The sequence below is a fragment of the Lytechinus pictus genome, chromosome 19 (assembly GCF_037042905.1).
Source record: "Lytechinus pictus isolate F3 Inbred chromosome 19, Lp3.0, whole genome shotgun sequence".
NCBI lineage: Eukaryota > Metazoa > Echinodermata > Echinoidea > Temnopleuroida > Toxopneustidae > Lytechinus > Lytechinus pictus.
In genome coordinates this window covers 11214676-11336571 of record NC_087263.1, presented here as the reverse complement: position 1 = coordinate 11336571, position 121896 = coordinate 11214676, and the positions used below count along the sequence as shown (strand labels likewise).

General features: G+C 36.3%; 5 protein-coding genes across 9 annotated transcripts; 3 read left to right on the top strand and 2 right to left on the bottom strand.

The window, feature by feature from the left end:
• Nucleotides 1-220: 220 nt before the first annotated feature.
• LOC129282750 (5-hydroxytryptamine receptor 1E-like) lies at nucleotides 221-3402 on the top strand. The gene has a single exon (XM_064114003.1). The coding sequence runs from the start codon at nucleotides 389-391 to the stop codon at nucleotides 1604-1606; it is 1218 nt and encodes a 405-aa protein (XP_063970073.1). The 5' UTR covers nucleotides 221-388; the 3' UTR covers nucleotides 1607-3402.
• Nucleotides 3403-25794: 22392 nt separating this feature from the next.
• On the top strand, nucleotides 25795-40160 carry LOC129282456 (uncharacterized). 5 transcript variants are annotated; one of them, XM_064113858.1, is made up of 9 exons: nucleotides 25795-26017; nucleotides 27112-27253; nucleotides 29368-29467; nucleotides 32031-32202; nucleotides 33183-33362; nucleotides 34047-34288; nucleotides 34720-34938; nucleotides 35895-36102; nucleotides 37742-39885. In XM_064113858.1, the coding sequence occupies exons 2-9, from the start codon at nucleotides 27155-27157 to the stop codon at nucleotides 37899-37901; spliced, it is 1380 nt and encodes a 459-aa protein (XP_063969928.1). In that variant the 5' UTR covers nucleotides 25795-26017; nucleotides 27112-27154; the 3' UTR covers nucleotides 37902-39885. The 5 variants fall into 5 exon arrangements, with proteins under 5 accessions (XP_063969928.1, XP_063969930.1, XP_063969929.1 ...); XM_064113860.1 differs by having other exon boundaries at nucleotides 25797-26017; nucleotides 27115-27253; XM_064113859.1 differs by having other exon boundaries at nucleotides 25812-26010; nucleotides 27115-27253; nucleotides 37742-40160.
• An 18741-nt stretch (nucleotides 40161-58901) lies between these two features.
• On the bottom strand, nucleotides 58902-60532 carry LOC129282745 (basic helix-loop-helix transcription factor scleraxis-like). Its single transcript, XM_054918609.2, has 2 exons — nucleotides 59708-60532; nucleotides 58902-59012 (listed from the first exon to the last, which is right to left on the bottom strand). Exons 1-2 carry the CDS (start codon nucleotides 60353-60355, stop codon nucleotides 58902-58904), a joined length of 759 nt encoding a protein of 252 aa, XP_054774584.2. The 5' UTR covers nucleotides 60356-60532.
• Nucleotides 60533-67831: 7299 nt separating this feature from the next.
• Nucleotides 67832-74779, top strand: LOC135157632 (uncharacterized). Its single transcript, XM_064113979.1, has 2 exons — nucleotides 67832-68359; nucleotides 70834-74779. Exon 2 carries the CDS (start codon nucleotides 70947-70949, stop codon nucleotides 72927-72929), a length of 1983 nt encoding a protein of 660 aa, XP_063970049.1. The 5' UTR covers nucleotides 67832-68359; nucleotides 70834-70946; the 3' UTR covers nucleotides 72930-74779.
• A 40722-nt stretch (nucleotides 74780-115501) lies between these two features.
• LOC129282481 (achaete-scute homolog 1-like) lies at nucleotides 115502-120541 on the bottom strand. Its single transcript, XM_054918377.2, has 2 exons — nucleotides 119204-120541; nucleotides 115502-117897 (listed from the first exon to the last, which is right to left on the bottom strand). The coding sequence occupies exon 1, from the start codon at nucleotides 119805-119807 to the stop codon at nucleotides 119253-119255; it is 555 nt and encodes a 184-aa protein (XP_054774352.1). The 5' UTR covers nucleotides 119808-120541; the 3' UTR covers nucleotides 115502-117897; nucleotides 119204-119252.
• Between the last annotated feature and the right edge of the window lie 1355 nt (nucleotides 120542-121896).

The window sequence follows — 121896 nt, the reverse complement described above, 5'->3', positions numbered from 1 at the left end:
GGAAAGCCACATCAGATAACTGAGATCGACGTAGGACGACACCAACGTGACGCGGAATAGCATGAGGAATATAATTATGATATTAATTTGTTGGGCTCATTCATCGATCCTCCCGGATTATAATTGCATTTTCAAATAGCTTGATTGCAAAAGTAGCAGGGAGTGAGCTAATTTAGGGTCCCCATGTTTCTACGATTCGGTGATAAGTTTAAATGAAAAAAAAACTAAAATTCTTGGAAAAATAGCTATATTGCACTACGACATCGACAGGGATTACACCTTTAATTCAGCCCTTGGTTATCATAATGGAAACGTTGAATGTTGCGCTTTGTGAGTTCAGTTCCTTCTGGCGCCAGCGATCAGTGAATAGTAAATTCCATTACTAGTCATGGAAAGCCTAGGGGAATCTCTAAACGACTCGGATACACACCACGTTAACCCCTCTGCCGCACGTATTGTTCTGGTTTGTTGCCTTTACCTGCCCTTTGCCGCCTTGACGGTCACTGGGAATATTTTCGTTCTCGTCGCGTACAAGCGGGACGAACGCATAAGGAAGAATTCAACGAATACCTACATCTTAAATCTTGCCATAGCAGATTTACTTGTAGGATTGGTCATGTTGGTTAACGCCCCGACATACGTCACAGACGATTGGTATTTCGGACAAACGGTGTGCATCATTGTATGGGCTATCGATTTCACGTCGACCGATATGTCGGTCATTACCATCATCGCAATCAGTCTTGATCGATACCTAATGGTTAGGAACACAATGCGTCATCGTGCTCGGCAGTCCCGACGACGAATAGCTCAAATCTTTATCGTGGTTTGGACCGCGTGCCTTTTTATTCATCTATGTATAGCATTCCTCTATTCGGCTATCACGAAATATAAATACCTGAAATATCAAACTTGCAATCTGGAATACAGGAGGGACAAAATTTTAGTCATATCCATGTTCTTAGTAGAGTTCGTTGTGCCAGTGACGTGCCTCTTTCTACTGAACACAAAGGTTTTCATGCATATACACCGACAAGGGAGTAGGATCAAACTCAGTCGAAAGGCGCAAACGGTTGCATTTGATCCTACCATCAACCTTGGCAAAGATACAGCAAGTGGGCTTTACGAACCGAATGCCATTTCTTTAACATCCTACAGGGTACTTTGTAGCCAAAGTGGAATCACGTACGAGGTACCGACTTGCGTCGACTCTTTTGAACCATCGTCTTACGCGCAAACGATACTGTCGGATGACCTCAGGTCACAGAGCACCTCGCGTACCAGGGACAATGAGATTCGCGTTCATCGATTCGCACAAGCGCGCTCGCGTCACCACAAAGCAGCTAAGCTTCTTACCGCTCTGCTTATCGTGTTCATCATTAGTTGGCTCCCGTATTACATATACGATTGCATTGTTCTTATCAATGGGGAGGAATCAGCGAACGAGGCCGTGACACAGATATTGACCTTCATCCTCTGGGGGAATTCGGCTGTTAATCCCCTTTTGTATGCGTTCACCAATATCCACTACAAGCAGAATTTCATGCAATTTCTACATCTAAGGAAAGGCATGCACGTCATCAACGAACGGCCTACTTTTCATTAGAATCGCAATTGCTAGAACTTGTTAAGAATGATTATGTGAAGCTCGTGCAACAGGGTATTCAGTAATCATTTCTACAAAAATTGATAATTTATACTATGCATTCCGAATATTTCATCAAGCATTGTTTGTTGCACAGTGTGTATGATTTTGACTTACCTTTTCATCTGAAGATCGAATTCTGCTTCAGGCATTACTTTCATTAAGCAAGAATTCTGTCTATATTGGCTTCACTTCTTCCACCTGAGGTGAATGGTTTACACGTAAGAATTTATTACATGAATGTAAAATGCAGCCCAGCTACACCTGAGATATTAACACGATCACTGTAAAGTAACTGCACTTCGTGAAATGAACTCTTATCATTCTCATCTGTGTTGGTCAATGAAACCTATTTGCTGTTTCCTCGTGCTGCACTTTAATCCAACTAGGATTTTTCTTGCCACAACTTTATTAATAAAAAAGTGCCACATTCAACCAAGGTCAAAGCACGTAACAATAATGATATACATGTGCGATAGACACATTAGAGCTCATTTGTTTTCATATTTCTTTTAATTGCATTAAACAAGAAAGGTTTGCAACTGGGGCCGCGGAACAGCTTTTAAAGTGTGTGTGTGTGTGTGTGTGTGTGGGGGGGGGTGACCATGCAAAAAATCGCAATCAGATGGTAATTGTCAAAAAATTTCTATCATTTATTACATTTTTTGCTTGATTTCAATCACACGATCCGATTCCTACACTGTTATGGCTAGTCATCCATCTGTCTCTATTCTGAATGGAAATAAGTATTCTAGGAAATTAGGTACGTGAACACCAGTTTTATGAAAGTGTCAAATACGTCTTTTTTGGATAATCTAATCTTCACAATCAAAAATATTTTTTGGCGCCGTCATCCCCGTAAAAAGAACCTTTTTGCCTTTTTAACATCCTTTATCAAAATACCCTACCATGCCTATGGCCCCTCTTGTTCAAATGCATCGTATACTATTTAAGTTTATTGCTAGTTCTTGTATTAACTTAGGCATATTTGTTTCTTTGATGGTTGGGGAGGGGGAGGTCTATCCCCTCACCAAGTCAACGCTAGATTTCCCTAAAAATTAAGGCATACTGTAAAAAAAAAATATGCCGAATCTTATTATCTGATTGATAAATCAATTAGGAACAAATCAACGAGGTAGGGTAAAATATAAGACAACATAATCGATAATAAAATGAAAAGGGAACCCGTCGGAAATTATTGCTTATTAATTAATGTTTCCTTGAATAAATGAATAATTGACATATTAATACAAACTGAAACATATAGGACAGATGCCCGTAGAAGAAACTGAATTATACCATGCAGGATGAGATCAACAGAGTAATCCTGACATTAAATTTAATAACAATCTTCAAAAAGAACTTCTTAATATTTTAAGGATTTCTTCTTCATTACGGGACCCCACCATTAACATAATTTAGCGGGGAAATATATGAGTAGTAAACTATTGGTAGTTATATGCATGTTTTTCATTGGAGCAATGCATAACTCCCCCTTTTTTTTAAGGGTCTCTAGACATGTCAAATATTAACAAGGTGGTCATTTAGATAACTAATTTGATAAATATCATCCCTGGGGTGGGTACTAAGCGTGTCGGGAGCTTAATTGCGTCCATTTTAACGACAGTGTTATAAAAAATATCAATTATGCACGGCACAATAATGAATTGCAATCTGTAATCAAGCGTGGATGCCTTGAACAATGGTTTGTGTGGATCTGAAAATTGGAAAATAAAGAAATTAATAACTCTATATGTTTGACCATTTCTGCATGTTATTGTGTGCGTGTACGATTTAGTGTCGATCTATATGTGTGTATGAGGGTATTTGTGAGGGTGTGTATATGTGTGAGTGGGTGAGGGAGTGCGTGTATGGGTGTAGGGAGTAGTGGTCTCTCGATCTCTCACGGTTTTAGTTTTGTCCCCAAAAAACAAAATGAATTATTTTGACGATGAAGATTTTTACAGGTTCCATGAGGAATCAATGATAAATTTTAAATTTTTAGCTTTAAATCATTTCATTATTTCATATTATAACGATATTTCTAAAAATGTAAAAGTAATTTTGCACACAACACGTGCGTTTCGTTCAAAATGTCATAACATGCACAAATTTCTTATATACTTTCGATTTCGATGAAAACTTTCCTAATTTAATTTCTCTCTTCAAATCAAATTTACTTTGCGGCGTGGACTTGATCTTTTATAGATTGAAAATATGTTGCTTTGAAGATCTAGTTTGCTATTCGCCCTGACTCTAACAACTTAGGCCAATCCCGTTTCATTGCGTAATATATCTTGAAAATAATAATGATAGTTGTAATAAATCCGGAACACTTCATTAATTTGGGCTGTCAATGTCAATTTGACAGCTATATTTTTTCCTCAAAATATAAGAGTGTTTACTTATCATACGGCTCAATTTCAAATTTCTCCAAGGGGGGGGGGGGGTGAGGGGTTAAGTTTGCCTAAATCAGTTGGCGTCATCTCGCAGTAATCCTGGTTATTGGATTAATGACGACTAAATCTTACGAAGGATTTATCTTCACATATAAATCTGTTTATAGGATCGTCTTTCATTCTTGCATTCCATAAACAAACACGTACATGACACATGCGATGTAGACGTAACGAAAATACTATATGATCAGTGTCTAATTGAAAAAAGGTGGATTGTCCCAATACAATTTGTTTTTTAATGTAATATATTATAATTCTTACCGAGGAAAACATGGACATAGACGATGAATAGTTTCAGGTTTTATGATTAATGCTTGCCATTGATTTACACGGAGTTATGATATGTTGAACATATCAATATCATTTTCAGAAGTGTTACCGTCGTTTCCTATGCTTTATATAATTCTACTACTACTACTGCAACTACTACTGCTACTAATACTACTGCTACTGCTACTACTGCTACTACTACTACCACTGCTACTACTTCGACTACTTCCCTACTACTACTACTTATACTACTACCCTACTATACTCCCAACCTCCTCTGTTTATTTTCCCTCCTTCTTCCTTACGTGTATATCTAGCGTGTCTAGTACCCTGGTATGTCTGGTACTGATGACTACCTGAGTTCCTTTATTACATTAACGATTAAATGAAATTATCATAAATTTCCGATAAACATTTCGTTCCTGATTGATATGTTTCTGTGTTTTCCCAATAATAATTCAGATATGAGATACCTGAATTTGAATTATTGTAGTAATTACAACGCTGCAGCTGCTGCTTATGCTGACTCTATTGCTCAGTTTGATATTTCTGACCCCCCCCCTGGTAATTTATATACATTAACTTTTCTTAGCGAATTTGTTCTTCGGCGCTTTATCTCGTCCCTTTAAATTTCGTTCACAACGACATTTCCATTATACATGTATACTTAGGTAACCGTCCGGTTGTACCTCTGGCTCCCTTTCAACATGTAATGGCCTTCCTAGCCTGGGGATGTTGTGTGGAAAATGTCAGCGGATAGTGTATCCACTTCATCAAATCCTGTAACAAATAAGGGCTTGTCGAAATAACTATGGTGCATTCTCCATGAACAACCTGTGAATTTCTAGTGCTCATTGTAGGGGGAAGCAAATCCATAGGCCAACGAACCTTACAATGGTTTTTGCGAAAACCCATCCGAGTACAGATTGATTTTGTTGTAGTTATGGCATCGCATGAGACAACTTGATCATGTCCTTAGTACGTCAAACAATTTGTATGCCATATTTTGAATGATCCATAATCCAATGTAATTATTTCGTCTGCTTGTAAAGGAGTTAAATCACATAAATTATCGACGAAATCTCTATCAATTTATTTACAAATTAAAAAGTTTAACACTAATATCCTTTTAAGTTTTTAAGAGGTTTATCGATGGGGGTATATCTGATTTTGTTTTTGTTGGAATAAAAAACCTTACACCATGAGAGACTAACCTTTAATAATGTAACAAGAAATAGGGGCATGACAAACGAATGTTAAAGAATGCTTATAAATCTGTTCTTCTGATTAGTTATGATTCTTGTATGTGTGAGGGTGTGTGTGTGTGTGTGTGAAAGAAAAACTTATGCTAGGGTAGACTCCACCTTTAATGGCAAGAGAAGAGGTAAAGAATGTTTCAGATACTTATAACCCTTTTCTTAATTTCAAGTTTCCTATAACTGTATTAATACGGTATATCTGTTTTCATTTTCGTTTTTTTTTTTTTTTTTTTTTTTTTTGGGGGGGGGGGAGGGATTCAAGATTATCACAGCGCCAGGGTGAGAATGAAGCAATTAACTGTTCCTCTCTTTCAATTCGCTATTTTTATTACTTCTCAGCTACCATGTGTTTAGACTTGTTAAAAGGTATCGCTTGGTTAATCATTATGATTGCTGCGAGATAGCTCTGTATTTCTACAAATTTGTGACCCCAAGCGGCTTAAGACTAATGGATGATGCTTTTTCATTATGTGGGCTTTCAGGATATACCATGGCGGAAATTTATCCTCTTAATGAGGACATACATCCAACATACCCCAACACACGCACACACTCTCACAGTCACACCCACCCACACATCACCTTTCCAGTAACTTCGCCATAGTTATTAATGCCTTCAATTAGCCAGCATAATAATCAGGGGTGTGAGTGGTCACAAATAAAAAGATCTGAAAAAAGCTGAAGAGTGTTGAAAAAGTCTGAAATAGAAAGAGCTCTCATACTTTTTGTACAGAGGAAGGCCAAAAATAAGCTGAAGTTAAGCTGAAAATCAAAACAAAAAAATTCTGAAATCAGAAAAAAATCTGAACTCTCACACCCCTGAATAATACAAATAATGAATTTATAAGTGTGGGAGATGGTGCGAATTAGCTTTAGTTCAATTCGGAGGCCTAATACATGAATGTCTCTCATTGAATTCATTTGTGAATTCCCAATCGATCTGCAACAATTTCCCGTGCTTTACATTTGTCTCATCTCACATAATGTACTTCAAAACTTTAACTATTTGCTTTGTAACGAATACAAATGCGTCTCTCCAGGTATAGCATTAAATTCACTCTGGCCCCATGTCGTAGAATAAGGCAAAACCACGTCTCTCGCTATGTCTATAGGCACATCACACGGATATTTATATTCTTATGTGGCCTATCAAATCTAAGTAATGTTGATTTTATTGATGCAATACATTATATTTTTATCTCCGGGGATATTCACATTTCTCATCAATCTTGGGGATTTCTGAAACTAATTTCGTGACTGACTTTACAAATCCTATCCAGCTTCCTTATAACAGGCAAGGGAGCAGATTACGAGCCTTCTGCGTCATTGGAAAAAAAGGCAAGAGCGAATTCGTTAAAGAGGGTACTCCAGGCTGAAACGTATATGACTTGAACAGATAAAGAAATATAAGAAAAAAGAAATATCAGAAAAAAGAAACACCGAAAATCTGATCAAAATCAACAAGGAATTACAATGTTATTTTAAAGATTTTCATCATTTCTGTAAAACAGTTATATAAATGTGTTCATGAATATTCACAGAGGATATTAATGATGTTGTGTCCCCACTTGTTCTTTTGTATTTTATTACATGAAAACATGTTTGTTCAAAATGTTGTCATCAAAGACATATTCAATGCATAGGATATTCATAACTGCAACTTATTCTTTAGTAAGGGAGACATATCATATACACATGTATGGAAATATAAAATACTTTCATGTAATAACATAAGGAGAATGAAAGGGGGCATGTGATATCATCAGCCCAAATAATGAATCTTCATGATGACTTGCACATAGCTGTTAAAAAAATATAGCTTAAGTTAAAAATTGCATAGCTTCGATATTTGTTATCAGATTTTGGTGTATTTTCATAATTCTTTTTATTTAGATATCATTATTTTACGACCGTTTATCCCTTTATACATATACATAAGGCCGAAGGCGATGAGACAAAATAATTTAAAGGGACTTTAAATCAAGCATTGCTCACTGAGAAAATCTGTGATGATGAAGATAGCCTATCAAGCTTCCCAACCGGTGGGCCGCGAGTAGCCCCAGAGGGAGAAGAAAAAAAAATAGGGGAAAAACTATAGTATATTTCACAGGACTGTCCGAACATGGTATATCCGATAGGTCTACGCGGGTCAAACAAATTAAAGCACGATTAGGTATCATGCATGTTGCAAAGCATGCACATGCACACAGAGGCGTCGATCCTGGGGGGGGGGGGGGGGCAGGGGGGGCGATCGCCCCACCAATGAAAATATTGGGGGGGGGCAAACATATCATTTTGCCCCCCCCCCCCAATAATTCCGGATATGCATAAAAAAACAAGATTGTAATGTTCAGCAAGCGAGATTGAGATACACAACTCGTTCTTTATTTAAAATCGTGCTCAAAATGTCCGCTTTTCAGATTGGAATATAAACATTTGTGATTAAATTGGTGAATGTAAATGTCCCGTTTTCAGTTCTAAGCCTCAAAAGAACTGCTTCAATTTGCAATAATCTTTTCTTGGATATATAGCTTGTTCTTTATAAAAAACGTCCAGTAAACTATAATTTTTTCAGATCAAAATATCAAAATTTTCAGCTCGCGCTTCGCGCTCGCATCTATTCTTCTTTTAGATACAAATCTTAATCATTGGTACCAAAAATGCTTAGAATATCAAGTTTTCATCTCAGAATATAAAAAAAATTGAGCTCACTCTCGGCACTCGTACTATCTGTGTAGTGAGATACGTGTCTGTGTCTCATGAGTCATATATATATATACATATATATATATATATATATATATATATATGTGTGAGAGAGTGTGTGTGTGTATATAATATATATATATATATATATGTGTGTGTTTGTGTGTGTGTGTGTGGGTGGGTGGGTGGGTGTTTTGTACGATCGAGCGCCTTTGGAACGTTAATGATTTTGCCCCCCAAATCTGAAAAATGGATCGACGCCCCTGCATGCACACTATGATGGTTTCGATCTTACTTTGATGTGAACCTTATGTGCATGCATATTGTGTATGCAGTTAATTGTCGCCCATTTACCGGGCATTTGCGAATGCAGATTTGTTCTCAGTCTGTTTTTTTCGAATGTGCTTCAGATTTGTGTTCAAATTTCACGAAATATTTGTCATCGAAATGGACGTTTTCTTAAAACTTTAGTAGGTGGGCCTCGACACAAATCTGAGAGTCAAAGACTGGCCTTCGAGTAAAAAAAAATGGTTGAAAAGCGCGGTTTTTATAGATGATAAAGTCTAATTCAAATTTTCATATGTCTAATGTACATGTTATTATAATTCCAAAAGATTTGTGGTTTTCAATAATGTATGGTTTGCAAAGAATCCAGCTCCCCTTAAAACCAATGATCAAAGCACTCAAAGTGAAAGAAAGAATGAAATGTCAAATGGCAAGCTTAGTCAAGTTTACAGTAACTTTTTATAAATGGATTTTTTCTACGCAGGGATAATGTTTTCCCTTCCTACGTTTTTTTTGTGTTCAACAAATTAAGATATGTTTAGACTATTCCATTCGGAATTATGGTGAAGACAACACCTGCTGATAAAGCTTAACTACATGTATATATATGGTATAGGATTTAATATTAAAAAAAAAACATTTATTGACGGGAATATTTATACCACTACACTCAACTCAATTATTCTATATCTCTCTCTATCTCTGTATTATTGTGCCGTATATTTACATGACAAGTGAATGGAAAGAAAAAAATAGATCAGATGGAAGAAAAATAAGTGTTCACCTGGATTGATTACATAAGATGAGAGAGAGAGTGAAAGAGAGATTCAAAAGGCATGTTGAAACTTTTTTTTCAACAGATTTTATTGAAGTCCGCAAATGTTGACGAGTACATATCGTCTTTATCAAGTGAACCATGCACTCTGAAGCATGGAAGTTTCAACATGTTCCTCTTCATACTGATGTTATTTTTAACACAAAACCCAGCAATATTGAATGCAAATATTGGTCCAGATTATTTGCCTTAATGAAACTTGCCCAGTAATGTAGGGTTCGCTTTTAACATTCCGGCGGAGAGAAATAATTCAGATTTTTCCATAGATGCCAAGTAAAGAAAGTAAATGTCAGCGTCAATCACTTAATGCTTGCGCCCACTTACATGCATCATTACAAACATAGAGTGATTAAAATTTAGAAGAGAGTAAATTGTGGAAGAATTGCTCCATTTAAAGGAGAAATTCATTTTCATTCATTTCACAAATTTATTTTGTGTATATATTTAGGAGGATCGAATACTAATATATTTTATCAGGATAAGATATGAATATTAATTTTTAACGTTAAATGTACATTAAGTGAACAAGGTGAACTCGCCAACACATCTTTTTATTTTCTTTATTTTCTGAAGCGCATAGAGACATATTCATTATGTGAAATGTGCTATATAAAACTTATTATTATTATTATTATCTCGTACATTCGGTCTACCGGACATTCGAGGCATTCGTTGTCATTTCAGCCATGTTTCTAGCGCCTTATAGCTTTATTAATGACCACACCCTTTTCTCCACTTCTACCTCACTTCTGCATTGCGTTTGGAAAATTGTCATGCAAAACTAATGCAGCAGTTGAGGTGTATGATAAGGGATTCGGAAATAGATGATGTGTCAAAAAATGCACTCACGCGATCCATTAATTTAACAAGTTTGATAAGAGAGACCCGAGTTTTTTTTTATTTGATAAGAGGTATACATTAAGACAAGAAGACGAACGGGGAAATCCCAACCGATCCCAGAGGTAAATTATGATGATGACCTAATATTGTATTTTAAAGACGACTCGGCGATTTAAAATGATTTATTAGTCGGTGAACAATGCCAGGTCATGAAGGTATTTGTAATTTGGAATGGCGCGGTTGACGAGGTGATACGTCACAATGGAGCGCCAGCCTGTTTGGTTTATGCGCACAATGATAATAATTTGTACTGGGCGCAAGGAGCGCGCATGTTTTGGCGCGCGCGCCTAGGTGTGAAGGCGCGAAAAATCCTTCATTTTAGTCTTGGCTTTCAACGGAGATGAACGTCCAAAATATTCGCTTGTAATTTTCCCACCTCCTCCCCAACAACCACCCATGTAAACGGTACGTTTGGGTCAAACGATGTTGGAATATTGTTTAAACACATGCGTTGGAGAAGGTCGAGAATGAAGATACGCTATACGTATCATTCAGAGTTGATTTGTGTTTTATTGGAATGTACAGCTCGTTCAGAATGGAATAACGGGATGTAGAGCTGTCGATAATGGACATTTGAATTAGTTTACTTACATTAATATAATATTGATTTATATAACGAAACACGAATTCAAATCCGGAGGCAGTTTGCCTGGTCGCACACCAAAACAATACAAAGATCGTCGTGCATTTAGAAATGTGGGCCGTAAGGGAATTTTATCCTTCTGATCTATTTTGGACTGTGGTCAGGTGGGTTTTCGCCCTTACCCGTTTTTGTGGCTGGGTGTTCGTTATATATTGGTAATTCACATGAATTGTATTGTCTTATTATTGACATGGCATATGTTCTTTAATCCACAATGGTCACTTTTGCAAGGTGTTTAAAGCAGTGAATTATATTTTCGCCTCTAGTTATTAGATTTTCCACTTTGATGCCATGTACGTTGATTAATATTTCATATTGAATCGGGTCCTCATTCGGTACCTAGACGAAGGGGATTTATTTATAACTTTACATAGTACTTTAAGAACGCAATTGTAGATTTGAATGTAAGGGTGTCACGCTCGAACTTTCAGTTTAGGCCTCACCTGATCTCATAGGCGGGGAGGCTGGTATTCTGTATACATTTATATTTTATGTAAGGGTGTCACGCTCGAACTTTCAGTTTAGGCCTCACCTGATCTCATAGGCGGGGAGGCTGGTATTCTGTATACATTTATATTTTTCGTGAAATTTAGGCCTCACCCAATTTCTCATGCGGGAAGGCTGGTATATATATATGTATATTATATGATATAAGTATGACATCTGTAATCCACCGATTTGCCGGTAGCTCATAAATGTAGTTCATAGCTGTGCTGGTATTCCTGTCCGGCTAGCAGAGAACCAGTGGGAAAGCAGCCGCGAAATTTAACGTTGAATTTTCTGGGAGGGGGGCCTTCTAGCCGGGGGTTTAACCCCCCTTCGGGGAGCTAATTCGAGGCTATCGGTTGGTTTCAGATATACATGAATGTAAGTCTCTAATCAGAGGTATTCATATCCATGTTTTATACTTATGTGATTGTGACACCAATTTCGGGAAGCGTTCATCTCTATTGAATAAAGCCACGACATAATCGCATATTATTTTGTTTTGTCATTTTGTTTGCCGAGAATAATCTGCATTTAAACAATGCTTGACACTTGTGCTATCCGAAAAATTAAGCAACTGACAAGAGCAAGAAAACTTAAAAAGAAAATTAATGACCTTAATATGCCGAAGCCTCAAAATGTAAAAGGGTATTATTTCACTTGTTTACAACATAGACACAAAAAGGAAGATCCAAATACCTTTTTTTTTTTTTACTCAAGTGAGACAGTTTGGTTACAATAGTTGTGATGATGATGATAATGATTAATAGTAATAATACATGTGCGGGCGCCGTCTTTCAATCCGAGGGAAGGGGGTTTGATTCCCAACCATGGCGTGTTTTCCTTCAGCAAGAAATTCACCCACATTTTTTTGCACTCAACCCGGTACCCGGTAGTAAGCAACTTCTCGAATGCTTGAGCGCCTACACAGTAAAAAGAAATTATACAACGCTGTTTACTATATGAACCTTACAGTAATTATTTAAACAAGTGTTTAAATCTTAAGCAACAAAGTTTAATTTTCAATATCTAATCTTCAATAAGTTAAAGGTCAAGTCCGTCCCAGAAAAATGTTGATTTGAATAAAGAGAGAAAAATTCAACAAGCACAACACTGACAATTTCATCAAAATCGGATGTAAAATAAGAAAGTTATGGCATTTTTAAATTTCGCTTATTTTTCACAAAACAGTTTATATGCACAACTCAGGGACATGCAAATGGAGAGTCGATGATGTCCATCACTCACAATTATTATTATTATTTTTTTTTTATTATACAATATTTCAATTTTAACAGATTTGAAAATAATGACCAACTTGATTGAACGATATAGTATTAAACAATGCTCATTGCACATGTTCAGGGAGGAATTAATCTTTGTTTCACACGGCAACAGGGAGAAAATTTGAATATTTCATATTTCACATAATAAAATACAAAAGAAATAGTGAGTGAGTGATGTCATCAGTCTCATTTGCATATTTACAAGGATGTGAATATAACTGTTATGTGAAGTTAAGCGAAACTTAAAAATGTCATAACTTTCTTATTTTACATCCGATTTTGATAAAATTTTCAGTGTTATGCTTGTTGGATTTTTTAATTTTTATTCAAATTAACTTTTCGTTGGGGTGGACTTGTCCTTTTAACATTATTGTTTAAACGATTAAACAAATACTGTAAGGTTCATATAGTACAGCGTTGTATAAAATCTTAAACAGCGTTTTTACTGTGTATATATTAGCTGCGCTATATAAAAATGGTCCATATAATAATGAAAACATAAAACCATATCATATACAATTATAGATCAAGGGGATACAAACAATTCCTTGGTAGATCTTACCTTAGATAAGCCAAGGTATCATTTTTTTCCTCACTCAACTCTTATTTCAGGTGAACGTTGAAGAAACTGGCCAAGATGACGTGTCACGTCAAATTCGCTCAGCCGCCGGCTTCACGATGAGAAGACAGATGGAATTATAATTAACCTATATCCCCAAAGGGTTTGTTGATTTAATGAATATCATTATTTCCGTCAAGATTCGAATAATCTTAAGACCTATTGACTGCCCTCTAAAGCCAATTTCGTCAGGGATGATTGCGATTTATAGCCGCAACATCGAATGCATCCCTTGGGCCCCGTCTAACATAGAGTTGCGATAGATTCAAAATAAACTAAAATTGTGATTGATCGAAATGTGTGTAATTAAGAAAGATAAGTTTCAGGTCAACTGCAATTTTACTTAGATGTGAATCTGTCGCAACTATTTGTACGACGGGGTCCAGCTGCCAGTCTTCTCTCTATTCTTTTCTGTTGGAAAAAAGAAAACACAGTGTGTGACACAATGTGATCACAGTACGCTTATAAAGTAGAGTATGTAGGATTAATTATTCACACAGTTAAAATGCTCAAAATCAACAATGTGAAAATATTTTCAAACTGTGGACACCTCGACATTGTGACTGTGTTCACATGCCCAACTGTGATATGTGATTCACATTGTTGAAATGAACACGGTGAAGGTGATTTCCCTTTGTTTCCCACACTGTGAACGCACTGTGGTACACACTGAGGGACTCGGTGTTCTTTCCAGTAGGGATACTTGAGTGATAAAACTGATATTTGGGACCTTTCGCAAACCTCACGGACGCTAATTATTAGGGTCCCCTAACACAAAAGTTAACGCTTAAACATACACTTGATTTTTAAGATTGATTGTACATCATAGTCAATAGAATCAAACGTAGAAAACTGCTCTACAATCAATGCTAAGCTTTGTGTTACATGGGGGGGGGGGGGTATAGGCCCTACAGATCTGCTTTTCGTGTGCAAAATTCTTTCCCGCGACACCCGCACCAGACATTCATGTACATTACGTCTAATGGCTGGAGATATTCGAAATGCAGGACCTGCAATAGATTATGACATGGATAAGAAAGTGGTTTTTCAAACAAATCGAGTACATATTGAGTGAGGAAAAAGTTACTGAATTAAGGCTTAGATATAGATCATTACAGTCCATCGAATCGATATTGCATTTAATGCGGATTATTGGTGGATCTCTGGCGATTGATTCCATGGGTCAAATCACCTCTCCGGCAGAAACCATTTCGCATGCGTTGATTATGTACACAGCATGTATACGTCTTAACAAGGAGTAACCTTGGTCTGAACACGTACCAACCGAAATTTATTTTGTTTACTCCTACACAAGCGATATGCCTCTAGCACACAATGTTATGGGCATTATGTTTTACTTTCCCCAGAAATGGGGATTAGATTCGAATTCCCAGTGGGACCACTTCCATTGATGAGTGGATACCAGGCACGACCATGCGGTTTCGAAAAGCACCCTAAACAAGGGAAGCAAGGCTTTTCCAGGTTATGAAAATGCATCTCTTAGCTTGTGAAACCCTACACGTATCGAAAACATATCCTCCTTTTCAGTATTTTAAACATCGTTTTTGACACCCTTAAACGCTACATAGGCCTATACGTAACGTACTTGCCCACTCTTTCCCTTTTTACGCGTGGTCGCGCCTGGTATCCACTCTTCAATGGAAGTGGGCCCCCCGGGCGGCCTCTCGAGCTCTGGGAGGAACCAAATGTGGCTTTGGAAAGTCGTCTTAAACCGGATATATCGCTGTTACCATAGTAGCAACCATAATTTTGCACACGAAACGCAGATTGAATGTTTCCGTTCCAGATGCGAAACGAAAAAAAAATTCATGTCACACAATTTGCATTGCAGGACAGAGTTTTACGACCATGACGACGAGCCCAAAAGTCTCTTTCAAAATCAACTACCGTCGCAAATAAGCGTTCGCATGCTCCAACGAAAGGTCGGGATTGGCGGTTACGACGGTTTTTCAATTCAATTTCAATTCAATCATTTTATTTTCCACTTTCAATTTCATATTTACAATTTTTGATACAATTGACATAGTAACATATAATCACATTTGAAGTACATATAAAAAATTGATAACATTATAAAATTACAATAGACAATTATCAAATCGAAATATAAATAATTGAAAGGGAGGGAGGGCCAACTGATAAGCAGAGCTTGTATAATGTAGGCCCCCCTAATGTTGTAATTACGTGTTTATAGCAACTGAATTGCTCTTTTGTAAAAACAAACAAACAAACAAACAAACAAATAACAATATTTACATTATGTAATATATACATTATTATACAAATCATATGCATCATATTAAAAAATATATGAATCACTCATAGTGTATACAAATTATTAAAGGTTTCCTTCTTAGCACTGAAGGCTTAATTTGTAATTGATGAATTAAATATTTAGTAATAATTCAGGAGAAATGATTTAAGTCGTTTTTTGAACATTTGTATAGAATTGCTTTGTTTTATATCAATTGTAAAATAATTCCATAGCTCAGGACCCATAAAAATAAACGTTTTTTGAGCAAATGATGTTCTGTTCAGTGGTAAATGAAAAGAGTTTGCTTGGCGTGTGAAGTGACTATGAATCGAACTATTTTAAAAAAAACATATCAATTAGAGGCATAGGTAGTTGTTTAGTATTAAGCTTGAACATAAACTGTCCAAGTTGAAAAGTGTACAGTTCTTTAATTTTCAGAATTTTATTTTTCAAGAATAGATTATTTGTATGTGCCCGGAAATCTGCATTATTTATTACACGAATAGTTCTTTTTTGCAATATAAATAGTCTATCGATCAGCCAAATTGTTGCATTACCCCAAGCAATAAGTCCATAATTTAAGTAAGGGACGGTTACTGATGACAACGATGATAAATAAATAATTGTGATTTTCATGATAGTGGATGACAGTGTTGTAGTGCCTTGATGCTCGGCATTGGCCTTAAGGCGTCTTAAGGCCTACTTTTTCAAAGCCTTGGCCTTGAACATTCAAGCCTTGGCCTTGAGAGGGCCTTGGCCTTGAAGATTTTGAGCCTTGAAATTTGAAGGCATTTTCAAGGCTTTTTCAAGGCATTTTGTATTTTGCACTTTCATTTGTTTTAAATAAGTAATTATAAATGTTTCAATTGTTCTGTATATTTAATGACACTAATGGTCAATACTACCAGTCAGCAGTAGCGGCAGCATTAGTAAGTATATGATTACAGTGCCATCATTATCACCATTATCAAGAATTAACATCACATATGTAACAAAGAAAACAGCTGCAGTGATGAAAAATAACATTATTTATTGGTAATGTGTTGTAATCATGACTAATAATTTGACAATAATAATGATAATGGTGATAGTAATATTATGAAAAGGATTATATGATTTGATGACAGGAATAATTCTGAGAGATGTGACTGCGATTTTGATACCAATTTTCATACTTAAAAAATAGCTATCTCTAAAAAATTATAACAAGGTTGATTCTATTCCATTAGGATGTTCCTTCTATTATTTTCTTTGGCCGACAAGAATGTTTTAAGTCTTAATGATATTCTGAAAAGATTTGATAAACTTGAACACAATTTTTCAATTTTGTCATATCCAAATGGGCTATGTCAATGGCATGATGAGCCAAAAAAAATTTGGCTCGCATTATTTGATTGGTAAGTTATATGTATCATATGAGTCACTAAATGCAGTCCTTAACAGCTTCCTTTTCTGGTCAGTATATTATGAAGTTTCAGCTCGCGCTTCGCGCTCGCGTCAATTCGGTAGTGAGATACACATCTTTTTCACGATTACAACAGCTCGGAATATTTAATTTTTATTTTTTATTTAACACGAAATGTCCAAAAGTTTGAGCTCGTGATTCGCGCTGGCAACATCTCGCAAGGATGTCCTTTTAACAGTGATTAGCGCCATAATTAACCAAAAATCTAGTTCTGCAATTTTAGAATTGATAAAAAAAAAAAAAATTCGCTGCGCTTTCTCGCAGAAAAGTTATGCCTAATTCAAAATATCTATCTTATCAGTTAGAAATCACTTAAAAAAGGCTTTGCTCAACTAAATTTCTATATAACACACAACTACTTCACGCAGATTATAATCTCATTTTGAAAATATCTGTTTGCACCAAAATGCCCATTTTGACATATAAGTGCCCGTTTTGGCTTTGACCCCCCGCCCTTAAACAAAAATACTTTCTGCCGCCACTGTCCCAGGTAGTGGAGAAAAACATACGTTGAGAATGGGCATGCCAGGATCAGATGACCGTGGTAATAATAATTATTGCAATGTAAATCGCCTAGAAAAATAAAAAAGTATTATTACTTTGATATTATGTCTAAATCTATCAGGAAATTATTTTTGTTTTACATGTACAAAGGTCAAAAATTTTGCTCGCTCAATTCGCTCACTCGCTCCCACCTTTTATACATTTTGCCCTGTGTGCCATGTCTGCCGCCTAAGCATTGTTGGCTCATTGTTCCATATATCGAAAGTTTGAAATGCCTTGGCCTTAGCCTTGAGGTTTTCAGGCCTTGGCCTTGGCGTTGGGTTTCCATGCCTTGGCCTTGGCCTTGGGGATTGAAGCCTTGGCCTTGGGTATTAAAGCCTTGGCCTTGGCCTTGCAGGTTTGAGCCTTGACTACAACACTGGTGGATGAGCTTGTGGTATTACCATATATAATATGGCGATGGTGATGCCAGGGATGATGACGACTGTTAATGGCGATCATTACACTGACGAAAAAGGGGGTATACGGATGGTCATTATGATGAATAACGGTGGAGAAAATGATGTTGATGTTAAATGATGATGACGATGAATGAATTGATAATAATAATAATAATAGGCATTTATATAGCGCCATCTATCTAGAAATATTATATTCCGAGGCGCGTTGTTATTATTATTATTACCCTGGCTTTAGCTCGAGCTGCCTCTCAGCGCTCATGCATTCAAGGAATTAATCATGCCGGGTACCCATTCACCTTACCTGGGTCGAGTGCAGCACAATGTGGATAAATTTCTTTCTGAAGGAAATTACGCCATGGCTGGGATTCGAACCCACGACCGTCTGCTTCAAAGTCAGAAGACTTATCCACTAGGCCACAACGCTCCACCAGCGGCGTAACAGGATTCGGTGGCCAGGGGGGGGCAAGAGCCAAAAATTTCCCGGTCACATCATGGTATGAACAGGCGTAATTGTGTAATGAGGGGACTATTTTGAGAAGGCCAGATCGGGCAGAATTTATCTTTAAAAAAAATTGCGAGCGAGCAAAAATTGTTGACCTTTTTAATACAAAAATCAAATTTTGTGATAGATTTTGACATGATATCCAATGAATAATATATTTAACTCTTCTCTCTTTAGATTCCTTTTTTTGTGGTCTGTACGCCACTGTGAACTGTGGGCGCAGTATAGCACATGTGCTAAAAAGCTGCTTTATATAAGTCCCGAGCGAGCGAAGCGAGCGAGAAAAAAATCACCTTTTCATGATAATCTAACTCTGAGCCATTTAAACCTCGCAGATTGCCGTTATTTTAATCAAATCGCGGGCATATACAGAATATAGCTTTTACACAACACATTTATTCAACCCAGTCGCGCAAAAGTCGCTAGCGTGCAAAGCGAGCTGGAAAAAATTTCCTATTGAAATTAAATTATAATTATGTGATAGATTTTTCCATTATATTCAGCAAATATTACATTTCATTGTTTCCATTCATTTCATTACACGTTGTCTCCTATAATTTCTTTTATTTCCTCTTGGGTGTGGAACCAAGACCCCCCCCCCCCCCCGCGCGCCTGTATGCCAGTGATTGAAATTGATTGAACGGGGGGGGGGCGTTATAGAGCCAATTGAAGGTTATAAATGAAGAGCCCCTACTGCGTGGGGTCTGGGACAAAGCCCCGGTAGCTTATTTGCATACAATTTAGAAAGCTTATAGCACAATGTTGTACGCAGTTCATCTTTCTTTCCGCTCTTTAATTTCAATCATCGGCAGCCCGGTCGTGTTATGTTTTTTTTTTCTTGTCCCTTTTCTTAGTTTTCCAATTTAGCTTTTGATTAATTACATTCTACCTTCGTTTCCCGCTATTATTTGCCATTTTGTCATCTTTAATTTATTTCCCACCGTGTTATTGCATTACATGGGCCTATTTCGGAATGATTTGTTCTTTCTCAAATGTTCTTCTTTCGTAGATTTTCCCGCTTTCCTTCCTTTTCCATGAAAAAAAATGATTTTTTCTTTTCTTTTCACTTTTCCCTTTCCCTTTCCTTTTCCTCCTTTCCTTTTCCCCTTTCCTTCCCCTTTCCCTTTCTTTCTCTCTCCTTTTTTTCTTTTTCCCGTTTTTATTTTCTTTTCCCGGTAAAATCCGCCAGGGGGGGGGCAGCTTGCCCCCCCCCCTGCCCCCCCCGCCTGTTACGCCACTGCGCTCCACTGAATTAATGAACGATCGTGGTGGTCATGACGATTAGGCGTCGATGATAGTAATTTCAATGGTGAAGGTTACACTTGTGATGATGTCAGGGATAAAATCTATACTATTGTGTTAATGGATGTGAATTGAATTACATTGGGTAGTGGTGTAAGGACAATGATTACGACGATAGTGTCGGTGATGACGATGAAGATGATGATGATCATGACGATTTGTAACCCCTTTATGAAACATCTATGGTTTGTAAAAGACATTCATGATATCATTGATATAGCGATGACTAACGTACCATAGCCACAACCACGTTGTGACGATGATCTACATGCATGACATGTATATAAAGATAGAAACATGTAGAACTGCATGTGACGATTTCAGCTGACCACGACGTTGACTATGAGATTGAATAAAAAATTACATTGGCTGCAGACCTTTTGTATAGCGATGATAACGACCATGTTGCACATCGCTGCTAATTCTATGAAGACACCGAAGAAAAACGTGTCTAGGTTTTTTTTTAAGGTTCCCGGGATTCAATAAGTAGCTGTTGGACATAATTATACGACGCTTACGCAGATGCCATGTTCTTATTGCCCGAACTCTGACGATTCTTAGTTCGCGAATGCTTAGGCTGCTGTCTGAAGATCCTGGTAGGTCTGCTCCACCTCCTTCCTCAGTGTGAACCTGTGCATGTGCTGCGCGACTGGGCGACCATTGACAGTTGCATGCAAATTACGTCGATGATCTTCGTCTAAAGATGGCGGCGAGTACTACGACTGTACTAGTACAGCATGAAACAAACCGCCCAACGGCGCCCTCTTGATTCCCGGGAACGTATACCTTTAAAATGCAACATGGTGTCCTGTGGGTGTATCACAAGGATTCAAGTATGACTTAAGCCAAGCGCACACTATACTATCCGATACGACGCGATTTGTTAATATATCTCGTTTTTTTTTTTTAATGTGTAATACCTTGGTCACATTTGTTCTACGGCGGCCGTACGGCGAGTCGAAAAAGAGCCGTTTTAACATTTGTTTGTACCAGCTACATAATTGGTTTTAGTAAAAATGAATAACACGGCTGTTTTCGACTCGCCGTACGGCCGCCGTAGAGCAAATGTGACCGTGGTATTAGTTCCAAGAATTATTTCATTTGACGTTCGGCATAATGTTAGGAATAATAAAATCACAATTTTGTTTTGCGGCAAGCCCTGTGGTCGGAGCAAAGTCTGAATCGGTTTCAAGTCGCAGCCGATGATGACGTCATTGCGATTTTGAAGTGAATTTGCTTAATTCCCACAGGGCGGTTCGAAGTAGAATGAATTTCGACTTCAGTAGTCTACCACTATTCTGAACTCTGTTTACTACGATTTTATTGGTTCGAATGTTCATTTTAAATGTTATTGCAATGTCTTGGTAATTCATATCACAACGAATCGTGTGTCCGCCCGGCTTAAGAGTCGCATTTATAAGCCAGTTCGGAGTTCCATTCTGCGCATGATCAGAAGGTAATTCGGTGACATGGTGGTTTAATATCTAGTGAGATAAGCACCAACTTTGATATCTTGATTATTCATATATTCTCCTATTTTTTTAAAATTTAATTAGATCCACAAATAAACAACAATGCGTCCACTAGCGACTGGTATTTCACAGTTGGCCAAGTACATTTGTTATAGCAACTTCTTATTCAATTCAAAGTAAAAATGCAACAAATTCTTTCATAGAGTGGTCATTGGTGTGCTATTCTAGTCACCTGGGGGCCGTTTCATAAAGCTGTTCGTAAGTGAAGAGCGACTATAAGAACGACTAGTGATCCTGTTACGTGCTAAACCCTCGCCAATGGTGTATACCATTTACCAAAAGAAAGGATCACCAGTCGTTCTTAAAGTCGCTCTTATCTTACGAACAGCTTTATAAAACACCCTCATGGTCTAAACAATTTCTGCATCCTGCTATGTAAGGCATGCTTACATAATATCTTGCTTTAAAATTTGCCTATCATAATGTACAAAATGACAGGTCATTTGACCAAAATTGCCCATGAGGTAATACCGAACTGGTCTATTAAGTCCCTGGTTGCGTGCCTAATGGTGCCACGAGCCTAATTACATTAGGAGGGCTAAAGATATTGGTTCGACCCAACCCATTCGATTTTTTTCAATTTGATATTGCTGATTGACAAAAGTGTATGAATATGATTCAAAATCTAACACTGATTCTAGAAATGGTAACTACTGAACTTCCTTTTCCCAAATTGGGAAGATATATCTATGATTTGGAACTATTTTTTGACTGGCGGAAGAATTGGGGCTATTTTACTGTTTCAGTTGATGAATTTGATCCCATCATAGTTATCTTCATAAATGGCGATTTATTTTAAAAATGAGCTGGCTACGATACCCTTCTCTGGTCAGATTTGGAATGTCAGATATATATCCTTTCCAAAGATAGTAAACATTCGACCCTCTAATTTCACATTTATTTTTTATGAATTTTTCTTAAGTGCCATTTTAACACACAAGTCTATGGGGAATGTTTTACGCGCGTGACACCTAATAAAGAACATGACCGCATTGATCAGATCATGCCAGGAGGAGGCGCACGTAATGCGTATAAGATTTATTTGCGAAACACCCACCCCCTATCATTATGTTAAAAACTAGAATTTACAGAACGTGATGTAACCATCTGTTCTGTGGCCGGGAAAACTGAACAATTGTTATTACGACAACAAAAGATTATATTGACGATCGTCATTTTAAATGCAAGTCAATCTTTCTGTGTTTTACGCCTCCTTTTCGAAAAACGAAGATCGTTCCAAATTCTAAAGAACTCGTGATTCCATTTTTTCAAATGGCAGATATTCAAGTCAGCAAAGCTCATTAATGTAGATTGGAATCGATTGGGAACGTATTTTGACTGATGACGAGCGATAAAAACTTGTCATCCGTGTATGCTTACATTGAGGCACAGAGGGGGTAATTAGCACAAATCATGATACCAGCCCTCACAGATTCAGGGCAACGGTTGATATCCTTTTTAAAGAAGAATACTCACAGCTCATGCGAATATCAGTATTTACACGATAGTAGCAATCAAATAGAACAAAGAATATATATAAAAAGGCAATGAATAATGAGACTAAAAACACAAATAGTCAGTCTGCTTTTTATTTGATCTCATTCATGTCATAATTTAAATAATTTGCACATTATTACCTCTTCAACTATAAATAAATTGACCATGTTGACATCCTCACAACTGCGATGGGCTACGCGGGCTAATGCATCCTGTGCTTTTACGCTTTATATTTATCGCCAACTGATGGCGCCCTGATTTCTGGATTGGCTGCAGCCATTGATTTTTTTTGCTAAACCTAAACATGCAAATGAAATTATCGTTTATGATGGAATAAGCGAGGGAATCAATCATAACAAACTGATATCAATAATTTTGTCAATTCATGTTCAGAGAGAATGGCCAAGGAGGATGGAGAGTGATATGAAGAAAATATATGAAAACAAAATATCGTCAATCATGACTCCATATTACATTGAGACATTAATACCTTATATAAAACAGAAAAACATATTGTATATATACAGTCAACATAGAAATCATTTAGATAAATGATATGAAAAATAACATTGAAAACATTAAAAGTCCCCATTAAACCCTCCGTACATTTTTCATGCAATACTAAGTTTTGATATAATTAAACATGTTTACTGAAGGCACTGAAGCAAACTAAATAAAGATTTAAAAAGTCAGCAAATATTCAGTGACCAATGTGGAAAATGTTTCAAAATGCTTAACAATGTAATATATATTGATTCTAAGAAAATATTTTAGTAAAATATTATGTTTATTCATTTAGATCAGGTAATAAAAAACATGCTATCAGCAACATATTATAGACAGATATTTTTCAGCAAGGCCGTATTTATAATATGAAATTTAATGTAAATAAACGGAAAGCTCATCATAGAACTCAGCGAAGATGTAACACACACACACACCCTCGCATATGTATAAATATATATATATGTGTGTGTGTGTGTGTGTGTGAGGGTGTGTGTGTGTGGTCGTGCCTTTCACTTGAGAAAGACGATAGAGCATCGTCGAAAATGTGTGGAAAGCAGATCAAATAACTTACTTTGAATTAAGCACAAAACTTTGTACCTCGTTTATATACATACATATTTACTAGTACACGATTCAAGTTATAAATGTAAAGATGAGTCAGAACGAGGAATTCAGAAAAAATAAGAAATAATATGTCACACGGCATGATCGTTCCTCATGTAAATGTTACTTTTGTCTCATTTGAAATAGTCAATCTCGATCTAATAATAACTCCACATTATTATGATTATATCCAAGCTTCGGTTCCTATTTCAAGACTGCACAATTCATTGTGACTGTACGTAAATAATACTTATAATAATAGATATGAATGGAGGGAGCAAAGTGCGATTTAATTTTATTTGCACAGTCGTAAACAATAACATATTTCTCTAGCATGTGTAGTATTATCTTCCATGGATTCTGCATGCGATGATAGAATATTAAAATGATTAACAAGGCATTTATTCAGGAAAGAGGCCAAATTTTGTATCAGATGAAAGCAACATCGTGAAGAGGTGTACACTCGTCTTTTTATTCGAAAAAAAAACCTATTTCCTACTGGTGGAATAAAAAAGAACTCGTTTCAAAGCAAAACTTTAATGCGAATGTTTAAGAGTTAAAAGAAAAGGACGAAAAACATCATGCCATCATAGGTGGACATCGGGAGCAATACAGATGTGAATTTTATAATCATGATCATTCATCATCTCTCCTTCTCTGCCCATGGAAATATAATTCATTTTGGACGACTAAAACAGTGCATGATACAATGTTAAATTAACGATATATTATTTCCTCATTTTACCTGTTTTTATTGTCTTAATGTATGGGTTTGAAATAATTGTATCCAATATAGCTGGCCGGAAATAAGTCATCTTACTTAGCTATGAGACATATCATTACATAGGCCCTTAAAACAGAAACAATAACAGGTTTCGTGGCTTCATGGCAATAGGAAATTGAGGAAGTTGAAATAAAATGCACATTTATTAACAGTCCTAATTTATTTGATCTCGGTTAGAATAATAATACTAATCACGGTCATTGGGGCGGAAATCATTAAAAGCTCACGTATAAACGAATAATATATTTCCTCCATAAAGATTTTATAGTAGTCACGGGACTATCAACATGATTACCTACAATACAGCTCATATGATATAATATGCAATGCAATGGGTAATATTAAGTATAATGTTGGTGTCGGAATTGGAAGCAACATTTGGACTGCGTTCTTTATCTCCATGATTTATTCTTGAGTTTACAAAAATGATACAGATCACAATATCAATGGCTCAAACCCTAGAGGGTGACAGCTCTGGACCAACCTCATTTTAGGCTTGGTGTTATGCTCATGTAATCTTCACCTAACACCAACACCAAAAAAGGTCAACATTGAACTTGATATCACCCATTACCTCAGACCTCTCTCTGTCTCTCGACATAGCCATAACGGCTCAGATTTATATGTAGACTAACGTGTAATACCAAATACCCAGGTGCTGTGGGTACCCGGTAGAAAGGAATTCCTCCAATGCTCGAGCACCTCATCAGGGTAACTGTGCTAAAGCCGGGGCAATATTAAGCCATATTAATGCTGCATGATGTCATTATTTACGTATATGTATAGCAAAAAAAACCATATTGATAATCGATGGAACAAATACATTTGTTACAAATTAAAGTAGAAAGTACACGTATCTGCAAGGGAGAAGCAGCTTTTATTACCTGTGTGTCAAATAGCTAAAATTGAAACAAGCTCACGTGACGTTGTAGTAGAATGAACTTTGTGACCCATTTGTAATGACTGAGCAAATACAAAAACTTTTCAATCAGCTGACAGCCCTCGATCGAGTGCGCTTCAAAAGTTTCTTTCCTTATAAAAAAGCAAAATTATATTTATGGTGTCATGTCTACTGCTTCGGGAGTAACACTCATTGGGAAATCTGCAAAAGGAGAAAGGTTCATGTGAATTTTAGGGAGCTCAACAAGACCCTTCATTCCGCATAACTGCCGAAATTGTGCTCAGGTGACAGGTATGTTTTTTTTTATATTACTAACAGTATTGTTTATGTTGTTTGTCCGTTCTGGTAATTACAACCGATTGTGTGAATCCAGTACGAATTCAACTGCACTCCGATATGGCTGATAATAACTTGATTTTATTTGTTTAAATGGGGAGTCTTCTCAATTCTACCTTTAACACAGCAAACAGTTTGACCATTGATCTTTTCTGTTGCAATAGAATATCTTGAAATACAACAATTGACATGTCGAAGAACATATGTGATAATATGATTCCTCTGGTGAAGGAAACACGTATAAATGCACAATATCTTCTTGAATGTAATTTCCCTATCTGTGTATTATACGTTCCAGTAATCATTTATGTGAGGAGAAAAAAGAAGTAGATATTGTAGAAATTTTCGCATTGCGTGTTTATAAGGGATTTCAATGAAAGCTTGCATATTGTGACTACAAATATGGAATTATTCTTTGCAAAGTGTACAGGCTTGATATAGATGCATAATGGAAAAAAATGAAATAAAAAGGCTTACGTGTTCATGACACACACATTCGTAATCTTCAAGGGCTTACAGTTCAAATCTTTATTTTATTTTTTATCAAAAATATTTTGACACTTCAATCTAATTCATGTCATTGTTATTACATATTCATATTGTATTTTCATTATGAGAAACATTAATATTGCTTATAGGACTTTTTTGTTGGTATAATAATCTTCTTTATCAGCATGATTGTTCATAAAGTTTTCGTCATTTCTTTGATCAGTTTAGTTGAAATGGTAATTACAATCCTTGTATTTGCTATCGTTTTTGCCATTATTTTCATTATTGATATCAGTAAAATTAATGCTATTGATTATCATTATCATTAGTAGTAGTAGTAGTAGTAGTAGTAGTAGTAGTGTCATTATCATAATTTTTTTTATTTTACTACTACTACTACTACTATTACTACTACTACTATCATTATCACCATCATTGTCATTATTATCAACGTTTCTTCCTTTTTGACCATCATAACTGCCATTAATAATCTGCACCTAGTATGTTAGCGAATTCATTAACTCGATTGAGTTTTTTGAATGCCCGTTTTTCTACTTTAGCAGGTTAAACAAGGGCATCGTCCTACGAAAGAAAATAAATCCCATGCCAAGGTTTGATTGGTTGAAGATGAAGGGACGAGAAGATGAAGAACGCATTATATCAGACACCAATAGAAACACCTCTGCAATCGGCACGATGGAGGTATGCATAATAATGAATGATAATTATACATGAATTTTGCGGAAATTCTGTATGGATATAACTGGGCCCTGTTGCATAAAACTTTATGCCATAATGACATAAATTACACAATGTTTATGCAACAGGGCCCTGATTGACTAAATTGTGCATTATTTTGCGGTGTTAGTACACATATACTTCGTCTCGAAAGTTTGTGATTAAAGCTATGAGTATATGCCTCAGATAGTACTATTCACTGAGAGGCGCAGGCCAGAAGTGAATACCCGGAGTGAATAGTACTATCGGATCCATCGATGCCCATAATTTTCATTTCATTTAATTTTTTCTCATTTTGATTTTAGCATTCCAACATTTTTCGTTCGTTTTGATATTCAAATATCAGGAAAACATATAGCAAGTCCCGATGTACAATAATTATAATCAAAGTTATCCGAACAAATTCCCTCGAAAACTGCAAATCCATAGTTGATTTAGTTTTAGGAAATTTTCATTGTCCACTGAAGAAATGAAAACATTATAATTTTCGTCAGTATACTGACCAAATCGCTTACTGGTATCCACCTTCTTTATCAAGCAGACGGTTTTTAAAACATTTATTACAAGCTGAGCTAAAGAAATGAAAGCCGACGCTACCGCGATCGGTATCTGGCCACTGGCTACAGCCCTGACACCGCGACAGTGATGCAGTGATCATGGTGATGTATCAGAGTCCAAAAATTACATGCAGTTTACATGTTTAGTAAGAAATTCATTAGAAACATACCAAGATACCAACTTTTTAGTTGTTTCGCAGTACCCTCCCTGTTCGATAAGCAAAAAATCCCCAAACTTTAGATATGTGTAAATGTAATCTGAGAACATACTTTGCCAGATATGGTAAAGTGAAGGTTTTCTATTATATGAAAGTGAAATTCAGATACACATATCATATGATATCAGAGATTAAGGTTTCAAAGATATTGCAACGTTTTCTGCGTTTAGGCAAGAGGCCTTGTTCAAAACATAAGCATGTAGCTCAGACTGCGAAAACGGGCAGCCATGTTTTTCGTGTGTTTACACATACTATTACTATATCGCGCGTAACATGTACTGCGCATAGGCATCGCATAGGCATTGGAGTACTATTAACGTTAGTACTCCGTGATCCGACGTGGCTGCCATTGTGTGAGTGATATTTGAAAATACTGTGTGGAATATTGGGAAAATTTCGGAGTATGGAAACTGCGTGCATTACCCCTTTAGTGCCAAAATAACCCAATCTCGCGCCGGACTCTTCGCCGAGTCATCAAGTCAAGGGCCCCGAGTCCAAGTCCGAGACCGAGTCATGAACCTTCGAGTCAGAGTCCGAGACCGGCAAAAACGGACTCCAGTCCGGTTTCGAGTCACACTCCACTGCTTGGCTGTGACGTCATTTCCCGAGTAGTATTTGGGATATATCGTCATAAAAGTTACGTCACTTTCCGAATAACAAGTACATCATTATGATCATGGAGTATCAATTCTGAAATAGTTAAAACAACCCATAATCACGTGAAGCTCTTCCAACAAATCGCATGATGATAAATGTTTGATCCCATTCATAAAAATGATAATTATGATTACAATCATAAACAGTCACGAGTAAGCGCAGACCTTGAAAATTACAGAATAAAAATTTAATTCTGTATTTAGATTTTGAATGAATATTGTAAATCCGTTTTACTTTTACTGTTATCTTAGTTTGTTCTGGCAACATTTTCATTTTTTTGGGGGGTGTATCCCCGGCTCACCTCTCCCCTATACTAGCTCACTATACACTAGCTCATAAATTATGATATGACGTTTACTGCTTTCCTGTAAAATATATAAATACAAAACAGTAATAATCATGACAACGGCATAATAATAATAATAATAATAATAATGAAAACGGAATATTTACTCCGGGTCGCCACTTCAGTTCCATAAATTGTTATCCCACTGGGTCCTTGATCTTATTACCAAGGTTTTCAGCTGGGCTGCCTAGGCGCTCAATCATTCCAAGAATTTCTTACTGATTACCTATTCACCTATCCTGGGTTGAGTGCAGTATCAAATGAAATCATTGCTTATTATGAAATATACCCTTTCTACAGGTTGCAAAGGGACTGGGAACAATAACGACTGGTATCTTCATCGTAGGTGAGATGGCCGGAACAGGAGTGCTAGCATTACCACGAGCTATTGTTGATGCCGGTAGGTATTTTTTCTAGTTTTTTCGAAGATTTGTCTGGATAATTATAAACAATGTGATTTATTCTGATGTTCAGAGGACGAGATCATGTAGGCTTATTTTCATTTGGTGCAATGCAAATTCGTCCAATTCCCAACTCGTCCACTATAAGTTGGTCTACCATCAGTTGGTCCAATTAGTTGGTCCAATGGCCTTTTATTCCGTATACCATTTGGTCTAATGAGACCAAGTGTTCATTGGGCAAAATGAATGAAACTAAAACGGATATTAGATTAATTGGTTAAGAGACGAAATGGTCATAGACGAACTGGTTATTAGACGAAGAAATGATTTGACCAAATGGTTACTGGACCTGGTTGTTAGACGAAATATAGATGGAAGGAATGGCATTAGACTAAATGAAGTTGACCATGTGGTGAGTGGACAAGTTGGCAGTAGACGAATTGCAATTTACCATCATGTATATGCTGAAGCATCGGAGTCATAGCATAGCATAGGTGGATAGAGCTTCCACCCGCTATTACGAGACCACCGGAAACAAAAGTACTTCAAAAGGTCAAGCTGCGCGCATTGACATCTTGGATATAACATGAGCAGATGAGAAAAAAGTAATGCAAAGACACGTACCCTTTTGACAAACGGGGGGGGGGGGGGGGGCTTTGGACGACGCGTAGGGTTCAAATTATGGCGGTGCCACGTACAACCTTCTGTACAAGACGCCTTTTTTATGATATTTATTGTTCATGTTCGTTTCCTTTGATCTTTCAAAAAAAAAAAAAAATATATATATATATATATGTATATATATAAATAACGTCATATCCATCTTAACGCTTTAGATTCCAGGGGGTACGTGTTCCATTTTTGGGCGTAAGCGCGGAGTATTATCTTTTATATATTTTTTTGGGGGGGTGGGGGCGCAACAGTTATGTCCCTCCAAAAAAAGCAAAGATAGTCCTGTGCGCTAGTCAACTGTTGCAAAATATACCGATAAGTGAGTGGGCCGGGTTCTTTTTTCATTTCATATTGACTATGTTGACATGTGCTTGTTTGGTCATGACTTCCTTGATCCTTTATGAAGGGGGATCTTTACCTCTAGTAACATAAGTTTACTTTTAAATTTAACGGCCACAGAAAGACATTGCTAATCTCCTGTAGGCCCTATAATCTGGAAATCAAAATATAAATTTGTTAATTATAATTAATAAATAATATAATGTAATATTATAAATAATGATAATTGTAAAATGTTGATTAGCATCGAACAAAATAAGGGGTCATGTAAACGAAACTGACAATACCAAACCTGGTCTGAGACAACTCACCGGGCTTTGAAATTCTGCGTTGCACTGGTCTCTTCTCATGCTACTCCGATGTGATGAAAGCGATAGGCAACTGTCCATCCTGACTTTACTAAATATTCCAACGTCATAGAATCTATAGACTGTCGTGAAGAAGTAGATTGGATTTTGTAGATAGTCCAAATTGTATCATCAATTCTACATGTGGCTAAACTTCGAGGCTTGAGTTTATAGTCTATATTTCAGGTCAGAAGCAAAAATGAAGCAAAAAAAATCTTAATCTCGCTTCGTTGACAGAAAAAAGGTTGGAATACTTTTAGCATGGAGCTATTACAGCTCCATGCTTTTAGTGTCCTGTATCTACGGGCATGAGTTCCCGAACTGGGAATCGCGGTTATGTAGAATATGAATGGTCTGGTCTGATTTAATAGAGCGGACCACAAATACGTCTTACTCGAGCGAAACTTGAAGCAATAATGGAACAAGAATGCAATTTCTGCAATGAAAGACAGTGCGCGTAGTAAATTTCACCCTTCTGACCCGAATCCATTGTTCCAAGTTATGCGCGCATAGTATTGACATATGTCGATTACGCGATCTCCTTTGTGAAGAGAACGTGATCGTATTACAAAGGCAAGAAAAGAGAAAGAAGAAGAAGAAAAAAAAGAAGCCTCATGTCGGAAAACAAAGTTTAATCTTTTTAATCCCCACCCCCGAAAGGTGTCGATCCGCGGAAAGTTTTATTCATCTGGGGAACATTACGCAATAATACAAAGCGCCATCCCCCCCTAATGAACAGAAAGCGCGAGCGGATATAAGCCCATGCTCACCCGTTTTTTAACGCAATATAAATTTATCTGTATTACCATTTGATTATGAGGCCTATTTGAATACTCCCTAGAAACAGTGTTTCGCAATAAGCGGAACTAAAGTATATCCCAACTTTCATATTTTACATCCGATTTAGATTTATTTAATATCCTCCAATTTTGTATTCCATTTATTATTTTGACGAAGTGGTCGTGACCTTGTAAGCAACTTGGGAATCAAATTTTCCTTTGTGAGATAGTTTAACAATGGCAATGTACTGTAACTGCGGTAGGCATGTGATTTCGGGTCTATAAAAAAAGAGGAGGGCCTCCTGGCATTTACAGAGGCAACTTATTGAAATAATTTACCATTGCATGGTCGTAATTTATTAACCATTGAATATATTTAACTCAAATTAATCACAAAAGATTACAACTTCCCTTATGTTTCATAGGTTGGTTTGGTCTGCCATTGATAATAATTGCTGCGATCATGTCGGCTTATACGGGTGTAGTTCTAGGCCGGTGCTGGACCATCATCAAGGATAGGTTCCCAGATAAGTATGCATGTCATACCCGGTATCCCTACCCTGCTATAGGGTTCGAGGCGTATGGCAAAATAGGAAGGTAAGGTAGTGTAACATAACTTATATTATTTCTTTTCATGCTAGGCCTATTTTATTTCATTTTGATCATCTGTTAATGTATGCATTTATTTTTTATATATTCATTTATTGCAATATTCTTATTGTATTGTTTTTCATTCATTTGTATTTTATTTCATTGATCATTGTTTTCTTAATTATTCAATTATCATTATTATTATTATCATTATTATTATCATTATTGTTATTATTATTATCATTATATATATGTTTTTTTTTATGGGGGAGAGAGTATTCATTTGCTTTTATCTATAGTAGCCTACCGTGATATTTTATACAAAGTTTTAACCAAAATAATAATAATAAATGATGTATAGTGCAGTTATCAACCTTATTTGGTGCTCGAGGTGCTTTAATATTACCCCGGCTAAGATCTGCAACCGATTTCGGTGCTCACAGCCATTTGAGGAATTACTTCCTGCCGGTACCGATTTTCGTCAGGTGTCTTGAATGGATCATATTTTGGATCGAATTCTTGTTGAACGAAATAGCACCATGGCCTGGGATCGAACCGACGACGCTCTGCTTCAAAGTCCAGAGACTTATCCAATGGGCCACAACGCTTCACATAATCCTTTCAACAAGAACAACTTAGATTAATTCATAGCCATGATATTTATGTTTTATTTATCTTCTTTTTTTTTGGGGGGGGGGGTCGGCTCGCGAGGTATTGTATTTTAAAGATTGTTGAATTACTTTAATGCTGAAATATTGAAAACAAATATCCTGCTATTTTGTGAACATAACACTGACCCCTTCCGGGATTGGAAAGAATTTTCCCACCCCATCCCTTACACATGATTTTTTTTTAAACTTCGCTTGCATAATTGTGTTTATAGCCTGGAAGGCTTTGCAGTTTATAAGCGGGTTGGCTTTTTTTAACATGTTAAATAATACTGCGACGTTTCTCTGTCCCTGTTATTTTCCCGGTGTTTGTAACAGCTACATAGTAACGTTTTGTGTGAACGCAACCCTGTTTGGAGTGAGTACGGTCTTCCTCCTACTGGCAGCAAGTAATATGGAGCTTTTAGTCGAAAGGGGGTTCTCGTTCTGCTATTGGTTGCCCATCATAGCAGCCTGTCTCATTCCTTTAACGTGGTTTGGCACCCCCAAAGATTTCTGGTAGGTAAACAACTGTTATTGCAATTATTATTATTATTATAATCAATAGTGTTATAACTATCACACCCCAAAACCCCACACATGCCATCACCCCTCACACACCAACACACCAGCACACACACCTTTAAACACCCTTTACTTTTGTTTAATACTCGTCTTTTTTTCGTTTCGTGTTTCAATGATTTTTTAAAAATAAAATGTAATGTATCTCAAACACTACTTAGACTGACCCCTCTTTGCATCTATTTTAAACAAAATCTTCCTATTCATCTTTGCTTTAGTTTCCTTATTCTTCCTCTCATTAACCTTTTTTCAGCCTCTTCTGTTTCCCTGTTTCTCTCTCTCTCTGAACTTTTTTTAAATGATAGCCCCTGCCATTTCGGCTTCCTGTACTTTTAAATTCCTAAACACATGGCTTAAAAATATAAAACATTGTTTATGCTTGTCACTTTAACAACTATTGTTTAAAGTTATAAAACATATGTATACATTTTGTTTTAAAGTGTTTAATTAGTTTAAACAATTTAAACAAGTTCCTTGAAATTGTTTCAACGTTTAAACAACTTGTTGTTAAGAGTGACGAGCTTAACCGGAGTGCTGAAAAAATAAATTACTGTTTAAAAAAAATTACTGTTTATCCTATGTCACTAATTTCCCATTTTCTCCTCTTCCATTTCTGACCAGGCCAGTAGCCATTGGCGCCATGGCAGCTACGAGCATTGCCTGCATTCTTCTATTCATTCAAATCATGACGGAAATCCATGACTACCCGGACACAACACACACGTCGCCCTCTTTCGTCAGTTTCTTTGTAGCTTTTGGAACCATCATATTTGCCTTTGGAGGACATGCAGCTTTCCCTACGATACAACACGACATGAGGGAGCCAAAATCATTCCCGAAGAGTATTGCTCTGGCGTATTCAAGTGAGATATTATAGTTAAATCATGTTTAAAGTTTGGAAATATTTTGTATGTTATATTGAAATTTCAATTCCAAGTCCAAATTTACAACAGTTTAGTGACCTTATATCATTTTATCGACTGACTATTAATAAGAGCTGGGGCAACCCCCCCCCCCTTTTAATCATAAGTATGTTCATTGAATATTAATGAAGACTCGCATCAAGATGTTTTACCGAGGTAATGCAAATCTTTAAAGTATCATGATTTCTCTATTCCTTGTCCAATTGTGATCAAATTTTCAGCCTGGGATACCCTTTCAAGTCGAGACTCTGGAAATAGCTGCTACCGTTTCACCATGACATGAGATGGCGCCCTACATGGACTGCCACCACGGTCAGGGCAACACAGGTCCAACACTAATTTCTTAATATTATTTCTTTTTACCCCGCTAGTCATTGTCGTGATGTACTTCCCTGTGGCGGCTGCCGGTTATTTCGTCTACGGTGATCTCTTCATCACCATGAACACCGACTACATCCTCGATATCATATACAAGGGAGTCATCCACAAAATAGTCACCATCATGATTCTACTTCATTTGGTTTTCGGTTTCGTCATCGTCATCAACCCATTATGTCAGCAGCTCGAGGAAGCCCTTCATATACCATTGCGTAAGAAACATCAGCAGTTTATTTGCATTTGATTAATGAATGCCCACAACGTGATTCTCGAAGATTTTTTTTCCAGATTAAAATGTATTAATTTAATCCTTATGTAACTTGGGACGGACAGTGAGTATTGTGTAAAGGACGAAACCAACCAAAACAATAGTTTACATGAATGAAATTAAAAAATCAAGCAAGCATTACACTAAAAATGTTATCAAAATCGGATTGCGAGATAAAAAAGTTATGACTTTTTCAAGGTGTCGTTTAATTTAAAAAAAGTTATATGCAAATCTTGCTGGGTATGCAGACTAGGGGACTAATAAGTCTATCCACTCGCTATTCATTTTGTATATTATTACATATATTTTTATTTTCTCCTCATTGTCATGTGAAACAAAGTTGTATTCCTCCCTGAACAAAATGTGGAAGCACCATTGTTTTCACAGTTTGTGGTTCAAGCAAGTTGGCCCTTGTTGCCAAATCTGTACAGATTGAACAATTAAAAAAGAAGAAATAGTAAGTGATTTATGTCGACGCGCTCATTTAAAAATTAATCGAAACTGTAAGAAATTACATTAATTTTTTTACAATGAAATTAAATTTTCAATGTTTTGCTTGATTTTAAATATTTGTTTACAATCCTACATGGACATCACATTTATATATCATTGGTAATAGATTGACAAGTCTAAATTTGCAACTCATCATAATGTTTACTTAGTAAATCTTTGTGGGACACCACTTTTGCTGATGTAATCATTAAAAGATATGTGTTTAGTTTAAATGAAACACGGTGTTTTGTTTTAGATATGGTATGTCCTAAAAATTGACCCAACTCGATGGGATTGCCCATATACTGTAAAAGACAAATAAAACTGAAAGAAAGCGAGTTTGGAATACATATCAACTTCCTTTTAGCTTCTCATTCTTTCTTTCTTTTCTTTCTTTTTTTTCTGCAGAATTCAGCTGGAAGCGGATGATTATTCGAACCCTTGTCGTAGGACTGGTCCTCTTTACTGGTGAAACCATTCCCCATTTTGGAGCTATCCTGTCTCTGGTGGGAGGGTCTACGGTGACCTTCCTTACGTTCGTCTTTCCCTCCCTCTTCTACCTTCGACTCTTATACGGAGGCTCTCACAAAGATTCATCAATTGATGACAGTGGAAGGTGGGTAGGAGAAGATAAAATGTGACCAGCTTCCCCAAAACCAATACTCTACTGGGAAGAACACAGTGTCCCACAGTGTGTGCCATGGTGTGTTCAGAAAGTGTGTAACACAGTGTGATATCACCTTCACACTGTTCATTTTGAGCATTTCAACATTGTGAATCACAAACTCAGATAGTCGACCATGTGAACACACTGTGAACAGTCACACACTGTCGAGGTGTCCATGCACAGTGTGAAAATATATATCTTCACAATCTTGATTTTGAGCATTTCAACAGTAAGAATTACACATCCACATTGTCGACCGTGTGAACACGCTGTGAATGGTCACACTGTCGACGTGTCCACAGTTTACACTTTGGAAACACCGTGCGCTCATGCTATGTGACACTGTTCTTTTCAGAAGGGTAGGTAGCCCAGAATGAAATTTGAGATTCTTATTATTAAAATATTGACAGTATAAAGAAGAACATTAAGTCGTTCAGACGTCGAGCTAATTCACTATTTTTCCCCTTCTTTTTAAAACCAAATTACATTTTGGCTAGCTAAAGAGAACTTTCCCGGCGACTTATTGTGGTTTTGGGGTGGCTGGACACATATGGTGGTGTGAACTTACTTCGCGCGTTACCTAATTTTGCGCGCGGTCGAATATCTCTTTGTCTAATTAATATCTTGAAAAAATGATATCATCGACCAAAATTACCCAGTATGGTAATTTTCTTGGAGGTAAGGTCTCAAATTGTGAAAATATTGGTAAAACATCAGCGAATTTTGTTACCTTTTGCGTCCGCTCTGAGAAAATCCGGTCTTCTCGACAAGCATCAAGAAATCACCAGTTTGCAGCAGAGGTCTCCAAATAAGTAAAATGTTATACCTAACGACTTTATGGCATTTTAACCTCCATCTGATATAATTATCCTACCTTTGTCTGCTTGATTTTTTTTATCTAAAGCTTTGCAAAACGATCGTGCGCAAAGTGAGGTCACACTTTTTTATGAGTAAACACTTTTTTCAGCCGAGCCCGCACTAGTCGATCGCCATGAAATTTTGAGATCGCGATACGAGCGAAACCATTGACCGACTTTATAATTCCCTCAAGCTAATTTGACTTTGGGATCTTGCCTTCCGTCTGGTATTTATGATTTTGATTAATTTTGTGCGAACTGTGAGGAATTTTTGATTGAAAATCAACTTCATGATTATTTTTCAAATTTATGCGAAATATGGTCACCCCATTATACGTTATGAACCTATCTACGATCAAGTTCCATGAAACAAGAAAAACATTTTTAATGCAGCATCTCCTAGTTTTCTGCCCAATTCTATTAACACACACAATGCCCTTATCACTCTATCTCCAAATGTTTCTCACAATTTCCTATGTATATACACGTCAAGTGTATATACACGTCAAGTGTAAAACATAATTTACTCATCTCTTTATTCCTCGAGAGTTTTATCTAATTCAGTTTAAATATTAGGAAAGTAAATCTTAATCATGAAAATACTGTGTTGAATTTATAATCAATTATATTATGTCAGCATTCACCCCCTCTCTCCAACCATTCCCCCAATTCCCCGCCCTTCTCTCTCTATTTATCCCGCTCTCTCTCTCTCTCTCTCTGTTCCTGAGCAGACATCTTGCCATTCATCACAAAGTTATCCACGCTGAAATCATACTGGTTGGAGTTCTAGGGGGCGTGGCATCGACGTACTCCGTGATTTATTCTATAGCAAGTGGCCAATCACAATTCACCGTACCGTGCTACGTCAACATAACAGCAGCCCATCTCTAAACTTTCCAACCAATCAGCGGGTGAGCTCCACCCCCCCCCCCACAGTAACGCAAGATGTGCTGAACGCTGAGCTTTGCCTGTATCTACGCCTTCCATTACGTTGTTAGTGACTGGACACTATTATGGTGCTGCAATCAATATGGGACCAATGACCCTTTCGCTGTTGATGGGAATCAAACTTTTGGGGAATGATCCTCAATATTTGAGAGAGAATGCGTCGTATTTTTTTTCAATGATAAATCTAATGTATATACACTGTAAAAATGAAGTGCTAATTTAGCACTTACACTGCTTGTATAGTGACTGCACTACGAGTGCTGATTTTTTAGTTCAAATTTAAATTAGAAAATCAGCAGTCGTAGTTCAGTCACTATGCAAGCACTGTAAGTGCCAAATTAACATTTCATTTTTTTGCAGTGTACACTTTAAAAACACTGAGTAAAAATCTACCAAATATTGGATATATAGAAAGGGGGCATGCATGTTTGCTGGGTATTTTTTACCCCATGCATATTGGGCTATTTTAACGCAACAACTCGTAAAATTTACAAAATATTGGGTATCATAGTGCTTTTACCCAACCAACATGCATGTTTCCATTTTACCCAATATTTGGTAAACCTTTTTTTAGAGTGTAATGTGGCAAAGAACCTATGCAATTCAAATTGATCTACGCCGTCATTTCTTAAGCGCAAAATATTTGTGTTGTGATCAGAATATTTCCAGGTTAATGAGTGAATAACAACACCTCCCCCCCCAGAAAAAAAAACTATTACATCATTATTACTGTTTCTACCGTTATTGATTTTTTTTTCAGAATATTGCACACTTTGACAAGGGATGCACTCTTCCTATAAAACAATGAACTATACATGTAAAAATCAAATAAGAAACAAGGACAAAATGGTGTAATGAAAGTGTCGGTGCAGTTCAATGTATATTATCATTTTGGTCGAGATTTATATGGCCTTTTTCAAAAATTGTATATGCGGTATGTACATCACAAACTTTTAATAACATCATGAGCATAAGCAGATCGAGGAGCTACTATCGCAAGCATTTACACTGTAAATCTGGGTTGACAAAAAATTACCAGTTGCCATCATTAGAGAACGACACCTTAAGGTGTTAACATTACACCCTAGAGATTGGACATAATGCCAAAGTGTAAAGTAAAACAAAACAAATTAGTTGTAATAGCTCCCATAGGTATTGAAGTAGCATCGAACATATTAACACCGGAATGGAATGACTGGCTAACGTGGTACACATCCCTTTTTAATCTGTTAATTGTATCATTATCATTTTATTCTTTTTTGCTGTATATGCAGATTCTTCCAACATGTCAAATGCATCAGTGAAATAGATAAATGAAAAAAAAAATGCTTTCGAAAACGGAGATATATTTTCATGATTTTATCCTTATCATTTGGGAAAAGCAGAACAAATCACTTATCTACAAGGAGCTCATTTCATAATACTTGTTTTTTGTAAGTTTTAAGGACATTTTCAGGCCTGAAATTCATATACATATTTATCAAAATATTTTTATACAATATAAATGACCAATATGAAAGAGAAACATTTTCTCTATCCGATGGTGCAATGGTATTAAATTTGACTTTAGGTTAAAGGAGGTAATATTTTAGAGACAGAAATCTCATGATTCACGAGATTTTGCTGGGAGGAGGATTCAGCCACGAGATGATTTGGATGAATCTATCCTGTTTGCTCATTAGCATATAGGGACCTGCGGTCTGACTGTTGAAATACGAGCACGACGCCCACACAATCCTTGTTTCAGAGAAAATCCGTATTTCTATGTTGTCCAATGTTTTTCTCTTCCATTGTACTTTGTATATATAATCAGAAATATATAATTGTGATATAGTGTATAGATATTGGTACGTTTGTAACTGTTTATCAGGACAAAATGAAAATGTTTCACGTCATTAAAAATACTGAGATAAAAAAATATATGTTAACCATTCTCCATCATTTCAACAAGATTGTAATTTTATTCATCATGTTATGTACATGTATATACAATATCATACAAATTCCGACAAGATAGAACGAATTCAATTTTTCTTTTCATCATGAAAAACAATAATATCTTTAGAACTATTTACACTGTATACAATATTGCACTGTGATGGATTTGGCAGGTTAGTATTCGAACAAATTCTCACTATGGAGTGTATTAATATTTACATTCTTCAATATAAATTAAGATTCATGGTTTTGTCAGAAATATGTTAAACATTGTCTGTTCGGTCACACCATTCTGTCGTCGATACATTTAAATTAACATTGATAGATAATACCATGTAGTAATAATCTCATAACAGGGTCATTTAAGATCATGGTGGAACTGCTCCCCCGGTCGGTACTGCTCTCAAAAAGATGACAGAATCGGGTAGTATTTCATCAACATTTGTTGTCTTTACAAGTCGTCAGATCTCGAAAAATTCTTGATTTTGATTGGCTGACAAGCACTGTTACTATAGTAAATGTTGGATATAACAAGACTTGTTGGATAAGATGTCTGACAAGGCTTCCACGAAACGCCCCCGGACATTCCCTTTGATACATAATTAAACGAGAAAAAATCACGTAGATATACATAGATAATACAGTACTTCAACCAAACTACAAGGTTAAATAATATTGGTCTCTCTAGACCCTCTTCAAACACGATTATGTGTAAATGCGACACATGATCATGACGATGAATGTATTGGGGAGGAATGTGTGCACGGTTTTAGTGAGCATGGTGATGCCATCCAATTCATATTCTGTTCAAGATTTTCAAACTAATAAGTCTTTCCCATGGGAAATCTCATTTTCTAGAACATTTACAAGAACATTGTAACATCACAATTAGTTATCTTAGTAGGCAATTAATGTCCGTCTTTGACAGAGGCCTCGCTTGGCTTTGAATGTCCAGTGGATGACCGATCATTTTTTTCCGCCAAGTTTTTGCTGACAAACTTCTTGATCATCTTGATCAGGAGTATTCATGGCGGCTGCTGCGGCGCCTTTGGGAATGTTTTCAGTTCGACCGTCGGCCTCTGACGTCAGTCAAGTTAAGCGTGGCCCTCTCTGTCTGGTCCACCTTGATTTTGGAACACAATCGTCCAGTTTCCCTCCTTGCACTGGTTGAAGGGTTACCATTGGTCATGGTCAAGGGTTAGTAGTAATAGCCTCCAGTGGTCTCTTGAGGGTAATCATAACCATTTGCCTGCATACAGAGAGAGAGAGAGGGAGGGGGGGGGGGAAGATGTGAAAAAATAATTCATTTTAAGTGGAAACTGACTACATACATAAACAGATGGATGATTTTTTGAATGAATGAATGAATGATTAAACATGTGATCAAACAGGTATATCGATATATATTAAGTGGAGACATGCGCATATTAACTAACATACATGTAGATGCAAGTTATGACGCTGGTGTTGATGAGAAGAGAGATGCTGATGTTGATGAGGATGATATTCCAGATGGCAATGACGCCGATGACGATGGTCAAAATTATGGTAAATATGACGGTATTTATGTTTTCGATGATGACGGGGATGATGTACATAATGCTTGTAGCATAGCCGTAGGCAACCGGGGGTGAGGGCAGTTGCTCCCCCCCCCCCAGATATTTTGAAAACATACAATTTTTTCCTGAAAATCTTCACAATTTCACCAAGAGTGTACACAAAATAGGCTTCGATTTCACTTTAGAAATTGCAAAAACACCCCCAACGACAAGCTCTGTCGTTTCGTTTTCTATCTTCTTCTGAAAATGTGTTGCATCTTAGGGAGGGGGGGGGGGGGGGGGGTCTGCCATATATGGTGTGATAACGCCGACGAATATGATAAGGATGATGATGAAGCTAATGACGATGATGATGGTTATCTTGATGAGCTGATGCTTGTATAACGCGAATGGGGTAAACATGAACAACCGGTATATTTGTTCTTCGTTTATACCATACCAAGAACAAAGATTAATTAGTAATATCATAACTTTTGTAAAACTCAACTTGGGGAAAAAATCACAGATTGACGCTTCAGAAATGATTTTGGGCCATTATTTTCAATACTTATCAACCCGCGGTAAAATAATAGTAATTGATTACTAAATCAAAGATATTTGATGTTGATGCATACTTCAGTTCCACCTTGTTACGATTAAGAATCCAAGAACGTTTAGGAAAACGATGAAGGAATAGAAAGGGAAATATCCAGAAGCTATGTTGTATTGTTTCTGCCCTCCACTGCTTCTTCAAAATTATTTTCCCTAACGTTTCGCACAAAACCAGGGTCCTGTTTCACGAACACTTGTTATATTAACAAATGGACAAGTTCTACAACAAGACCACTATCAGCCAATCAAATTGAATGATTTCAGTAGCTTTATACTGATAATGCAATAATATTCTTTTGACATGTTTTATGAAACGCACCACAATACACGTGTTAATCGGTTAGACCAACTGTATATCCTCGAGCTACCAAGGGGAGAGTGTTAACCACATATTTTCCCCTCCCGATTTTAACACTTTAAGGCATAGATAACAAGAAAAGGGGTGATGGGCTCTTCGCTACCGTTACCATTTCTTGCACGCTTTCTTCGTCGTATCTAAAACATGCCCACCAGCGCTGCAGGTTGCTTTCGAGCGGGACGTCGCTATGCCTTCCCCCTAAACTCCTGGGATATTGACGTTGACAGATCGTTGTGGTATTACAGAAAAGCGACATGGATGTACGCGGTAAAGCTTCACTGACAATCATAAAGAACTTGATTGAGTATTAGATAGTTTGCTAATTTGCGTCTTTAACGTCTATTCTATTCATGGACACCAGGCCGAGGAGCAATTTAAACGGCTTGTCGAAAACATATTATGATACGAAGAGAGGAATAATGTTTATGAAATCTAACATAAAATGCTTTATGTATTGAAGTCGAAGAGTGATTTGTCTTTTTTATTGGGCACGTGGGGTTAGGGTGGTGTATACAAATCTTTAAGCGTACTTCTTATACTTGGAACATCGATAGACCGCCTTCGAGGCATTTATTTCGAAATAAGCCTAGCTTAATTGCTTAACCCATTATTGTTATCACTAAGGAAAAAATAACATTATTACAACAGTACTCATACTTTTAATAGTTCCAGTAAAGCTGTAAACCATACGTCTTTTGAACTTAAGAACTTTATTTTAAGCTCGCCTTTAACATGTTTAAAATATATTTTTCTTAAGGTCGTATATGAAACAAGCGGATTTGATTATATCTATTTAAAAATTGTTCGGTTTTGTTTCATTGTTTTTTTCTCGTTTGATATTAATAGAAAATGATAATTTCCTTCAGAGTGTTAACCAATAAAAACGAAATGACGAAAAAGACATATTTATCAAGTGATATCTTCGAGATAGGCTGCAGAGTCCTTTGAAGATTACAGAAGATGATGATGATGATGACAAGTTGGGCATTCCTTTTCATAACTTTCGACACCTTTATCAAAATCTCGATTCTAGACAATTCGTTGGTACTTGGGTGATCATGATATACGAAATTCCGGCCAAATATGCATGCATAATTAGATTCCCAATATAATAATAATAATAATAATAAATAATGACAATAATAATAATAATAATGATAATAATTATAATAATGATAATAATAATAATAATAATGATAATAATAATGATAATAAAAATGATGATAATAATATGCAACGTTTATAAAGCGCTTAATACAAATATTTCTAAGCGCTGCGTACAATTATCCTTGCATTAGCACGGCTACCCTGATCTGGCGCTCGAGCATTCAAAGATCCCTTCCTACTGGATTACCCATTTACTACACCTGGGTGGAGAGTAGCAAATGTAGATAAACGCCTTGCCAAAGGACGCTAGTGCTGTGGCGGGATTCAATATAATTTGTTAGTTGAACTATATGCTGGGGATATCCCGAACAGTCAATGACAAGAATACTGCCTATGAAATGTGACCCTTAATTATGAACATCAAGTGTACATTTGCTGATGATTCAATTTTCTTGCGTCATTCGCTTTCGTATAGTACATACTACTGTACTTAAAAATATTAATAATGATGATCTTAAAATGTGCCGGTAGATAGTAGGAACATGTTCATGTCGGGGAGTACAATATTTTCTCTTTCACTACTAAATCGACAGTGTGCAAATATACTCATATTCATTTGCGAAACGGATTAGGGAAAACTGCAAATAATTTGTTATCTTAAGGACACGCGTGGTGCGCGCACAGCCACGCGCACGACATTCTACGCCTGTTTTTCTTCTTCGCTGTTCCCGCCGTTCTTTCTTTCACGGTGATAATAGGTCCCCAGCGAACAATCCATTTGGAATTCACACCCGGTCGAAAGGTTGGATCATAGCGACGCATCATTGAAAAGAGGGTATTATTGTGCGGTTTTTGTTTGTCCATTGCAAAATGATAATATAAAAATACAAAGGAGGCGGGAACGGATTATACTTAATAATAACACTGGACAATGCAGTGTTTATGAAGTGTAGATGATTACGAGAGCAAGCCTTAACAATTTTATTTTTGGTATCCTGTGGTTTGTTCACCTTTCCCTATTTGTAGGTCACTTGTTAGGAGTACATGGAGGAAGAACGACGGGATATCGTAAGAACCATTTGAGTGGACGATAAAATTTGCTCATTATTTTTAGAGAGTAAGATTATGAAGCAAGTCGCTAGTTACTTCGTTCTTTTCTTTTTTGCTTCATCACATTACATAAGAAAACTTTGACATCGAGTACTAAACCTGACCGACAATATAGTTAAACCTTCGATATTTAAACAACCAACAAGATGACAACACCCCTTTTAATCCTCTCGGATTGTCATGTACTAATAAATGATAAAAACCATAGGTCAATAACAGTCGAGCACACCAAATTAAAACTCATCCAACCTCTGCCCGTTTCGTTATATCTCAAGGCTAGCCTGGCTAGGTTGTCTTTGTGGTCTTAGAAATGCAAAATACAGAATACCTTTTAAAAGGAGAGATTTTGTTTTCTCTCACCCCCTCTCTCGATTTTCACCATTGTTATAAAACTTCGTACATTATTGGCTCATATCAAATTTTCCATCGAGGAAATATTCTGAAACCACACTACCGTGTGATTCAAATAAAACTTGACGACCCACATAATCTCCAATTTAAGCAAATATTATGTCGCGAACACATAATTATCATATATGGCCTGGAAGAGTATGTTCTCCAAAATAATTTGATACCATGTTTATGTGGAATTTGTAAACGGTGGTTGATCAAGAGGTATTCCTTGCAGTGAACTCTAATGAATAAATTCAGATGTCAATCATGTCAATATCGTACAACGTTTGCATTAACATCCATTTCAAAACACTTTTTCAAATAATTTACATTATAATTGTTTAAAAACACTGTTTAGTATAAATTCTCAAGTTAATTCAATCGAAACAGGATCTGCAACTGTTTATTAACTCATGTATATTGTGACATCATTAGCATCTGGATTCATTCATTGCAGTCATGCCTTACTTTGGCGCCAGTCACCACTGCAAAGAATACCTAGTGATTATCCAAATGTTAACACATATCACATAAATATGGTATCAAATTATTTGGGAGAAGATCCTTTTCCAGCCATATGTAATAATTATGTGCTCATGACATATTTTTCCTTAAAATATGGATTTTGAGGTTTCTTTTTTTTTTTTTTTTTTACTCACACGGTATAATTTCGTGCCTTTGACGCGTATGTACATTTTGAAACAATGGCGCCCTAATGAAGGCGCCATTCTTTATACATGATATCTAGGGAATTTATATTCTTTTCACTATCTCTGAAACAGACGGGGGTCCATACATTTAGTTTACAATTGAGATGCTTCATATGAATCAGTTTTAAGACTTACATATTTTACTATTGTGGATGTATAGAACTGAAAATGGACTGACAAATGGAGTATTCTTGTAATACAAAGGTTTATTCAAATGCACTTTTCCAAAGAACACTTTAAAATATTATATTCATCAATATATTTTAGTAATTTCTGTTCAAAACATTACAGGCATCGCCTGAGTAATCACATTGTATAGGGATTGTAGGTTTATACAATGGGGATTATTGTAAAGTTCTTTCAACCACTTAACTTCGATTGTCAAAATGTCATCTGGGCGATCATCTCACTTTATTACAAGAATTACGTGAAATCAATCAGACCAATTGTAACTCGAAACCGATATGATTAAATTACACTTGTCAAAATTTGTCGTAATAGGAGACAAACATCATGACATCTGAATCGAATTTCGTTTGCTGTCATATAAGAGGATCGAATCAAGTTTTTGCCAGGGGCAAATGTTCCCTCTTTTGTCTGATGAAAACAGTCCATAAACCAATCACCGGTATACTTTTCTCTTTTCTTTTTTCTTCGAACGCTTCTGCAGAACGCCAGTAAACCAGCGGCGCTCGGTACGATGGCTACCGGGTGAGAAGAGGGGATCGGGGAGCCAGGCGGCTGGTGCACAATAAGAACTACTCGCGCGAACTAGTATTCCCCTTCCCCCTTTCGGCTTCCGCAATCATTTTTGTTATTTTTACGCATTGTACGGCCCGTGTTGCCCGGATAGGGCTGAGTGATAATCGGTACATATCAGTCAAGTTTAGCATGGCTATGACAGAAATACCCTGGGGGCAAAACCGATGAATATTAAGCAGGAAAGGTCGTGCTCTTTTGCTGAAGTTAATTCACCCAAGACTTGCCCCTGAGTCTTTCATGCGTGGAGCTCAGCGCGTCTACAGTCCGACGCGTTAATTATTATTGTGGCCTGACATAACATGGACAGGAAGACCAATGGTTATGACTAAATGGAACACTTAATTTGATGGGCTCAAAATCACGTCGCAGCCGAAAATCTTTTCAAATGGTACAACATAATTTGGAGATCGTAGTGATTGACATATTACAGTTTGGGACAAGAAGATGTTAACTCCAAGGAGAGAGGGGGAGGGGGTGCGAAAGTTAATAACTCTCTTATATAAGTCGATTGTTTAAATGGTCTGTTTTCAGGACAGCCTCGAATGTTATCAGAATCTCAAACACCAAATAAATGATTTTTGAAGAACGTAGAAGATGAAAGAGACGGATCGACATAACAAAAAATCTCGGGAGAATCGGATCAGTTTGAAGATATAGTTGAATATCTTAAGATGAGTTTGGACAGAACCCAATATGATTGTGCTTTTGTGTATACTAAGAACATAGGTGATGCTAGTTATAGTAGTAGAAATTGAGTACTGAAAAATAAACATGGAGTTACAAGCTATAATACCCTGTATATACCTGCTTTAGCGATCTAAGTGTGATCACTCTTTTCAGCTTTGTATACTTCAAAATTACATGAATTAGGGGTAATGTAAACAAAATAGATGTAGGCATTTCTCTATAAAATTGCTGCAACTGCCCTAATTTAGACATTATAAATATCAGTTTCAGATGAAATATAAACAAATTGATTAGAGAAAATAAAAGAATAATGAAAACATGAAATATGAAGTTTTTCATGTAGATAGTCTGCTCGGGGCGGAAGCAAGGGGATAGTTTTGAACTACACTGTATTTGGGGGAAAATGGATTATCAAAGAGAGAGGGTTGCGATATTATTTCATGATACTCCTTCAGATTCTTTCCAAGAAATGCAATCCTTTTTAGGCAGGTTTTGCCACAACCCCGGATTCTAGAGTTCTATTTTGCACCTCTCCAGTCCCTCAACCCTTTTATAAAGTAATCGTTCGAACGTTCATATAAACCTTATCTTAGATTCTCAGACATGGGCACTTATTATAATGTATCTTAAGTCTTAAAATGCTAGCTAAAATGCGCTTTTATCAAATCGATGTGTGATGGGGGCATGTTAAGAATGAATAAAAAAGAATAGAAGATTATCGATAAAATTGATACATTCTTTTCCTTCCACTGACGAATTTCTATCACTGATTACTGCTTACAATAAACTTTATATTTCTAATTGAAAATTGAGTAGAATTTTGAAGAGTTTAATGAAAGGAATAATGATTCTTTGCTTCAGCATGAATGTTATCATGATTACAGGCCTTCGAAAGTGTCAGGCGTCAAACTTATGAGCCAAATCTTAAACAATCGTTATTGAAAGAACCCATAACAAATGAACAATAATTTCATACCAATGGGAAGAAGATCAAGGTCATGGGTGCTAAAAGGACGTGTAATTAGCCTCATAAACCTGCTAAATATACACAACTTCCAGCAAAGGACTGCATGTTTAAAAGAATAATCTCATGATTTATTCATTCCGACTTCACGGCACGCGCGCGCACGCGAACTGACAAACACGTGTTTAATTTTCTGGCAAATCTACATGATCTAAGCGCCACGATAACGATTGTTCTTAAGCAGCTTGCCGCTAATCGTGCTTTATGTTTTAACATTTTTCGTGGATGATCTCTGTTGAGAAGGGGTCGGCGACAGGAAATAAGCAGTTGTCTTCACAATTGCTCTTGAAACATCAGTGGTCGCGAAATCAGTCGGTTTTAACTATGAATTGTATCTGGGAATCTTTATCCCTCTAAGATGTCGACGTGGACCGTGACCGTTTATTATTTGATTTGGCTGCCTTTGCCTTTGCAACAATTGAAATGCACAGATTCTATAAACCAACAGGCGGTATGCGCACTGGAGTTTGAGCGCGAGCTATGGTCATGATAAAATGTATAAAGGGAAAATTAGAAAAGGTTTGGTTATCTATTTTATTTCCTGTTTGTATGGTTCAGTGGCGTCACGATCCTTATGAATATCAAATCAGGAAATATTAGTATTCATGCCGGAAATGTAGCAATATGCTAGTTTCTGCATCTCCATCCAAAACTATGGAGTTCTGGTTCCATACAATAATAACAAAAACTGAATAAAAACGATACCACAGTTTATAATTTGTGCTTAATGCCTGGCATTGAGGTAACAAAAAGGATCGAACAATATATTTAGCGAATACGAATATTCCTGCATGTGGACAAAAAAAAACACAGAAAAGTTCGTGTGCCGATCGAGTGTAGACAAACTTAAAGGTCAAGTCCACCGCAGAAAATGTTGATTTGAATAAATCAAATAAATCAAACTAGCAAAACGCTGAAATCAAAACCGGATGTAAAATAAGAAAGTTATGACATCTTAAAGTTATGCTTAATTTCTTTTACAAAACAGTAATATGCACAACTCAAGTGAGACAGTCGATGATGTCCCTAACTCACTATTTATTTTGTTTTTTATTGTTTGAATTATACAATATTTCATTTTTTATAGATTTGAATATAAGGACCAAATTGACTGAATCATATAGTATTAAACAATGCTCATTCCACTTGTTAAGAGAAGAATTCAAAATTGTTTCACTTGACGATAAGGAGAAAAATAGAATATTCTCTATTTCATATAAGAAATAGTGAGTGGATGACGCCGTCGGTCTCCTCATTTGCATACCCACCAGGATGTGCATATGACTGTTTTGTGAAATTAAGCAAAACTTTAAAATGTCATAACTTTTTTATTTGACATCCGATTTTGATGAAATTTTCAGTGTTAGGCTTGTCGGATTCTTCTCTTTTTATTAAAATCAACTTTTTGTTGGAGTGGACTTATCCTTTAAGGCGCCGTTTCGTTTCGAGAGTTAATTAATCTATTGACAGGACGGATATGCAGATGATATGAAGCTATTGATTTGAATCTATGGAGAAAAAATAAACAAACATAAACACTGAAAGTTTCATCAAAATGGGATGTAGAATGAGAAAGTTATGAAATTCTAAATTTACATAATCCCCGGTCTTCACCTCTTGGGGGTCCTACTTGGTTTGAATATGCAACAGCATATTTCTTATTCTTACAACATATTAGATAACGTGTTAGTGAATTTTGAATTTACTTCGATTCCGAGGGGGGGGGGGGGGCAGTCGGATTGGAAACGGAAAGGGAGTGTGGCCCCAACATCTTAAACTGCATGTGTACAGGAGCCTCATGTTGCTGATGAACAGTCTGTACAAATAAAATCCAAGCAACTCGCTCCATCCTATTATTCTACTATATAAACATATATATATATATATATGAAGAGTTTATTTGCAAAAGGGGTTAGGTCCACTTTGGACCATTCCGAGAAAGACCATGTTTTTTTATTCTCACTTATTGCAATATTCTTATGAGAAACTAAATTGTCATGATGTACTACCCTATCAGGTGAACATAAAATTGGGTATAAAAGAAATCTACCTGTCTTAAATTTTTTTCTATATATTTTTAAAAAAATTATCATTGTGTACCTAACCCCTTTTGCAAGTTAACTGAAATGAATCCAATCTCTTTTGATTAAAAAAGCGATTTTTCTTTGCCACTTTCATTCACGTTTTCATTTGAATTTCTAATTGTTTTTGGTATCATCAGAGTGACTAAAAATTTAGAGGTTTAGAGACAGAAAACAATAAAATTTATGAAAAATGGACCTAACCCCTTTTGACAAATGAGTTGTTCAGAAGTGTTTGGTTGCAAAATGGGTTAGGTCCACTCCAAGAAAATATTTGTTTTAATTCTCCCATATTGCAATATTCTTATGCGAAACTGAATTTTCATGATACCTTACCATGAGAAGATAAAATTGGGTATAAGAGAAATCTACATGTCTTCATATTTGTTAAGATATTCTTTTCCAAAAAAATTGTGTGGACCTAACCCCTTTTGCAACTAAACTGAAATGGACCTAACCCCTTTTGAAAAAAAAAAAATATTTTCTTTGCCATTTAGCTCACTTTTTAATAGGAATTTCACCTTTTCTTTGGCATAATCTCATAGAGCTCCTAAAATCTATACATTGAGACATAGATTTAGATTTTATTCATTTTCCGTTCACAAAGCACAACAAAATCAAAGTAACAATACATAGTCAAATTTAAAGTACAATATCAATCGGAATATGCGTAAGAATTAGAAGGTATAAATCAAATCAAATTTGATGAAAAATGGACCTAACCCCTTTTGCAAGTGAGCTCTTCATATATATATAGTATAATATATATATATATATACATGTATATATTTATATTTATATATATTTCAAAACTTATATCAAACGTTCAGAGATAAAGGTTGACTTCTTTGGTAAATACAAGTATCAATTGTGTTGCACAAGTATTTATAATTTCGATGGGGAGAAGAGAAAAGGAAAAAAGAGAAATATAACGAACATGAAATTGCAATCAAATTCATAAAAACACATGGAGTCATTTTTAGGAATACTAGTAATACTTATTTTCTCATCCTTCAACATAATTGGTTTTATTGTGCATAATTGCATGGCAGAAATTGTTTCATAAAAAAACACTGATCATAGTACATCAATAGGTGTGCCCAAACGTTACAAAAGCTACTGGATTCAAAGAGGAAATTAGTGAAACTGAAATCGCCACGTATAGTTCAGGGGATGGTTTTGTGAAGCTTACAGTCCCTGATTTTCACTATTTGTTATAAGCTACTGAAATCATTGCATCTGATTGGCTCAGGGCAACTTTGTCAGTGAAAGTCACAGATAGGATACAACTTTAATACTCACACCGGGTTGTCGAGTTGGAAGTCGAGACAGGTGATTGGGAAACGAAAAATCATTTCCGCAAGACCGCGTCGTGTAGAAGGCCCCCGGCTCCACGATCGATTTTAAATATTCATTAACATTAAAGGGGTTCACTCTTATAGAAAAAAAAGGAATATTTTTATTGTCACCCATGAATCCATTTTCATATTTTACTAATTTGACTCCCTTTAGCTTCTTTGGTATCAGCCATATTTTTTTCTTACCCTTCATCTCTCACACACACTCTCTCTCTCTCTCTCTCTATATATATATATATATGTATATATAATTGGTGTTTTACACTAATTATATGTGGATTATATGTATGTTCATGTGTGTGTGTGTGTGAGAGAGAGAGAGGGTGTGTCCATGTATATATACACAATCATGTCCCTCTGATGACAACCTTTTTTTTTCAATGGAATGTCTATCTATCATATGCTCCCCCGTTTCTCTACATAATCATATATACAAATAAATTGATTAATTAATCAAACAGGAAAAAAAACAAATAAATGAATCATAATTATTAAATTAGAAATAATAAGAAAAAATAATTATGAAATACAATGAAATTAGATTAGAATAGATATTTTGAATCAAATGAAAAAATATAAATGAACAAATAAAATGAAATTGTGCGATTAATACACACTTAAAATGATGGCAACATACTGTCCACTGTGTTGGGTAATGTATGTTGGTAATATGTATATATATATATATTCTAGGCAATTGTTATCCAATTGAGCAAATTTATTAACCAATTATTATTTTTTTACCCAATTTGGGCAGATTTAACCAATAGTTGTGTGGGCAGTATGTTGCCCAGGGTTGGTTAAGAATTTGTCATTTTTTGCACAACTATTTTAAGAGTGTAAATGAAAAGATGACTTGTTCAATAAATAATATTAACATACGAACGAATATATCAAAATCAGAAATTCTTAATATTGTGAAAAGGGTAAAAAAGTTATTATTGCTCACATTAACATTTCCATAACATAACCATTCTTACAAACAAGACATGAGGAAGAAGAAGAAGAAGAAGAGGTAGAAGAAGAATGTGGAAATATTGATAATTAGAGAAGAAGCACAAGTATTCTTTTTTTTCTTCAATTGGATAACGGGACATGTGCTCAGGTAGGCTCACCTGTGCTGTTAATCTTTACTTAAGGCATGTTAGGACCTTATCGGTGTGCAAAGTCAGATAAATTTTATGTACAATAATGACTGGTGTTGCAAAATTTCTGTAAGATCCTGCAAAATCAACTTCTTGGTTACGTTTCGGCCAATTCACCTACACGACAAAGGCCCTTTTTTCAAGTGAAATTAATGCTTTCTGTGGATTTCGCATATTGCTTTGATTCTTGTGATTTTTGTTATGGTACCGCCAAAGTTAAGTGACACTGAAAGTAATCTAATCTAATGAAAAAAAATGACACACATCCATTTCCAATAGATTGTAACTTTATTTGTTGTAAATCAGTTTGTTTCATTCCAAGGGGGATATAAAATAATACCTCGGCGTTCTTGTACCTGATCGTCATATAAGGAAGCAATTAAAATGAAACTAATTATGCATTTTCTAAAAATGCTTTTAGAAAACTCCTTCCAAAGTATGGTAGGGGGATGACTTAATAAAACGCCCAAAAGCGTACATCACTTTCGGTGCCTTCCAAAATTATTACAACTTTACCGCTTTTCCCCCATTACTCGACACTACTATTCTACTCTTTGTAAATTGGCCTATATAAATGTGAAAGCAGTTTATACGTGTGCAAGACGAAGGCACGTTAAAGAGTGTCTGAATAATCAAATAAAATGCCCTGATTTCCTCTTCGAGCTGCTGTGAAAATCCTCCGTGAATACTGCCGCATCCGCATGCATTCTCCGCGCTACGGCCACCCGCTGATATCGCCAAGAACAGCGAGCGGGCCAACTATCGACATCCCCGCCGTAGCCCTGGCAGCGGTGTCAAGGACCGCGTGGCATGGAAGTTCGCACCAAAAATTTTGTGGAAAAAACAATGAATTATTTTAATTCATTTCTCTATTTGCGGCGTATAAACGATCTCAATCGAAATCTTTTCATCACCCCAAGGCAGGCGTAATATTTTTGCAGGCTTTCTGAATGAAGGTGAGAGGATATTTCGTCACAATCAAACCAAATAATGGCACTATAACGCTATCAAAGGACAGCTTGCCGAAAATTAATAAAACAACATTTCCAGAGCTTCAGTATTATCTTGATATATCCAGAATAATATATAAACCTGAAAAAATTATATTTTGACAGACTCCTTACTAATCTAGTTTTTTTCAATTAAAAGAGAGTGGGCAGAAAATAACAAAAATATATGTATCATATCGTAAAGCATTTACGCAACGAACAAACAAGGTGAAGGGGAAATAAAGAATCGGTTAAAGTAATTTCATGATTTCATGCTAACATCGATTAGTGAATATGAAAAAGAATATAGAACAAGAGAACTATCCAAATTTGGAATAGAGAATACGGCAAAGAAGGAAAAGAGGGAGATGACGATGGTGATGAAGGAGGAAGAGGAGGGGACGACAAGAAGAAGAAAGTGAAAGAACACTGAGAGAAAACGAAGGAGACAAATAAGCAGAAGAAAGAGAAGAAGGAGGAGGAGGAGTAGGAAGAGGCGAAAAAAGAGAAAGAAGAAGGAAAAGAAGAGGAAGAGGAAGAAAAAGAAGTCGGAGGAGAATAAGAAAGATAGGAGGAGGAGAAGGAGATGAAGAAGAAAAAAAGAAAACCCAAAGAAAAAAGTAAAAAGAGAAGAGAATCTCGAAGGCTAGAAAACATTAATCTTTGTCACATGGTACGCATAATACAGAATAAGGATAACAAACACATGCCATTTACGATCTCCACAAATCAAATTTAATCATAATTAAATTCCAAGTATCCAAATTACACAACGCAAATGCAAAAAAAAAGAATAAGAATAAGAAGACGAAAAAGGAAGTAGAAGGGAAGAAAAGGAAAATAAAATAAAGAAAGAAAGGAGACATCTATTTGACTGAATTTATTTCTTGTTATCCATTTATTAATTCATTTAATTTTAATTTACTTACAAGGTTATTTCATTAATTGATTTATTATTTGTCTATTTATTTATCATTCGTCTAATGACGAAAAATTATTGCACACATTTTTTTACATTAAAACCCATCTCACACAGTGTAATCGTCAGACAAAGAAACAAAAAACTACCTTGAATTTATGCCGAAGTAGAATTAAAACTAGAGTCTTAAAGAAGTTATGAAACTACAAGAAGCTAGGTATTAATTCATTCCCTTAAAAATAGAGAAAACTCAGCAAAATTCCCCCAAATTTGTAAGAAGAATGATAAAATGTGATTATGATAGAAAGGGACGTCGATTCTTTTCATTTTGCGTGTGGCACGCGCCCGCTCGTCACCCCCGTCGGGATGGCTTGACGAGCACACGTGTGCCTGTGTAAAAGGGCACTGCTATCTAAGTTAACAACGCAAGCAGGCGAAAAATCTCACTGGCTGAATTTATACGTGAATAGCAACAAAAATAATAGAAAAAGTGGGGGAGTGAAAGGAAATAAATAACGAGAGACAACTAGAAAGAGTCGCTTCGCATTGGGATCACATCGCGGTGTTCCGCGGTTGGTGGTACTGCATTAGAATCGTCACAGGGTCACATTTGTGCATGTTTTGAATAGACCCGGGGCTGAAAATTGCAGTGATGGAAATAGTGAAAAGCAGCTCAGTGTCCTGTTTGCGAACCACGATCGTCATATCGTTTTTCTCCCGTTTTGTAATCGTTGTTTTTATCATGGAAATTGTGCGATGGTGTAAATTTGTAGAAATAATAATTTGAATAGGGCATTGGTTTTGAGTGGTGGGGTGTGAATTACAAACGGGCTTACTCGCGCTCGGCGGTATGCGTATTGAGTTTATTTCAAAAAGCTGATGTGCATTCATAATCCTCGCGACCTTTTGTAAGGGGGCGCGGAAAAACAAATATAGCAGATACCAAACCCAGAAAGGAAGAAAACTGATACGACAATACAGAAGTGTCAAAAGCCACACTTTCCAATCCGTGAATTCATTGTCTGATCGGTATTTGTGAATAATTATATTTCCCAGATTTACTCTTTATTAACATTGAGCGAAGAATTTAGCTGATTTTTGATTGAAGGACTTAGCTTAATGAAATTTTATTTCACCATAAAATTTCCCAATTCTTAATAGATTCTTAAGAGTCATGTACTTTGAGTGTGATCAATCCTGCCTTCCAAGAAAATTAGAATCTCTACGCAGCCCCCTTAAAAATACATAGAATAAAATAAAGAAAAATCTGGAAATGCATTCTCCAAAAAGCCTAAGTTTGAACAATTTTACGGAATAGCAAAGATATTCTAAGTAGGAGTAATTTATCTTTTTTTTCTTTTTTAGTAAAGGGGAAAATCAGTGAAACAAAATTTAAAAGTGTGGACAACGCTATTACTCCTTGGCACTTCTCCAACCTTTAACATCCTTTTTTTTTTTTTTTCCTTTTTAGATTGATCATTATTGAGCTAATGTAAGCACCTTGCAGTAAACTATACAATTATCCACTGTCTTGTATAGGTGAGCTATCAGGGCTGCTTCTTTCCGAAGACGGTACCCATATTTTGAAATTTGCGCAGTCTTTTATTATGAAAACAAACAAAACAAATCAAACATATTATTGTTGTTTACTGCATTTTCAAGTATGGTGGAATATTGTTATTATAAATGGTAGCGGAAATATTAATAGTAGTCTTCTTTGCCGTCGTGGCTATTGCAATTAGCAAGCCTACCTATGTTATAAAAACAAGTGTTAACGCTAACATCACTGAAAAGCGTATTACTGTTTTTGTGATTGTTCATATCGGAGCATGCAACGTACATAACACAGGCGACATAAAATCATGGTCATGAAAGAGGATTTCAGGAGAAGGGAATGCAAAAAAAAAGGAAAACAAAAGAAAATAGAAGCTGGATTAATCAACCCCCAGCAAGTCATCATTATGATTTATCGATCGGCCAGGGAATGGAAAGAAAATAACAGAGTGGGGATTTATTCGAACTCTCTTGGAGCGAGATCCATGTGTCTATCTTTGGTAGAACTTTATCGAAGAGGGTAGAAAATGCGCGCGCTTTTCACCTGCCGAAGTTTCCGTTCTGCCCTCGCAGTCCCTTTCTAACGAAGGGGGGTACCGGGGAAGATGCACCTGCACCATCGCTAGATCTCTTGCATAGTTAATACCCCCAAAAGCCACCCTATTACTACACTCAAACAGTCTTTTTTAGAGAAAGAAGTGTATATCTACTGCAGAACTACTATTTCGTTTGTTTGTTGTTGAAATCAAATCTGAAATATTGAATGATTTGAATCTGTTTTATAACTATGTCATTGAATTGTTAAATTCCATATTCTTTTTTACTGGAGGGGGGGGGGCATAGATTTATTGCTGGTGAAGCGAGAAACAAGCATATTTTTTTTCTCCGGTGCACAACGCATATGACATTTATATCCCATGAAAAGGCATTAGATTTTGCTGAATTACTTTGTTAGAGAATCAGTATGATATCGGGGTTAGTTACGGAGTGCTTAAGAATTGTATAGCAGTGTCATATTTGACAGAGGTTTTGTTAAAGGGGAATCCAGCTTTGGCCATAAAATTTTGTGTTGGGAAGGAGAAAAATAAACCAAACATAATAGTGAAAGTTTGAAAGAAATCGGACAAGCAAAAGAAAGTTATAGCTGCTTTAAAATTGAGATCACTAATAGTATGTAGATTTCAAATTGGCAACTGGGTAAGTAAATTATGACAAGGGGAAAGGACAACTTTCCCATAGGCCATGTACTTTATTATCAGGGATTTGTGGTTTTCTCCTAAGAACCCATTCCCCTGGGGCAGTAATCTAAATAACCCAGGTAGTATATTGTTTTATGTCCTCATGAAAAAATATATAATTTGAAATAAACTATTGGGAAAAATGACATTTTAGCCATAATATGTTTTGGAGTACATGGAAGAGTAGTCATTGCCTTACATCACTATGACATCCCATATGCGGCCAATTTGAAGTCTCCATGAGTATAGTAATTACCAAAATTTACAACTTAAAAAAAATCATAACTTTCTTGTTGTTTGTCCGATATTGTTCAAACTTTCACCTATCAACTTGTCTGATTTTTCTTTTTCTTATAAAAACAAGTTTTTATTTGGGTTGGATTCCCCTTTAATGATCAAAATGTGAATTTTGTTGCGATTTTTTTCAATACAAACTCAATAGGAACAGAAGAGGTGAAACGATCTTGGTATAAAAGAAGGACAATGAGGAAAAGGTTTACTATTCACTTTACCTATAAGAAGTAGGTCTTCTTTATAGATAGTCTAAAGACTCATGGGTTAAACCAACTTTAAATCTATCTTACAACAAGAGTTGCGATAGATTCAAATCAGGCTCCATTTTGCTCCGGCGACAACTGTAAAATCTGCAAATTAAACCAAACATAAAGCCTAACCTCCAACAATAAATAAGCCATAATGTTTATCTTTACATTATTCTGAACCAAAACCTTTATTAAATCCCAAGTCTAATCTCATGTCCTCTGACATGCCTGATATATTAAGATCGGAGTAAATGTCACTTCACCTGCAAATTCAAACGCAAGTTGCGATTGATCTAAATCATGTAAATACATCATTTAAAAGCAATCGCAGATTGGGCTTGATGTGCATCTATCGTAATCCATTGATATACCGTGGAGGTTCCGTGGCCGAGTGGTCTAAGGCGCCTGGCTATACATGAAAAAGTCCGGGGTTCGATCCTAGTTCGAGGCATTTAATCTACAATGCTCTTTTATCTTGCTTTCAAATAAAATTGAAATGCTATATGCGTTATCGGTAACTAGGTGTGGGGTTCGATCCCCGGCTGCGGCAGCTATGTTCGTGAGCAAGGCATTTAATCTACAATGCTCTTTTATCTTGCTTTCAAATAAATGGAAATGCTATATGCATTATTGGTAACCAGGTGTGAACCTGTAAAAAAAAAAAATATATATATATATACCGGCCCCTTATCTACTTTCAAATCAGTCTTATTGCCATTTGCTATACACTGCACTTGATCTAGTTCTTATTCATTCTTATTTCAAGTTTGTATGTATAATTTCACTTCGTCTATTTTACTATTTGTTTTACTTTGTCATAATAACTTTTGGTACATAAACAGTTGGTTTATCCTTTCACCTTCTTCCTTTCCTTCTCATTATTTTTCTTCCTCTTCTTCTTCTTCTTCTTTCTTCTCCTTCTTGTTGTTGTTGTTCTTTTTCTTCTTCTCCTCCTTCCTCTCTTTTTTCTTTATCATTCTCTTCTCTCTCTACGAGGACATAAATTTAGTTTTTCTCTTTATACGAGGACATAAATTTAGTTCTTCTCTCTCTACGAGGACATATATTTATTTCCCAGGGCTTGTTTTTGTTTTTCTATATTTCCTTTATATTGAAAAATTAGAGCATGTAGAATGGTCACAGAATAAAGATATTTTATGGATTTTTACCTCGCGTCCGTTTCATAGGCCTTTTTTTTTTTTTAGTAATATCAAATAGATCATTAAATTACAGAAAAGACGTCCTTATTGAAAGTTAAAAGGACACATTTATGTTACCAATGATTTAGATTTAAAGGAAAAAATATAATCAAAATAAAGAAAAAAAGGTAAAGTCTGGAAGGTATGGCCATTTTAGAGAAGGACACCGGCATTAAGATCAGGGCCTTAAATGAAGAGGAGGGGGCTTGGAGACAAAATCAGTGACCTGATTCATTAAAGTTGTTCATGTTATTATATATTCCATGACAGTTTAAAGCTACTGAAATCATTAAAGTTAAGTGGGTGATCATAAACCTTTTTAATAACCTTTGCATTGGTTCTTATAACAAATTTTGTTGTAGCGGGCCCCACGGGTCTTCAATGAAGCTTGGGGTGGGGGATTTGTACTCAGGCTTGCAAAACGCCACATACAGCTGAATTACAACTCGTGAAAATATAAATTGAGATGTTATGCATTTTCTTACCATGGGTTGATTTTCTGCATAATGGTCCCACTCGTAGGCTCCACTTGATGGTTGAGGGGGCATTTGAGGATGAGGCCCTGGATGGCCAGCGATAAGTCCACCCATACCTAAGCCGTAGCCCCCCGCTTGATGGTGACCATGGTGGGGATGATGCGGGCCACTATACTCAATCATCCTCTGCTGCTGTGTGTCCGACTCCGTTATCATCTGTTGAAGATGGAGTATGTAATTGATGGCTGATCGAAGCGTCTTGACTTTTGAGAGTTTCTTGTTCCTGGGTTCGGTCGGAATTTTTCGTCGAAGTCGAATGAAGCCGTCGTTGACGAGCTGAACGCGACGCCTTTCCCTGGCATTCCTCCGCTGTACGAGATGGGGTTCCTTCTCTTTCGGCGCCGACCGCACGGCCGATGCCTTGGCAACGCTTCCACCTTTCTCTCCGCCAGCACCGCCAGATGATGCGGATTCTGAAGAGTTTGCGTTTCGGGAGCCGCTCTTGCGCTTCAGTTTCTGGAGGTTCGAATTCGTTTGGGATCTCGTTTTACACGTTGAAGAAGTGTTTGTAATCTTATTCCCGTTAATGTCGGATGTCATTTGTGGTAAAGATGAACAAATAGATATTGATGGTTGGTGTTGGATGATAGCAGCCATACTTTTAAAAGTAAAAATGTTCCAAATCGAAATCTGAAAAAACGGGTTCTGAAAACCATGCAAGATTCCTTTCCTCTGAAGGTTGATATAGGGTAAAATACACCTTTTCTGGCAATAACTTAGATTTCTCGCTCAAAGATGCATGTAGATGACAGCTGGTAACTTGATATCTGCAAACAAAATTGTTCCACTGAGATTTGGAAATGTGAATATCCCATGTCGTTGAAGGGAAATATATATGCATATATCAGTGACGTCACACGAAATGGAATTATTGAGTGCTCTAACGAGCATGCGCAGGTCCACACATCGGTGCGAGAACGTCAATGCTATATCGCTCGCTATCCCCTCCTCCAAGTCCACTGCACTCGAATATATCTTGCCCCACACCCACCCTGCCCCACCCCCTCTCTCTCTCTCCCTCTCCCTCTCTGCCTCTGTACCTACCTTTATTAATGTTACCCCTTTATTTTCAATGTGTGTATTACACGTCTTATGGGCACTTACACTCAGGATAAATGTGAAGGAACACTGGCTTTTTTCACGAGCTCTAATGTGCATTTCACAGGCACTGGATCATTCGTTCATATCAATTAGTAGACAAGTTGAGTTTTACAGCATTAAAAAAATATCCAATGAGCTTAGCAATGATTTTTTTTTCAAAATCGGATATAAAATAAGAATAAGAAAGTTTTGACATTTTTCGCTTAATTTCACAAAACAATTATTGTATGCGCATTCTGGTTGCTATGCAGATAAGGGGAATGATGACGTCACCAATTCAGTATTTTGTTTATTGTAAGAAATATACTATTTTTTTTCTTCATTGGCCTGTGAGACAAACTTCTCACTGAACATGTGGAATTACCGTTGTTTTATCACTTTATGATTAAGTTAAGTTGGTCATTATTGCAAAATCTGTAAAAATTGATTATTTTGAATAATTCAAACAATAAAAATAAGAAATTCTGAAAGATGGACATCATGGACTCTCTCTCTCTCTCTCTCTCTTTGAACGTTACTAAGTTTTGCCTATAACCGTTTTGTGAAAATTTAAAATGTTTCAACTTTCTCTATTTGCAACCAATTTTGATGAAATTCCCAGAATAATGCTTGTTTGATTTTCCTCTATTGATTCAAATCAACACTTTTTTTTCTGGAGTCTTGACCTTCGATTTACTGAAAAAGATTAACCTGAGTGGTTACTCAATTGAAAGTACAAACACAATGTTTTATCACATTTAATATTTGATAAGATGTGCAAATCAATGGCATATACATATATTAATGTAAGTATACTATCTTTCCCTTCTCTTTCTTCTCTCTATCCTTGTCCTTAACGAGTCCTTCTTCCTTTAATACAGACATGTCCCTGACAAGCATGACAAGTTTTCGCTGCTAGGGACTTATGCCTTTTTCTGTTAACAAATACGTATTCATACCACTTCAGGAAAAAATATTTTTTTTTTATATATAGTGAAATTGTATTTTGTGAAAATGGAAGAAAATAAATGCTTCTTTGAATAAAAAAAAAAATACTATACATTAAATGCAATTGTGGAGCTATGAAATATGAAATCAGAATTTTGGGGAGAAAAGAGGACCACTCGTTCTTGAACCCCTCTCATTCATAATTTGCTGATCTAAAGGCGACCGAACACCTGACGACTGGTCTCCGACCCGATTTTAGAATAAATGTTGTAGAATTTGATGCTAATATTGAGACTTGGAATATCTTACTGGGTAATGTTCTAAATCATCGTACGAATACCTATGATCAAATTTGTGACTATGCTATCATCCTTCTTAGAATAAAAGCGAATTTAATTTCTAGTCGTAATGACGTCATAGCAGTCGTACGATTGGCTACGATTTGAAACCAATTGGACTTTACTCCGAAATAAGGGCTTGTAATCTTTCAAAATGGTTATAATATTATTATTTCAATTAATTTTAACCTCAAATAAAATGATATGTTCCATTCACATCTTCAGAAAATGAGAAAAATTCGATATGTTCCAAAATCGGGTCGCAGACCAGTCGTAAGGTGTGCGGTCGCCTTAACACTTCATTTTACAAAAAAAAACTGACTAATTAATTGTTTTGGTAATTTTTGTAATCAGTTTGATTGATGGCTTTATCTGTAAAGTAGTATTGCTTAAAAAAGAATGAATGCATTTTCCCATCAACAGTTCAACAAATTCACGTAAGTGAATGGCAAACGAACAATCGTAATCAGACCGTAGGTCAAGATTTAAACAGAGTGCAAATTTTTAGATTTGAAGAAATCTATTCTACACAGTATTATAATTGTTTTACTGAGCACTGAACTATTGGCTTTTGGATCGCAGCTGGGATGGGAAGCGGTCAACATCCTTAATCTATCAATTCTAATGCATCCCCTTCTCCAACCTGATTGGTCATCACAACTCTCTAATGCCCTTTTTGTCTCCTTGTTTCTAGTGTTGCTGTTGCATGTCTATGGTCTATATTATGTTTGTTCCACTTAATATGTTTGTCATTTTGCCTCCGACGAAGATTCTGCTAGGATCGAAAGCTTAGGCCCCTTTTGACTCTCTAATTCTAATGCACCTTAAAATTTACAGTTTGATTATTTTTCATTAAAAAAAGTTTCCACCAAATCATACATACACTGTCAAACTAATTTGTTCACATACACATATAATTCCATTCAAAGTAAACAAGTACAATAATTGTAATCAATATCAGATCAAATTCAATCGCTGTAAGTAAACTGGTGATTATCTTGTAACTAATAATTCTGTAACGGTATTTCAAATAATCTAGCATAAAATGATATTACAACCTCGACCAGACAATTCTTAAGACTTTTTTCTTTGTTTTGCCATAGTATTAATTAAATTTTTTATTTTAATTTTATTTTATTTGTCTTCTTTACCCAGGGTAGCCTGTTCAGTGGTTTAGACACTGTTGTCAACCAGGGCCCTGCACAATGCATATATACATAAAACAATCAAAAGAAAACATTTTATACAACACATTAAAAGTCGACATTGTTACAATGTAATACGAAGAGAGAAAAATGATTTGAGTTCTTGAGATTAATCAATCAATTCAGTTCAAATCATACAAGAAATGGTGCATTGAAAATGTTAAAATATACATAAGAACGCAGTTCATAAAGGCAAATAACTATTCATTATTCATAAAATATTGTACAGAACTCACAATATTTGACATATTAATATTACAGGCGATTAATTTATTCATAAAAAAACAGCCAATCATAACCAATAAAAGTTGACAAATATATGATTCGGTAGTTATGTAAAAAAAAGAAAAGAAAGAAATTAATCATTTCCCATTGCTTAATGATTAATGAAAGTGAATGAAGTTATAATATTAAAAGAAAGGATTGAGAGTTTCCACTCTCCTCGAACCTACATACACCCAACGAACGCCCAAACAACCCCCTCCCCCACATTCAAACATGCTCACACAAAGCCCCCCCCTCCCAACACACAAGAAACACAAAAAAAAAACACAAAATAAAACAAAACACACAACCAAAAGAAAAGAAGTAACTTTTAATATTATTTGATAATTGATATCTGTTCATTGATATCACTTAATGAAACGCGAGATGTTTAACTACCCATGAACAATTGCTAAGTTTTTTATCTCAAACCTAATGATCGATATCACTTCATTGACTAGTGATATCATTACACGCGCCATGTTTAACTACCCATAAACGATCATTTTTAATGAACTGTCATAAATAAATATCATTATTGCGGTTATAGCGTGTTATCGGCAAGAATGAATTCAATTAAGAATAGCGGGGAACCGATTCGGTGAGGCTTTTTGTTTTATTTTCATAGAGTTGTGTATCGGCTTCTGTGTGGGTGTAAGTATGTGCGCTTTGTTTCATTTAAACTAATACAGGAAAAATAAAACCCAATAATAATTGTCAATTTCATTACCAAAGTAATGAAGAGAAACTTTTTTTATAGGATACGCGGAGAGCAATTAACTCTAGCCTGTGTTTTCTTTCTTTCGGTTAAATGAAGCAGGGGAAAATAGGGAGAGTAAAAATTAACAAATCGCCCCCTTACAGATCCCGCCCGCTAGCTCACCCACTGACAGTCATCCGATGTGTTATACATCTTGATATTTCTTCGCCTGAGTGAGAGCTCGCCCTCGCGGAGATGTGGCGATGCGAGATCGTTGCGCGCCGGACTGAAGCATCGCGCCGCACAGGAAACATGGATATCGATTATAACCACTAATAAAAGCGGAGTGTCCCTTCCTCCTCCTCGCGCGCGCGTAGACATTAAATAATCAAAGCTGTTAAACCGGCAGATCTGATGAAAATCTCACCCCCCCCCCTTTGTACCTCCCTATCTCTTTACGTCTCTCCCCTTCTCCCTTTCTCTTACTCACATGTGTCTAAACCATTCTCCCCCCTCCTATCATTTTCCACCCATTCTTTTCTTGCACTACAAATAAACCCATTCCCAAACTTTAAGCCACTCCTCTTTCCCGCGCAGCTTTTGTCGTATCTTGCGAATTTGGCGGAGTTTGGGCTTACACTAAGCCACGGGGCGTTCCTTTATGATCCATTCTTGAAGACGCGCTGCAATAAACCACGCCACGGGAGGCAATCTTATCTGTACATTGTGATCAAAACATAACACTACTTTGCTGTGTTTCTGTCAATCACAGCATTCCACTGTTTTCAAGTTTTCCACATAATTTGGGGGGGGGGGGAAATAGGCTGAGATAACGTTATATAGGCCCTACAGTATGTGTTTATATATTAAACCCATTTGTTGAGATTTATGTTGTGTTTGAGACATATTAATTGCCAAATTTACCGGTTGTCACATCAGATAGCACCTTTCACTTCAGACGAGCTGAAGGAGCATCCCAGATCGGACGTGAAACTGTTACCCGTTTCAAACCAGTAAGTCCAGATGATCAGATGTATTTATATTCATAATTTCACTTACTGTGTAGTATTTTGGCGCCGTTACGCGCCACCACGTGCCAGTTTCGAGGCAGTTTGAGCCACTGCACGCCACTGATCGGCACCCTTTTGACGACACTAGGCGCCACTGCCGCTTTTCATTGGCGCCAACTGGCGCAAGCTGGCGACCACCCAGTGGACTCATAGCATGTGAATGAAACAAAAGATGCACCGAGATAATCATAAAGCTATTATAACATTAAAAATATATATACATACATGTGCAAACGATAAAGCCTCCCTTTGCATATTAGTTGGCAATACTTGAAATTCAGTAGAAATTGCGAGTACTAGAATAAAAAATACTAGTAATTATCATTTCAGTATAAACAATTTAGTATTTCATTCCAAAAATACATGCATGTAGTATTAACAAATTAGTTCCAATTTTTTTTTACTGTATTACCTCCAATGTGTGTGTGACTGTTCATTCATATTTCAATTATCACGAGAAAATAGGAGAAAAGTTATGAGATAAAATTATTTGCGTAAATCTAAACAGATTGTATTTACAATAAACAATTCAAACATGTCAAGCCAATTCCATTTTTTTTTTAAAGATTACAATATCCTAAAATTCACGTGAGATCTAAGTAAATTTGCACTACACATTTGTGGTTTCATGATACAATGGCAAATACAGATTGAAAAAAAAAATCATTGTTGTGTCTAACTTATAGATCAAAGCAGGCTATGATCTTGCCGAGACCAAAAATTAAATTCATAAAAAGCAGAACAAACACCCTTAAGTTTTACCATTAATGTGGTCATAACTTTAGTATTTCAATCTGAGAGACGTGGGTTCAATTCCAAGCTTTGTTGTGTTTCCGCTAGCAATAAAATTACCAACATTGCGCTGTACTTATCCCCGTTGAGGTAAATGGGTACCCAGTAGGAAAATAAATCCTCGAATGCTCAAGCGCAACAATCAAGGTAGCCGTGCTAAAGCCGAGGTAATAATAACATTATCATGTTAAGAAGGGCCCGCTGGATGAAAAGTTTTCTGAACTGATGTGTTTACCTTGGGTAAGATATGACGTTATTATTATTATTATTATTATTATTATCATTATTTGTATTATTAGTAGTATTGTTATTATCAGTTTTAGTAGTAACAATAGTAGTAGTAAAAATATAATCATTAATTATTATCATTATTATTATTTACTGTTATTATTATTATTAATAGAAGTAGTATTAATATTACTGTTAGTATTATTATTACTAAGATTATTATTATTAATATCATCATCACCATCATCATCATTAGTTTTATTGGTATGATAGCACGATCTATTCGTTGACTGTTCACACGACGTCACATGTAAAACAACCCGGGTCCCGTAACACAAATGTTAGCGATTAATCGCTTAATGAAACTACCTACCAAGACCGTCGTTGCATGCGCATTTACACTGATCAGTACATTGTCTAGGAACCAATCAGAATTGTTCCTTCAAATCATGGATTATTCACTAACCTTTGTGTTACGGGGTCCCGGTCGTCGGGTGCATCATCGACAACGTGCGTTGCTCATTTTGTTGATTGAGAAATTGTACAAACATGCTGGAAGCCATAAACAAATAAAATTAACAATTGATACATTAGCACCCGAATCCAGACAAAGTGAGAAAACTACTTTCAAACAACCGGTGTTGGAAGCCTTTTTTTTAAATGGGTGGATCATGATCGTTTCAAGTTCCGTGTAAAAGAAGAGAAACTACTGTGTTTCCTTTTATTAGATCGAACACAAGCATGAAATTAAAAGCAGTTCTAAAAGTAAGTTTTCATAGTTTACATACTCGCCCCCTAAGTAATCGAAAAACTGATAATTCGAACATCAGTTCAGGATACAGTCAAGACTGGTGACTGGCTGACGAATCAAATCCTCAGACACAGGGTCATGATGGTGATGCTGATCAGGATAAACTCTGCTTGGCCATCTACAGGTTGGATGTTCATGGTTTTACCCAGCCATGCTAAAGGGGAGTAGAGGCATGGACACCCCCCCCCCCACCCTCTCCATCCATGAAACTTCGTTATCCTACATTTTTATTGTAATCATAACGAAAATCTACGTTGAGAGTGCATCGGATCCTTTTGTGTTTCCAGCATAAAAAAATAGTGCGCATATGTGAAAAGTTTACTCGCTTCGGCTTCTCGTCATAATATTTTGGAACACTTTATCCCCTTCCAGCCAGAAATAGGCGTGCATCAGCATGAAACTAACAAAACACACGTGTGTGCATAAGGAAGAGTAACACCCTACATTAAGCAAATTGAAATCGTTTACCTTTCTCAAGGAATTTGAAGTTTGATCAAAGGGAAAGCTAAACGCAGGGGGTGAAAGTCACAAAAGGTGTTTGATTTAGGGACGGTGATATCTGCCTTGGTGAAAACACACAGTAACAGAAACCAAGGACGATCATGACACACAGTGACAAATCACCAAATAAAGATTAGTCATTTGCAATTGCAACATTGATGGGACGGTGAAGGGGTTGGCTTGGACTAAAGGGCAGAATCGTTCATGCGTAACGCTTCTAAATGGGTATCATTTTGAATATTTAAGGAAAAGATGGATATAAGTTTGGCAGCTAAAGAACTACGACCTTGCGCAAACATCTGACATATAAGAAATGCGCTTCGAATAAAAAAGTTATGAATCCTTTCACCAATGACGATCATATTCATGTGCCTTCTGTGTCGATGGCAACGTCTCGTACTTCTGTACTTGGTCGCGAAAAGAATCCCCAGGAATAAGTGGACTCACGTGAATAATTGTGAATAATTAACAAATCATCATACATAAATAACGGCGGTAATGAGGAAATAGCACTGGTTCATCTCTTGGCGGAAAAAAATGAAATGAATGGAGAAAAGAACTGGTTTACGAGAGCTATCGATTCAAGCTGAGAAAAGGGTGTCTGGACGAACGTGTATGGTGGAGACCAACTTTGTGCAAAAGTTCCTAGAGGAATTGGAATAAGGTAAGAACATTTCATTTGCAATACACCGAACAAACGCCTTTTAAAATTTCATGTACTTTCTTTTAGCCCGTCACTCTAACATCTATTATTTAAAGTTTATAATATTTAATAGCAAGTTTAGACAACTTATAAGATTTCAAACAACTTGATTTTAGAGTGACAGGCTTGCACCACTTGCTAAAAAGAAAATAAAGTTTTAAAGAAATATTCGAAAATTCATTTTTTTTTTATGGGAAGCAAAGGACAGCAAATGGTAAAATGAGTGAGCTTTTGGGGAAAAAAAAATGTAAGAAGAAGAATGAAAATGTTAAAGAAAATAAAAAGTGGGGGTTTTGAACAACTGTAAAAAGTAGATTGAAAAGTTAAATTAAGCATCAAGTTTATCACAATTATTGTTCACTTCATATTATCTCATCCGTATACTGTTTTGTCCGTTTTTTCTTTTTTGAATCAACTAGATTTATTAAGTTTTATTGAATATCGTGTTTTCCCTTTTCATTGGTCTATAGAGTGATGATGTACATAAAACATACAAATAAAAAAAAACCTTCAACTGTGCAGTGCATTTAGGCTTAGATCGACTATTTGAAGAGTTTGTTTGCAAAAGGGGCTAGATACTTTCGACCATTGCGAGAAAATCATGCCTTTTATTCTCCCATATTGCAATATTCTTATGCGAAACTAAATTGTCATGATAAACTACTTTACCATGTGAACATAGAATTGGGTATAAAAGAAACATACCTGTCTTCATATCTTTTAAATATTTATTTAAAAAATTCACCATTGTGGATCTAGCCCCGTTCGAACAAATGAAATGGATCCAATCCCTTTTGAATAAAAAAGTGATTTTTCTTTGCCATTTTTATTCACATTTTGATGGGAATTTCAACTTTGTTGGGGGTATCATCAGAGCGACTAAAAATATATATATTGAGACCCAAAATAATCAAATTTCATTTTTTCAAATGGATCCAACCCCTTTTGCAAATGAGCTCTTTAGAAGAGTTTGTTTGCAAAAGGGGTTAGATCCACTTAAGACTATTTCAAGAAAACAATTTTTTTTTGTTCTCCCACTATTGCAATATTTTTATGCAAAACTAAATATGCATGATAGCCTACCATGTGAACATAGAATTGGGTATAAGATAAATCTGCCTGGCTTCATATTTTTTTAAAATATTATTTTCCAAATATTACCTTTGTGGATCCAACCCCTTTTGCAAACAAACTGAAATGGATCTAACCCCTTAGAAAAAAGTGATTTGCCATTTGTGTCCATTTTTTTAATGGGAATTTAAACTTTTCTTTGGTATCATGTTATAAAGCCACTAAAAATATATATATTGAGACAAAAACAATTCAAATTTGATGAAAAATTGATCTCACCCCTTTTGAGCTCTTCATTTCAAAGTCGTGATTTGTTATCTAAAAATTGCATGGAGTTAATGTAACAATTTGAAACAGGCAATCAAATATAGAAAATATCCAACAAAGAACAAAATCGAGACATACCAAAATTGTAATACGAAGAGGAATAGATCATGTGGCTTAAACATTTTTCAGGCGTGGCGGAAACGTTTTAAACAAAGGTTATAGATATAGAAGTAATCATTTTATTCATGGCTAACGATCCGCAGAACAAAATAGCACTATTCATATTAAATAACGTCCATACCTCTCTTTAATTCAATCGCCATTCAACCCGAATATCAAGTCGGCTGTAGTAACACCGGGGAAATAAGAGAAACGCATTGAGTTTAGACTGTTAGACAACCTGTTTAAAACTTTGTAAGTAATAGGTGTTATAGTGACGGGCTTCAACAGTTTGCTTAACATCTTAAGCAGTGTAATTTGGATATTTCCCCCCATTGTATTCAATAGTTACTAACATCCCCCGTCTGACCATGATTTCAAATATGCCTAAAACATTAGCAAACAATCAATACGAGTGAAATATTACCCATATTGTCGATGTTGCGACTATCAAAGTACTCTTGGTTAACTCTTGTACTAAATCATCTTTAGAATAATTCAAAACGTGTTTAAAGAGAAATTCCAGTAGTTGCAGTAAACACTGATTTCATGAGAAAGTCTGTAAAACCAGGCTTAATTGTCAGTATATCATCGAGGATCTAGATCTGGTACAGTTACATAAACTGAACTTTGTGAAATCTTGAAATCTACGCTGAAAAATGTTCAGACTGAACTTCCCCAACACAGATAAGCGCACGTGGGACAGTGTATAATTATTGCTTTGAGCGTCGGGCCCGACGCTCTACCCGAATCCTGTGCTTATTTGCTGATTTCTCAGCAATTACACAATTTCTTCCAGAATCCTTTGGCACATGCGTTTTATTTATACAAACAGACACTTTGGTGGTAATTTCATTGGATTCTGTACGAACTCATTTTGATATCGTTACCAAAACTAGAATTCACCTTTAATTCCTTTATTTATTTTCTTTTCATAGGTGGCAAATAATCACGCAGAATACAAAGTTTCACAAGACTAACGTCATTGCGGATTATAATACTCCCAATTGCGTTTCGCCTGAGATCTTGTGTGAATTAAAATATAAAAACAATGAGAAAAAGCAACGAGGACGCGCGTTCAAGCCAAATTTTCTTCACTGCAAGGGTCAAGAACAAGAGAGAAGATACCAAGCTGAAATACGAGATGAAGCTCCTGGAACGCGAATTCGGACATACCATATTCTCTATCCACAAGGACATTCGCGATCTCAAAGCCGAACTCAAAGTAACCAAACGAAGCAGCGGCCACAGTGCGGAAGGTTGGTTCGCAGGAGATGATGACGAAAGTGTTGGGAATATTTCTAGTCGTAGGACGCGATCGACGAAGAGCGCAGAGGGTATCAGACGTCGCACGAAAGTCCTTGAACGTCATCAAAAGCAAAACAGGGTGTTTTCTGCTCCTGCAGTCAGAAATCCTCGGGACAATTCGTTGGGGAGTAGGGTGACGAAGAATCCTGATGCAGAAAGAGTTCGGCAAGATGACCATGTTAATTCAAAATCCACGGGTGGGGAAGTGCGTCTGTCGAAAGTTAAATCCTTAATCACACAGAAACATAGCATGAAACCTTCTGCAACGAAAAAAGTACCTGCTGGAGATGATTTTGCAGCAGATGTATCCTTACGCATAGACAAGCACTGTGACAAAGACGAGCCTATTTCAAATGAAAACAGATCTGCAGACACCGAAAATGATTATTCTAACGAAACTATAAGTTCTAATTTACAGTCTGTTCCCACTTCCAAACCTATAAAACAGAACAGCTTCCTAAATCCAATTGCAAAGCAAAACTGGGAAACAGAATTCGCAAGTAGTTCCGTGAATGATCATCCAGCACATCTGAAGCCGTCCCAGGCTAAATCTGTTGAACGTCCCCTGTCACCAATGATGAAGGTATTGGTCAAAGATCGCTGGTTGAAACCATCCCTGAAAAAGAGAACAAATGGCATGAATAATGACGATGTTCTTGACAGACCAAAGAAGACAGTTAGAATTGCCACCAATTCATCGCATTTTCGAAATGATTTTCAAAGAAGCCATACTGATAATACTACGGCTAACCAGCCGATAAGCCATCTCAATACGCAGAATATTATGCAACAGAAGAAATCCCCATCATTTGTGACAGATTCTATTTCGGCTGTAGATCATCAGTCTTTTACGAATCCCATGAGTATTAGAAGTGGAGCGTTGCCGAGCTCGAACATGTCGAAAGATGAGTCAATGAAAAACTCTGTAAATGTTATTCCTGATGTCCGCAAGAAGGTGATGTCTTCGGATGAAATCAAAATGAAAAGAAAACGGGACAATTTGCTGGCGAGCTCAGTATCTGCCCTTTTGGCTGGAAAGGTCCTTGGGCAAGGAAACAAAGAGGGGATCAGCAAAACTGAGAAAGAGGATGACGCCGACGATAGACCAGGATCTGGAACGGAGAGAGGCAGATCTCCTTCTCCAAAGCTTCGCAGACGATTCAGCTTTGGAACGATCGCACAACTTGCAATGAATCAACATAAAGCTTTCCCGGTCGAAAAGAAAGCTACACTTGGAAGCCGACTAAAGCTGAAAACTCCGGCGGAGGAATCCGAGAGGAATATCCAAATACACAAAAGTGTTTTAGTAAACGATTCTGATTCGGACGACGATAATCATAAGAACGATTACACACCAGCAAAACCGGCTATCGACCTTAAGAATGTGAAATCGAAAATATCGAACCAGTGGAATCAGGACGCAGTGTTGGAGAAACCGCCAACTTTATCAGACGACACTTTTCAGCTTCAGCGATCGCTGGCAGCAGCACATATATCGCGAGGACGCGATCTACGCGATATGCAAGACGATAACGAGGTCGATCCTGTGAAGGTGATCGATGATGATCGTAAATCGGCGCTTGTGTTGAAATTAAAAGCGTTCAATAAATTATTAGTGGGTGGTGACAAGCAAGAGAAGAGGAGAAAAAGTGTGATGGATGCTATACACGCAGGTACTGATGGAAAACAAATATTAAAACTTATGAGATTAGCTAACAAAGATTAATGCCTCGTCAATAAATCACTCCACGAGATTTGATTAGCAGATATACACTCTTAAAATTGTTGGGCAAAAAATGACCAACTTATAACCAACCCTGGTGCAACATGATGTCCACACAACTATTGATTAAAATCTGCCCAATTGGGTAATAAAAACATTACTAATAATGGGTTATAAATTAGCTCAATTGTTTAATAATTTCCAAGAATATATATATCTTGTTACCAACATACATTACCCAACACAGTGGACAATGTTGCCCAACATTTTTAGTGTGTATCGGTTTATAAATGGTGGAGTTGAGGTGGAATGCAGTTTGATAATGACTCTTTCTCAGGTGTGTTAGGCTGAACTAGTGCATGGGTTGTCGTGAGTAAATAGATACAGTATTTATTAAAGAGTATAACTTTGGCCAGGATACAAATGGAGGAAGGGTGAAAAATTCCCAATATGAGATTAAAATAATACCTAGTAAACAATATCTCGCCGATGTCTACCAAACCAACGCCCAGGGCCACTTTTTTTACCCAAATCAAAACAAACTACCGTACTTTTGTTGTCTTTTTACCAAGTGCAAGTCAGGTAGCGGGGCACTGTCTTTACAAAGAGGACATATGTCCATGCTCGTAATCAAAAACATGTAAAAGGGGTTGTATTCCATTGCCAGGGAGATGAAAACTTGTTGATGATTCTCTAAGAAGGAAGGATGATAACCTGCTTGGAGTCCATTTTGAAAGTTCATTTACGAGCACAATATCCACCTTACAATGAGCCTCCCTCCCCCCGCCTATCCTCTCCCAGTGTGGTGTATATGTTGTATCTGCTCCAATTGCACGTTTTATTAGTTGGTGATTCGTAATTTTTTCTGTTTCTGTTCCGTTAGTTTCAACTTCGATCTCACTCATACAAGACGACAGAAAGTTAATGTGTACTACCTTTGTGGCTACAATGAGACTCGTTTCTCATCGCGATTAAGACAATGCTCCTACTATGGTGTAAAACAAAAAAAGAGCAAATTCGCGAGCTGATCAGACGCTATCGTTGTAGATAGTACATTTGACCTAGAATTTTCTTGATTTTATTTTTCATTCAATGATTAATTTTGAGTAAAAGGGAACTAGTTTGCTCCCGGCCGTTTGAATCATTACGGTTATTCAACATAGCCTACTAAAGTAACTCAGTCGACAATTCGGCGGCAAGCGCTATTAGAGATACTGAGCAAGGCTCACCATGGCTTTTGGAAAGGAGGGGTGTTGGAGTGAAATCGAGATTAAAACTAATGCAAAAGACAGAGGTGTCGATACAGGATGGGGCGGGGCGCGGGCAATTTCCACCATGAATATATGAGGCAAACACATCGTTTCCCCCCTCCAATATTTTTTAGAACTTGAAATTAAAGTATAATATACAAAACAAATCTATATCATAGTTTCCTCGCAGAGTGCGCAGAAGATTTTTTTTCTTCAGCTTTGGCCCGCCCCCCCCCCAAAAAAAAAAAAAAAAAACCATGGATGGCCGCTTCTGAGAGAAGTGACAAATTTCGGTCTTGTCCTGGCTCGGTATTTGATTAGTTAATATTATTATCTGCTTTGTATTTCACTGCCAAAAATCTACTTATTGCATTATTTTCTCTCCCCAAAAACAAATGTTCTGTAACTTTGTTTGGCATGCATGATTACTGAAATAAAAACGAAATTTCAACAAAATTGTTCTTTGAGATTTTTTTTTCAATTGTCTCGCAACTAAGATGCACTTTTTTTTAATTTGTGGTTTCCCTTTTATTCCTTTTACCCCACTCTCTGTTATCAGATGTTTGTCTAATTGCAAAATGAATACAACTTAAATGATGCCACAAATACAACGATTTAATGTCATTCTTGTCGTTATGTCAATTATGAATATTATGAAAATACACATTTCATTGTTCGAAAAAGATATTTGAAATACAAATGCTCCGAAAATTAATTTTGCCCAATTCAGCAGGAAACGAGTAAAAGTAGTAGCATAAGTATTACTAGGCATGGCAAAATACAAGTAATATTATTAGTACTAGAAGTAGTAGTCAACGTAGTAGTAGTAGTAATAGTAGTAGTAGTAGTAGTAGTAGTAGTAGTAGTAGTAGTAGTAGTAGTAGTAGTAATAGAATAAGCAGAAGAAGAAGAAAAGAAGAAATAATGATGTGAAGAAGAAAGCGCAAAAAGAAGGAGAAAACAGGATAAAAGTAGTATTGGATATTGCAGATGGCGCTCTTCAACTAGCTCTTTCGGAGCCATTGACGGACACAAGCCTCTCATTACATCTTCATAAACCTAGGCCTATCCACAAGTTCAATTTGGACCCCTATCCCCCCCCCCCAAAAAAAAAAGCAGAAATAAATAAACAAATACATAAATAAATAGATAAATAAATAAGAATACAATGAATGAATAAATTAATGAATGAATAAATGAAATAATACTGAATAGAAAAAGTAAAAATATGAAATGAAATGAACATGTAATAAAAAATATAGATAACAAATAACATATATCTTAATGACCCAAGTTGTACGTAATTTTGATTTTGATTCCCCAGCCCCCCCCCCCTCCCAAAAAGAAATACATGTAAACATAAAATGAATAAATATATAAACAAGAATAATGAAAAAAAAGTAAAGGCAGAAATGATTAATAAAATTAGTTTAAATTATATAAATTAATAATATGAAATAATTGAAAAAAACTTAAATATATCTTGATAACCCAAGGTATTTACACAAGTTTGATTTGGACCCCCCCCCCTCCAAAAAAATGAAATAAAAAATGGAAATAATCATAAATAATTAATAAAAAAAACCTTTAAAAAAACAAGAGAACGGTAGTCAGTTCTTCAGTGGAAAATTTAAAAAAATGAAGTAGGCTCCGTATTAAACAATAATTTTGAGAAATCTTGATGTGACCGCGGTTGTAGTAGTAGTAGTTATAGTAGTTACACGAGGTTCAAATGAGGTTTTATGCACGTGGCAGTAGAGGGCGCTCTGTAATGAGCTCATCCAGAGTCATTGACCACAAGGTTTGATTTAAAGCGGAATCCAACCCAAATAAAAAGTTGTTTGTAGAGGAAGAAGAAAAATCACACAAGTTGATACATGAAAGTTTGAACAATATCGGACAAACAATTAGAAAGTTATGGATTTTGTAAAGTTGTAAAAATCGGTTATCACAATCCCCATTTGTGATGTCATAGGGATGTAAGGCAAGGACTACTTTAAAGAAAAAATGACTAAAATATCTTCTTTCTTTTTTTAGTTTTGCTTCATATTATATATTTTTTTGGTGAGGACATTTTACATAAAGTACCTGGCCCTTGTCCGATTTTACTTCCCAGTTGCCAATTTGTAAATTTGCATAGTCTTAGGGGACTCAATTTTAAAGCAGCCATAACTTTTGTATTGCTTGTCAGATTTTCCTTCTTGTATTTCTTTTATCATTCATTGCTTAAAGGTCAAGTCCACCCCAGAAAACAATTATGATTTTTATCAATGGAAAAATCAAAAGAAAAAGTGAGTGAGTGGTGTCATCAGTCTTCCCATTTGCGTACCAATCAGGATGTGAATATAACTGTTTTGTGAAATTAAGCAAAACTTCAGAATATTATAACTTTCATATTTTTAATCTGATTTGATGGATTTTTCAGTGTTATGCTTCTTGGATTGTTCTCTTTTTATTCAAACCAACTTTTTGTTGGGGTGAACCCGTCCTTTAAGGAAGGGGTGACAAATAAAGTTCATTGTATGTTCAGTGGCTATGCTGTTGTAGGAAATGTGTTTTTATTATCAATATTATTATGGTCATTTTTTAAACTATAATCTTTCACATGGCAATGGTCATTTTTTTGTTGGTGTATTATACCTCTTCCATTTTGAAAATAGTATAGCCCTATATGACATGTATAGATATTCGCTTACAACATGACGTTTATTTTATTTTCAAGGCTGCCTCCGAAATAAATCAATCGAAAATACCAGTACTTTAAATGATGAGCCAATGGATCTTGGCATGAATTTTAACAGCGCCCCCTGTTTGCCAAAATTCAAATAACCGTTACCATCTTGGAGTGTGCTCTGACTTGTTACCGCGAGCATGGTGCGCAAGTGGTGTTAGACGGCTTACTACTCACGTAAGAGTCAGGGGCTCGAAACAAGGCAGGGGCATGTTACAACCGATAATGTCACAGCAGCGCATAATGTCGCAGATTGCGACATTATGCCGAGAGCGTCCGACGCATAATGTCGTAGCTTTTCTACTAACGCATAACGTCGCAAGTCTTTACGCATAATGTTGCAGCGATATTTGCTTCAGGACTCGAGTTAAATATAAGACATAAAATATGTTTTCACTGATTATTTTGTGCAAGTCCTATGAACATTTGAAGAGCGTGTCTGGTGGGGCAGGTGCGGATGCAGGGGAGGGGGTCAGTATCAAATTCATTGTCAGTAGAAGGGGGTGGACTTTGAAAAATTGTAAAATGTGGACTATTGAAACGCAAGTATACGCATACCAACATTCATTTGTGCACATCGCTATACATGCAATTATACTTATTTTGCAAGAGAGTGAGGTCATGTAGCTGAAAACTAAATACAAATTTTTTCACATTTAATTGTTGTTCATGACATTAAAAAAATAATTATATTTCGTATTGTTACTCGGAATGTGCCATCAATAGGCTTATATTAAAAAATTAGCGCGCGATTTGCGCTTGCACAATCTTATACTGCCAAAAACTGCTGAGAATGTTCATTGCTTTGGTCGAAATGCATCCAATATCCTAAACGTTGAGCTCGCGCTTCGCGCTCTCATTATCTATTTAGGCAATGCGAGATAGCATATCTTGTTTGTAAGAATAAAGCTTATTAAATGTACTACTTAAAACTTCGGTCTTTAGTTGGGACTGCTCCCTCCATAAACCAACAGCAAACATTGGCTTTTAGCGGCCGATCAGGGAAACATGGATGAAAAAATTTTGCGTCTCATCCCCTTTTGGCGAAATCCCGCTTTAGAAACACATATGACTCCAGCAGGGACCCAAAAGTTGGATCACTCTTCTGGACCACTCTTCATCATAATGAATTTAATACTGCTCCCCCTTGCATTCGCACCTGTCCCTCCAAACACACTTTCAAAAACGTTCAGATGACAGAGCTTGAACAAATTACTGAGTGAAAACATATCTTATCTGCAACTCGCTTCCTGAATAAAATACCGATGCGACATTATGCGTGAAGACTTGCGACTTTATGCGTTAGCAAGTTAAGCTACGACATTATGCGTTGACTGTGACATTATGCCAAAATCATCCAACGCATAATGTCACAGTCAACGCATAATGTCGCAATTGCGACATTATGCGTTGCTGCGACATTATCGGTTGTAACAGGGCAAGGTATTCGATCTGTGTTGGGCATTTTAGGCCTTTCGGGTAAGGTTGAAAGTGGGTCCCAAATGCAAGATAATAATAGCAGTTTTCGCTCCTCGATGCCCGACGAATTTAAGTACACGGTAGGCCTAAATTTTTAAAAATGCCCGCCCGATGACAAAGAAAAGCTGGATGGTCTTTGTCGAAAATTGGTATAACAGAACAGCGGTTGGGGAGCTAGCGAAATATATGTCGTTTGTCCACAGACCAGGACGAAACTGAGGTTTGATCCAACAATATTCGACAAAGACTTTTTGGTTGATCTTTGCAATGATGGGCGTTTGCAATACATTTTCTACGTTCTTCAATCAGTCGTGCATCGTAGATCGATACTCCCTTTCACTGTCTGCTTGATGCACTTTTGCAAAAAAAAAAAACCTAAACACGCGCAGCGGCGCCAATGGTCTTTCTTGAAGGGCATATGGAAAATTAATGTTTTTAATACAGATTTGTGACAACTGTATCAACGAATTAATACTAACATTTCCGACAAAGAGTGCTTGATATATTCAAAATTCTTTATTTTTACGAAGTATTAATGGACGAAACAAACAGATTTAACTGATACTACACTTTTGGAGTGTTAGATGACAACTCGGTATCAAACATTTACCGATTCACTTCTTTATAACACAGGTTTACCAGAGTTTTAAAGTGAATTGTGAATTCAATTGGCCTTTTTAACATACAATCTCCTACAGTATAGGCCTATATGTGCAATCATATTCCACCATGCTGCTTTGTCTCAAGCATTTTTGGGCTAATAGTTTAGTTTTTTCCATTCATTACTCATTATTTTACCATTTCTATATTCACTCTACTTAAAGTGTAGCGTTGTGTCCCAGTGGATTAGTCTCCGGACTCTGAAACAGAGGGTCGTGGGTTCGAATCCCAGCCATGGCGTAATTTCCTTCGGCAAGAAATTTATCCACATTGTACTGCACTTGACCCAGGTGAGGTGAATGGGTACCCGGCAGAATTTTTCCACGAACGCTTTAGCGCTTATTAATATGGCGGCTCAGCTACAACCGGGGTAATAATATGATACCAAGTATCAAATCGCAGTTGAGTATATGCACATATTAACTGCGCTATATAAATTGACATATCTTATATTCTAAAATTGTCACATGGCTTTGAACTTTATTATGTCATAGTATGATAATAATAATAATTGGATTTATATAGCGCTTTTTCCAGTGGATACTAGGTCATGTACTGCAATTCAGTTTGCCCATGCAATAAATGCAGAAACCCCTGAAAGAAAAAAAGAAATCATGATGATGGCAACACCTCGCGGGCGTTCAAAGCTCTTGAGGTTTTAGGGAAGGGGCAGACCAAAGTTGATGATCATAAAAGTAGGAGTCAATTGACTTCCCTCATTTTGTCTTTTGTTGCGCTAACGAGCTCCGCCTCTGGCCATACCAGTCCTTTGGATAATAAATTACACCAAAAGAAGTTCTTACAGCGGGGACTTACCATTCACCCCTGTTTACCCAATAAGACCCAAAATGAGTTTCTACTAGACATTGCAAAGATAACCATTAGTGGTGTTGGAAAAAGCAAGGTCTGTATCCATTGTACACATTTGTTAATTTCGTTTACACTCATTATTCATTCACCCACCCCTCACCTTTTAACCCCTCGTTGCTTTATTTGATTGGTTTCTACGTCAAAAAATACAATAATGGTGCGTTTTAATAAAACTTCAAATGATTATTAACCATGGTGGCACTTAAACAAAATACAATATTTTGATGTTAATATTTAATTGATTCGTCTATCTTTAAATATTGGACAATTTCACTTAATCCAAACTTTGCTTATATTTTCATTTCGTTTACATATTCGGAATCACTAATTCCATTTAAATCATCGCCAGATACATCTCATCAATTGAGCTATTTCTATAATGCGCTACCCTGTACTTTACCTATTTTAATATCATATACTATGCACGCGAAGCATGATAATAATATTGGCCAGTCACATTAACAAAACCGATTCCAGACCGATCAAAGCTATTACGTTATTTCGATATGGCATTTCGTCGGTCGGTTTGGAGTCGGGTGCGTTTGAGAAACTGTACCAATTCTAGGGGTACATTAACTGGCTTCAAATATGTTAACTTGGGCCTCGTTAGGACAAATTTAGGAGCGATCCGCGACGCCATACCAGTGTGGATAATGGGATATTTGGCGTTGGTCCGGGGGCGTCGATTTAGACGTATCAAAGAATGGATGATTGCCCATATTAATGGCTTAGTACTTTGATCTTCATCAGTGGAAGAAGAAACAGGTTAAACAAGTTCCTATGTTAGAAAAGATTATTTCATTTCTATGTTGACAAGCGGCGCGTACGAATTAGTGTGTTTTATTGGATTGAAACTTTGTTACAAACTGGCTAACTGGCTCGACAGATCACGATGCACTATATAGTCTGCAGGCACAGACCTATGGTTTCGCAATTTTCATAGTGCATAATGCAGAGTCTGAAGTAATCAGACTAGATTCACGATATGTGTATGTATATTGCACTGACATACAGTTTGGAGTCTAATCTTTATCCAACACAGGTATGATTTATTAAGTGTCAAATTTTAGTCTTTGCTTGATTCCAAACTCTTATTTGTGAAGGATGGTGCTTTTCTGTCCTGGCAAATCTTTCTTCATTTTCTCTTTTTTTTTCTCTCTTCTGTTTCTTTTTTTTTTCTTTACCAATTCTTCGCTTTTACTTTTTGTGTTGCTTTTTATAGGTTACCAATATAAAAAATCCCCGAGCCTATAAAATCTTATCATTTTATCTTCGGACGATTAATGCGAGAAGATTTTTTTAATTGTTGTTTTAAGAACGCAAGAAATGATCCAGGCATATGCGATTTCTGAAATCACTCTGGGATTACTCAATAGCAAAGTTAATTTGCATTCCTTTAATTTCGGAAAGTAAAGGACTATAGAAAGAAAAAAAAACAATTTTCAAACTTGTTGAGCGTTTGGAAGATGAGGAAAGGATGGTCAGTTTGCTTTACATGATATGTTTTTATCATGCTTATTGCCATTGCTGTATTTTCCAAGGAACCTGGTCTTTATGAACCGATTCGTAGAAGGAATATACCATTTTTTCCTTTCTACCGTCCCCCCTTCCCATCCAAATTTGTTTTCCATTTCCATACTTTTAACAACCACTCCGATTCAACAATAGATGGGCCGTTGCTTCCAGCTAACAGATATTCTTTCACCCATGAATACGTATGTGGAAGGGAAAGTGATCCATTTAAGCATGCGCACTGCCATCCTTTTTCCCCTTCGGAAAACAAATTGGGGAAATTCGAGCCGGTCTGGGTCGATAAGATTACACTTTTTGGCTGAACCTGTTGCACAGAATTCATGAAAGGATTGAAAACAAAATAGGGAAAAGGAAGAATGAATGTTTTGATCAGTAAATTTGAGTAGACGAAAATATTCAATAAACGTAAAAAATGAATCAAATTCTAAATAAATCAATTCCTATATAGATTATACGTCATTGTCATTGACGCAATACTCAAAGCATAATAAGTTGAGAATTATTAATATTATTCACAATTCCTTTCCATTTTGTTTATTTCCCTTTCCAACGATTACAATATAATGTTTTGTATTGTACATCTTGATATAACAAGCAATAAAATATAACAATAATTTCTACGTGTAATATATAGTCAGGATTATCACACAAACAGCTTGTAAAAGGAGGAGCCTGCTAAAAAAGTAGAGCTTGTAGAGTGCAGCATCCTATTTAAAACAATATTCTTACAAATCGTATAGACAAAAAGTCCCACTATTATTATGCAAGCTTAACTATTTTCAATCTATACTTTATGCGCACAGAGACTCAGATATTGATTATCGATAAGTCTGTCTACTAAATCTGATAAATTACGTTTTAGGTTCATTTTACACGCTGTAAGCCCTGTCAAATATTAATCATTATTTTTTATTGGTTCATTTCAAATTGAATGTCGCAACCGTTGGCTGAATTGTACACAAATAACATTTTAGAAAGATGCCAATATAGTCTTGATAATACACTCTAAAGACAAATCAGTTAAAGAATGACTAGTTAATAGTGTCAGCTGGTGCAACTGTTATTCTAGTCATATTTGACTATTTTCGAGTTGTATTTTACTTGCACATAGTTATTTATGACTAGAATATATGTCAGAAATGTGACAAGACATATCAGTGTTGCACCCAGCTGACTACTGGTCTCGTCAATTTGACTGATTTGTTTTTAGAGTGTAGGCATGATTAAAATCCTTAATAAAATTTCACATGAATAGTCAGAGTTTACTTGGTCTTCTCTATTTCCTGGACAGAGGCAAATGTTAAGCTTTTAGATGAGCAAAATGAATGACATGTGCATCGGTACTAATCCATTTGTATTTTGTTATGCTTTTCAAAATATTAACTTTTACCACTACACATTTGTCAATTTTTCTTACAGTACAAGTTCTAAGAAGAAAAAACAAGGGATCTGTTAATTTGCAACTGGACTGTAAGGTTTAGTCTAATTCTAAGAACTTAGTAAATTTACCGATTTCAACGCAATCACTAAAGTGTCCATACGGTTTGGCCTTTTGAACAAGTTAATTATCTACCAATTTACATGTAAAAAAATACAGGAATCGTTAAAAAGAAGGTCGGATGACTTTCAATTGTTCTCTTTCGTTGGGCCCAAACTCAAACAAAAAAATGAAATAAAATAGACCTATTTCTACGAAATCAATTTAATAGTATCCATTAATAATCATCACCATACCACTATGACAGTCTAGTCAAACGATAATTTAATGTCCAAGGTGACGTCCAAAACTTTATAAAGGTATGAAATTATGGGGAGGATAAAACGATATATCACTGCGTTGTTCTGCATAAATGTAAAAATAGGCATTTTTTGTGATACCTACAATTACCAATTATTGATCGATTGATATATATGTATTGAAATTATGATAAATGACTTTAAAACTTTAATGCAATATAGGTCATTCTCCAAGCCTTTACTGACTGTTGCTTGGGTTATAATAGTTATATAAAGCTAACTGGGAGCCACATTCATATCCTTGTTACGCATTGTCTATTTTAACATTATATTCATTTATTATTAACCGTTTAATCATGTCGGGTAAGATTACCTCTAGCTTGTTTTTGGTTCCCCAAAATGATATTTATTCCATTGTATTATGATTTAATTTCATTCCATCATGTTCTATTGTCTATTCTATTATGTATATATATATATAATATGATGTTTCTTTAATAGTTTTTGAAGAAATCGATTTGAAATAGAGAGCAATATTGTTGTTGCGTATTTTTTTTCCATTATATTTTCGCAATTTTCTTTATATTAACTTCTTCTTTGGACGGATTTGCCCTGTAATGATATAGAAGGAAATGAAGGAGAATTATTTTGTTTCCTCATTTTGTTTCTTAACCCATTTACCGCCAGCAATAGCAAGTCATCTTATAATGTTAGTCACATTTCAACCATTGCAGTTTACGAAAATAAGGCACGTGCCAAAAAGGACGGTAGATTCAAATAAAGACCCTTCTACGCATGCTTAGTCCAAGGACTGTGAACGCTCAGGTCATTTTTTTAATACAATGTTTACATTACACGGTGTTTGTAAAAGCTCATTAGACTTTAATAATAAATTACTTCTATGTTATGTAAACATTGTCCCCACCCTCACCCCCACCCCTTCCACAGACAGCATGGAACTCCAATAAAAGAAAATCATGATTATTCATTATAACTTATAACATAAAAAAATATTCAGACAGTAAAAAAAAAACACTGGGAGGAGTAAGCAAAGCAAACAAAGAAACAATGATCGAGGTATTTGTTCTACAAGATATGATGTTAACATGATTTAACACTAAAATGCGCATAAACAATTTATAATTGTAGTCATCGACATTATCTAGTAAAACTATGCTTAATTGTCATGTGTAACCGGGTCTTGGACTCTAAAAGGGGTATGAGCAGTGGGCCAAATGAGTTAAGAGACATATTTTGAAAAGGAAAAGAGAACAATAGACCCATAAAGTTGAACTTGGAAAGAGGGGACAGAATAACAATGAGAACTAAAGAAACGAAAACTCCGCCATCACTGTCCCCGTTTGACTTGCAAAAACATCCCGAGGCATAGATTAGTAAAGCAGGGAATTTCTATAGCACCTATTTTTGCTTTGCTCGTCTTTCTCCTTTTTTTTCCTGGGGTATATACCTCTCATTCTGGTTTTGTTATTTCTCTCTCCATTTAGATCTGGTCTTTGAAAGGTTGTCGCGTGCGCACTGTCGCATCAAGCGTGGCTGGCTCGCTTTGTGGCTCCGGACTAGAACTTAAAACTCCCTCGTATTTAATCTGCTCGGTGGTCTTAAATACCCCTTTCAATCACATACCTAAGAACCTGTCTCTGAAAGGAGCCCTTATGGTGACATGCCTGGCATAGCACCAGGTATACGCAATCTTCCATTTACTATAAACAATGAAAGACGGGTTTCTACAATGTCTGTTGAACCCAGGACTCGGTGTAATACTAATACATCAGATTGAGCAGAGCAGTTTCTTAATATACAAACAAGGGTTCCATTCTCCAAGAGTTTAAACATGATAAATAACAGTATATGAAGAAATACTTATCCTTTTACCATTAATTATATCTAATAAAAGAATACATGATTAAATCATATATTACCTTTATGATGAGCGTAAAAGCACGTTTTTAAGTCAAATTCTTAGTATTGTGATTATTCCGTCAAGTCCTTCTTTGCTGATTTTCAATAACACCTTTCACTTTATTCTTCATTCGGACGATGTTGTTGAAACTTATTGGGTTTTATATATATATTTGTTTATTTATTTATTTGTCTATTTATATACATATGTATTCTTTCAGTGTGATCCATGCAGCGATGTTATTTTCATTTTTCTAATGAATGAAAATGATTTTAAATTCAGTGTAACATAATACATATTGGATACATGTATACCTTTACATGTACATTCCAATAGATACCAACAACAAACCTTTAAATTCTAGCATTATAATAATCTTTACCAAGAGCAGTACCTTCCTACTTAAAAGGGAAATTGAAAAAAAAAGAAATACCAAGCTACGAAGACTTCCAAATAAATACCAGTATATCTTGATGGGAGCACTGTATAACGGAATAAAAGATATGATTTTCAAACATAATTATAGGACCTAATGAACTAATATACTGCTTATTAATTGTGTTGCCATATACAGGTGTCAGGTAAAGCCTATGCATATGATTGAATGCTGAATAATGTTTGGTAGAGTCTACACCATATTCCGTATAGCCTAACTTGCACGCTGCATTTTTCCTCAATAGAACTAAAATGCGAAACAGCAAATATATAACATTCTTATGAACTGAAAAGTGGGTAGACAGTTCACCTTATATTTCAGATCTCTATCATGTGCATACAGAATATTATTATCAAGTTTTATTAAAATGTTTTAAGTTATCACTGTTAATACCACATAAGCCAACTAATGGCTTGTAAACAATGTTGATGATGCCCTTGATAATTATATACGGCATTGTAATCACATTGGTCATAGGTCAGACCGAATTTATACATCTTAATGAATTTCTATCGCGTTAGCCTGATTTCAGAGGTTAGCCCCCCCCCCCCCCCACACCTCCGGGCTAAAGGTCCGATGAATAGATGTACTCAGACATGAAAACAAACATCATTGGGCGTCTCTACCAGTAAGGCTTGATTCACATCCAGCCATGCAGTAACAAACCCTCTAAAAGCGCAACGATGGGAGGTAATATTTGGAGTAAACTAAAAGAGAGACAGAGAGAGAAAGAGAGGGAGGGGGATGGAGAGAGGGGGAGTGAGAGAGAGGGAGAGAACGGGAGTTAAAGGTAGAGGGAGAGAAAGCAATTGATAGAGTGGGAGTGAGGGTAGCAACAGAGAGAGAGAAAAAATAATAAAACATGGAAAAGGAGTGTGTGGGTGTGCGTGAGCGGGTGAATGAGGAAGAAACGATACGAGAGAGGAATGGGGGTAATGAGAAGGGGTGATGAAAGAAAAAAAGGGAGAAAAGAGGCAGAGTAAAATAGAAGAACGCTGACAGGGGCATGAGATATTAAACAGAAGTAGAAAATGGGAAAGTATAATCGGGAGGAAGAGGGTATGGAAAGAGACGGGTGGTACATGGAAAGTTTTAAAAAAAGAAGTAAAAAAGAAACCACATTGAAAGAGGTTCATGTCTGATAAAACTGAGAAATGTATTAACTGGGTGTGCCGCCCCAACACTTCTCTCTTATGAAAATGCTTTTGATTTTGTTTTCTGTCCCAGGAAAAAAAAGTTCAAAGTGTTTTAAAACAGAAAAAAAAAATGTTTTCAGCATTAAAATCACAAGCAAAGCCCTTTTACCTTAAATTACCACACATGTATTTGACGGGAATTCTGATCACATTTTACATTGAAAATATATTATTCTGTAAAAGGGTTTTTCACGATTAAGTAGTTTAAAAAGTTACTTTACCACTTATTAGTCCTGCAAAAAGCTCACCAGAGAGTGAAACATCCAAGCTCGAGTCGGTCATTCATCGGTCGATTCATCAAGAAGCAAAGTTTAATACAATACTGCATTAAAAAAAAAAAAAAAAAAAACGTGCAGTTCATTTCAGATTGGTATATGTAAATTTGTTTGATTTGATTTTGTTGTTGTTGTTAATTGTCATGGTCATATCTCTCTATTGAGCAAGAAATAAGAGGTTGAGGTTGTATAAATAAGATAATAATCACTTAAAGCAGATGCGAACTAGTGGCCTGATAATAGCACCACCTAAATTTCTCAACTACTCAAAATCTGGACAGGTTCCTCACCCATAATGCAACATGAGCAGAGTAAATTCTAAATTTAGATTTTTCTATACAAAATTAATTATAGACTAGTTTATGTTCTGCATCATCTCAAAGGGCATTTTTTTTGTTAATAGCTAATGAATACGCACAATCAATGGAAGATCACACATACTGTTGGTCAGTTTGCTCCCCCTTTGTCGTAGTGATGCCTATGTACTCATAACTGATTGAAATAAATCATGAAAACCTTAAGATTATCCCCCCCAAAAAAAAAAAAAATAATAATAATAATGTAGGCATGATGTTGCTCTCAAAACCATTTCACAATAATCATTTTATAGTATCGAATGTCTTTAGATTTACTGTGGAAAAAACAACAAATGGGAAGAAAAAGGGAAATTGAGAAAAAATGTTGTATTGTTGTATTTGTGACCTAAGATTGATGAGGTAATTTGGATTTTCAGAAATGTTAATCTAAGATAAGAGTTGAACAACAGAACGTTTCCTATACAGTCGCAACAACAGAAATAAACTTTCCTTATTTGGTGTATGTATAGCCCTTTTGGCATTTAACTTTATATACCCTCTCCTAGCTTTCAAATTATAGGAGTTTCTATTTTCTAAAAATGTAATCTTTTGGCAATCAAATCGTTCAAAATAGCAACAAAACTTGCAGTTTTGGGGGCTTATCTTGAAATTGAATCGCAGAGCAACACGTGGCAATCTTAAAGCGAAAGAGAACTCGGGAATATGGGGTTGAAATAGCGAGGCAGACGACGAGGTATTGTTCCAGGCTCTCTTTGGTACAATGTAACAAATGGTGAGTTTTCTTAAGATTGTTATCAGAGTCACCTTACCATAACACTCCTGAAGGTGAAATTTTGAGATTTATAATGCGGTTTTATAATAGCACAAACCACACGTTGAATCACAGTTTCATTTTTCCATAATGAGCGCAATATGATATGCAGCCCAGTCAAATAATAGAATAGAATTCTTCTAAGGGAAATAATATTTTCTAAAAAAAAATCATATTGGTAGCCTGGCTGACCCCAGACATTATGCATGTTATGACCTAAACGTCACCCAAGTTACCTTAAACCATGTTAAATGTGGGAATATCCCATATTAATCCAGATCGTCTCCCTTAGGGCATGTCTGGTACCAAAACAGGATATCCAGCACTAACCAATAAGATAGGGAACCTTCTGACCTTTGCTTTTCAGGTTTCTATTTCATTTCATAACGTTATTATTATATTTGACTTTACTTTGTAACTTTGTTGAAATTTTGGAATGAAATAAATTCGTTATCAATCAATCAATCCTGAAGGCAATCAATCTATGAATATGACACTCTTTCGATTAAAGATCAAGGGTCCGTTACAAGGCTTAGTTGCTTTTAAAAATCAATTGTGATTTCTAGGTTACGCGTTTCTATTAACTAAAAGAAGACTTAATTATTTATTTAATACTTTAATTATGACAATTACTTTAGGGGTCTTTTAATCAATAGATGTATACCTAAAAAAGGAACAATAAAGACACCTTTGATATTTAAAAAATGTATAATGAGAGGCATGCGTGTACTCACACAGAAAATGATATTCTGAGCCATATCTGAACAGGCAAGACTGTTTTAATTTTCATTCTTTGCCTCTGGTTTACTTTGTACAGAATTATATGACCGCTTAATATTAAATGTAAGATAAATATTTCTTTATTCGCACCTGAAGGCGGTTACAGATATTAAAACGCTTTCAGGATACCTCTGTCATTGGCATGGTCTTGGGAAGCGGGGTGCTGGAAAGCAGGTTAGTATGATAAAATGTAGAAATTCGACCATGAAAATGACCTTTATTTTAGAGTAAAAGCCCTTTCCCCTTTTTGCTACCAATTTTCTTCTGACAAAAATCACCTTCATTTTGAAGTAAAAATCGTTCTGTTTCCTTTGTTTTGTTTGTTTCTTTTTTTCTTTTCAAAACCAGCACCCATCTTCATAAATCGTTCCCAGCTCACTGGTCATAGGTTTCAATCAGTCTTTCCCGAAAATAAAATGTATCCACACTTTACACTCGTTAAGAATATTCCGGTCAACTTCCACGTGGGGCGATTGCAACGATAGCCAACTAAAAAAAAAAAAAAAAAAAAACGGTTTTCGAATCATATGGTGGTGGTGATTTATTTTTACCTGATTGCTAAGAAAGCATGAATGCTTGTAAGCAAGCAACCAGAGGACCGACGGCTTAAGGTCCTCTCCGAAGGACCTGGTACTGAGGATTAATGCCTCACCAAAGGGCACTAGCGCACCAAGTGGGAATCAAACCCGGGTCACCAGAATACGAGTCCCTCGCTCTACCGACTGAACTATATGTACCACGATTAGTGTTATGAACCCATGAATTCATGTTAAAATGCGATAATTCGTTTTAGATGTGGTTTATATTGCGATTAACATAGAAGATGTATGATATGTAATGAAGTTGCCTGTGAAGTTTAACTGTTATCCAATGATGTTCATGATAATTATATGGAATGAGATTTATATTTCGCAGATTATATATACATGTAAGTGAATGGGAGAATGGAAGCATTGAGTTCACCTTCAGATGTAATTTTGTTAAAAAGGTACAAATTCTTTAAAATAATGATAATAAACATTATTGTAGAGCGCATGATTATCAGTTTAAAGAGTCCTTATGCACTTAAATATTGATGTTGAATAATACAATTATAACAGATTATGATCGCTGGACTCCACAAAGCGTATGGTCAGGACCCAGTTGAATAAGACCCGTAATCAAAGACAATTTCAAATTTGCAGTTGTAATCTACTGAAAAGGTGTGGTTTAACTGGTCGAGAGCTTTTTATTTGATATCAAGCAGATTTGTGAAATGTGGCCGGGATATTACATGCATGATGCGCGAAATGAATCCAGCGATTCATTTACCCCTGTGTCAATGGAGAGAAGGGGACGGAGATCTGCATACAGAATTATGACGTCACAGCAACTGATTACGATGGCAACTGGTCGCAAACGGCTTCAAATTATAAGCCATGTGCCTTTGATTGGGATGACGGTTGCTATTAATGATACAGGTAACTTGTACTAGCCCATGGTGGTGCAAAGGCAAATGTTTCTTGTCTTAAACCTTAGCCATGCAGATGCGAGCTTCGCCGCACCATTCTTCCGGTATGTTCGGTTTAAAATGAAATTGGAGTTACATGTTCAATAATTCGACAACAATCAATCATGTTCCTCTCTCTCTCTCTCCCATGATATATTTCTCTCATAACAGCAACCCCCGCCCCCCCCCCCCTCCTCTCCCTTTTTCATTCTCGCTCTTCCCCTCTTTCTCTTATACAGGCAAAAATATATGTTATCGTTCTTTCCCAAGATATAGATTTCTGGGGAACCGTAAAAAATGAAAAAAAAAACTGAAATATGCTTTCGACACCAATGTTTCTCAATCTCATTATTATCTAACAAAATTTCGCACAGTCTCCTATCGTAATTAACCCTATTTTCTTTCATATTTTGATATTTGTTTCATTGAATCTAATCTTTTTCCTTTCTCCAACTCCTTTTTCTCATTATGTCTCTCCCCCTCTCTTTCTTCTTTTCTCTCCTTCCTTTTCACTCATCTGTTTTATGTTTCATCTACTTTCCTTTCCCCCTCTATCTCTCCCTCTCCATCTTTTCCCCGCTCTTCCTTCACTTATGTTTTACATCACACTGTCTATCTCACCCTCTACGTTCTTATAAATATAAATCGATTAAAGCGCACTATATTACTGTGCGAGACCAGAAAGCCACAAAAACATCAAACGGACAAAAGAGTTCCTCTAGACTTTTGATCTTTATCTCCAACAATTCTAACCATAGTAAAAAAAAAATGCAGAGGAAAATGACAAAACAACTAAATCAACTGGAGGCGAAATCTCTCTTTTTATTTATTTTCTTTCTTGCCTTTTTTCTGTCACCTATTTCCTTCCATTCTGTGAATCACTTTTATCATGAACTTGCCCGTGATGTTATTGTCTGGAAATGCTAACAAAGGCACAGAACGCGAGGTTGTTTGTAAAGCACAAACAATGGGCACACGCCATCGGGACACCTTAAATAGAACTATAAAAAAAACTTGCTCAAATACAGGCATCAGTGATAAAGATATTAGTGCGTTCACACAGCTAGATATCAATAAGAATTGCAGTATAATTTGTTGGCGTAACGATTCCCCTCCTGCATTTCCAATTATCTGATGATTATATTATTGCGAATGTATGTTTCCTGACCTTTTATCTATTTACATTTGATGAGCGCGAATCTTAGAATATTTCGACAATTCATTTCCATTTTATTGCATCGCATTTCAGTGTATAGTATGCCCATTTCCCATTAAAAATCGAAATGCATAAAATACATATTGCACGAATAATGAACCGAAATAATGTAATAGTAATAGTGCATAGTTCATTGTGTGCTAAATGTTCTTGGCGGCGGCGAGGGAGGGGGGGGGGGGGTGGTCGTATGGATATATTATATGTTAGAATAGTATAACTAATTAATATCATCATCAATATCATATCATTGCCATCTCCATGACTGTGATACATATTCTATATTTACTACTAACATGACTACTATAAACATGCAAAACGTTGTTACTAAAGTTAATGTGATGTGAAGTACAGTCTTTGAAGATAATGACAATAGTAATTGGTTAAGTTTTGTGTATCGATCTTTCTTGTACATCATCATGTCACAGTTTAGACCAAAGAGAGAATTAGTTAGCAATCCCTGAAAATAGGACTAGGCTTTGATACAGGTAACTTCATACCTGATTAAGTACGTATAAGTAACCTCTTTAAATAAAACAAAAATCAATACTTACTTTAAGAAATGTTCCAGTGGAAACAGGCTGCTCTTTAACCTTCGAACTCGTAAAGTTAATCGAAGTGATGCAATAAAGATACTAAAAATCTGTATGCCCGATTCAATCATGACAATGGAACATGTACGCTGAAAAGTTATGCGTATTGGTGTGGAGTGCTACCCCCCTACCCCCTCCCCCCTCACAGGCCTTACAAAAAGGGAGGGGTCTAAAACATTGATATTTTGGGGCTAAGCCATTGTATTCTATTTTCCTACGTCATTATTTTATGATCAAACGTATTTACTTAATCTGCCTATATTTTTCTGACAAGTATTTTTTTTTCATTGATGATGATGATGATGATGGACAGCATTTGTATAGCCACGCCATTTATCTGCCCCCCCCCCCCCAAAAAAAAAAAAAAAAAACATTCACCAGCGCCTGCTCCCGAATATGTCTCACACTATTCACAAAGTTGTTGGAAAAGATGAATCTTCAGGTCAGATTTGAATGTCTTAATGTTATTACAATTATGACGTTGGATTGACATAGAATTCCAAAGACGAGGTTTAACTGACGAAAAGGTAACTTTTCAGAAAGATACTGGACACCTGAAGAAAAAGTCCAGCAGAACGAAGTAATGGCCGCAGCTGACGTACACTGATTAACGAAGTTAAGGTCGGGACCAGGTTATGGAGAGCTTTAGATATACTCTGCTTTGCTTTGGTTACTCCTTTTGCTTATACTACTTACTAAAAATTATGATCTTACTTAAACGCTTTCCTACACAGATGTGTCTTCAATAGTGTTTTGAAAGCAGGTACAGATTGGGCCATTTTAGTTCTAAGGTGAAGTTGGTTCCATTATTTCGGAGCTGCGTAGCTAAATGCACATTCTTCAAGAGTTGCCTTGGTTTTAGAGTAGGGTATAAGTAAGTAGGAGGATCATACACTGCGAAGTTCTTGAAGGGTTGCCGAGAGGTGATCGAACTTTCTAATGACCATAAGACATGTAAGAAGGCGGGTCGTAGCATTCTAGACAGCCTGACATTATTATAATGATTATAGAGCCAAGAGGCTGTGATGTACAATGTGAAAAGAACGGCACCGAGAACAGATCCATGGGGAACTCCATAGCGAAGGGTAGTCACAGGTGATGACTACAGCGTGTCCTCTGTTTTTTTAAGGTAAGAACGAAGCCATCAGAGTGCAGAACCATCAATTCCAAAATAAACTCTAAGTCTTTAAGTCTCTAAATGGCATGATCCATTGTATAAAATGCTGCTGACAAGTCAAGAAGGACTAAGGCAACTGCTTTCTTCTTATCGATTGATGTAAGGATGTCATCTGAGACCTTCAATAGTGATGTCTCCACACTGTGATTCTTCCTGTAGGCAGACTGGAAACACTCAATAAGCCAATCGCCTTGCAAATATGCAGTCAGCATGGTCAGACGACTAAGAACAATCCCCTCCATCACTTTGGCAAGATATGGACACCGGGCGATAGTTCGCAAGATCATAATGATAAAGTGTATAGATTTCTTCAATACCAGGGTGACAAAGCCAGCGCCAAACTGTAGGGAACCACTTCATCGCGCAATGATGCATTAATCAGACCTTCGATGGGTAGAGCTAAGAGATCACAATACCGCTTCATAAGAATATTAGGCACTGACTTGAGCGCAATGCTAATAATAAACATATAAAAATAAGCCTCCTTAAATAAAATTGCCTCACTAGCCCATTATAAGTAGGCCTACACTCTTAAAATGTTGGGTGACATACTGTCCACACAACAATTGGTTTGAAAAAATATCCGACTCTGGGTAGTTTTCGACCAATACTGTGTGGTTTTCACCCAAAGCACACATTATTGGTTTAAAACTACCCAGAATTGGATTAGGTTGAAGCGAATTGTCGTGTGGACAGTATGTTGCCCAACATTCTTAAGAGTGTATACGGGGTTCTCCCTCTCTGATTCATATAATCCCTATGTGTTTCTCCCTATATTTAAAATGATGGTCTCGCAGACCCAGGTTCTGTTCCACTCAGTTTCCAGGACGCTCTGGCAAGGGCATTATCCCATTTTAAATTTCCTCTCCTTGCTTATGGCCCAGTCATAAATACCATTAAAAACTGCTACGAATGCCGGATTAATTATTTTGTCACCATTTCATCTTTGTATATTTGCATTTTGATTTTTAATTGTAAAAAAAAAATAAAATTTGGAGCTTTGGACACACATAATAAATGTGTTAATAAAACTTTCGCATTTCTTTGAGATATCTCATGAAAGGGCATATTTTGTAACAGTACTCCCTATTTTTGTTTAATATGGGGCACTTTCAATCATTGGCGGCGGAAGCAAAAATTGTTTTGGGGGGACCACAATTTTTTTTTGACAAGCAAAAAAAAAAAAAAAAAGGTTATCAACCTAAAATTTTAGGGGGGACGCAGGAAAAAAATTGACAAGCAAAAAAAAAAAAAAAAAAGTTTTCAACAACAGATTTAGGGGGACACGTCCCCCGCCCCCCGCTTCCGCCGCCTATGCTTTCAATACCAGTCATAGTTTTGACAGAGAACGGATATTTTACTGTCGGCAACAGCCCTTCTAAGAACATGTGCACTTTGTCCGCAGGATAATAAGTTTTATGATTCAATATATCATCTTTGCATATAGATATCAATTAATTATATTCCAAACACAATGGCATCTAACGTACTTCTACCTACATATATCATGCAAAACAATGGTTTATTCGAACATTGGATATTGAAAAAAAAAAGCGAATAAAACCCCTACAATGAATATGTGGAGCGTGTAGCCTGAAGTTTGAATAAACAAAGACTGCAAGCAAAGTATGCACGCCATTTCAATACTATCCTAACAATTATGTTTATGCAATAAAGTTGAATGGATGTCCTAGAAAACATAAAGAAAAAGAAAATGCAATGTACATGCACAAAGAAGCGGGGCATACCATGAATCTGACTGGCAAAGTTATTCTTATTTTGTTTCCCCGTAAGATAAAAACAATTGAAAACGATGGACATGATGGAGGGGTGATATGACATACCAGCTACTTAAGTTTTCTTTTATGTCTGATCGGAGAAACGTTCGAATTTTCCTCATTTTCTCTACATGTATAATAAACAAGGTAGTGGATAAATGTTTCAGGATATTTTTTAGAATAAATAATGAACAAAAGCAGGTCCAACATAGGCCCTTTGGAACGTTATAACATTCCTAAAACTTTTTTGTTGAAGACGATTGATATGTAGTATAGTAATGGCATTAAACCCATGGTAGAATAATGATGTCGACGGAGCATTTGTTGAATTCACTCGATTTAATAAATGATTTGTTCTTTATTATTTGCTGTTGATGTTAGTTTCCCCTGTTTGTATATCATGCTGCATATTTTTCTGCTTGGGTATGGGTCAATATAGGAGTATGAATGAATAAATTACATGGAAAATTTAAACTATCTACGGGGCGTCCCTTATTAAAGAAACAAACAAAATAATCTTTTAGAACAAGTTCTCTTTAGAAAATATATATTTTTTTCATCATAAATCAATGTTGCGTATAACTATTATCATCAATTAATATTGCCGTATGTTTCTCTAGATTCTTCTTAATATATAATTCCATAATATTTTATTCTCTCTTGTCAAATATCCGTGTATATCTAATTGTTCAGGTTTGTGAAATCATGAAAACCCAGAGAGATTATAAAGGAAACTCGATAAGCATTCATTCAAAAAGTCATGCGTAACCCTACAGGTATCGTTGTGCCAAAACCACCCGCTCTTCTTTGTTTTCGAATAACAAAAACACATTTGAGAACAATTTGTCATCCGAAAAGGGATGGCAGCGATTCCTTCATTGTGACTTTAGACGCCAACTCTAGATGTCTATCGGACACTATTCTTCATTTCTGGGAAATAAAATACTATGGGGGAAAGATAAAATTTTTTCTCTCCAAATTTATCAGTCATAATTTGCCTGTACCTGTGAATACTAAATCAATCATTTGATCTGACTGACACAATGAGTGGGTCATCCCCTTTGCAGTCACGTCACGGCAGTCGTTACAGAGAGAAAACTTTACCATGAAATAAAATTTCAAAATATATATATATTTTTTCAATATCCCAGAATATACAAATAAAACGTTTCAGTCGAATGTCAATAAAGTTAATACGCTAAACATCATTATTCAAACGTGATATACAAATTTATATACCGACAAAAAATGTTAGAATGGAGAGACTAACTAAACATTTATCGTGTCTACACGCTGCATCGGCTCGCGGTGCAGACCCGAGAGTGGTGCAGACTCGCATTTATTATGCGTGTAAAGGCACCGGCTAGCGGTGCAGACACTGCGAGCACCGAAGAACACTAAATGTGATGTTTCTTTTTTTTTTAGAAAGGAAAACTCGGGACTTAACTCCTAACCTACGTTTTCCTGCTGGTATGACTTGGTATTGTCGTTTTCTGTTATGCAGGTTCTTTAATGCATTTTACTTGATTTATTTATTATCATTATACACGGGGGGGGGGGGGGTACAGGCTTTATACAGACATATAAAAGGATTCCTGTTCCTGTCTTCCACAAGCGTGATTACACCCATTCTTATATCAAACCTGAAGCATGTGTACACCTTGACATCGATAAGGGCCATTGCCTTTTTCAAGTAACTGCCGTCATTCTTTCTCGCATTACACTAAATTGTTTGCCACGAATGCCGGTTTGGGGCTCGACCAAACTAGATGTATATTTGAAAACGTTCATTCTCGGATGACTGAGATTGTAATTTATCTCGAAGGTCTCGTCGAAGTCCACTGACTTTTCTGAAATCATCTTCTTTTAAAAGCTCGGTTGGGATAAATCCTATGAATAGTTCCCGCGGTTTTCAACGAGACGGAAGCAGGCTAATCAAATTGGAATCAATGAGAGCATAATAGGAGATACGCGTGCCGTTATGCTCCGTTCCTTCCCATTGAGCATCCAATATTGGATATAGAATTCATCCCTGATTTGGTTTTTATTGTCACTCTAATGTTCCATTTCCACGGCTCATCCCCAAGCAATTTTGTACGCACAAAGTGAAAGATATGGAACGCCTAAAGTGTCAACACCAGGTTCTGTAACTTTTGCCGCATCCATTATTATGATTATATGTTATGTATGACGAAGATAAGCTGAGGGTTGCTGTAAGAGTTGTATTTGGGAATAAAAATGGTGAAGAAAGAAATCGCTAAACAAAATTAACCGAGCAATGAGATTACATGTTGCGTGATCGTGATGATATCACTTTAGAACATTCGGCTACGGCACCTCTTCTAAAGAGAAAATAGTTTCCCATTCGTCTATTCTGGATGTTCATAATGAATATTAAAGCTTATAATATCTTCTACAAACTTATTTACAACAGTTACAACCCGAGCAAGATTTTACAAAAGCTATTTTATTTTGACCACATACGAATCTTTGACGGAGTACTTTTTAGCAAAACAAACCAAAAATAAGAAAACCTCAAGGAACTTTCAGATACAGTTTTTCCTTATTGGCTAGTATCATAGTATTGTACCATTCATTTATTTTGACGCAGGAACGCCATTCTGAAATAAACAGAGAATGGCAATCAAGCTAATGCTTTGTCATACCCTTATACAAGGCCAGATCAATTTAAGACATTATCTTATTAATCTTATCTTCCAATTGGGATGCGAATGTTTATTCGGCCATGTTATCCTCTTGCAAAAAGACTTTCGCAAACAAGATACTATAAGAGCTGTCTTCTGTCATAAACAGCACATTCAGAAATCGCAACAAATCTAAATGCAATAATTTGGGCGATTGAGTTAAGTTAATCGTTGTCAATCGCTTGCTCTGTTGTCAAAGAGTGAACATTTTATTTGTTATCATATTTATGCTAGAACTGTCATACGTTCTGATGTTTTGCTGATGACGGAAAACTGAGGTCCATGCCATGGGGAAGTACAAATTATAGAGTAGGTAGAGCTTAGAAATTATTTCTGAATTTTTGTTTGTTCCAATGGATTTCAATCCAATATTCGAGCCAAAATATACCATGAACTTGATAAACGAAAAGGAAGGAATGCCAGAAACATAGACCAATCCATAAGAGTCTCTCTTATTTCCTTTAAAAAGAGCAAAATTTTCAGGTTTTTTTTTTTATGTGTCCGGCTTTTGTTGTTGTTGTTGTTCTTTTTTTCTTGGTTCTTTTTTTTTAATTTTTTTTTTTATTTGCTTTTTTTTTTTTTTTTTTTTTTTTTTTTTGGGGGGGGGGGGCAGCCTAAAAGCACAGCGCCTATACCTCTTGTTAGCATACACTCTAAAAAACGAAGAGCTAATTTAGCTCTTAAAGGGATGGTCCGGGCTGAAAATATTTATCTCTAAATAAATAGAGTAAAATTCACAAAGCAAAACACTGACAATTTCATTAAAATCTGATAACAAATAACGAAATTATTTAATTTTATAGTTTATAAATATTTAGTGAAAATAGTTATAGGCACATCGTCATGAATATTCATTAGGTGGGCTGATGATGTCACATCCTCACTTTCCTTTTTCTTACGTTATTACATGAAATCATAAATGTTTCATTTGTTCATACATGTGTATGAATGAATATGTATTCATATATATGTATATATATATGAATATATATGTATATATATATGAATATGTATGTATATATATATGAATATATATGTATATATATATATGAATATATATGTATATAATGAAATAAGTTGCGGCAATAAATAAATAATGCACTTAATCAGTTGTCAATCCAATTTTTTTAGTTCTTGGTAGAAGGATTTTAAATATACCTAAAATTATATAATAAAAAAAACAAGTGGGTGATATGACATCATCAGCATACCTCATGAATATTTATAAAGACAGGCCTAGAACTGCTTCACCGGAATAATGCAAATCTTTCAAATTCAATAACTTTGTTATTTGTTATCCAATTTTGATCAAATTTTCAGCATTTTGCTCTGTGAATTTTACTCTATTTATTGAGATATAAATATTTCCAGCCTGGACCATCCCTTTAAAGAGCGTGTATAGTGACTTCACTTCGGAGTGCTGATTTGTCTCGTTTAAATTTGAACTAGACAAATCAACACTCCGAAGTGCAGTCACTATACACGCTCTTTAAGAGCTAAATTAGCTCTTCATTTTTTAGAGTGTAAGAAGAGAACTATGACTTATACTTAAGTTTATTATGGTCTCAGCTAAGAACTCATGTTTAAGACAGGAAATCGATTGGATACATAACTTAAATATATAATGAAAAGAAAAAAAAAGAATCAAACAAACTTTGCAAAACGCTCTTCCAGTTCAGCAGCAGTATGATTAGTAGGGGAAGTGTCATTCATAGAAGCAGCATCTACAGTAGAAGGAGAGTAGAGGTAGAGGTGGAAGTAGCAGGGGAGGCAGTGGTACAGGTACTACGCGTAATGGTAGTGGCAGTCACAGAAGCATCAGCAAGAGTAGAGGGGGTAGCCAAAGCAGGAGTAGAAGTAGCAGCAGTAGTAGAACTCGTATTAAAAGAAGGATTAGTGGCAGTAGTATCAGTTGCACACGTATACATTAGTAGTAGTATTAGAGCAGCAGCAGCAGCAGAAGAAGAAGAAGAAGAGGAAGAAGAAGAAGAAATAGTAATAGTAGTAGTAGTAGTGGCAGCTACAGAAGCAGCCATAGCGCCTTTTGCCTGAGGATACAAAGCACTAGCTGTTATTACCCCGGCTTTAGTTCGAGTTACCATCATCGGCGCTCAGTGCATGCAAGGAATTAAACCTGCCGGATTCCCATTCACCTCGCCTGAGTCAAGTGCAACACAGTGTGTATAAATTTCTTGCTGAATGAAAACATGGCTAGGATTCAAACCCACACAATAATACATCATAATTATTAGTATTATCATCATTTGTATTTATTTTATCGTCATCACGACCATGCACCACCATCATCATCACCATTACTCTCATCACCACCAGCAGCAGCATTACAATAAACCAACATTGGTATATGCCTATCATCAGATACCTGTTTCTCTTGTGAGCAGAGTCTACTTATATGCTGCACAGCCATCAGCAGAAAATATTATATATGGTTTGTAGTATTATGTCACCAGTGTGAGTTAGTTAATCCCTGGACCTATAGGTCCATGGTTAATAAGAAAAAAAAATCTTAGCTCTTTTTCGAGCCATGGTTTTTCTTTAGTCTAAGGTTTGATAACAGGCCATGACATCATGCTTGAGCTGCGTAGAGTACACCAATCAATTAGACCATGAGTATTTAACATGCTAACTCTTCGAGAGGGCGAGACCGTGGAAAATCGGCGCCACACTGTCTGGGAGGCCGAAGGTTCCCCCACTCCATCGCTCCAATTCGAGCTCCCAACACTTCACAAACTTTTATTATCCACCTTGCCCTAGCAAATAAGAGAAAGAGAAGAAAGAGAATGGCATAATGTCATGCGTGGCTCTTGTGTATTTGTACGTTCCGTCTCGCTGTTCTGTTGTGAGAGTTCTTTGTTATCGGTCGCGTGCCCCGTAGAGAAATCTGAAAGAATTGTCGGAGAGAGAATACAACTTCCCTACCGAAGCATTCAGCGTAAACTAATGCAGCGAAGGTATTTACTTCAAACCAAAAAAAAAAAAAATCTTACTGGAAGTGCAGTCTCTATTCCACAACTTTACTTCGATGTAAACTAGCCTTGAGGATTGATTCTTTATGATGTCCGATCTAAAGTGCATTGTGTTATACCTTTGTCATTTCAAGATGCCTTAACGATGCGTTTACGATGTCCGTAACAATCAAGCCACTCCTCCCCCAATCTCATCAACAACGTATAGAGGCCGATGATCGTGCATGTTTTTTTTCTAAAGCTTCTTACGACATCGTAAACTTCATTGCTTATTGCGAGCTTTGCACGACGGTTGTTATCCACAATGCCACCTCGGTACAATTGACACCGTTAACATTCGTGATTATATTATATGTATATATATATATATATATGTATGTATATGTATACATATGTCAGATTTTATTTCGATTTTCAGAGTAAACAATATCATAAATATCGTCCTACAAAGGAAATATGACGAATTGAAATACATTTTTTAGAAAGTATAAACTGTTCAATATGAAGCATGATGCACTCTGGCTAGCTACGATTAATTACCATTATTTGTAAATTTATGTTAGTATTTTGGCGGATTGTCATCATGCACTGTCACATATGTGAACCAGTATAGAAATCATTGACATTCACTTGTCTGTATGAATTTTATGGATGTATTGTTTTGAAATGACATTTTGGGAAAATAAAAGGGGCGTGTACGCTTATAGGTGTGTGTGCGCGTGTATATGTGAAAGACAATTAGGGTGTGTGTGTGTGTGGTTGTGGAAACGTATTTTTATGTAGGGCCTATATTGCAATATCCTATACCTCGGCCTGTACATAGGATGAGTAACGGGCAGCGAAAGACCATATGACAAGAGGTATTGTGGACCGAGCACAGACCCTTGCGGGATCACCACTTTTTCTTTAGATGAGAGGTATGGGACTGGCGTCAGAGCACAGAATTTGAAAGTATCTTATGGTCAAATAAATTCCTTACACTGCCGGAAACAAATAAGATAAACATCAAACTGAAATTTGAATATTAAAGTACAAATATTTATATTTAACTACATATGAATCGCCATATATAGTTGATTGGAGAAAGAAAAGGAGGGTGGAGGGATGGAACGAATAAAAAGGAAAGAAAAATGAAATAAACGAAATAAATTAATGAATGAATGATATGCACCGTCACCGTGGTTTCCCCTACTCGTATACGAATAGTGCAGTGGGTTCTTAACGTGCAGAGGTACATGGAGACTCTCCTCTACACGGGGCATCAATTTAACGTCCTATCTGAGGGACGGGGTGTTGTCACTGTACCATAGCCTGCATCTATGGAACAAGGGAGCCTTGCATACAACGCAGCCGGCTTCAGTCTTCCACCCGGGATGGACTCGAACCCATGGCCTCTGGTTCGACAGTCACACGTTTTAAAGACTGAGCCAACATTGTTTTCTCTTATAACACATCATGGTCATAGATCAATCACTATAGTTCCAGAAACATAGAATTGCTACTCTTGTTCATCTTTAATACACGATAAATGTTGAAATGCGTTCGCCATCATGCATGGTTATATTATTTTGCATCATAATGTATACGACGTTCCATCACGAGGATCTCAGTCTCATTTCATTTCTACGCCTTACTGTCTGTATGGATTTACTTATCATTACCATGACTTCACGTGAGCAAATAATGCACTTGTTTCACTAAATTGGACCTTTGTATCAGCACGTCCGTAAAATGGGAAAAGATCGGCATTAATGAAAATGATAATAATGAAATAATCCTGACGCGGATCGCATTGTATGTGTACCTGGGCCTCGTCTCACAAAGAGTTCCGATTGATCCGATCAACTGCAACTATGGAAAGCCAGCAACGTCAACATCTAAAATGGACATATATACATGCATGTTTAAAACATTTTTTAGATATGATGTATTTCATACAATCAATGTTTTCTTGAAAATTCAGTGTGCTTCTATTTGTTTACAATGGACATTGTAAACATTTCCTGGAGAAAAAACTATGATGCTGATGGATTTCCATATAAATGAGTTTGATTGGATCAATCGAAACTCTATGTAAGATGGGGGCCCTGGTTCTATCTTACAGTAGTCGCTGTTGTTTTCGACATCTCAAAGTCGGCATCATCCATTTCATGGAGGATTACGACATTATCCATCTAGCTTGTCAACAGAAACACCATGAAGTGCATTAAATTGTCATTTCATAATCCAAACAAACAACCCGGAAAAATCTCCGCTGGGCGACATCTCTAGAAAATTATTACGGGCTAGCTCTTTTCAGCAAACCTTAAAACGATATGTGTGCGTGCATGCGTGATCTCTACAAACGAACTAGTGGACACGTGCGCGCATTGTCACGTAGTCTCTACCGAGCAGAATATGAGCGGACCGTTACGGCTTTATGGCTTCGCTCCCCCTTTTTTCTCTTATATTTTTCACCCCTCTTTTCAAGAAAATACGACTAGTTGATTTTTAATTTCCCACCAGTTTTTCTCACTAAAACATCAGCCAGATGGCGTTGGGAGCGTGGGAATTTGATTTCTCATCGATAACCTTGATAGTTTGGTGTCAAGGGATGCTTTGAAACTCGGGGAGATGGATTAGAATGATGGAAGACAAAAAGCCAGCCAAATGGAAAATACCAAATCACATTTATCGGTATTTATGTATTTCAAACAAAAATACCTATGCCTAGGCTTGTCTAGGATGCGGTAAACAATTTAAAATTAAAACAAAGTACAGTTTGAATATATACTTGTTTCATTATAAAATGTAACAATGCATAGCTTAACGGAGGGGAGGAGGGGGGGGGGGTAGATAACAAATAATGGCGTCAATATGGCTACTTCATTTATTCTCTCGGCTAAGTAGGGGCATGATACAGTACCATGGACCATTTATTTCGTGACTCTTTTCCCCCATTTCTTCCATTTCTACCTTGTTTTATAATGGTCTCCTATTTTAAATAATTTGAGGAAAAATATCATTCCCTTCTTATCCTCTTATTCTGTGCACGTTATTTTTAACAACTAAAACAATGTTTAAAGGCTAGCTCAATACACTTGCTTGCACTATTAGATTTAGTTATTATTGTATCACTTTCCCCATTTCTGATGTACGTACAACCCTTAAACGAATGATTGGACACGGTGCGATCTCCCAACTACCGATAATGCGATCTCTCGCTTCGATCGCTCACACTTTGATATTAGTGGGGTATTAAACCCAATTGAATTCAGTAATTATGTCACAAAGAAAGCATGAGGTTTCGACCGCATAACACTTCTTTTATTTTTATATGGCATTGCAAAAAGTGAGATATAGTAACGTTATTCGCGTGTCGTAAGAACCAAAATGAAATAACTTTGATTGGGGGACCCTATTTTTTTTTTATTCATTTTTTTTTTCATATCAATGGAATGCCATCACCCACCCCAGCACCTCTTCCCACTGCTGATACTCGATCTACGCTACGGCAGTGCCCTAATCAGAACGGGGATTTTGGTACAAGGCAAAGATAACGAAAAATTTTCGGATCATAAAGCCTACCCGTCAGGGGGAATTCATACGTGTTTCGTTGCGAAGCATTTTCGAATTGTAAAGCAAACACCGTAAATCCGGGAACGCAGATAATTTAACCTCATAATATTTACCCCGAAAAGAAAATCATTATATAGCATACCGAAACCAAACAAATGTCCGTATATACGTGTATATATGCGCATCAATTCGATGCCAGGGTGCTGATCATGGGGTGACCGGGTATGCTGGAATAAGCTTGGTGGTTAATTAAAAAATAACACTACTCCTACTCAGTAATGCTTGAAAGTTCCCGCATTAAGCCATTACTTTTTCACAGCATCTTTATTCTCCTTTAACCCTATTTTGGATAGATTTTTTACCCAAACATATGACCGCCTCAAAAACGGCCAAACCCTTTTTATTACCATTATTGCAGCAATCGCCGACCTAGATGTTTCTACCATTGAAATAAAATGTTGAAACGAAATAAATGAAAAACAAACTAACTAAAATGAATTAATAAACAAACGACAAACTAACAAAATAAATGTATACGTTAATAAATAAGTAAATAGATGAATAAATGAATAATTTATTTAAACGTACCGACAAATGGCCGATCAATCAATTCAATTTTGACCTGGGCCCCGTAACACAAAGCTTAGCGATGAATAACAATTATAAAATAACACTTCTGATTGGTTCCTGGACAGTATTTGGCGCCAAATGCGCGTGTAAACTTGATTTTGATTGGTCAGTTCATTAAGCGATTGATCGCTAATCTTTGTGTTACGGAGCCCCGAAAAGACTTGTTAATCCTAGTGAAGATGTTACTGATCGTGCATATTTTACATTTATTTTGTAATGATACAAGACATGATATTAAATAGATGTTTCCAATAAAATGCCTTGAAATCACAAGAATATTACACTCTTTGTTCTTCCGTTTTCTCCTTATCTTCTCTTTCTTTCTCTCATTCCTCTTCATTTATATCACCTTTCATTCAATTTTATATACATAACTGTGTATTTATTTAGTACGCTCTAACATGTCTAATACAACTTTGTAGGCTCGTAAATTATAACACGTTATACCACAAGACAGCCCACACCACATCCGTATATCCATAGGTACAAATTCAAGATCGTCTCTTTTGTAAACTTATAGTAAATTAGTTGCCAGTGTTCAGTTATGTTTCTCGATGGTCCTTGATCTTTGATCACAGTAATAGGGTCTCACTCAGTCAAAATTAGCGTCTGATCGCAATGTAAATATACCTAAGTAAGCACGCCAAGGGTCTATGGTACGCGTGGCTAATACATGCATGGCGTAGGGAACCCGCTCGCGACAAGCACACTTTACTGCCTGCGCTGATGGATGCGGGGGGCGCAGGGACATGTGCCCCCATTTAGAACTTATGGTTGTGGAATGTTTTTTTTACTGTGTTTAAAAGGGTCCCTTAACTGTAGCGACGATAGAAATTTGGCCACATCTTATTGTTTATTTACTTATTTATTAACTATTTATTTGTTTACCAATTTATTTATTGATAACATCATATTTTGTGAATGTGTGGGGTGTTTATATGCGATTACATGCTATTATTTCCAACAATTACTTTTATTTTGCGATAAGAACACCCCCATGTTTTTTTTTTGAAAAAAACTATTTTGTAAGTAATAACATGAAAAGGGCAATATACTTATAAGAGCCTTTTTTTCCCCCTTTCCCTCTTTTTGTGTGTGTTAAAAAAACAAAAAAATTATAACAAGTGTACCTTTAACTCTCGCGGAATAGTTACACCCCAAGTTTGTTATAATCTTGCTTGACTGTAAATATTGAAAAAGGCAGAACAAACTAGATGAACCTCAACTTCTGCCGTCCCCCTTAATAAATATTGGATTCGCCCTTCTTGAATCTGAGGGTTACTGGGTCACACACTGAATCGAAGGTTGCTTGCTTCGGAGGTTACTGAAATTAACGTTGGCTGTAAATCTGTAGATATTGACCTGGATCTCCCTATTACGGTTCTTATCGAATTTGTAAAAAATGGCAATATCCAAATATTCTATGTATTTCATATATTTTTTATTCTAATGTATTTTGTATTTTTTTTACTTCTTGTTTTTCCAAACATAATCGCCGATGACACTATTTTGGTCGTAAATGGAAATATATTGTTTGTTTTTTTCTTTTTTTTTCATTTATTGGTTTTTGCAACATTTTTCATAACAAAAATCTGGTCAAGAAAGGACACATTTGAAATTTGACATCAAGATAATGAACAATAATTTTGTATATAAATCATCCAATACATCATATATAAATAAACAATTTAAGTGGTATTTTCTGTTACACAATAAATAGGATGGTTGCAAGGGTCGTCACGAAAGCAAAGCTTGAAAAAATGACAGCCCTGGAAAATAGCCAAAATAATTATATCTACTGACATAAAACGTGCAAGTGCAAGGGACTGGGGGGAAGGTGATGCTTGCTCCTTAGAATGAAAATTTATGAATAATAAGTTTTGTTGTTTTATTTGCTAATGTATATGTCATGTGCTAGACAAAAGTCAATGTCTCATTAAAATAATAATGATTACAATAATAAAAACGTTTAATTTGTTAGGTATTGGTTTAATTGCACCTCTTTTATGGCTCGTTTAAAGGAATAAAATAATATTGTCTGATTGTGTGAATCTGGCAATGCGTTCCAAATATCAGGTCCATGATGTCTACGTGCTTTATGTGCAAATAGTGTCCTGGGATTATTCAAGTGAATACTATTGCATGTTCTTGTTGGATATGAGTGTAAATTGCTTTTATATGAAAATAAATCCGTGAATACTGGAGGAAAGATGTCTTAATTATATTTATGCTTAAAAAGTGTTATTTGTAGAGTAGTAATATCATTTATCTTAAACATTTTGAGACGATAAAAAGAGGGTCTGTATGTGAAAGATATGCAGATTTGGAACAAATTCTAACCGCTTTCTTTTGCAGTAAAAGTATATGATAAAGCCTTGTCTTGCAGCTATTCCCCCAAATGAGGTTACAGAAGTGAATATATGGTAAAATTAATGTATAATATATCAAAACAAGAGTTTCTCTGGTAAAATTTTCAATTTATAAGGTATTCCAAATAATTTAGCTATAGAGGAAGTTACGTTGCTTATGTGCGGAGTCCATGATAAATGCCTGTCTATTGTGATACTAATGAATTTTACGTAAACTTTTTTTATCTAAAGGCACATTATCGGTTATAATATATTGTGTAAAATTGTCATTTCTATGAGATGATTGAAAATGCATAATATGAGTTTTACTTGTGTAAAGCTAACTTATTTCTTAAGATAACTTATATCGTTTAAAAAATGATGAAACTTTAATTCTAAATTCACTATATTTATCGATTGTGGTAAGTTAGTATGAGATAACAGAATATTCGTATCATTTGGGAATAAGATGAAAGAAAGAACGGGAGATGAATTTTCTATATCATTAATGTATACTAAAAATAACAAAGGTCCCAGAATAGAACCCTGCGGGACGCCACAATTGATGAACGATACTGGAGATTTGACATAATCGATAGAAACGTATGTTAAATCAATGAAAAAAAAAATAATGAAGCATTTTGAAATCTTTTGCTGCATACAGAATTTGCATTGGATTTGTTACATTTGTACATAAAATCATATTCTAAGCAATTTTTGGTCTGACATGCACTTACGAAAAGTTGCGAAAATTAGGAACTGCGTATACCTGCTTTGCGAATTTTGACTTGACGGAAATAAGTCGTGAAACGACGCGGCGATCTTTTTGCGTAATACAGATTAATCGCGGAAAATATTAAGGGGGAGGGGATAAAAATGCCCTAGGCTACATAGGGTTAAGTGACGTCACAACAAAAACTCGGTTAAAAGGAATACCTTTTTATGATAGGTCTTAACATGCCATTACGGAGACATGGCTGTGTTGTTTGCAATATTATTCCCTCCCTCCCTCCCTCCCTCTGAGAAAAAATGAAATAAAATACTCTCCGATTTATGAAGACTACAATTCAGATCAATAATTGGATCGAGGCCCACAATACAAGTAAAGCATGTGAAATACAAAATATAAGAGGATGCGCCCATATACACCGTCGTTAATTACATGAATAGGATTAATCCAAAGATCGTTATTTCTTCACAAAACCCTGTCACAAAGCCATATATTATAATTTATGTGGCTAGTTTTAATATAGTTTCTGTGCATTATTCTTTCTTTCAGTCGATTGATATTCTATTATGTTCATATCTTGCCTATTCATTGTGTGCACGTCTTGTTAAGCTAATGTTGATGCCAGCAGGCCAAGCAGTTTGATGTTGTACCTTGTTGAAATTGATCAAAAGATAATTACAAAAAATGTTGTACAATGAAAAAACTTTATAGGGGATTTCTCTTTATTGATTTTGCTGGCTTGCAACAAAACAAACATAACTGAATTTATTTCCTCCAAATACCACTCATTACCATGATTACGGTTTGTTAACGAATGATCTTTGTGCGATAGATTAATCCGGATTGATGAAAATTGTGTTGGTTTCATTTTAATTCTAAAAGCAACAAAGCTTTGCAAATCAAAATGTTTAAAATCTCCCCAACAGATTTCTTGTAAATAGTTTATTACAAAGGGTGGTTTTTCATGAGCTATGGTGGGGATGGTCTAAGATTTCCGACTTGCTTTTTTTTTTAGACCGTCTGCTCATAAATTTGCTTTTTTACAAACATTTTTGTGGAGCTTTTATACAAAGTGACCAATAACCACTAATTGATTAATTGTCTTTGCTACATAATAATACTTTTCATACCCTAACACATTGAATATATACACACACACACACACACACACACACACACAAATATATATATATAAATATATATATATATATTCATGTATTTTTACCTCATTTCTTTCCCATTTGTACATATTTTAGGGCGGTTACACTTTATTCATGTAGCATGTTCATCATATTTCTTTTTGTCTTTTTAATAACCTTTATTTTAGATCTTAATGACAGATGTGTAGAAGTGTGCGCGTTTTAAAAAGTGCGTTTGTGCGCGAAGGCAGTGTGTATCTTTATGTTTCCAAGGGGTGCAGAGCTGAGTGTAATCGTTAGTAAAGACATTTCAACCCGCACGTACGCACCGGCAACCAAAGAGCGGCAATAAATTGCCTGCGCGTGGCCGGCAAAGGGGTGGCTGCTCCCGTATCAAAAGCATGTTCCTCGCTACCAACTGTTGCAGTTCGGCGTGACCTCTTCAATATGTCAGGAAAATCGTCGGCGTGCAATTTATGGGTGACATTTTATCTCCCCAATCACAACATTCGACTCTACGACATCTGTCGCGAGGGGACTTGAACATTGGAGAGTACATTAAGTTCTGTAGTTGCCTCTGGTTATCATTGCAAATTAAAATTCACTTGTTAAGGTATACATTTAGTGTTTGTAACAAGAGAATGGTGCTGAATATTATTCAAGCATCAAAGTCAAGGACAAAAGGTTTCATATTTAATGAATTCAATAGAAAAAATATTAGGAATAGGCAAATGTAAGTTTACGAAGGGCCATATGACTGTGTGTATACAGTCAGCCTACAATAGCATCATTGCATAAATGCAATGTTAGCCTTGGCCGTCTTGAAGAATTAAAGCAATTAATTAAAAGAGGAAAGTAATGTAATTTTGAGCGAGTGAAGTGAGCAGTCCGATTCTCCCCCATTCTCAATATTCGTTCTATAGATTTGGCATGTGAAAACCTCAAATGTTTTTCGACCAGGATACTTAATTTTCATTGAACAAAGCAGGTTTGCGGAAAATCTAATGATAATAAAACATTGCTACTTATATGATTACTACTTCAAGATGCACCATAACGTGCCCTCGGGGCAGGGGCGGATCCAGGATTTTTAAGGGGAGCATGATTGTACAGGAAAAAATGGCAGGCAAAAAACATTTTGTTTAAGGGAAAATTTGACAAACCAAATTTTTTTAAAGTCCTCACTTGACTTACATATGCATGACACATCCCCTAAAATGTATTAAAGATATTTTTGTGGGGGGGGGGGTCGGATGTGCCCTTCCCTGGATCCGTCACTGCTTCGGAGGATACTGGAACCAGGCAGGGGCATGGGGAGAGGATTGAAAGGTCGACAGACGAAAGACTTTTTGAAGAAGAAGAAGAAAAAAGAATGTTTTCATCTCAATACGTTAAAAAAGACAATGTGCTTCTAACCAAGCAACCTTCTAAATATCGATATGTAATAGAAAATGCAATTTTGTTCAATTATTTGCTTGTCATTTAATTTATCACGAGTATTATTATTGTATTTTCTTTGTTAATGTGTTTGTGAAAAGTGCTGCAGAAATTAGTACATGAAATGTGTATAAAATGTGTGGATTCTAAGATCATGTTTAATAATGACTATGATTCCCACTAGTATAAAGCGTTCCATAATCAAAATTCCCGCATGAATGTTACCCATCCCCAATGCGTTTCCCAACCGTCCCTCGTTCACTAATAAACAACTTGCTATCTTCCTCTGTCTGCCCCCCCCCCCTTTATTATCCTCTATTTCTCCCCACACCCTCTCTCAATCTCCCCCCCCCCTTTCTCTATCTTTCCCTCTCCCTCTCCCATGTCTATTTCTCTACATGTATCTTTTTTCCATTTCCATCAGAACAGAAGAAGAAGCCATTGATTCTCTCTGCAATTAATAATTCAGGCTCAATGTTTTCAGTAGGCGTAAGCCGTTCGCGTGCCTTTTTTAAACTACAGCGTAAAATATCGACTAAGGATGAAAGAAGAGTCTAGAATTATGAGAAGGGTGGCTGAAAAGGATCGATCAAACCACTTTTATACCTGAATATCCTACAAAACATAAAAATATCAAATAAACCTTGCGAATTAGCAGTTAGAGTTGGCAAATTAATGTTCGATTCATTGTAATGAACATGATGATGTGATAAAATTTATATTCAAGAAAAAAAAATGATGTGATAGACTTGGCTAAAACATATTATATTTAAGACTCTTCCTTAATCCATAGTCGACATTTTACGATGTAGTTTAAAAAAGGCACGCGAATGGCTTACGCCTACTGAAATCATTAAGCCTGAATTATTAATGATGGAGAGAGTAAATGGGACGTCGTGGTCTAGTGGTTAAGACTCTCGTCTTTCAATCTGAGGGAAGTGCATTCGATTCCCAGTTATGGCGTGTTTTCCTTCAGCAAGAAATTTACCCACATCATGCACATTGTGCTGCACTCAACCCAGGTGAGGTAAATTGGTACCGGCAGTAAGTAATACCTTAAAAAGCTGTGCGCACCAGAATCGGTAGACTAGCTTAGCCGGGGTAATTATATGAGCACCTTGAGCACCTAAAGTGGATACGTGGATAGCTTAGCCGGGGTAATTATATGAGCACCTTGAGAACCTAAAGTGGATACGTGCGCTATATAAATCCTATATTATGTATATCATTAGTATCATACCGTTTTAAGTAACTCTTGATTCTTTGGTCTGCACCAGGTTCGCACAAAAATATTCCACACCACAAGCGTTCAGTAAATACATAGCACAGCCGCGCTACTTTAACGATCACCCGTTCACATACTCGGGCAAATAAGGGATGGCGCTGGTCTGGTGTTGCCAATAACAGTGTCAAAATAGCACCGATCTGGCTCGAGCTATTTAGCACGCGGCATTCATAAATTTAAAATGTTACGACTTAGCCCGGAGCTGGTCTGGACCAGCGAGCTACTGAAAGCGGTATTAGTCAGGCAGGTCACAGGAACAAGATTTTTATTTTAATATTAGTTTACAGTAGAAAAAACGTTCGTACATGAACTGAAAAATCTTGGCGATAATCATTTCAATAATAATCTCAATAATAATAATAATGATAATAACAGGAATGATTATAATAGTAATAATTATAAAAATACTACTACTACTACTGCTACTACTACCACTACTACTACTACTACTAATAATAACGGTTAGAATAAACAGTAGTGGTAGTAATCGTAATACCAGTAATACTTGAAGCAGTATGTTTTGTGTACTAGAACCCCCCCCCCCCCCCCGCAAAAAGAGTCGGTTGCCTACGTTCGATTTGCTTACATTTATAGAATGCAGGGCAAGAATGGGACTTAAAATTAAATGGCTGGAGAACAAGTAAAAGTAGTTTCATCTTTTAATGACGATCTCGAAATACCCGCTTAAGGTACTCCTCTTTCATTATTGATTATGTCCACAACAATAAAAGAACTACAAAAAGTATGATAGTTACGATCTGCTTAGCGAAGTATTAATCTCTTAAGCCCTATTCATTTCACTTCGACGAACGACTTTCCTTTAATCGTATTAGGTTCAGCGGAATATTGATTTTGTTTTCCTTTATCGAATGTTTGGAACTGTATTTTGGGGATTATCTCGGTTTTCTTTGTTGTGTGTCGCGTGGTCCACGAGTTGTAGATTTGGGGCTTATAAAACAAACACCAAAGAGATGTCTTTATAAGAATGATAAGAAGAAAAAAAAGAGAATGTTTCTAAATTGATACAAGCGCGAAATTAAAGATTATCCGATCAAGGGTTGGCATGGCAGAAAACGGGCAGAAGATTTTTTTCGAAGGAAACACATAAAAAAAAAATGTTTTGTTACTTTCTTCTCACCACTTCGGATAGTTCTCTATGAGATGATAATCTTTAACAGCCCAAGACAAGGAAGCTTTAGATGATGCTCTCACTTTGGGGTGTTAGGGTTGTTTTGTGAAATAAATTATGTTTTCCGAGTCTGCCAGCAAATATCACGCATTTACACCTAATATTTACTGAAGAAAAGAAACTGTTTACCTGCATGACATCTTCGGGATCTATGATGTTTTCAAAGGTGTATAGGGTCAAAAGTTCAGCTAAGGGCCCACATGTCATACCTAAATATATAAAGGTACAAGGATAAATCGTAGATGATATATATTCCATTTTTAGTGTGTGAAACACAATAATTTTAGATGATTCTGATGTCTTTTGAGTTGTGAAAAAAGATATTTTCTGAAAGCAGCTACCGTCCCAAATAAAGAGCGAAGTCTTCGAGTTGATATTTATGTATCCCGCCCCCTTTCTTGTTTACATGTTTAACATCTCTATTGATTTCAGATTTTTTTGTTCAATTGTTAGGATTCTTTTGAACACTATTATCACTTCTCAAAGTTTAATATAATCGGCCTATGTCATGTTTGTTATTCAATTTCAACAATAAATTAAATGTAGTTCTTAAATTGCCATATCAAAATCGGTATTCAAAAAGTAATTTAATTCATGTTATTGGTCGATATCATTTCTGCTTCTCCATATATGCAACTTTGTCACCATTCTCCTTATTTTCTCATTTAATCATCATCCATCACCCACCCACCCACCCCCCCCCCAATCTACATTAATATACAAACGCATATTGATTTGGGGCACCGATACGTTTGTTCATGTATGCATTTCTGTTGTATGTATTTAATATTTGCATGAATCACATAAAATGGAGGGGGGAACCCCTAAACGAAACCCGATTTCTAGAAGCTTCGATTCGATTTCGAATTGCATATATCATCATTACTTGTTCCACTTTTCGAGTTGATAATGATGATGCGGCATGTATTGTTTCCAAGCCAAATTTGCATTGAATCCTCAGCATGTGTATATATAGACGATGTTCACACTGACGTCAAAGTTGATTTTGGTAAAAACATAAAATAATTATAACGAAGGCTTGGTGAAGATCGTTCACAGAATAACAGCGTTATAATCTTGATCATTCGTGATGCATTCTTCAGTTCTCAGTTTTATCGGTCATTATGAGAACATCTTTGCAAAAATCACTGGTGGAGAACACAGCGTCACAGTGTCGTCGCATAGTGGACTATGTGAAAATATCATTCACACTGTTAAAATGCTCAAATTCAACAGTGTGACGATATGTTCACACTGTGGACACTTCGACAGTGTGACCGTTCACAGCGTGTTCACATGGTCGACTATGTGAATATGTGATTCACACTGTTGAAATGCTCAAATTTAACAGTGTGAAGGGGATTTCACATTGTGTTCCACACCGTGAACATACTGTGGCACACACTGTGTTCTTCTCCAGCAGGGATATCACGTGATATTTACTATATAAAATCTAGAACCGTACCAATTCAAATTTCAAGGGTTTCTTTGTTTTACCATTTGAATGAAGAGACGGAATAAAGTGAATAAATCATGGAATAAATCTGACTGAATGAAAGATTAATTCCAGCTGGTGTATTCATAGGAGTTGAATATCGTGATGGATGAAGAACGATGGTATTCTTTTATACAGCTCATATAGGCCCGAGGAGATTTTAGAGTGATTTATTTCCATTATTACACTCCATCCCCTCTCTCCTACCTTTTATTCCACTCCCTTAATCTGACGCCCCCTCCCCTGCCATCCAGCCTTCCATACATCCACGGACCCGAACCCATCCATCTGAAATTTTCGCTTCACTTTTTTATTTTTCTGAAGCACCTCTCGATTGTTCAGTTTTTTACACTTAATTTCTTTCTCAATATCTCTTTTACATATCCACACTGATCCATATTTTTTATTTTTTTAATCTTCCAATTATTGAATTTTGTATTTATTAATTTCTTGGGTCTCTTGCGCCCCCTCCCCATCTCTCTCTTGCATATACACACGGATACACACCCACATTTTTCACCCACTCCCTCTCTCTTTCTCTCATTTATAATTCTTTCTCCCACTTTTGTTCGTTATCTCTCATTTGTCGTACAGTAATTATTGTCTATTCCGCATCTTGTCATTCTCTCTAATGCTCTCTCTCTCTCTCCGCCTTTCTCGTTTCTCTTTGAATCGTTGCATACACACGATTCTGAGCACCCTCCATGAAATTAGTGCCTTAATATCCAAACAGCATTGATATTATGGTATCCGTGAAAAGAACAAAGCAAGATGGGACATTACTCATCGAAACCAAAAGGGGAAACAAAATAACAAAAATCGTGTATTTGTTTTATCTGCATATTTAATTGGCATTCTCCGTCTTCAACGGCAAAAAATAGTTCTATATTTTCTTTTGTACAAACAAATTTACAGACATACATTATAATTCGACATGAATACAGAATATTTTGCAATAAAAAGCATGTAAAAAAAAAGATCGCTATGCGTAGAAAATTCATACAAAAATATACGTTACAAAGTAGCCAAGCATGGAATCCCGTTTGATTACACATGGTATAATCACTGTAAAAATCACTTAATTGTTGTTTCTTTTTCTCCCAAGGCACTTAATATATTACGAAATTGTTAATTTGAAGGCAGTATGTTGCATATTCTAAAATCCAGAATATTAGTTATAAATAATTAATGAGAAAGGAAGAATTCAGATTTCACACACGTTCTAACCTACTGAAGAATATTTTGATGGAATCGTTTAAAACACGATATGTTTCATGACAAATACGTTATCAAAATCAGGAAATTCCATTTTGAGTTTAAACGTGATGACATATTACCAGAACGCTTTGATATTTTATGTTACAAAGTTATAGCAACAATTCTGATTAATTTAAATGAATATCCATATGTATGTATATCAAAGCTCTTGATTGACTTTTTCCATTTTACAATGCACGCACCCCTCTTCTTTTGCGGAGCATAGTGAACATCTTCGTGATTATATTTATGATATATTCCCTTGTCATACCATGGTATTGGCTGTAATATGTTTTAAAAAATACAAAAATAGGAAGGAATCTCTCGTTCGAATACATTTCAGACAGTTTTCTACTATCTACCATGTCTACGATGAACTAAGCTACGAAGAAACATGCGAGGTACAACAGGTATGGTATGCGACAGATTTTTAGTGTCTAAAGTTTAGCGTCGAATCAACACTATGCTATAGCACACAGTTTCTTATAAAATGGAATGTTATGAAGCTTGTATTAAAGACACGTCTTTTTTAAAATAAACAAATGGTAATAAAAAGAGAAATAAAGCGATATTTTGAATAAGCAACACCGGTGATTTCTCTTCAACTGCACTGTAAAAACTGTGGTGTTAAAACTGACACCAATTGGTGTTAATAGAGGACCACACCCTGAGGTGTTAAAATAACACCCTAGAGATTGAACATAACACCAACGAGTGTAAATGTAACAACCATAGGTGTTGTAATAACACGTATAGATGTAAAACTAACACCGCCAATTTAACACCGGTGTAAAATAACTGGTGTGGTCCTCTATGTACACCGGTTAACACCACAGTTTTTGCTGTGTGTGTAGAAGGATGGGGAAAACGACTGCTCTTGTCCAGAAAACCGATGCAGCTAGAAAACCCCTATAAACATTTCAGAATGAAAGCAATATCTATTTTGTATATCAGTATTTTAGTTTAAAAATACACTATATACACAATGTCATTGAGAAAAATATCTTGGAAGTATATATAGAAGACGACTCCCCTCTTATAATAATCTTGCTATATAACGATATAGTACATACATGTTTCATTTGTCCTCCATAGACTAAATAAGTTATAATTACACTAGATGTCGATAGAATTTTAGACAATATATATATTATGTGGTTCAATAATAATCTTGACAATAATTTGTTTTTGTAAGAGATAAGGATCACTGGGATAGAGGGAAGAGCATATGATCCGAAGGCAGATTGTGATATTTAACGTGAATCAATTTGAAGTTGTTTTTTTTGTCGAATGGCAGCAAAAGGCAGAAAATTGAGCTGTTTATTTTCATTGAAATGTTTCCATTGCATAGTTTGCAAACAGTTCCCCATGATTTGCAGTCACGTTTAAGTGTTCAAACAAACCTCAATTTGTATTGGATTTAAAGAAATTGGTAGTGGGTATATTCCACGTTCAAACGAGGAAAGCAACTTTCCTTACTATTATTCATATACAGGTACACTGTTGCATGAAGAGTGGAATGAAATGATAGACCTACATATTTTTAATATAAAGATTCGTCAATATCATACAGTTATAGTGCAAAATATAATTTTGTTATATAACATCATTTATACAAACAATCGATGCTAAGAAAGTGTCAATTATACTTTGATTGAAATAAAGTGTGTCTTTGAATCGGGCTAAAGAGCATTTGCTTGCTCACACTTGTGGAACGTTGCTTCGGAAGTCTAGATGGCATTGGAGACTCCAGGGGAGCAGCGAAATTCTTGCCTTGCTTTGTTTCGAACGGACGGGATTCTGCCGCATTCACAAGCCCCGCCCATGACGCGTTCCAGTTGAACGATGGACGGCTCCCGCCAAGGGTCAAAAGAAGCCCTTATTGGTCAACTTCAAGGTTAATGCATCCAGGTAGCCACGCGCCTGATTCCGATTGGTCGAGACATCAACAAGCCACGCCCATACCTGAAAATGATTGATAAAGACACGCGACTAGTTAGCGAAGTGGACGATCAAACGAGCAAAACAAAACCACAACCTTGTTGTGCAACCGTAATTATTGATTTTTGAGGTTTTGTTTTCACATTTCCTCAACGTCAAAATAACGATCGACAATAATTAGAATGATATATATGACACATGAAATTATCATCATGCACCTCATTAGATTGCAATAAAAGACGAGTTAATGTCCCGAGATATGAATTATTATATGATTTTGGAAACAAAACAAAAACCTAGAACTGACTCACATGACTTTCAGTATTACCATTACTACTATTATACTGATTTAATGATTACATATGTAATATTCTTATCGCAAAAAAGTATCAAGATATGGTTTGTTATTTTTAACCCGAATTTCGTTTTGAAATATATATCTTCTTCTGGCTGTCAGACTTGCATTTTGCCAAGTACGTTAATTAAAATAAAAAGAATTTTGATGATATTCACAAACAAAGCACAGTTGAGAAGCAATACTTTTGTAATTTCTACAGCGCTTTTATAATTTCCACAGCGCTTGTGGTGGGAGTTTTGTTTTCTTCTTTTATTTTAATGCGACCAGGCGGGTAAGATCAGAAAATGTAAGTAGCATCAAGAGTTTTCCACTATCATGACTATCAGATTTGATCCTGAAAACCCGTTCTTCTTTCTCCATTCAGTTTGATTTTCTTCGCAACAAGAATAACGACTTTTTCAAAGCAATGATACAAATTGGTCCTTTATTAGCCTCAAGAATGACAGGCTGGTGACTTAACTTAAGAAGAAAAAAAAACAATATGCTTGTTGTTTCATGTTTTATATAGTGATGAAATAATTTCTGCCAACTCGATAACTATGAATATAACGGTAAATTCATCTGAATACGCGTTTTAGTTAGATTTGTTAGATCGTTTTAAGCTTTGTAAACAAAAAATTAGTGGTTTTGATCGATATTATATTTGGAAAGTCAGTACGTGATACCATTAAGGCTTTGCAGTAACATATTTACATTTTTAATTAGTTATAATTGTCTTTTTATTATTAATTCGCATTGATGCTCCAGTGGTATTTTTGTCATAGTCGTGATGATTTTTGTTGAAATAAGCAAATACTTGTGCAAAAGCAAGTTTTATTAACAAGAAGAAATATGTGAACCCGAAATAAATGATAACGTGCCCTTAAGAATGTCACAGTGGTACTTGACTTTGGCAAACCTGATACCTATCTACAGCATATTCGCAGCTTCTAAATCTTTAAATTCTACTTATATCTATAAAACTTGTCTTACCTTTAGTTTAACAAAAGCTGGGATGGGTGGTAGCTGGGTAGGCGTAACTCTAGAACCATTCGTGGAAGTTGAGCAGGTCTTCGTCTTCGGGGGAAAGGGGCTCACAGGGGCTCGACCCACCGGGTGAACTAGCGGGTGACGAAGCCGAACTTAGGCTGGCTGTGGTCGGGGGCAAACTCTGACCGTTGAATACTGCGTTGACGGCTGCTTCCTCGTCGAGCATCTGTTGGAGTTGTCTGATATACGACACCGCTGATCTCAGCGTTTCCACTTTGCTCATTTTCTTGTTGTTGACGCCGTTTGGCAGCTGCTGGCGCAAGCTAGTAAACCCGAGGTTGACAAGTTTGACGCGATTTCGTTCCCGTTCGTTACGGCGGGCGACGGCAGCAGGGGCTGGTTGATTTAGTTCGTAGCCCAGATGGTTAAAGTGGATTCTCCTCTTACAACGAGTAAGCTCGGGTGTTTGGTCATCGTTTACTCGAAGTCGTCGCACACGCTTTGGGAGATCGTCAATCGACGTCGTCCGCACCGTCGTTTGGTTGTTCACACTGACGGCTTGAAGAAGTTGAGTTGTATGGATGGAAATTGGAACAATGTTCTCCATTTTGTGTCTTTTTTTAATGAGATGCAGAAATGATGTTTCAATTGCCAAGATGAATGGGAATTAAGTATCCCTGAAATAATACAAAATCGTAGATGACGCCCAGGAACAGAATATTCTTCAAGATTCTTGAAGAAGCAGTTCGACTAAGTTTTTGTAAGAGATTAAATTTCGGCTAATTGAGGCAAACACTTGTTGATAATCAGAAAAAAAAGTGTCGAGGGATGCCGAGAGTTGCGAACCGAGCAACAGGTAGAGCGAAGAATTCTAGCAACAGGTTGTTTGGTTTGCAGAATATTGAAGAACAAGTCAACAGCCTTTAAAAGTTTGATGTTGTCCCTGCGACTATGTCACGCGAATGTGGTCGATCCGGCCTGGTGGCACGCGTCTAGTAGTACCTCGGCACACGAAGGATAAAAGCCTAACTTAAACAATAGACTTCACAAGGTGAACTATTGAGACACCTTCAATGGCCTAACCTGCACGTCACAGACTCACGCGACACCAACTTTCAAGCCACGCCTCCTTTTTTTCCTTTTCCGATGGCCTCAAAAGTTTACTCTTCTACTCCAGTCTCACTCTGCCTTGCTCTCTCTCCCTTTACCTATTCTTCGACCTCTCTCACACATCAGGCACGGGGGGACAACAAAACAAACTTCATGGTATATAGTTGTGAGTAGTTGACAAGCTATTGTCTGCCCCGACGTGCGTGCCTCTGGCTTCCATTTTTACCTGTCTCAAACGCTCCACGGCAAACAATAGCCTTCCAGTCTTTACTCGCGTACCCCGGCGCGTGACTGATTTGCATAACAATTGGTCCCGATCGAAACCGCCCACTCAGGGACAATTTGTGTGGTTGCCTACCCGCAGTGAGCTTTACAAGTTGCTCAACGTGGGACCTCAGAAGGGGACACTACAGCTATGTTTGTCTTGGCGAGGAAAGAGAGTTTCAAGGGGTGAAGAGGTGCACCCCACTCAAAAATTCCTCGTTTACTTAGTTTTTTTTTTTACAGCCAATATTCTCCGGCGGTATTGGTGAAATTTTTCAAGTTTTGCTTGGGTTTTGCACATGTATCCCCACACTGACACACACTCCCTTCCTTTTAAACCAACACAGAGACAAATATCTGTATTTTGGCATTAATTTGCTGTACCTGTTCCTTGTCCACAAGGCAATCCGAGTTTGATAATTAAAGAATGATTATAGTTGTTAGTATACAGTCGTATGGGCGTTGTGGAGGTTTCTTGTATTCTGTTTTTTTAATCTTTAGTTGTTTTCCTTAGTTCTTCTTCTAGTTTATCGTAGTTCTGTTACGATTCCTATTCATTCCCATAATAGTCTACAAAATAAGGTAGACCCACATATGCAGTGTGTGTATCACGTCTGTATAGTGTCTGTGTGTATAGCCTGCTGTGCACATATAGCACTCGCCCTTTCGGGCTGGTTTGCTTTGCAAACCAGCAGCAGCGCGCTTCGCGCGCTAAGATCTCCCACGAGCCATTCAGAGTCTGCATAGCAGACTATTCCCATACCTCCATATTCCATCTGAATAAGACCATCCGATTTCAAGAATCCGGCTTTTGCTGCTTCGATATGGTAACAAGTGGGATTTACTTATTGAAGTCGAAAAAATGGTGCACCTCGACTTTCCAGGGTAAAACAATATAACGGTTTTTTTTTTAATACTGTTCATGCTGTTATTCATACTGCCTGTTCTAGGGGCGTTGCAAGGAAATATTTGCAATCGTTTGCAAATTCAAGATGCAGATTTACAAGTGAACGATCAGTATTAACTGAAACCAAGTTGTATTTTGCTGATGCAAGGAGCCATAAATCAATTGCAAATTTGTAATGAAATGCATGGCTTTTAATTTATTTGGGGACCTGAAATCGACTTGCAATTAAGATAAAGTTTTTGCAACATCCCATTAGCCCTTACAATGCCTTAGCTTCCAAACTACCTTTCCTGCCCCCGTGTCAATTTCCATACCCCCCCCCCCCTCCCTCCCTTAGCTGCCCCCAGAATCAACCGCGTTTTCCACTGGACCTTCCCTCAACCCAAGACCTCAAGACCTGGTAGAAGGATTCAAC

Coding starts and splice junctions, on each gene's coding strand:
- LOC129282745 (XM_054918609.2), bottom strand. CDS start 60,355: ATGGCTGCTATCATCCAACACCAACCATCAATATCTATTTGTTCATCT. Junction 59,013..59,707: donor ATGCAGAAAATCAACCCATG/GTAAGAAAATGC, acceptor ATGTCCTCGTAG/AGAGAGAAGAGAATGATAAA.
- LOC135157632 (XM_064113979.1), top strand. CDS start 70,947: ATGAGAAAAAGCAACGAGGACGCGCGTTCAAGCCAAATTTTCTTCACT.
- LOC129282481 (XM_054918377.2), bottom strand. CDS start 119,807: ATGGAGAACATTGTTCCAATTTCCATCCATACAACTCAACTTCTTCAA.
- LOC129282456 (XM_064113859.1), top strand. CDS start 27,155: ATGCCAAGGTTTGATTGGTTGAAGATGAAGGGACGAGAAGATGAAGAA. Junction 33,363..34,046: donor GGCACCCCCAAAGATTTCTG/GTAGGTAAACAA, acceptor ATTTCTGACCAG/GCCAGTAGCCATTGGCGCCA. Junction 34,939..35,894: donor AGCCCTTCATATACCATTGC/GTAAGAAACATC, acceptor TTTTTTCTGCAG/AATTCAGCTGGAAGCGGATG.
- LOC129282750 (XM_064114003.1), top strand. CDS start 389: ATGGAAAGCCTAGGGGAATCTCTAAACGACTCGGATACACACCACGTT.